Genomic DNA, 144,179 nt, shown 5'->3' with positions numbered 1-144,179 from the left:
CAAGCACTTTATTGTGAATAGCAGAGGAATCACGTAGATGTACACTCCTGGATATTGAAATAAGAACACCGTGAATTCATTGTCCCAGGAAGGGGAAACTTTATTGACACATTCCTGGGGTCAGATACATCACATGATCACACTGACAGAACCACAGGCACATAGACACAGGCAACAGAGCATGCACAATGTCGGCACTAGTACAGTGTATATCCACCGTTCGCAGCAATGCAGGCTGCTATTCTCCCATGGAGACGATCGTAGAGATGCTGGATGTAGTCCTGTGGAACGGCTTGCCATGCCATTTCCACCTGGCGCCTCAGTTGGACCAGCGTTCGTGCTGGACGTGCAGACCGCGTGAGACGACGCTTCATCCAGTCCCAAACATGCTCAATGGGGGACAGATCCGGAGATCTTGCTGGCCAGGGTAGTTGACTTACACCTTCTAGAGCACGTTGGGTGGCACGGGATACATGCGGACGTGCATTGTCCTGTTGGAACAGCAAGTTCCCTTGCCGGTCTAGGAATGGTAGAACGATGGGTTCGATGACGGTTTGGATGTACCGTGCACTATTCAGTGTCCCCTCGACGATCACCAGTGGTGTACGGCCAGTGTAGGAGATCGCTCCCCACACCATGATGCCGGGTGTTGGCCCTGTGTGCCTCGGTCGTATGCAGTCCTGATTGTGGCGCTCACCTGCACGGCACCAATCACGCATACGACCATCATTGGCACCAAGGCAGAAGCGACTCTCATCGCTGAAGACGACACGTCTCCATTCGTCCCTCCATTCACGCCTGTCGCGACACCACTGGAGGCGGGCTGCACGATGTTGGGGCGTGAGCGGAAGACGGCCTAACGGTGTGCGGGACCGTAGCCCAGATTCATGGAGACGGTTGCGAATGGGCCTCGCCGATACCCCAGGAGCAACAGTGTCCCTAATTTGCTGGGAAGTGGCAGTGCGGTCCCCTACGGCACTGCGTAGGATCCTACGGTCTTGGCGTGCATCCGTGCGTCGCTGCGGTCTGGTCCCAGGTCGACGGGCACGTGCACCTTCCGCCTACCACTGGCGACAACATGATGTACTATGGAGACCTCACGCCCCACGTGTTGAGCAATTCGGCGGTACGTCCACCCGGCCTCCCGCATGCCCACTATACGCCCTCGCTCAAAGTCCGTCAACTGCACATACGGTTCACGTCCACGCTGTCGCGGCATGCTACCAGTGTTAAAGACTGCGATGGAGCTCCGTATGCCACGGCAAACTGGCTGACACTGACGGCGGCGGTGCACAAATGCTGCGCAGCTAGCGCCATTCGACGGCCAACACCGCGGTTCCTGGTGTGTCCGCTGTGCCGTGCGTGTGATCAATGCTTGTACAGCCCTCTCGCAGTGTCCGGAGCAAGTATGGTGGGTCTGACACACCGGTGTCAATGTGTTCTTTTTTCCATTTCCAGGAGTGTAGATGTAGAAGGAATGCTTTGTGGTCTATTTTACACTAATGCCCATATAAAATCATGACGATGCAGCAACTGAAACCTCATGATCCGCAACAACCTTCTGAAATTACTCTTCCATTTCTGGCACAGATAGAAGTTGCTATGTTGCTGGGCAGTATTATAAGGAACAGGGAGGGCATTTTACACTACAGGGTGCAGTGAATAAGCTGAACTCCCGAATTTGGGGTACTGTTAAGCCGCGTGCTGTGCACGAAGAGCCATTTTACTCGCCGTATGTGACTGGTGTGGAATCACGAGCGCCTTTACTCCCAGTCAGTTCTTCTTTGAAGAGTCCGTCAGGCGTGCCGTGACGTCTGTACGTTATCGAGACCTCCTTGTACAGCATGCGATTCCTGCTTTTGAATAGCGCAATTGTGTGGGAACCATTGTTTTCATGCAAAATGGGGCAACACGTCAAGTAGTTCGTTTATTGAATGATCTGCTTAATGTAACCTTCCACCTATGTGGCCGAGCGGTTCTAGGCGCTTCAGTCCGGAACCGCGCTGCTGCTGCGGTCGCAGGTTCAAATCCTGCCTCGGGCAAGGATGTGTGCGGTGTCCTTAGGTTCGTTAGGTTTAAGTAGTTCTAAGTCTGTGGCACTGATGACCTCAGATGTTAAGTCCCATAGTGTTTAGAGCCATTTGAACCACTTTTTTTTTTATAACCTTCCACGAACGTGTTATATCCAGAGGTTTTCTAGCGGCATAGCCTGCAAGATCACCTGATATGAATCCAGTGACTTTTGGTTCTGGGGAAATTTAAAAGATAGTGTTTACTTTGGTCGCGTTCGGTCACTACCTGATGTGAGGGCCAGTATACAGGAAAACGTCGCTCGGATTTCACCGGAGCTGCTGCCAGCAACTGTCGATCACGTCGTGTTACCAATGCAGCATCTCGTCGCTGTCTCCAGTGCTCATATTAAAGAGATAATGTAAGCAGCTGTTAACAATAAAGTCAACATGTTTCCTTTCTCTCTTGCTGGATCCTTTCTGCTCACATCCTGTTCCTAATATGGAAACAATTCTATACGTCTTTCTTGCATTTACAGCGCACCTCATCATCATCATCATCATTTAAGACTGATTATGTCTTTCAACGTACAGTCTGGAGCATAGTCCCCCTTATAAAATTCCTCCATGATCCCCTATTCAGTGCTAACATTGGTGCCTCTTCTGATGTTAAGCCTATTACTTCAAAATCATTCTTAACCGAATCCAGGTACCTTCTCCTTAGTCTGCCCCAACTCCTCCTACCCTCTACTGCTGAACCTATGAGTCTCTTGGGTAACCTTGCTTCTCCCATGCGTGTAACATGACCCCACCATCTAAGCCTGTTCGCCCTGACTGCTACATCTATAGAGTTCATTCTGAGTTTTTCTTTGATTTCCTCATTGTGGACACCCTCCTGCCATTGTTCCGATCTACTAGTACCTGCAATCATCCTAGCTACTTTCATATCCGTAACCTCAACCTTATTGATGAGGTAACCTGAATCCACCCAACTTTCGCTCCCATACAAGAAAGTTGGTCGAAAGATTGAACGGTGCACAGATAATTTAGTCTTGGTACTGATTTCCTTCTTGCAGAACAGCATAGGTCGTAGCTGAGTACGCACTGCATTAGCTTTGCTACACCTCGCTTCCAGTTCTTTCACTATGTTGCCATTCTGTGAGAATATGCATCCTAAGTACTTGAAACCGTGCATCTGTTCTAACTTTGTTCCTCCTATTTGGCACTCGATCCGTTTATATCTCTTTCCCACTGACATTACTTTCGTTTTGGAGATGATAATCTTCATACCATAGTCCTTACATTTCTGATCTAGCTCTGAAATATGACTTTGCAAACTTTCAATCGAATCTGCCATCACAACTAAGTCATCCGCGTATGCGAGACTGCTTATTTTGTGTTCACATATCTTAATCTCACCCAGCCAGTCTATTGTTTTCAACATATGATCCATAAATAATATGAACAACAGTGGAGACAGGTTGCAGCCTTGTCTTACCTCTGAAACTACTCTGAACCATGAACTCAATTTACCGTCAACTCTAACTGCTGCCTGACTATCTATGTAAAGACCTTTAATTGCTTGCAAAAATTTGCCTCCTATTCCGTAATCTCATAGAACAGACAATAACTTCCTCCTAGGAACCCGGTCATATGCCTTTTCTACATCTGTACACCATAGATACAATTCGCTGCTCTACTCCTAACACTTCTCCATTATTTGCCAACGCACCTGGTGGCCAAAATTGGAACTAATTTTCTTCCAATGTTGATCGGTTCTGCATTAACGCATTAGAATATTTACCGCGGTTTACTGTCATATGGTAATTACAACCCACACTCGACGTCTGTGAGTAGCTGCACTTCAATTACAACCACCGGACACTAACAGACTTCTGTAGAAAAATGATCTCCTTGGATGTGATATTTACTATGCTTTGAAAAAGGAATGAATCCAGCTGATTACATCAGTCTACATCTCTGCAGACAATGTCCGTGAAAGCGAAGCGGCTACGACTCACGTCTTCTACGTCATAGGTAGCAGTCAACTAGGGTGAAAGGGGACCACTTAAATGATGGACGTGCCACACGAAAGTGTGACGCCACCGGCGCGCTGTTGTTACAGACGGTCGGCGAGCGCGAGTGTTTGATATGAGAATTCCGCAGCGGCTGCCCTGCCCGGCACTGGAGTGTTTGCCGACGAGATGCATATGCATGCGGCCCCGGCAGCGCGAGAGACGGGCCGGGCCGGGCCAGCTGTTAGTACAGCAGCAGCCGGAGCGCCGGAGAGTGCAGACGCTGTTTGGTCGCGCAGCCGCGCCGCCCGCGACCACCCACCACGGCGGGCGGCGTCAGGATGACACAGTGGAGCTGCGGGGACCACCTCCCGCCAGGGCGGGGGTGGCAGCTCAGCGATACGGCTCTGTAGGCGCTTAGGCGCTCCCGTAGGACAAGTCTTCGTTCCTTGTACTGCAGCTACATTTACATCTACACCTACACAGATACTCCGCAAGCCACCGTATGGTGCGTAGCGAAGGGTACCCTATCATTTCCTTCCCTGTTCCACTCGCGAATAGAGAATAGAATGAGCGCCAATTTCTCGTGTCTTATATTTGTGGTCCATACGGGCAATGTACACTACTGGCCATCAAAATTGCTACACCACGAATATTACGTGCTACAGACGCGAAATTTAACCGACAATAATAAGATGCTGTCATATGCAAATGTTTAGATTTTCAGAGCATTCACACAAGGTTGGCGCCGGTGGCGACACCTACAGCGTGCTGACATGAGGATAGTTTCCAACCGATTTCTCATACACAAACAGCAGTTGACAGGCGTAGCCTGGTGAAACGGTGTTGTGATGCCTCGTGTAAGGAGGAGAAATGCGTACCATCACGTTTCCGACTTTGATAAAGGTCGGATTATAGCCTATCGCGATTGCGGTTTATTGTATCGCGACACTGCTGTTCACGTTGGTCGACATCCAATGACTGCTAGCAGAATATGGAATCGGTGGGTTCAGGAGGGTAATACGGAACGCCGTGCTGGATCCCAACGGCCTCGTATCACTAGCAGTCGAGATGACAGGCATCTTATCCGCATGTCTGTAACTGATCGTACAGCCACATCTCGATCCCTGAGTCAACAGATGGGGACGTTTGCAAGAGAACAACCATCTGCACGAACAGTTCGACGACGTTTGCAGCAGCATGGACTTTCAGCTCGCAGACCATGGCTACGGTTACCCTTGACGCTGCATCACAGACAGGAGCGCCTGCGATGGTGTACTCAACGACGAACCTGGGTGCACGAATGGCAAACCGTCATTTTTTTCGGATGAATCCAGGTTCTGTTTACAGCATCATAATGGTCGCACCCGTGTTTGGCGACATCGCGGTGAACGCACATTGGAGGCGTGTATTCGTCATCGCCGTCCTGGCGTATCACCCGCCGTGATGGCATGGGGTGCCATTGGTTACACCTGTCGGTCACCTCTTGTTCGCAGTGATGGCACTGTGAACAGTAGCCGTTACATTTCAGATGTGTTACGACCTGTGGCGCTACACTGCATTCGGTCCCGGCGAAACCCTATATTTCAACAGGATAATGCACGACCGCATGTTGCCGGTTCTGTACGGGCCTTTCTGGATACAGAAAATGTTCGACTGCTGCCCTGGCCAGCACATTCTCCAAATGTCTTACCAATTGAAAACGTCTGGCTAATGGTGACCGAGCAACTGGCTCGTCACAATACGCCAGTCACTACTCTTGATGAACTTTGGTTTCGCACCCAAATTGCGTGAAAAGGTAATCACATGTAGGTTCTAGTATAATATATTTGTCCAATGAATACCCGTATATCATCTGCATTTCTTCTTGGTGTAGCAATTTTAATGGCCAGTAGTGTTGACGGCAGTACAATCGTTCGTTAGTCAGCTTCAAATACCGGTTCTCTAAATGTTTTCAATATTGTTCCTCGAAAAGAACTTCGCCTTCCTTCCAGGGATTCCCTTTTTATTTCCCGAAGCGTCTACTTACGTGTTGTTCGAACCTACTGGAAACAAATCTGAATTGCTTAGATGACTTCCTTCAATCCGACTTGGTACGGATCCCAAACATTTGAGCAGTACTCAGTACACCAGCGTGTTATATGTGGTCTCCTTAACATAGCAACCAGTCTTTCCTAAAATTCTCACAATAAACCGAAGTTGACCATTCGGCTTCACTATCACACTTTTCTATGCTCGCTCCACTTCATATCGCTTTGCAACGTTATGCCCCAATATTTAAACGACTTGACTGTTTCAAGAAGGACATTAGCAATATTCCTACTCATCCGCATTAACTTACGTTTTTACAAATTTAGGGCAAGCCGCCATTGATTATACCAACTGGAAATTCTAAGTGGTTCAAATGGTTCAAATGTCTCTGAGCACTATGGGACTTAACATCGGAGGTCATCAGTCCCCTAGACTTAGAACTACTTAAATCTTACCAACCTAAGGATATCACACACATCCATGCCCGAGGCAGGATTCGAACCTGCGGCCGTAGCGGTCACGCGGTTCCAGACGGAAGTGCCTAGAACCGCTCGGCCACAAAAACGGGCTTCTAAGTCATCTTGCACCTTCCTACAATCACTCGACTTCGACACCTTACCGTACACCACGGCTTCATCAGCAAACAACCGCAAGTTGGTACCCAGCGTGTCCGCCAAATCATTTATGTACTTGCATATAGAGATTAAAAGCGTGTTCAGAGTTCAGACGCTACGTAACAAAACTGGGTGACGTACGCGGTCAAATTCATGGTGAAGTGTTAATTTCTAAGTTGAATAGCCGCCGTCTCATTCACAGCCACCTTACAGATGGATTGAGAGTAACTCAGCAGTTCAGCAGTAAGTCTTGAAAGGTATCTCCGGACTGCCACCTGCATTTAGCGGGTGACGGAGATTGTTGGACGACATTACATTCAGTAAAATAGGGAGCTGTGATAAAAAGAGCCAGTTCTCTTCGGCATCTTACCTTTGTGTTGTGAAGACTGCCTCTCTAAGTTTCTCGCCATTCTGGAACGAACTGCCAACCTCTTCTTTCTTGCTGCTTACTCGCTGTCTCTACAATTTCCGCACTCACCATTCGCCATCCACAAACGGGCCTCCCACGCCAGCCTATCACCAAATGTCCACGCGCCCCACAGCCTCCAGTACAGCGACACACTTTTACTTTTTTTCCTCTTTTGGTAGGTCGTCTCACAAACATCAGTAAAAACGAGCGCCCACTGGTCAGTCGACTGCCTCCTACATCGAGGCAACGGCGGGTCCTCCCAGATGAATTTCTCGAAACACTCGTTGACCAGAAGCCATAAAGGAGTTCCTTATCTTGTGACGAAGCAGGCGCCCTGTTCACTGTACCGACGCTCCAGTGTGTCACATACGTATGAGTTTGATTCCTTATGATATACTGGCCCTCCCACCGTACCACCATGACTTACAAATCTATTGGATGGCACCTGATGATACACCTTTAAAGTCTCGAAAACTAGTCGTGCAATGAAAGATACACTAGCTTCAACTGAAGCTGAATTTTTAATTCAGTTGCGGATGGTCTGCGAATCGCATTTCGTGTACCTCTGTCAGTCACTTAACTGTGGACTGATGAGAAGCCACATAGACGTAGGTGTAGAATGAACACAACACTGGTTTTCGATAGTGTATAACCATCGGTAGACGTCGAAGGTCCCTTGAACTATCGAGAACGTATTTCAAATTGATCCCGTGTTTCTAGATTTCCAGAAGGCTTTTGGCACCGCCCCACCAAACCAGCTTGTAATGAAATTGCGTACTTATGAAATATCGTCTCAGTTACGCGACTTGATTCGAGATTTTGTGCCAGAGAAAGTCACAGTTCCTAGTAACTGATGGAAAATCATCGAGTAAAGCAGAAGTGATTTCTGAAATCCCCAAGACAGTGTTATAGGCCGTCTGCTGTTTTCTATCTACCTAAACGATTTAGGGGACAATCTGAGCAGCCTTCCTAGGTTGTTTGAAGATGATGCTGTCGTTTATCGTCTAGTAAAGTCATCAGAATATCAAAACCAGTTGCAATACGGTTTAGGTAAGGTATCTGCATGGTGCGAAAATTCGCAGTTGACCGTAAATAACAAAAAGTTTGGGGTCATCCATACGAGTGCTAAAAGAAATCCGTTAAACTTCGGTTACACGATAAATGAGTAAAAACTACAGGCACTAAATTCAACTAAATATCTAGGAAATACAGTTTCTAACAACATAAATTGGAAAGAACACACAGAAATTTTGTGGAGGAGGCGAACCAAAGACTGCGTTTTACTGGCGGAACACGTAGAAGATGCAACAGATATGTTAAAGAGACTGCCTACATTATGCTTGTCCGTTCTGTTTTCGAGTACTACTCCGCTGTGAACGTTCAAAGAAGGGAACCCCTTTTTTTAGCATGGATAAACAGGTTAGAGAGTATCACGGACGTATTACAGAATTTATCGTGGACGTTATTAAAAGAAAGGCGTTTCTTGTTGCGATTGGGTCTTCTCACGAAATTTCAATCACCAACTTTCTCCTCCAGATGCGAAAAAAAATTGTTAACTTCGACCAACATAGGTAGAAACGATCATCATAATAAAATAACGGAAATCGGTGCTTGAACGGAAAGATAAATGTGTTCTTTTTTCAATGTGTCGTTCGAGAATGGAATAATAGAGAATTTGTGTGACACTTATTCGATGAACCCTGTGCCAAGTATTTAAGTGTGACTTGCAGAGTAACCATGTAGATGTATATGTAGATGTAGACAAGAAACATTCCAGAAGAGGGCTCGAAACGTTGAATTCGGAAAAAAAATATTAAATAGGAAACTGACGCAGCCTACTCTCTTTATAGTTTGAAATTTGGTGCTTGTAGTGCGACGAAATTAAGCGTCACCCATCCACCAAAGTCAGCCCAGTTTGCAGGTGACTATAAGTTTAATTTAGTTTTGTTTATGTGTTTTCTTATTATTTGTAATAGATGTGAATTATCTAAAAGTTTTGTATTTTTTTATGTGTTTCATGTACGGAGAGGGCGGCGCAACGAACGGGGACAGCATCTTCGTTGCCGCGACCAGAGAGGAAATTGCTGGCTGCTATACGTCGCGGGTCGACAGCCAAGGAGCAACAGAAGATCCTGGAACCGAGTTGTTGCGTCGTGTTTCTAAAAATTAAAAATGAAGTTTTATACTCTTTTTGTACAACAATGACGTCATATAGAGCTTAATCTTATTGGAATGTCAGTCACTGTCTGTCAACGATCAAGTTCACATCTGTATGTGTAGGAAGCTAATAAAATAGTGTATGCTACTAAAGCTGAAACACGTGTTCTGAGGATTTATTTATGAAGAATTATGTCAACGGATTAATAATATATTTGACAAGATTCGTGATTCTTACGGCGTTCGCCGAAACTTTGAATCTAAAAAGTTTATTTAATGTGTGATTCTGATATCGATTAGATCAAGATAACGTGTGTCAATATAATTTCTGAGGAGAAACAAACGAAATTTAAATTCGGAAAAGTTACAAAAACCAATTGGCCCAAGTGATGTAATTCTTTGCACACGACTCAACGGATGTTTACAGTTTCGTTCAAGAATCATTCTATGACAATTTAAAAGAATATGAATCATTTTTGAAGTGGGTTGTAACTGACGTAGGTGACGAAGTCTGCACATGGTCATACATATATCAAACGAAAACTAATACGTCGTTACACTACACCGTGGCGACCTTAGAAACAGGACCGGTGTGCAACTAAGGCACACAGGTACGAAACAAAGCATCCAGAGTCCTTCGGAAGTCAACGCGAGTTTTCGTGGAGCCTTCACCAGCCAGCGGCGACTTCGCGGGTGTGGGCATCTGACGGAGCGCAGCCAAGCAGTACGGTCACGCAGTTGTTCCACGAGAAGGCGCGTCTGTTGGGCAGCAGCTGAACGCTGCAAAACCCGACAACCTTTTTTCTCACTAAACTAATAGGCCCAGTACGTCAGCTGCGGGGTGTTCCTCCGGCTGGTATTAGAGGTGTTGCTGAGGGCTTCGCCTGTCTACGGCGGTGCCGGACGTGGTGCCAGCCGGTGACGTTCCGGTGTTCGACTCAGCGTCCTGGCCGGTTGCGGAAGCGGGGTCGCAGCATCTCAGCGGCTGCATCGACAGCTGTTTCTTCTGCAGCCCCATAGCAGCACACTGATCATCGAGAACTACAAATTACAATATTAGTGTCCGGTGAGTTTGTTTCAAGTTGGAAGTGGAGTGTTGTACATAGGGAGTGTGCTTTTACAGGATTGTTGATTACAAGTCTGCGTGTGTAAATAGTTAATTTCATACAATAATGTCGGGAAGTGAAATGTCAGACGAAGAGCAATCTATGTCCGATAGGAGCATGAGATCCCTTTTTAGGGCGATAGCTAAATTAAAACAATCTAACGGGGATTTCCTAGCTGAATTAAAACAGTCTAACGAGGAATCTACTGCTAGATTAAAAGAGGAACTAAAACAGGAATTAAAACAGTCTAACGAGGAATCTACTGCTAGATTAAAAGAGGAACTAAAACAGGAATTAAAACAGTCTAACGAGGAATCTACTGCTAGATTGAAAGAGGAACTAAAACAGGAGTTAAAACAGTCTAACGAGGAATCTACTGCTAGACTTAAAGGGGAGCTAACAAAATCTACAGACAGGTTACAGGAATATCTTAATGAAACCAGTCGAGAATTAAGTGATAAAATAGAGTCTTCTAAAGTTGAAATGCAGGAAAAATTAGTAGGACTTAGTAATAAGATTGCTGATAATTGTAAAAGGTTAGAAGAACATATCCAGGAATCGCGCGAGGAAAAAGCTCGCATGCGAAACGATATCACTGACTTAACCGAGAGACTAGATAGTGTCAATATCTTAGTTGTAAATGAAATACAGAAAAATAACGATATGTTACGAGATGAATTTTCTATGCAAACAGAAACTGTTCGCAGAGAATTATTGAAATCTATTAAAGAGGTCTCTACCAAACCTGTAGAGATTTCTTCAATAGATAATGTAGAATTAGAGACATTAACTCATCAAGTAGAAAAGGACCATACCGAAATCGAAAACATGAAATTTTTAGTTACTGAAATATGCAGTAACCTTGAGACTGCCAAAGATAATAACATTGATGAAGGTACAGAGCGTTCACATCGTGAGCACAGTGAAGAATCGATATTAGCTAATCGCGTATCCAATACAGAAATGCGGATACAGGAAATTACTAAACGGTTATCGGAATTAGATAATAACGAGAACATTTCAGGTAGCAGAGGTAATAACATAATCAGAGACAACAGTCGCATCGAATTTGCTAGCTCGGACGACAACAATATGAATAAAGCAATCACGGCAAGCCAATCCGATGCAACTCCGTCTCTGCAATCTAAACAAAATCCGACTATTTCTCTCGCAGAATGTCTGGATGACATAACGACAAATTCAAATGTAGCAAGTCGATTTCCTGTATTCAAACCAGGAGGCGAACTTCACCCTATAATCTTTATAAAAGCTTTTGAAACATCATTATCTCCTAAATGGAGTAATGAAAAACGCATTCAATTTGTAATAGGACATTTAGAAGCAGAAGCTGCGGAATGGGCAGTACTGCATAGAACTGAATTTAGGGACTGGGATGATTTTGTTAAGCAGTTTAAACAAAATTATTGGTCAAGAGGAAAACAACAACACTTAACTTTAGAGTTGTTAGACCCTCCTCCATATTCTAAACGGTGGGGAGGTTATAGGAATTATTTTGAATGGCATTTAAACCGTGCTAAATTAATTGAAGAACCAATTATTGAAAGTCATTTAATACGAGTCCTAATTATTGGATTACCGTATTATATAAAGGAAAGAAAGATGCTATTCTACGAATTATAGGTGAGCCTTTACTAGCTGCTCTACCTTGGCCACCGGTAAATGAGATCCAACAATGCATTCCAGACGAAAAAGTTTGCGAACAGATTGTAAAAAATGCCGAACGGAGAATTACAAGCTATAATCAACAGGCTATAGAACCCTCATTTCAGGTAGGAGATCTTGTGTTAGTACGATCTCATCCTAAAAGTTCTAAGACAGGTAAGGAATGTAGAAAATTCTTCTTTATCTTTGAAGGTCCATATGTTGTACATAAGATTGTACATCCCAAAGCATTACTTCTTATGGAACCTTCATCAGGTGTAATTAAAGGATTATATAGTGTTGATCAGATGAAACCCTTCATTCCTAAATAAGTTAATATTTAGTGGATGTTATACACGGAAGAGCGTTCATAGTTTATTCATGTGAAGTTTTTCGTAATAGTTATGTATTATTTTAAAGAATGAAACAGAAAGCTTAAACAAGTGTTCTACAATAATCTACTGGTACTTCAAAAAGAGAAAGATAACCAAAAGGGGGATTTATATGGAAGAAATTTTGCTCTTAGGTCAAAAGGAATTTTGCATATTTTAAATTTACTCGGATAGTAGGAACCAAAGGGGATGGTTAATAGTTTTAGGGACCATGGGCGTCCAGAGCTATATGGCTCACGAGAACATAGCAGAGTGCCTTTAATAGAGGTTTGTAATAGTGTTAATATAGAACACACCAAACGGGGCTCTCTCGCTTGTTTCTCCTAAATAAATTTCCATTACCCAACAAGGTGTCCGAAGGTAAAGAAAGCCGTGCCGAGATTCTAAAGAAAGTTTTGCTTGATTTCTTCTTGACCTCAGGCATAAATAAGGCATTAGGGAAAAGAATGACGTAAAGTAAATAGTACTATTAGTTATTGTGAGAAACTTATTAGTAATATACATGTTTGGAAAGAATAACTCTAGTAAATAAATGAAACTGAAACTAATCTATCACAATTTGAACGCTCTGTCCTAATGTACAACGTTAAAGAACGTACTAAATTAGTATTTATTAGCAACTATTAACTGAAGAGGAGCAATCTCCCTATATTCGGTTACGAATTACCATAATAGCACAATTAAGAGTAAATGACAAATAGTCACAACAATATCGTATTAAAAGGATTAAATCTATCTAATAGCAAGGACGCTAGGTTACGTAAAATGTGAGGAAAATGTATTAACAGTTAAATATTGTATATTGAAAAGTTTTAATTTCGGTTAAAACCTGACAAACTGAGCTTGTGGGTGGGGTAGGTAGTGGGACGAAATTAAGCGTCACCCATCCACCAAAGTCAGCCCAGTTTGCAGGTGACTATAAGTTTAATTTAGTTTTATTTATGTGTTTTCTTATTATTTGTAATAGATGTGAATTATCTAAAAGTTTTGTATTTTTTTATGTGTTTCATGTACGGAGAGGGCGGCGCAACGAACGGGGACAGCATCTTCGTTGCCGCGACCAGAGAGGAAATTGCTGGCTGCTATACGTCGCGGGTCGACAGCCAAGGAGCAACAGAAGATCCTGGAACCGAGTTGTTGCGTCGTGTTTCTAAAAATTATAAATGAAGTTTTATACTCTTTTTGTACAACAATGACGTCATATAGAGCTTAATCTTATTGAAATGTCAGTCACTGTCTGTCAACGATCAAGTTCACATCTGTATGTGTAGGAAGCTAATAAAATAGTGTATGCTACTAAAGCTGAAACACGTGTTCTGAGGATTTATTTATGAAGAATTATGTCAACGGATTAATAATATATTTGACAAGATTCGTGATTCTTACGGCGTTCGCCGAAACTTTGAATCTAAAAAGTTTATTTAATGTGTGATTCTGATATCGATTAGATCAAGATAACGTGTGTCAATATAATTTCTGAGGAGAAACAAACGAAATTTAAATTCGGAAAAGTTACAAAAACCAATTGGCCCAAGTGATGTAATTCTTTGCACACGACTCAACGGATGTTTACAGTTTCGTTCAAGAATCATTCTATGACAATTTAAAAGAATATGAATCATTTTTGAAGTGGGTTGTAACTGACGTAGGTGACGAAGTCTGCACATGGTCATACATATATCAAACGAAAACTAATACGTCGTTACACTACATGCTGTAAAGGTGAGAATAGACATATACACACGACGAACGGTGTTTATACACTTAACCTGATAACAGTCGTGAATCTTCAGGTTTCGTGGCGCAAAGACTGTTCCATTAAGTTTCGGGTGTGCAGCCACAAGAATTCTCCTTCTTCTTCTAATATTTCGGCTGTATAGCGTTCAGCCATCTTCAGAGTGACTCGCAAGACCGCCGCTCCAGTTTTTTTTCTTTATTGTTATTTTAATCACCTTATACAAGGCGGGCTGTCAGCAGCATATTACGCTGCTCTTCAGCCGTGAGTGGTACTATAATATGACATACAGGTGGCACAGATAATACAATAACAACGGCGGGCAAAAAACTGTAGATACGAAAAACAATAAACATGAAGCCGTTCATGCTGGACAAGAAGAAACACTAAAACTTTTTGACACGGCGCACATAACATGGATGACTGCGACGGCACACGTGAACAATGGTGGCGTGACGGCGAAAGAACACTAAACACAAAACGAAGGCACACACACGAGACACTGATAGCGATGATCTCGGGCGCGCGAACATCCACTGAGCGTGTACGGGTCTGGGGACCTGCCAAGAGAGGAGGAGGGGTGGGGGGAGAGGGAGAGGGGAGAGCAGAGATGCCACAGGCAGGGGAGACAGGGGGAAGGGAGAAAGGGGGAGGGGAAGCCCGGGGGAAGAGCGATGGAGGAAGGGGGATGGGGGGAAAAGGAGAGAGAAGGGAGGGAGGGTGCCTAAAGGAAAAGACACAGGAAGTGGGGGGGAGTATCAAAGTTGATAGAAGGGGTAGATGGAGGGGAGGAGGGCATCATCAGGGAGGGGGAGCTGGCGGAAGCCACCTTGGGAGGGGGTAAGGAGGGTGGAGAGATGGAGACTGGGTGGGACGTGGGAATACAGGTGCGGCAGCAGGCAGCGTTGGGAGAGCATAGGCCAGACAAGTGGGTGAGGAGGATCGAGTTTACGGGAAGTGTACAGGATCCGAATCCTTTCAAGGAAAAGGAAGAGGTGGGGTAACGGAATGAGATCGTACAGGATCCGCATGGTGGAGGGGAGACAGATGCGATAGGCGAGGCAGAGAGCATGGCGTTCAAGGATTTGAAGCGATTTATAAAAGGTAGGGGGGGGGGGTGGAGATCCAGGCCGGATGGGCGTAACAAAGGATAGGGCGGATGAGGGATTTATAGGTGTGGAGTATGGTGGAGGGGTCCAGACCACACGTACGGCTGGAAAGGAGCTTGAGAAGACGGAGTCGGGAGCGTGCCTTGGCTTGGATTGTCTGGAGAGGGGGTTCCAGGAGAGGCGACGGTCGAGGGTGACGCCAAGGTACTTAAGGGTGGGGGTGAGGGCGATAGGACGGCCATAGATGGTGAGATAGAAATCAAGGAGACATAAGGAAGGGGTGGTTTTGCCTACAATGATCGCCTGAGTTTTGGAGGGATTGACCTTGAGCAACCACTGGTTGCACCAAGCGGTGAACCGGTCAACATGGGATTGGAAAAGGTGTTGGGAGCACTGCAGGGTGGGGGCAAACTGGAGAAGGTGGACGGGGGGGGGGGGGTGACGGCGGCAGCATGTCCACTGTATACAAAAGGTACAGAAGGGGGGAGAGGACGGAGCCTTGGCTCACACCGGCAGAGGAAAAAAAGGTGTAGGAATCTGTGTTATGGATAGTGACGTAGGATGGACGGTGGGAGAGAAAGGAGCCGATCAGACGGACGTAGTTAATGGGAAGGGCGAAGGTTTGAAGCTTGAACAGGAGACTGGAATGCCATACGCTGTCATAAGCATGTTCGAGGTCCAGGGAGAAGAAGATTGTGGAGTGACGGGAATTAAGCTGTTCGGAAAGGAGATGAGAGTGAGGTGAAGGAGAAGGTCGTTGGAAGAGAAGGACGGCCGAAAGCCACACTGGGTAATGGGAAGGAGGCGGTGCTGGCTGAGATGCTGGTGGATGCGTCGGGTGAGGATAGATTCCAGGACCTTGCTGAAGACTGAAGTAAGGCTGATGGGATGGTAGGAGGAGACGGCGGACGGTGGTTTACCAGGTTTAAGGAACAGCAGGATATGGGAGGTTTTCCACAGGTTGGGGTAGTAACCCGTGGACAGGACTACATTGTAGAGCCTGGCCAGGATGGAGAGGAAAGAGACAGGAGCTTCACAAAGGTGATGGTAGGTGACACGATCGTGACCAAGAGCGGTGTTGCATTTTGTGCAGAGTGTAGCAATGAGATCCTGTGTAGTGATAGGGACATTGAGTTCCGTGTGTTCAATGTTGTCCAAGTACTGGAAACTAGGTGTGAGGGGAAGGACAGAGCTGTCAGTTCGATCGCGGACATCCGGGAAAGAGGGAGTAATCAAACTGGGCATCATTGGGGATGGAACAGACATCGGAGAGGTAGGAGGCAAACTGATTGGCCTTACTAAGAATGTCAGGGATGGGGTGATCATCATGGAGAAGAGGATAGTAGGGGGAGGGTTTAGTTCCGGTAAGGCGACGGAAGGCTGACCAGAACTTGGACGAGTTTATAGGTAGGGTAGCATTTAAACGGGTGCATGTCTGTTGCCAGTCCCAGATTTTCTTAACAGCTAGAAAGTTTCGAATGTGTCACTGTAGTTGCCGGTGGCGTCATAGTGTGTCCGGGTCACGCATGTGGAGGAAGGCACAGTAGAGACAGCAGTATTCACAGAGGAGGAGGGACGGCCTGTGGGGATAAGGTAGGACGGTGTGAATGGATGGCGACAGTAATGATGTGGGCCTCCACGGCCTCAGACAAGGTCTGCTGGAGAAAGGAGGCGGCATGGGTTACATCGTCAGGGTGGTGGTTGGAGAGGGTATCTCGGTAGGCATTCCAGTTGGCACAGGAATAGTCATGGATGTACTTTGGGGGAGGGTCATTACGAGGGTCGGGGCGGGGCCGACGACCGTCTGAAATGGTGAGGAGGACAGGGAGATGGTCGCTACCAATAGGCACCGTTTGCGGCCAAGGAGGTTAGGGGAGGAAAGGATAACATTGGGAGTGGAGTTGGATTCGGTATGGGTGTGCTGGGGGATGGGGATGAGGTTGCCTTGAAGGGAGGAGAGGAACTGGTGCCACCGCCGTAACTGGGCGGTGGAACGAGTATGGATGTTGAGGTCGGCGGCGATCACGTAGGAGGAGAACGTACAGTCAATGTGGGAGAGGAAGTCGAAGGGAATAGGGGCGTTAGGGCGGACATAGATGGTGGGGTGCAGGTGACAGTAAGGCCGGGGAAGAAGAGACTAAGGATCAGGTGTTCGGTGGGGTCGGGAAGGAGAGGTTGGAGCCGAACTGGGATCTGGCGGTGGTGACCAATGGCAACTCCGCCACGCGCAATCGGGAGGGGATTATCAGAGTGGTGAAGGAGATAGGGTGAAGTGAGGACGGTGTGGTGCGGTTGGAGGAAGGTTTCATTGAGGAGGAAGGCATCCACGTGCTGGATGGCAAGGGTGTGCAGGAAGAGGTTCTTGTTGGCGGGAAGGGAGCAGATGTTGTTGGAAAGGATACGGTGCTGTTGCACCATGACAGGGATTTAGACAAGGGTGTCAAGACAGGAGAAGGTGAAATGGGCCTGGTTGTTGGAGTAGGCGGCATACATTTTTTGGTGGAAAACAGGCGGCGAGGGATATTTGTTGGAGGGTGTGGGGGCGTTGAAAAGGGTGAACATTCTGAAGGATGGTGGTGAGGAATCTGATGATGTCCTCAGCAGTAGGGGGTGGGCGAAGGGAATTGCCGGGAGGGGTGGGGGCGTCAAGATGGCAGACCGGAATGGTGAGTTCAAGAGTGGTAGGAGGGGGTTGGGCCTTACATTTCTGGGAGTAAGTAGGAGATTACAGGTATTACAGGAGGGGAGGGACTGGAGATTGGGACACTGCCGTAAGAAGTGGGCTTGCCTACAGTGCGGGCAGGTGGGGGCCTCACGGCACTCTGATGTTGGGTGTGCATCATACTGCAAGCACCTCTGTCAGCGGAGGGACTGAGGGGGGAATGGGAAGGGTCAACTTGGTAGCGTTGGTGAAAAAGAAGGGCACCCTCCTTCAGGAGACAGTCTATGGAGGAGGCATGTTCGGAAAAGACCCGCATAAGGCGGGGGGTCTGGATGAGTTGTGGATGCGGTGAACCGCACGCACCTCCAGATGGGGCTGCGCCTTGAGCTCCGCCAACACCTCCTCCTCCGTGATCATCGGACTAATCTGGGTGATCTCGGTGGTGAGGGTCAGCGGGTGACGTGGGGGTTGGGGTTGGCAGGAGAGATGTGGGGAAGAGGGAGCCTTTAGGGCCAAAGCAGGTGACAGGGATGTGGGAAAGGAGATCTGTGTGAAGGGTAGGGCTGGTGGAGGAGATGACTGAATCATGGCGAGGAGTGAGGAGGGAGATGGGGGCACCAGGAAAATGCTGGCGAAGGAAGCGGGTGAGGTTCCGGGCCTCAAGAAGGGAGGGATCAGGATGGGAGAGGAGGTAGCGGTAGGAGGAGGGGGAGGTGGGGGCAGGGACAGGCAGCGAAACATCCATGGCATCCTGGACAGGGGAAGGAGGATGAGGCGGATCCTTTTTAGATGCAGAGGAGGCAGGGGTGGCACTGGGGCGTTTGATGGAGGTGGAGGAGGTGTGGGAGACAGGAGCCACTGGAGGGTGGGGTGGAGGGGCAGGTCCCAGTGCTGGAGTCGGCGCCAGAGATGGTGAGAGCGATGGCGATGGCGATGATGAAGACGATGAAGAGGGCGATGGGGAAAGTTGAGTGTGGGCCGTGGCCCTCCAGGCCACCACCCTAGCAGGGGCCGCAGAAACGAAAGGAGCAGAGGGGGGGAGTGGAGGGAAGGGATCAGAGGAGGCGAGGCAGGGTGGAGCCCGGGATGGAGCAAAATAAAGTGAGGGAGATGGGAGAGTGAGGAGTGGTGGGATGGACTGAGGGGAGGGGGGGGATTGGGCACACCACGTGATAGTGGTGGCGGCGGCGGAGGGAGATGTGTATACTATGGCAGTGGTGGTGGCTGTAGTGATGGTGGTGGGGGTTGACATGGTGATAAGGGGAAAAACACAGGACAGGACAAATAAGCAAACAAGGGACGGACAAGGCGACGAGAAACACAGAGTAAAAGGGACGGAGAACGATGAAGGAGACTGGGGCCGAAGCCCCACTCTGCTACTGCTGGCGGGGTGGCGGGGGGGGGGGGAGGGGGCACGCTGGCTGGCCGGTGGGGACGCCGCTGTTGCTGCTGCTGCCTCTGCTGGAGGCTGGCTGGGACCGCTGCTGGCTGGAACCGCTGCTGGCTGCTGCCTGGGACTGCTGCTGGTTGCTGGCCGGGGCCACTGCTGGACGCTGGCTGGGACCGCTGCTGGACACTGGCTGTTGGCTGCTGGCTGCTGGTTGGGACCGCTGCTGGCTGCTGGCTGCTGGCTGCTGGCTGGACTGCTGCAGGTTGGCTGGCACCTGCAATAGACCTATCGCTTCGATTAGAACTGGAAAGGCACAATCGAAGGGCGGTATCCTTCCGGATTACCGCCGGAGATGCCGCTCCAGTGTTCACTTCGTCCCTTTATACTTGTGTACCGTGCAACTGCGCTTGCGGCCACAGATGCAAATGCGCCAGAGATGTTGGTTGGCTGCAGAGACGTGCACATGCGAGTTACATCTATGACTCTGCAGTCAGTCTGTGTTGGCATGTCGATATATCATTGTGAGCTGCACTGTGACGGTGTCTTTGTGAATTTATTACACTAAGTGCCGGATTCCATGATTTATCAAGGTTGAAACCACTATCTCTATTAATTAAATTCGTTGTCAAGCGAATCTCTATTGCCTCCTTCACTATCGAGTCCCAAAAAGATGATGTAGTTGCCAAAATTTGGATGTTGTCATACAACATACTGTGACCAGTGTCAATACAGTCTCCTGCCACTGCCGACTTGTTAGGTATTAAAAGTCATGTGTACCTCCGGTGTTCTGTACATATTTCTTGGACAATACGAGTTGTTTGTCCAATGTAAGAAAGGCCACATTCACATGGAATTTTGTAAAATCCAGATTTTCGGAGCAGAAAATCATCTTTGACGGAGCCCACGAGTGCAGCTGTCTTGGGTGGAGGACGAAAAATCACTTTTACTATGTGTCTGCTGCGAATCCATCCTATTTTTTATGAGAGGTAAATAATTATTGCCTGTGTTTATGGAAGATATGTGGAGAAATGCTGCTGGTTACACCAATTTGTGAAGCTGTTCAGGGGAGCTGAAAAGATCGTTGAGAGAATGGAATGGATGGGTAAGGATATGGTTACCACACGATGCTGGAGAGGCTTATTTCTACATCTATACACAATATATTCCACAAATCGTTGTACAGCGTATGGCGAAGGTTATTTTCACCACAATTTCCCACTTTCTGTCCTATTTCATTCACGAAAGGAAAGTAGTAATGAAGATTAGGACTTCAGTCCTGTGGACAATAAAGTCATTAGAGATGGGGAACAAGCTCCATTTAAGCAAAAATGGAGAAAAATATTCGGCTGTGTCCGTTTCAAATAACATGTTTGGCTGTTTGCCTTAAATGATTTAGAGAAACAGTGGAAAAAAGCGAGGATAGTAGTGGGACTACCTGTGCACAGCCCCACATCCATTGTTGCCAAATTTATTCAAGATGGCGGCGATGACGTCATCCAAGATGGCTTCGTGTAGACTTGGCAACAGTGCATGACATCATCCAAGATGGCGCATTTTGGCGGGGAGTTTGAATTTTGGTGGGAAGATAGGTCACTTGGGCTACCTCCACTAACCTAACCCTCCAGAAAACAATGGCGGGAAATTCAGATTCTAACAGGATAATGCACCACACCGCTCTTATCTCTACTAAGCAAAGAAAATCGCAGGAAAATAACTCACTTGGCCTACCTCCACTAACCTAAGTCACCAGACCGCCACCTCTTCCTATGAACTGGTACCAACTTTTAATTTTTGTGGTAAACAATATTCAATTCCCATATGTCTACTAAGCTAATAAAATGGCGTCAATTTTCGTGGTGGGACGCATTATCCATTGAAATTTTAATTTCCCGCCAATTTTTTTCTAGAGGGTTAGGTTAGTGGAGAACTGACCTATCTTCCCACCAAAATTCAAACTCCCGCCAAAATTCGCCATCTTGGATGACGTCATGTTCTGTTGCCAAGTCTATACGACGCCATCTTGTATGACGTCATCGCCGCCATCTTGAGTAAATTTGGCAACAATGGAATGAGGGGCGGTACATAGGTAGTCCCACTACTGAGGATGACTGGAGGGGTATTTGAACAGCCTTCTCCCGAGTGCGAACGCAGTTTCTGGCCATTGTGATGTACCACTCGATTGGCGGTAAGCAGAGTCAAGCCTGGATGGCCATCTCGTACAGGTAACTACTGCAGCACAATTTAGAGTCCTTTTGGTAGTCGGTGTTGCCACGTAGTGTGTGGGTGCTGTGAGCAATGAACTCTCACCTGACACGCAACAGTGTAGCGAAACATGTAGCTGGAGGGATACAGTGCAAAGCTAGATTGAGTGAAGAGAGTGGTTTTGTTAGAGATGGTCAGTTGCGAACCCAGTGTCTACTAAAACAAGGGCGGCATTGACGTGTTGTACAAACACCAGGCAACATGGTGTGAGGGGTCACAGGCGTTGGTAGGAACTGCTGTTTGCAGAGGGCGCCTTGAGCGCTGGAGGTACATCCAGAACGTCCTCCGGCACTTTTTGCTCTCATTCGACTGTAGGCGGATATGTTCTTCCAGCATGTGTACGCACTAGGACAACTTGACTGTGTGTTAATTGCATACAAATACAGAAAACTGACAACATTCCTTTATGTTCATTAACTAAATTGCTAGCACTGTCAGGCTAATCTTCAACGAGACACTTAGAACTTTACATATTCAAGTTTTCAGCTTGAATCTGTTTCCTCTACACATTGCGGGTTTTCGAAATAATGAATGAAATGAAGTGATGTGGTGGCCCTCAACTATGCGCCCACAGACTCAACGTCGAAATATTAAAAGTTTTGACTGGTTTCGTTGTCTAGGGGCTGGGATGCGTAATTGCCGCATTACAGGTCAAATACTGCTGAGTCTAAGTATAGGATAAGAATACACACATGAATCGAATGGTCGAAGGTTTCTATCACTCGGGAATTGTGAAATATCAAAGTAACATATAAATTTATAAATGAAAGATTGCAATTAAAAAAATCTGCAAGTACTATCTTAACGACATTAAATGATGAGTACGATAGTAGAAGTGCTGTTGAGAGTGCAGTATATTTCTGCTAAACACTTATTGGTGTCGATGGTCCAGCAGTTAAATAAAATATAAGTTGAATAACAGGGAAACAATAGATTTCTACTCCACGTAATTAGTTATGAACAACAACATAGCTCGCGAGATATTCACTTCTGAACGCATACTTCGACTTCACTGAAGAAGCCACGGAAATCACAAAGAGCACAGGTCGGCACTCCAAAATATTTCTATCCTCCGCGAACACGCGCAAATCGCTCCACTCTCTGCCGTTCTCCCCTCAACTTCCTAGTGTCCTCACTGGAAATGATCCTCCTCCCCAAACTCCATACATCTCTCTTATTAACAAGCGCTGTGATTGGCTAGAGCGCTCCCTCCATGTCTCCAAGCCAACGTATCCACACAAACATAATGAAACACATTAGAAATACTGGATTTGCATTTAAATAGCTTGAAATTAAATAAATATTCCTACGGCTGGACCATAAACACGCTCTAACAGACATTATTAAATACATAAACAAATTAAGTAAACATATATCAAAGGAATAGCAACAAGAGGTAGGCCAGTAGCCTAATGTCTCTCTGCTTTCTAAACACAGTAAATATTCAACCAATTTCTTCATGAATAATATACATCGGATATACACGAAGACATAGATGAATAAATATAATTATAAGCATGCTGCTACCGGTTTTTCGTGTAACTGTGAGTACTTATGGCCAAACGCGATCGACAGTAATCGGCCACTTTGACCTCCAGTAACTCATGTACTATTCAACTTACATGCCTAAAATTCATACCAACTTAGGTTTACACTAATAGCTTTCTAAAGACTAAAGACATGTCGATCGACGATCTCGGATGAAGCGTTTAAATTTTGGAAATTCATTGCTGGGTGTTACTTGTATAATTTACCATCAGATACTAAGCTTTAAACTAATAAAGATATTTAAAATCTGATTACACCATCAGAATCGTGGCGCAAATAATAGTAATGTACATGTTTCTTTCTGAGGTATCATGATTCATCTGGATACCATTAATTTCTATACAAACTGTGAAATGTCTGCTATGATGGTTTCACAAAGTCCGGCATCTTGGGCACTCTTGGCATACAAGTCTCTTTCATTGACACAGCGTCACGATGGAATTCCCAGCCACGTGGTCGAGCTGGACCCCTCTTGCTTCGGCCAACGCCCGGCACCACGTGGTTGTTGCCGTGCCGTGGCTTCGACGAGCGCCCTATGCGGCCGCCCTAACTCCGAACATATAATATTTCCAGGGCGCCACAACTCGCCCGTTACCTCGCAACATTTTGTAGATAATACCCGAATATACCACTGAATGTGCCCGCAAAATTATACCATTGTACGACATATACCCCAGAAGATATGACGTCATAAACATTGAAACACTGAGATGCAAGAGAACCAGCTTTTCTTAAAACGAAGTGCAAGTTACCCAAATTATACTCTTTCGGTGTTCGATAATGAGAGCAGTTAGCGATTTCAAACATTTCCACAGTTTTCTCTTTTACAACCCCACAAAATAATGACAGGGAAACTATGTACAAGCCTAAAATAAACGATCTGACATTATGAATTATTTGCCAAAAAGGTCTCACGTGAGCCAGTTTTGGTGCTGATTGTTGTATTAGTCTGTGAGTGAGTAATCCGAAAGCAATAAAAAACAACATTATTAGGGTTCCGTTTCTTGAGCCACAAAGGTATTACATGTTTAACGTTAAAAAACATTAACTCATCTATAAAGTAATAAAAGTATTAAAGGGTTTCATGCATGGGGGTTCGATTCCGTCCAGAAAAGGGTTTGTGGGAGACTGAGGGAGGGAGTGGGGGGAGTAGAGGGTTACTTAAATCATTTGGCAGTCGGCTTTGATCCTCTGAAGACTTTAACAGACAGTAGACGAGGACATTATCTGCAGACAATCGAAGAGCGCTGCTCAGATTGTCACCTAAATCCTTTGTATAGGTTAGCAGCAACAGAGGGCCTATAGCAGTCCCTTGAGGAACATCGAGGCTGATTTATTAGTGCAGCAACTGCGAGTGCGGATCCGTCAATAAACGCTTCCGAGTTAAGTGTACTCGGTAAATCGTTACGTAATTTATGTCGCGCTGAGTGCGTGGACTTGCACGCTGCCACGGAAGTTCGGACGACGAAACGGTAGCACAGTTATTCAATATCCTTTTTTTTTTCCTGATACGACTTTAATTTAAATCCGCGTAGCAGCAATTCATCGAGGGAATATGCTGACGAATGCCTAAAATCTGTTTCTTTCAGAATCACCATGATTATCAAGATTAATGGTAATAGAGTCGCCTGTGATATTTACAGCAGGCCAACTAATTCGAACCTAGTGATTCGTAGCTCCTCTAACCACCCGCTGCAGTACACGAACATGTCTTCGGTACACTGCTCCGCAGGTTACGCAGTATCCCTTCGTCACGTGAAGCTCATGACAAGGAATTTACGATAATCCAGTTTATAGCGTATTCTGACGGATACAATGTAGACTTTCTCCGCAGTATTAACATAAACGAGTTGCAGAAAATTAATACATGGCCTAATAATGTGTACACCTCTGTGTCATCTAGTACTTCCGTTATACTCGTCCCAACACGTAATAGGCCTTATAATGCCAGGGAATATCATAGGATACCTTATTGGTAAGTATCTGATACCTACGACCATAGTTCCGGTCTATCTCGTCCCAAAGCATATGGCCTAAATTTTAGGTACAGGGAGGAGACAAAGCGGGAAAGCTTTGTCACCGGGTGCGTATTGCATCACATGTGACGATAGAGATTTCAGGCGTACAGGCCAGACTGGAAGAAGCTGTGAGGTCTGTTTTAGAGACAATACTAATAACTCGGGCTCAAGGTCGGCTCTAAGCTCCCATTTGGGGGAAACAGGCCATTCAGTTCGTAACCTCTATTTAAATTTGCAGGTGCTGCCCTATGAAAATAAGACAATTACACCCAAAATTTTATATGAGGTTGCAATTTAGCGTTCACTATTAATGTTACACGAAATTACTCTTAATTCCCAGACCGAAGTGCACCACAAAAGTCTGCTATCCAATTGTGATTGCCTATGTAGACAATATTTAGCCTAACCATACACCAACCAGCTGCATCCCCACAGGACACAGTTTTTCTTTGTTGAGGTTCTTGTTTTCGCAAGACTTGGTTTTATTTAGTTTTATTCTCAGTCTGTGTAACCGAACATTAAAAAGAATACGTATTTATGTGCTCTATAATACTACGGATATACTATACGTATGCTAGTTCTAAAAACGGAGCAATATAGCATTAAAAATATTTTGTTAGCTAGGCTTCTCAGAGCTATATTATCTTATATTTTAAAGTTTTAATCGTTTTTAACTACGAATGTCTTTAGAAAATAAAAAGATGCTAATGACGATATAACACGTAATAGTACGTAAACTACACGCACTGTGAAACCAACCCCCACCCTCTAGTCATAGGATCAGTCTGGCCTGAGACTCGCGCTAGAGCACCTCACCCACGTTGCTCCTAATACCGATCAATCAGTACTGTTTACGCTGGCGTCGTACATACATCTGGGCTGTCTACGGCGTGCTAAGACATTCAAGTTCTGTTATACCTATCTGTCGAAGTTAAGACTTGATAACGTGGTGTTTCAGGTACTTCGCAGAATTACACACACATCAAGAAAGTTTTGAATCACCTCGGTTCCGAGAGTTGTGGAACCTGTACAGAAAATTGGAATAGAGATTAATATAAACATCATTTGTGCCCTTTTAATTGCTCGTGGAAACCACACATTGCATGTTGTACCACCATACAGCGAGACTTTCAGTGGTGCTGGTCTAGATTGCTGTATGCACCGGTACCTTTAATGCCCAGTAGCACGTCCTCTTGCATTGGCATTGATGTATGCCTGTATTCGTCGTGGCATACTATCCACAAGTTCATCAAGGCACTGTTGGTCCAGATTGTCCCACGCCTCAAAGGCAATTCAGTGTAGATCCCTCAGAGTGGTTGGTGGGTCACGTCATCCATAAACAGCCCTTTTCAATCTATCCCAGGCATGTTCGACAGGGTTCACGTCTGGAGAACATGCTGGGCACTCTAGTCGATTGATGTCGTAATCCTGAAGGAAGTCATTCGCAAGATGTGCAGCAATAGTCGTCCATGAAGACGAATGCCTCGCCAATATTCTGCCGACATGGTTGCACTATCGGTCGGAGGATGGTATTCACGTATCGTACAGCCGTTACGGCGCCTTCCATGACCACCAGCGGTGTACGTCGGCCCCACATAATGCCACCTCAAAACATCAGGGAACCTCTACCTTGCTGCAATAGCTGGACAGTGTGTTTAAGGCATTCAGCCTGACTGGGTTGCCTCCAAACACATCTTCGACGATTGTCTGGTTGAAGGCATATGCGACACTCATCGGTGAACTGAACGTGATGCCAATTCTGTGCGATCCATTCGACATGTTGTTGGGCCCATGTGTATCGCGCAGCATGGTGTCGCGGTTGCAAAGATGGACCTCGCCATGGACGTCGGGAGTGAAGTTGTGCATCATGCAGCCTTTTGTGCACAATTTGAGTCGTAACACGACGTCCTGTTGCTGCACGAAGAGCATTATTCAACATGGTGACGCTGCTGTCAGGGTTCCTCTGAACCATAATCCGTAGGTATCGGTCACCCACTGCAGTAGTAGCCCTTGGGTGGCCTGAGCGAGGCATGTCATCGACAGTTCCTCTCTGTATCTCCTCCATGTCCGAACAACATTGCCTTGGTTCACTCCAAGACTCCTGGACACTTTCCTTGTTGAGAGCCCTTCCTCGCACAAAGTAACAATGCGGACGCGATCAAACCGCGGTATTGACCATCTAGGCATGGTTGAAGTACAGATAACACGAGCGGTGTACCTTCTTTCTGGTGGAATGACTGGAACTGATCGGCTGCCAGACCCCCTCCGTCTAATAGGCGCTGCTCATGCTTGGTTGTTTACATGTTTGGGCGGGTTTAGTGACATCTCTGAACAGTCAAAGAAAATGCGTCTGTGATACAATATCCGCAGTCAACGCCTGTCTTCAGTAGTTCTTGGAACCGGTATGATGAAAAACTTTTTTTGATGTATGTATGGTAGTCATAAGTTTGAACAGATTTATCCGGCTTCCTATCACTTATAGGTGCTAAGTGTTTCCAGTCATTTAAATCGTGGGCTATCGCGTTTAGCTCGCTGTCTGCTTTTTTCTTGAAGATGAACGATGGGACTTGGTTCGAAGCAAACGCTTCGTCGCGCAGTGACTGTTAAAGAACCCGTGAGTCTACTGATATATTGCGCTTTATTGTAGTTCACGTGAATTTTGAAGCCACTGTAATTCTGTATTGTTCTTAATTTAATTTCTTGTACAGATCACCTGAAGGTGCATCTCTATCGATGCCAAACCGGTAGTGACTGTTTAATAAAAGGGTTTTAACAGCTAGTACGGAAGATTTTATTCATCAAAGGAACACTAGAATATGAGAAACATTGAAGAGTATGTCCGGTGTAGCAATTACATAGACGAAAAAGTTAGCACAAGATAGAAAACTGACGACTTTGAAATTTGCTTGAGTTCGCAATGCCTGTGTTAAAGAGAAGGTGAGCAACTAGTAACCGTGGGTTGGAGGACCTGGAGAGGGGACCTGCAGAATTTGCAGCCGTTTGCAGCCACCGCCGACTCATTAAGCGAGGCCTCCAGTGCGGCGCCGCATTCCGGACGCCCTCTGCCGTACCCAACCGTCTAAGAACCGCCAGAGGCCGCTCCCATAACAGGCTAACCAATAAAAATACTTCGGTCGGCGCTGAGGAATCCCGATCTTCCGCGAATAGGCCCGCACTCCTGCAAATTTTTTTGCCCTCTGATTAAATACTCCGAGAATTCTGCGCTGACCGACAAGTTTTCCCTTCACGTGACACTGTCATAACCGTGTCTAGACAGGTTGGCCACACTAAGTGTACCAAAACCGAATGTTGCAATGTATAAGAAATTGAACCAAGTCGAATATACAGGGTGTTACAAAAATGACCGGTATATTTGAAACGGCAATAAAAACTAAACGAGCAGCGATAGAAATACACCGTTTGTTGCAATATGGTTGGGACAACAGTACATTTTCAGGCAGACAAACTTTCGAAATTACAGTAGTTACAATTTTCAACAACAGATGGCGCTGCGGTCTGGGAAACTCTATAGTGCGATATTTTCCACATATCCACCATGCGTAGCAATAATATGGCGTAGTTGGTTGGTTGTTTCGGGGAAGGAGACCAGACAGCGAGGTCATCGGTCTCATCGGATTAGGGAAGGACGAGGAAGGAAGTCGGCCGTGCCCTTTGAAAGGAACCATCCCGGAATTTGCCTGGAGCGATTTAGGGAAATCGCGGAAAACCTAAATCAGGATGGCCGGACGCAATATGGCGTAGTCTCTGAATGAAATTACCCGAAACCTTTGACAACGTGTCTGGCGGAATAGCTTCACATGCAGATGAGATGTACTGCTTCAGCTGTTCAATTGTTTCTGGATTCTGGCGGTACACCTGGTCTTTCAAGTGTCCCCACAGAAAGAAGTCACAGGGGTTCATGTCTGGCGAATAGGGAGGCCAATCCACGCCGCCTCCTGTATGTTTCGTATAGCCCAAAGCAATCGCACGATCATCGAAATATTCATTCAGGAAATTAAAGACGTCGGCCGCGCAATGTGGCCGGGCACCATCTTGCATAAACCACGAGGTGTTCGCAGTGTCGTCTAAGGCAGTTTGTACCGCCACAAATTCACGAAGAATGTCCAGATAGCGTGATGCAGTAATCGTTTCGGATCTGAAAAATGGGCCAATGATTCCTTTGGAAGAAATGGCGGCCCAGACCAGTACTTTTTGAGGATGGAGGGACGATGGGACTGCAACATGGGGCTTTTCGGTTCCCCATATGCGCCAGTTCTGTTTATTGACGAAGCCGTCCAGGTAAAAATAAGCTTCGTCAGTAAACCAAATGCTGCTCACATGCATATTGCCGTCATCAATCCTGTGCACTATATCATTAGCGAATGTCTCTCGTGCAGCAATGGTAGCGGCGCTGAGGGGTTGCCGCGTTTGAATTTTGTATGGATAGAGGTGTAAACTCTGGCGCATGAGACGATACTTGGACGTTGGCGTCATTTGGACCGCAGCTGCAACACGGCGAACGGAAACCCGAGGCCGCTGTTGGATCACCTGCTGCACTAGCTGCACGTTGCCCTCTGTGGTTGCCGCACGCGGTCGCCCTACCTTTCCAGCACGTTCATACGTCACGTTCCCAGTCCATTGAAATTTTTCAAACATATCCTTTATTGTATCGCTTTTCGGTCCTTTGGTTACATTAAACCTCCGTTGAAACCTTCGTCATGTTGCAACAACACTGTGTTCTAGACGGTGGAATTCCAACACCAGAAAAATCCTCTGTTCTAAGGAATAAACCATGTTGTCGACAGCACACTTGCACGTTGTGAACAGCACACGCTTACAGCAGAAAGACGACGTACAGAATGGCGCACCCACAGACTGCGTTGTCTTCTATATCTTTCACATCACTTGCAGCGCCATCTGTTGTTGAAAATTGTAACTACTGTAATTTCGAAAGTTTGTCCGCCTGAAAATGTACTATTGTCCCAAGCATATTGCAACAAACGGTGTATTTCTATCACTGCTCGTTTAGTTTTTATTGCCGTTTCAAATATACCGGTCATTTTTGAAACACCCTGTACGAGGTGCGTTCAGTACGTAATGCAACACAATTTTTTCTCGGCCGATATCGGTTGAACAAATGTGGATTTTGTTGTGGGACGTTGTAGAATATTCCCAGTTCAGCCCCTAAAATTATGTGAAGTTCCGATAGGTGTCGGCACTATACGGAGTCTTCAAAATGGCGTCTGTAACAGAGATTCGTTTCAAGCAGAAAGCTGTCACTGAGTTCCTCTTTTGTCAGAGAACAAGAGCGTCGCAGATATTTAGACGCTTACAGAATGTCTACGGAGACGTGGCAGTGAATAAAAGCACGGTGACTCGTTGGCCGAGGCGTCTGTCATCATTGCAAGAAGGTCGCGCAAACCCGTCCGACCTCCTGTGTGTCAGCCGGCCACACATAGTGGTGACTCCTGAAATGTTGTAACGTGCGGACACTGTCACTCGAAGTGATCAGCGGATCACAACCAACGACATCCCTGCTCAGCTGGACGTCTCTGTTGGCAGTACTGACTCACTGGTCCACCAGTTGGGGTGCTCAGACGGGTGTGGCCGCTGCGTTCCTCATCGCCTAACAGAAGACCATAAAGAGCAATGAAGGACGATTGTGAAGAATTTCTTACGTGTTACGAGGCTGATAGTGACAATTTTCTGTAGAACATTGTTAGAGGTGATGAAACAAAAACGCAATCCACGGAGTGACGCCACACTACCTCTCATCTGAGGAAACAGTTCAAAGTCGCACAATTCGGTGGTAAAGTCATGGCGACGGTCATCTGGGACGCTGAGAGGTTATTCTCTCTCGTGGTGAAACGATCAACTCTGAAGTCTATTGCGTTACCCTCAGCGTGTTCGTCGCCATGACAATACAGTCAAACTTCTCGTTCTCCATTACAACGTAAGGCCTCATAAAAGTCTGCTCACCCTAGAGAAGCTCACAAAACTTCATTCGACTGTTCTTTCTCATCCATCCTAGAGCCCGGATCTCGCATTCCATCTGTTTCTCCAAATTAAGGATGCAATCAGCGGGAAACAGTACTTAGATGATGGACAGGTTATTGTTGTAGCAAGACTTTGACTCCGACATCAACCATCAGAGTGGACATACAGGCCCTCCCAATAAGATGGCATGAGGACGGCGTACTGAGTGGAGATTGTGTTGAAAAATAGGGGTTTGCAGTCAAAACATTGGTGGATAATGTGGTGTATTGGAATCCTCAATAAAAGTAAGCCTCTTTAACAAAAAAAGGATGTGTTGCATTACTTACCGAATGGTGCTCATAGTATGATTACAAATCATTGAAGTACACTACTGGCCATTAAAATTGCTACACTAAGAAGAAATGCAGATGATAAACGGGTATTCATTGGACAAATATATTATACTAGAACTGACATGTGTGGGTGCATAGATTCTGAGAAATCAGTACCCAGAACAACCACCTCTGGCCGTAATACCGCCCTTGATACGCCTGGGCATTGAGTCAAACAGAGCTTCGATGTCGTGTACAGTGTATAACCCATGCAGCTTCAACATGATACCACAGTTCATCAAGAGTAGTGACTGGCGTATTCTTATGAGTCAGTTGCTCGGCCACCATTGACCAGACGTTTCCAATTGGTGAGAGATATGGAAAATGTGCTGGCCAGGACAGCAGTCGAACATTTTCTGTATTCAGAAAGGCTCGTACAGGAACTACAACATGCGGTCGTGCATTATCCTGCTGAAATGTAGGGTTTCGCAGTGATCGAATGAAGGGTAGAGCCACGGGTCGTAACACATGTGAAATGTAACGTCCACTGTTCAAAGTGCCGTCAATGCGAACAAGAGGTGACCGAGACGTGTAATCAATGGCACCCCATACCATCACGTCGGGTGATACGCCAGTATGACGATGACGAATACACGCTTTCAATGTGCGTTCACGGCGATGTCGCCAAACACGGATCGCAGGCGCTCCTGTCTGTGATGCAGCGTCAAGGGTAACCGCAACCATGGTCTCCGAGCTGATAGTCCATACTGCTGCAAACTTCGTCGAACTGTTCGTGCAGATGGTTGTTGTCTTGCAAACGTCCCCATCTGTTGACTCAGGGATCGAGACGTGGCTGCACGATCCGTTACAGCCATGCGGATAAGATGCCTGTCATCTCGACTCATACGAGGCCGTTGGAACCCAGCACGGCGTTCTGTATAACCCTCCTGAACCCACCGATTCCATATTCTCCTAACAGTCATTTCTCCTCCTTACACGAGGCATCACAACAACGTTTCACCAGGCAACGCCGGTTAACTGCTGTACGAGAAATCGATTGGAAACTTTCCTCATCTCAGCACGTTGTAGGTGTCGCCACCGGCGCCAACCTTGTGTGAATGCTCTGAAAAGCTAATCATTTACATATCACAGTATCTTCCTCCTGTCGGTGAAATTTCGCGTCTGTAGGAAGTCATCTTCGTAGTGTAGCAATTTTAATGGCCAGTAGTGTATGTCATAAGGCAGCTTTTTGAAATTCTGAATATGAGAAGTATATAATATAGTGAGCAAATGTTTACCTAGATCTTGTACTGAAATAAAGCTACTATTACAAGAATCGAAGAACAAATGGGAGGAAGTATTTGAGAAGGGAATGAGACAGTATTCTAGTCTATTCCTATGTTATTTAATCTGTACGGAGAACAAACAGTAAAGGAAAAAGAAGGGAAAAAAACAAAAGTTTTGAAGTTGGGCGATGGTATTGTAAATTACCAGATACGGTAAAAGACTTGAAAAACTAGTTTAACGAAATAAATAGTGTCTTGAAAAGATATTGCAAGATGGATGTCGATAAAATTGAAACAAAGGTAATGGATTGTAATAGAATTGCTGAAGAAATTAGACTAGGAAATGAAACACTGAAAATTGTATATGTATTCTGGTATTCAGGCAGTAAAATAACTGACGTTGGCGGAAGTGAAGAGAATATAAAATGCAAGAAAGCTTTGTTGAAAAACGAGCGAAATGTTAGCATGTGATATAAATTTAAGTGTGAGGAGGTCTTTTCGGAAAGTAGCTTAATATGGGAGAGAAACATGGACGTTAAGTAGTACAGACCAAAGGAGTACTGAAGCTTTCGAAATCTGCTGTTAAAGACGAATGCTGAAGATCTGCTGGATAGATTGAATAACTAATGATGAAGTACTCCACTAAAAGAGAAAGAAAAAGAACTTAGACACAATTTAATTAGAACAGAGGATAGGTTGATAAGAGTCATCGTCAGACATCAAGTGACAATTAATTTGGTAATGGACAACAACCACCTCATGACCTTGTGCCCTCGTTCCTCCGAATCGGCAATACTTTTTAACATAAATTATTGTTCCAACACAAACAGATATGTAAGTCCAGTAACTATTATCCAGGCAAATAGAAACTGCACAAAATTCGCACATGACAACTAAAAATGTGTTCTATAGTGTGACTGTAACCCAGATCTGTGCCTTTAGCCGACAATAGCTATCCAGTTAGTGTACATGTTCCGCTATAATTAATTTTTCCAGTTTTTCATACTTCTGACATTACTCAGATCGTGATTACATGTTGAATATGTAGGGACAAGTTCAGATTACAGCGCTTCATTGAAATCGGTAATATTCCTCTCGTGGGAGCACGACTTCGCATTCGCAGCCTGCAGTTATTTACCAGTAAAGTTTCTGCCTTAACTCTCGCTTACAAATGGTGCTATTAGCACACTACTATCACACCTTATTCTACGATTCTACTCCCTTTCTAATGTCACTGAAATTTACTTTGTCCTGACAAAGGGGCTCATGTTATACAAAAAAATTAAATGAATTGATCGTCTGGCGTCCTTGGCGAGGAGACACCGTCTGGGGTCATCCATGTCCTTCTGTTTCACGTAGCTTCAACCGCTTATGCGTATATGTGATGAATATGATGTGAAGTGATTGCGATTGTAGAAATGGCAATAAGTGCAAAGGTTCTGTTTTATTTAATATGTTTGGTTGCTGTTATGTAACCTGCTGACCTTCACTTAGGGTTCATAGTTATTTTGTATGTAAAAAATGTTGTGATTCCCCTCGGGAACGGAAGCATGTAGCGCGAGCAAAATGTAATGGGCTTGGATAGAAAGGTGGAACCAAGAGTCAGTCGGGGACGAGCTACCAAACTGTCAACTGGTCACGTAAAAGTTGTGTATTATGCTGTCGCCGAGAGACCTTTTGGTGCCGTTTCCCAAGGTGCTAATGCCTCAGGTGGGTGGATAAAGAGCTGGAATTATTCTGGAATTGGTATCTATCATCGCCACCAAGAAATGATAGAGTCCAGCATTTCTACTTGCAAATCCACCTACTAAAATGCACTCGCCACCACACTGCGCAATCACTGTAATGGAACAGAAGAACTGTAGTAATGTACAGCGAAGGATCAGCTCATTGGGTGTTTTAGCGTGCTCAAATATAAGGTAACTTATAACTGAATTTATGTACCTACCTGGACTTTTTTTCCCCAGTGACACAACCACTTAGGGTACTTCCCATGTCTAAAATACTTACTGAGTGTCCTTTATTGAAAGCATATTAAATTAATATGGCAATAGAGTGTGTTAAAATTAATATTGTTTGTTGAAAGGATCTTACAAATATCTCAAATTTGTGTTTCACTGCAGTAAAAGTTCAGAACTGCAACTGTTAAGAGTTATACGTTCATGCTTGTTAAGTGCTTGTTTCACTAACGTAATGAAAGTGTGTTTATTTTGCTCTACTTCAGTGGTCAATATTAAGGCCCCGCCACTGAAAGTAGTCCAAATGCTCAATGTTACTTAATTACAGAAAGCTTCAATTACTCTTGCTATTCCTGTCGTTCTGTACAATATTGGGTACCTCTTGTATATTAAAAGTGCATATTAATGGTGTAACAGGATACACAGTTTGTCCAGTCTGCTCATGATAGATAACAATTAACACAAAGACCACTATCTATGAAAGCAGTAACTTCTTTTATCCAGAGGACAGTGAGAAATAGTTTGCTAGAGAAATGTTTTTTTTCCATGTCAGATAAAAAAGTAATTGGTAAAAGAGAGACTGAACCTATGTCCAATTTATGATTCTACAGCGAATATAAATAGTGATGTTATTGAGACCATTCAGTTTGAATAAGCCCTGAAGGTAATAGTGTGTATTGTTACCTGTTATATTTATGCAAATAGTTTGTTCTGCTCTGTCAGCCCCAACCTTAACGTGAACATATGCAGGTGCCAGAGTTCATGGCACTTTCGTGTGGCAAAGTATAGGTTTTGTTCGCCCCTTAAAGTTACTCATACCTATTTTCATGAACAAGAATGTCAATCATTCTCTTGCCTAATTAGGCTGGCAACCGTTTTCGTTATCCTCTGAACAGTGTGGGTAAGTAAAATATTGTTTTTTACTGTTTAAATATTTACTTAATTCCGACTTTCACTTCTGATAAGCCACCTCTGTTAGGTATATCACAGTCAACACAACTAAATTCCTTTCAGAAGGTAACACAGCTCTGCCTCTCTACACTGCAATTGCTTTAATAAAAATAATTTCAGTATACGAACTGCCTCCAGCTTTGAGGTTATGGTTTAGCAGTAGCGGACGGTGGTGTTGTAAGTGACTTTTCCGTGACAGTACTATTTGTTCTGCTGGGGCATAGTACGCAATGAACCAAATTTGGTATTTGATTGCTCAAGCTACGTAAATGCAGTTGTAGTGTTATACATTGTCATACTTTATGTATATTGGAAAGTGGTCCGAGCCCACAGTGTCTGGCAGGAACTCGAGTATGTCAGAAGACATTAGCTGAGGCTTGTCCTGGTCTCAATAGCATAGTGACAGAACATTTCTATGTGCACCGTATCAAGCATACGTGTACACACCAGATCTGTTCAACTGCTGCTCTCTGCTGGACAATGCCCATTAAAATCGCCCATGATAATAGCTGGGTATGTAATCTTACCCAACAAACAATGGAAGGCAGTCTGCTCTTACCAGTGTTTTGGGCTCTGTTTACTACCACAATGGACGTTTCGATGGGTTTTATTCGTGTGTTAATAGCATATAACTCGAAAGAATCATTGCCAGCGTCGATAGTTAGTGGATGAAAGACTACCACATTTCAATGAGAGTATCAGCTATCCCTAATCCGTCGTCGCTGTCCCTGTGAATCACATTATATTCTAACATGTAGGTGTTCTGCCCATAGCCACGTTTCGGCCACGCACATAATATGAAAATTATATTCCTTGAAGAAATAACAAATTTTCCCTGTTGGAGTGTGCTGACCGAATGTTCCAGAACATCATTGTGTACGAATGGTTGTGTGAGATTAACGGAATGGGATTCAAGCAGTTTTGCAATTTGTGATTTCAAGTCTCATGAAAATGCACCGGACTGAGTCATATTAATGATGGACATACATGTGTCGTATTAAACTTCTAAATAGGTGCCACTAACAAATGACGACTCCACTCAGAAGAGGTTCTGTCAGAGTTATAAGTTTAGGGAGATTGTAATACACGCCTCTGGTCATGAGGACCTCAACTAGAGTCTGCTGCCGGCCGCTGTGGCCGAGTGGTTCTAGGCGCTTCAGCCCGGAACCACGCGACTGCCCCGGGTTCCCGGGTTCGATTCCCGGCGGGGTCAGGGATTTTCTCTGCCTCGTGATGACTGGGTGTTGTGTGATGTCCTTAGGTTAGTTAGGTTTAAGTAGTTCTAAGTTCTAGGGGACTGCTGACCATAGCTGTTAAGTCCCATAGTGCTCAGAGCCATTTGAACCACGCGACTGCTGCGGTCACAGGTTGGAATCCTGCCTCGGGCATGAATGTGTGTTATGTCCTTAGGTTAGTTAGGTTTAAGTAGTTTTAAGATCTAGGGGACTGATGACCTCAGATGTTAAGTCCCGTAGTGCTCAGAGCTTTTTGAACTATTTTTTAGAGTCTGCTGACTCAGACTTACTCGTAGGCTCTCCGGTACATCCTGCATCCAGTGTTGGCTAGTGGTGGGCTGGACAAGCTATGGAGGTGGTGGCCACGGTCACCGTGAGGCAGATGCTGGAGCAGGGTGGATGCACAGGCTGGTGGCACTGTGGCCAGATGAAGTGGAGCATGCGAACTGCGGTTGGATAACATGCTGGTGGCCGTAGCGTGGATGATCAGCAAGTACCTGGAGGGATGTTTGTGAGCAGCTCCAAAGCTGCAGTGACAGAAGCTCAAGAAACTTAGGAGGAGCAGCAGCATGTCGTGTGTGCATACCACTGTTCTTCAAATTGAGTGCCCGTTGCATGGTCATATTGTAGTAAACCATATTATACCTGATGCACCTCTGCTTTAGATATTCAGTGTACGGGTTTTCTATTGCCACTTAGTAGCCATGGCAGTATTCACATTTAGGAAGTCACTCGAAATTACGGTCCATTATGCTGTGTAGGCCAGCCATTTTGTGCAGTGTACACAACTGCGAAATGATTTTTCGGTTGGGCTACATGTAAGTCATTTACAGCACTTCATGACATCCTGAACATAAGGAGCGACAGTGCACCTTGTATTTATGATTCAGAGCACCATTGGAAGTCTATGACCAGTGGAACTAATTTTAACGGTCTGACGAGGGACGTATTTAACTTGCCCATCTCTCGAATCTTCTTTTCAGTATACGGTGAACAAGAATTTTCATTTTAGACGCCATTTCCTCCACAACTTTATCATTCGTTATGTTAATCTTTACATCATGGACGAGTTCTTCTTTGACAACAAAGAAATTGGGTATTTAGAACTTCACTGACTTGTGGCTGCCGATATCTGCCACTGCGCCAGTTTAATCTCAATTTGCATGCGGTTACTACCTTTCGTAGAAATACTGTCAGTGACATGCTCTACTCCACGCATCATCTCATGGATTGGTTTGCCTACTGACCTATGATGAAGTCGACCAATGTTACACTTGGAATTACTTACAAGCTGAGATATACCTTCGATGTAGATAAGAAATGGACCAGTCAGCTAATCTATATTGGGTAAGAGCCGTGTCAATAGCCTGTCCCACTTTCCTTGTCCACGCTGTTGATGTGTTGTCATCTCATGAACACCAGTGGCGTGGGGGCACTTTCATTGATACTGATTTCCATAGTTTTTTCGAGCCTAACTGTAAGGTGGCAGTATTTAGCCTCTCTATATGATTAGTTAATTTAATCGAGTACATTAACATATTTATATCATCTGGGATCGAATTTTAGGTAGGGTTATTAGTTTATTAATCGTACTGGTTGATAACGTACAGCTTTACACTAACAAGTATAGAGCTGCATGCTTTACAAAACTAATTTTTTGCGCTTCCTAGGATAACAAGACAGGCTGAGGAAGCCGTGGACTTCGGTCCGGTCGGGGGCGAGCTGAGAGTCTTTTGCTCACCGGCCGAAAGGCAGAATTTTTAAGCCCGCTGCAAAACCATCCTGTGGAGTTGCCAAACGAGTGCTGCGTCCTGTTGTCAGGGGCGCAGGAGGAAGTTGAAAGACGGCAATAGAGAGCTGTCTAACAAGAATTGCCTGGAGTTTTTTTTTCCTCCGTCCTGTCAGAATGAATCTCCCGTCCCCCTACAGGTGCTTGGGAGACAACGGTTAAAAATTCTTCCCACACAGAACGAGTAGCACTTTTCTGCCTCCGATTCCAGAACGCCCTGTGATTGGGTAATCAGTATATGCGCATGTTTCTTTACATTGTTTGAGAAGTTTCTAGAACATTTTTGTATGATCTGCTTGAGTTGGCCAGTGGTTTCACGTCTTGAAAGAGTGGGAGGAAATCAGGCTGTAACGAAGGCCATCATTGGGTGAGTCAAGAGCCCACATTAGTAGACCGATGTGCAGAATGTTCTGAGGTCTCTCTCTGATAATTGTCCAGCTGACTCACATCGTCACAGAGCGTATCATTTGTTTGAGACATTGCTGGCAAAGCACCCAGTGATCACTCTCAAACTTACTTGAGAAAGTACCGATTGTGCCACTTGAACCAGACTCATTTTGTTTCTCTGCAAACAGAGTGACAAATCTGTGCTTCTCCGTGGGCTCTAGGCTTTCTTAAGTGCTTATGACCGCACATTTGAGTCAAGTGACTGCTCCTGCAAGTGTGCAAGCAGATTGTCTTGACTCGTGAACGGATTCTGTAGTTGAGTAACTTCAAACGTAGGAGTTGGCGGATGTAACTACACGTCCTCTGTATTGTTAAATTAACATCTGCCCATCATACTCCATAACGACCGCAGCTTTCCGAAAATGGCAGACGTGTTCTCCACTCGACTATTTGCGGTGATAACTGCTCCACAGCTCGAGAAATAGGGAACAGTAGTAATAAATGTGTTCAGTTCCATTAGATTTTCTTTGAGATCTCTGTTGCTAGCGCCACTGAGGGTTGAGGTTTTTACTAACAAAGACGCTAGACAATATCAGTCATTTAAGTATTCCTGTCCTGAAAATGGGGCAACGCGATTTTTGCATAGAAGATAGGTGTTGTGCCAATCTTAAACTTAGTCTAACGATTAGGGTTATTTGAATGTTGTAATTGTACATATCCTATTCTGCAGTTTACTTGATTTATTGTAATAAACATCCTGATAGCATCCTGCTAGTATTCTTGAACTAGTGTTTACTTGAATGATCCTGAATAGATTATTTAACAACATCAATTAGTTAGGATCAGTTACACAATTTTTATGTATCGTCTGCGGTGGATCAACCATAGCAGGGATAGTGAGATGCCGATATTAAGGTAACAAAAATCACGACACACTCGGTGTTACATAAGTAAATTGCTGGAGTATCCCTCATATGTTTATACACATCATTTTGCATACCGTATTATTGTTGATGATTAACCGTTTCCCTTTCTTGATCGTTTTCAGTGTTGTTTTGACGTCAGTATGTGTACTCAATGTGTTCACATATTTCTTTGGGTCCACTTTCAAGACTGCCTGTTTCTTAAGAATTGTACATAAACGGTTCACTTCCAGTTTTCTGCACCGATATCTTCAAAATGTTCAAATGTGTGTGAAATCTTATGGGACTTAACTGCTAAGGTCACCAGTCCCTAAGCTTACACACTACTTAACCTAAATTATCCTAAGGACAAACACACACACACCCATGCCCGAGTGAGGACTCGAACCTCCGCCGGGACCAGCCGGTTAGTCCATGACTGCACCGCTTTAGACCGCTCGGCTAATCCTGTGCGGCACCGATATCTTCCAATCCTGTATTCTCCTGATTAAATTAGCACACATTCTTAGAGTTCCAGATAATGTCACCCATTGTTGACGACACGATGTCCCATGTAAGTACAAGTAGTAACTGTCCTATTCTGTTAGCTTCCACAAAGAGGGTAGGCGTGAGGGCTAAAACCCCATCCCAGTATCAAAGAGTTCTCCAGTTGCAGAAATGAGGGTTGTTCGATACCTGCACGCCACAAACACAAACACTTGTAAACAGTCAGAGCGGTGTCTCAGCTACGATGTTGCTGCCATGGCGTTTAAGCACAGACTCTATAGTGACGTAGAAGAGCCAATTTTCAGGAGGGCAGCGACGGTTGCGGCTCCAAACACAGGCCAGTCTGTACGTTCACATGGCGAGGATCATACTGAGTAGCATGGCAAGCGGTGACGGTGCAGGTTAAATGCTCCAGTAAGACTCAACTTGTTTGTTTCACCATCACTGGACCCTGCCGGGGGGGCACGAACACCGAGCATATCGCTTCTCACTGCTCGCCGTAAATCTCTTTACATTTACGTTGCAACCTTGCTGCTGGCACACTGCTGCTCACTGATCACACAGAGTTCACTGTTCACGTTTCTCGTCGGAAAAGTTGAGAGATGGCATGAGCCCCCTCTCATATTTCTATCTCTAATTGCATGCGGTAGAAAGTTGCTATTCCTTCACACGCGGACTTCCCACGCAGCGTCTCTCGTCACCCGGGTGGTCCGGTGACAGGCGAGCTCTGCTGACTTTGAAAGGGTGTGAGGGAGTCGAGTGAATGCTTTCCAGACGCCGACATTGTCAAAAGACACGCCCGGAGGGGCCTGAAGTAGTGGCTGGGCTAGAGGTTCCGTTACTTCGCAGAAACTTAGCGAAAACACTTTCTGGCGGGCTACCAGCGAGGCATGGGAATGACTTGTGTACCCAGGCAGTGGTGGCAGGAAAATTCCCGCGCTTTCTGCAAAATAGTAACTGTGATTGGCTTGCTCAGAGCATAGCTCCGTGACGTAGCAAAATCAGCGCAGAAATTGGCGCCAAGAATCTCCATTGGTGGAATGGTAGTGCTCCGGCAATGGAGTGGAATTTTCCGCCGGTTTTCGAATTGCTGATTGGAACGTTTAACCACGGGCACGGTCGTGGGGGCGGGAATGTTCGGTGTTCGGCATGTACGGGTGCTCTAGGGTAGTCGGCTCTCGCCTTTCGGTCGAGGACGTCGAAGCAGACAGCCATCGCCTCCGGTACGCCAGATCGTGTTCTGGCAGTTAAGAAGACAGTTTGGTAATGTATGTCCGCAGCACCGGCAGATAGGGATTTTCGTAGGTGATAATCAGAGCTCAGCAGAGCACGCCTGTTCGTCTTTTTCTAACTTTGTTCTGTCTTGAGTAGCAGCAATTAATGTTGGGTTAGCTGTGTGTCTCTCTTAAGATTTGAGTGGCAAGGAATTGGCTCCACATACCACTTCGTCATAAACCTCACAATCTAGTTTAGGGACAACTTCACCTTCACAGCGTTTGTTTGAGTATCCAATTTGAGCCAACTTGATGTATTATAAATGTTTCATGTGTTTTTGTTTATTATTTTGTGTTTAGTCTTAATAAGTCATATTGTTATTTTGGACAGAACTTTCATTCTGTTAATCGGTAGAGCAACCCATCATTTCTCACTACGTTAATGAAACCTTCCTTTATTTAACTTATTTATCAAATTAAATTATTGCAGGTGCCAAACTCTTTTCTACTCCACTTGCAGGGTTGATTACAGTCAGTTCTAGAAGAATTTAGTGTTAAATACAATGCTTGCCCCGGCACCTCACAAAGTTTACGTTGCCTCTGTTTATCGTACATAGCAAGTGGAGTGGATTGCTTGCAGTATGTGAAGCAAGAAGATATTCTCTGCATTATCTGATGACAGTAACAGCGCTTTGCGCACACCCAAAATTTTGGTATTGAAAAGCAGAAAGAAGAAGATAGAGGGAAGTACCCACTGAATGTAAACCATCCTGACAGCAAATAATTTGACCAGTACTAATAACAGGTCAAAAATTATCCAGAACACTTTTTCAGATAGATACGAATGTCAATACACAGGGTGGCGCACATAAAACCGACCCCTGCTCTGAAAGGAATATGAATGAAGGAAGTCAACGTTCTTCACCGCTTTCTTACAGTTTTATTCTACCGTTTCAGTATTAACTATGTAATTAACAGTTTAAGTAACATTTACTTTTATTAGTTTAATAAGCATATTTTAGAAAGGAATTTAAAGTCTCTGTTCAAAATGTTCTCCGCCAACATCCAAGCAAAGCTGTGCATGTCGATGCATGTTAAGGAAAACACTTTTCAGTACTCTTTGAGGAATGTTCGAAATTTCTTCATATATGTTGTTTTTTAATGTGCCAAGTGTTCTTTGATTGTTGCGGTAGACTCCCCGACGTATGAGAAGTTGCCCTATCTTGCTGGAAATATGCACAACGTTTTTCGTTTGAAGTTAACAGAACCGAAAATTTATTGTAGAGTTGCAAGTAAACATGTGTGTTGACAGTTTAGTTGAAGAACAATGACCCGATAATTCTTTTAGCAGATACAGCACACCATACACAAATTTTTAAGTCCTGTAACGGCCTTTGAAGTATGCCGTGGGGATTCTCTGTAGTCGAGTGTCTTGTGTTTTGTGGATTAATGTTAGCCGACAGATGAAACCAAGCTCCATCCGTCGAAAAAAGAAAGAGCGGATCAAGAAGTTCCCCAGCGACATTTTCCACCAACCAGTTGCAGTAATGTGCACGCTTACTCTTATCCTCTTCTTTTATTTGCTGAACAACACTTACACGGTAAGGTTTCATTGGCAAAGAAATTGACAAGCTAGTAATGCTACTCACGCACGTTCGCATTCCGGTTCGGGCCGGTTTTATGTGCACCACTCTGTACTTTCCACAATATTTTTGGTCCACAAATAGTTAAAGGTATGAAAATTCGACACTATATTATTAGTGTAATTTCTGAGAAATGTGATTTATAGGCCAACTTACTCTGACGGTGTATAATGGGCAATTAAAAAGTTTCTGTGTGAGGCGCAGCTGAAACATTTATAAAATGTAGTGCAACTCCAATGCGGATATACAAGCACCGACACGTAGGCAAGGCATTAGTGTGGCATTTGTGTCTTTCCGACATGCTAGTGGAAAACGCGGAAACGTGATCTATGGCGACGTTAAAACTCGATGCTTCCAAACAGAACCAAAGAAATGATATTCTTTTCTTGGCTGCCAAAGGACAAACACCGGTAGACATCCACTGGAGAATGAAGAATGGATGGAGCATTATGTGTATCGAAAACCTCTGTTGTCGAATGGTGAGCCAAGGGGTGCTTCTTGTTGATGATAATTCAGATCCACATATCGTAAAAGTCGTAATGTAGATGTTGTGCAAATTCAAGTGGGAGACACTTCAGCACCCGCCCTATAGTCCTGAAGTGTTCACGTGCGATTATTACGCCTTAGAGTCCTTAAAAAAGGCTTTGATGGGTCGACGATTCCTGTCGAACGAAGATGTGCAGCAGGCAGTTACAGACTTCTCCAGATGAACAGCTTCAACCTTGTGCATCGGTGGCATTATTGCCTCAATGGTCACGGCGACTTGCCTAATTGCCTTACCGGTTCCTACCTGTGCACCCTTTGAAGGGAAATATTTTGATGGCCCCTTATTTTTCATCAGCTTATATCCACATCTAATTCTTGTACTACGTCTGCTAGTTGTAGACTTTCGTGCTGATATTCTACTGGAGCAATGGAAAAGACAAATTACTAGAAATAGAGGAACAAATTTGCAGAAATGAAGTGGCTGTGATTCTCTGAAGTCTGTTTATCTCTGGTGTCAAGATAGATTTACGTCCGAAAAGGCTGAAACAGGTTGGTTCAAATGGCTCTGAGCACTATGGGACTTAACATCTGAGGTCATTAGTCCCCTATAACTTAGAACCACTTAAACCTAATTAACCTAAGGACATCATGCCCGAGGCAGGATTCGAACCTGCGACCGTAGCGGTCGCGCGGTTCCAGACTAAAGCGCCTAGAGCCGCTCAGCCACCCCAGCCTGCGCTGAAAGAAGGTTCCGCATGAAAATAGTCATTTTTAGTTTTCACTCTTTAAATTATCTCATAAGCTCACAATAAAAGTTATTGTCTGTATAGAACTACTGAAACCTAACTAACCTAAGGACATCACACACATCGACTCCCGAGGCAGGATTCGAACCTGCGACCGTAGCGGTTGCGCGGTTCCAGACTGTAGGGCCTAGAACCGCTCGTCCACCCCGGCCGGTGAAGAAGCTTTAACATATGGTATAATCGTAAGTACTCTACCGTGCACTTCACAGTTATTTGCGGAGTATGGATCCAGATTGAGATGCGAAGGATGTATAGGGTGTGTGAGAACCTGTGTTCATGATGTACAGTTCTCTAAACAACAGTCCGCTAGAGTGCCTTTCAAGTATCCAGTCATAATTCAAGTTTCAGAACTGGAGGCGATGTTCGCAGCTTCTTACACAGACCAGCTGCATGCCCTCGCGAGGATCATAGCGAACAGCGCCACTAGCAACGATGCCGCAGGTTAAATGTGCCGGTAAGGGTGCGTTTATTCTGCCACGTCGCTGCTCGACGCTCCCCAGCATGGCCCGGCGATGGCGAAACAAACCCAATGCGTCTTACTGGTCCATTTAACCTGCACCACCGCTGTTCGTAGTGCTCGCTATGGTCGTGATCAGGCGATGGTATCAAACAAGATTGTGTTTCACGCTCCGACCATCCCTGCACATCCTGAGTCTTCTGCATTTCTGTGACGCTATCTAGTGGCTCAAACATACACGCGAATTTTGCTGTTACCCTACTTTTTAAATGTTTAGTACCCCCTGATATTCCTGTTTCGTATGAACTCCACATGCTTGAGTGGCATTGTAAAATGGTGTTTTGTAAGAAATGTGCTTTGCAGACTGACTGCATTTTCAAGTTTTTCTACATTCAAAGGGTGGATTCATATCTGCATTCTCCTTTTAATAACGACACTTTTGGTGTAACGAGCCGCTATTACTGTCGTCAGACTATACTGATAATATCGTTTCGATTCACAGACTGCAAGTAATCCGCTCAACATGTAATGTGCCTGCATGACCAGTGAGCAGCGATGTGCCAGCAGAGACGCTGCAGCATAAACAGAACAAGGTCCTAGCGAGCAGCAAAATTCCAGCAGCATGGCTGCAACATAAATGCAACGTAAGGCAGTGGATTCGACTCATCAGCTACTGGCCATGCTGTTGAGGAACGAGGTTGCAGTATAAATGCTTCCTAAAAAGTGAATTCTTTGTTCGGTAATATAACGAGCCATGTCCATCGGTTATTGAATGTGGCAGACATCGCTTCAGAGCACTTGGGTTTTTGTTGGGAAAGAGGACTGTAGCCCATTTAGGAATCTAATGATGGTTCTACTCTGTTTTTACTATTTAATAAAAGCACTTACCAAGTATGAGCTACTTTTAAAACCAGATGGCGAATAAAAGGTTAATGGAAACCGTAAAAATACTCATGAACTACATGTGCGGTAGGCAGAGGCAGTACGAGAGGGCCTCAGAAAAACTAAAGAACCGCAAGAAATTCCGTCCACACATAGTCCCTGTGTACCATGTGTTTTATACAAATCTAACATCATAGGATACAGTCAGCGGAGAACATGAGAGATAAGCTGCTGAAAATAAAGATGAGTAGACTATCAGGTCCATTGCTGTGGTTTGATAAATGTTTGGGTATGATTTCCATACGTTTGCTTCGAAAAATCTACTCATATAATGTGTCATGGTCCAGTTTCCATCAAAATCCTACCTGTTCTACAATAAGGCTCGGAACTCCTTCCTGTCAAAACAATCGCTGGGAGGTAGATTTCGTCCTAATAATCTAATGTTAATGATGAAAAGGTAAACCTGCCATCAACCAAAAGTTAATCTGAGCGCTGTAATACTTTAAGAAGCATGGCCCTGTTGGACTTGGTATGCCGTCGCCTCCCTCTGACGTCTGAACTACCTCAGCCAGTTAGTTATGGGGGGACCTACAGTTTGACATAGCTTCTGACCTCACAAACGAACATTTGCAGCGGAGGAAGACGTAAAAAGATTTAGATAAAAACCTAGGACTGACTGGGGACCTAACCCACCTAGTCTTTCATTCCACAGTCCACTAATTTACCATTTCTTGCTTACACATGAAATTTTATATCCCTTAAAATGCAATACTCTACTTGTTTGGAAACTAGAAATTTTTTCAAATAGAACCTCCGAGCCAGGGAAGTGAAGAGTATTATAAGAGATACAATAAAACGATGATATCATGTACCCTAGATGGTATCTGGATAGTGGAAACTAATATGGGGTGTGTCTACCTTTCTCCTGTATGACGGGCTGCCAGCATGGCAAGAACCTGATGACTCGAACCCACTGTCCTACGGTACATTTATGTACCAGCCACGCTGTTGGAATGCTGCTGCTCTCTAGGAACCTTGCTCTGTTTATGATTCAGATTCTCTGCTGGTACATCGCTGTTCACATTATTTGTTCAGCGGATTACTTGCTCTCTGTGAATCGAAACGATATTATCAGTACAGTCTGACACTTTCACCGAGGTGTCTGAGTGTCTGTGGAAGAATGGCGCCCCATGTTTCCTCCAGAGCTGATGCCAGAGATGGTATGTTGGACACTGGGATCGGGAGCGAAGTTGACGTTCTAACTCATCCCAAAGGTGTTCCATTGGTTTCAAGTCGGGTCTCTGAGCAGGCTAATCCATTCCACAAACCATTGCCTCAAAGATGCTGTTTCATGACAGGGTGCACTGTCATTTTGATATTAACATCATCGCACAACACAATGTTATAAAATTTGTTCACATCCTTCCACATATAGCGTTTTCTTGAGCGCAATAAGGGGACCACACTTTAACCACCAAATCCACTCCAGTACTGTAACACCAAATGGTCCGAAGTTCACTCTCGCAATTACACGGGATGGAAGGTAACATCCTCTAGACATTCCCTTTCAGCGGATTGCCGCACGGTATAGCACCATTTATCACAGAAAATCATAGTCCTACGGCATCGTTCTTTTCCCAACCACAAACGTCACTTGGCATTGACTACAGAAATGGGTGGGTTATGAGAAGCTGGTCGCCCATTGTACCCCATTATCTCTAACTCCCCACGTACACTCAGTTTGGTAGCTCGACTGCTGGTAGCTCTTTGGAAGTCATGACTGATTCCCCCCACTGATTTCATGCGGTTTTTCAACCATCCTCAGCAACTCTCGACGGCCCCTATCCGAAAGTAGACGAGATCTGACTGGTTTTAGCTGAACTATTGTTGCTCCTTCGTGTTTCTCCTTCACAGTCACATCACCAACAGTCAAAGGCAACTTTATAAGGGTTGAAATGTCCCTAATGGATCTGCTGGTCAGGTGATGTCCAATGACTAGAGCAATTTTGGAGTCAGTATGCTCTGATGCTGTTGCTGCTTCTCTGCTGACAACACTGTAACGGAGCCGGTCTTTGAGGAGCGATGGTGCTGGCTTAGGAGACGTGCACGCATTTTTAAAAACAATTACTATTTTGCAGAAGGCCATCGAAACAAAAAAAGAATTCCATTACCAAATGGTGAAGCCTAGTCCCGCTCACAATTACACACAATGCATCCACCCTCTTGTTCAGAGAGTAGCAATTGTATAAATAAGACTATTTCAAGGCACAAACACAAGTCAGTCTAAAACCGCTGACCAAGCTCCAGTATTAATTAACATGAATTCTTGCGTAAAACTCAATCATTAAAAAACAAGAACATTAGCAGATTTAATTCAAAGCACAGCGCTGGGCCAGCTCCACCTGCAGTTTATTCCAAACCGCCACTGAAGGTGACCACCCAAAACGTCTTACGTAACACTTTAATTGAAACATTAGGTTTTATTCAGAACAACGATGGTCAAGCTCCAGCTGAAGATGCCTACCCGAAATTACCATATAAAATTTCAGTTTTTTAAGAACAGGACATCAGCAGAAATAATTCAAAGCAGAATACTTGTCCACCCCCAGCTTCAATTAACTTCAAACAGGCGCTCAAAATCGTTTACGTAAAGATTCAGTTACCAAGGCAAGCACCAGTTTTTCGAAACACAACAACTGATCAAACTCGTGGATCGTAGGACATCTGTTAGGGCATGAGGGAATAACTTACGTGGTACTAGAAAGAGTTGTAGAGGGTGCAATTTGAAGAGGAAAACAGAGACTGGAATAGATCTAGCAAATAATTGAGGACGTAGTTGCGAGTGCTACACTGAGATGAGGAGGTTGGCCCCGGAGAGGAATTCGTGACGGGCTGCATCAAACCAGCAAACCAATTAGAAGACTAATGATTAAAAAAAAAAAAAAAGAAAAAAAGTAGTGATTATCGACGTACAAAATGTTGTCTTCAGATCTAGTCGATTACCGATTTCTGGGCTGTGTTCCGTAATTTGCTGCATCGCCGGTCGCTGTGGCCGAGCCGTTCTAGGCGCTTCAGTTCGGAACCGGTCTGCTGCTACGGTCGCAGGTTCGAATCCTGCCTCGGGTATGGATGTGTGTGGTGTCCATAGGTTTAACTAGTTCTAAGTCTAGGGGACTGATGACCTCAGATGTTAAGTCGCATAGTGCTTAGAGCCATCTGAACCATTTCAATTTGCCTCTCATAGTGAGCTGCAAGAACTTTTTGGGTCGAACTGACAACACTGATGCGTATGTAGAAAAATAAATAAAACATAAGAAGAAAAGTTTCGCTTTTAAAAATACTATGCCCCGTTTTGCATTTTTATGTTTTTTGCAGTTCATTGTCTCGTCAGAAAGGTAGAACAGTTTTTTCGAGATCCAACCCAGCGAAATAACAGATCACCTGGTAGTGAAGCAGACAGTGACCAATTAGAAACTCAGAATGTGCACAACAAGCTGCCAAATAAATATTATTTTGAATTGTTCACAGTATAAGTACATTGGGACGCAGACTACAACAATTTGGGATTCGTTGCTGTGAATATTTTTCTAAAATTTATTATATTATTTATGAAGCTACGTGAGTACCCGGCTTTGCCGGAAATATATTTGCTCTAATCACAACCAGTTAATTCAATGCGCCATTTCCGTACCATCACTGGTAGCCTAACTCCAGTTGCTATGAATCAATCCAGATTTTTAATCTCAGAACAAACATTTTTCCAGGTTCAGATCCAGTTACTGTTACTACCAAGGAACGAGGTGGGGCCAACGGCTGCCACACATAAACGTAACATATGTTGAGATACAACTACTCACAGCTCACACTGGCCCACTTGCCTAAGCGACCGCTACTCACCAATTTTACTCGTCACTCGCTGCCTGTCATCCCACAGGCTACGATTCTTCGTCAGCCAGTCAGTCACTGACGATCACATGAGCAATCTTAACGCTTCTTCTTACAATGGTACTGACACAAGAGACAAATTCAGACGGCCCCCAACGCAGCCAATGATAGGCGTCTTGTCGCTGCTCCACCAGGTTGCTCTCGGAAGTGATGTTTTCAAGTCGCTGGCCACACCAAGACAACGCTGCCGCCATCAGTTACGGCGGTCCAGGCCTTGGTTACAGTCACCCGCTCGTTAGACACAGCGAGCAGCCACGGGAATTTATACTTGCCGCGGGCGTGGTGACGGGTTTTACCGTCACAAACACGATACTCCACGCCTATTCTTATACCGTTGGGTTCACCTCGTGTGATATTTCATGGTCACTTATAGATAACATATGGGTGTGTGATAACTTTTGCTACTTGTGCAGGGTGGGGGAAGTAAAACAGGCCCGGAAAATATTTCATGCGCCATAAGACAGACAACCCAACTTACGAGGACTGTTCAAAAGTTCCGGAACATTCGTAATTTCTCGCCAATGGTGTGTTGGAGTGAAATGTGGAAGTTTCACTGCTGTATGTCCGTTAGTCATTGTTCACTACTGGACTGAATATAACGTTGTGTCGCTCAGTTTGCGAATTTCGAGATGACGGAGTTAGAGGAGCAACGCTTCTGCATTAAATTTTGCGTGAAATTCAAAAACACCTTTACAGAGACACACCCAATGATACAGGGAGCCTACAGTGATCAGTGATCAAGCCTTACTCGGTGTTACGAATGGTTCACACGGTTTAAAAATCGCCGCACGGAAGTTAAAGGTGACCCTCGTTCAGGACTACCTTCGGCATCTTCCGACGCTGGTCCTATCAAGAACGTCAATGAAATTGTGCGTGCCAATCGAAGGCTGACTATCTGAGAGATTTCAGAAGAATGTAACACTCCAGTTGAATCATGTCATCAATTCCTGACAGTTTCTTGGAGTGCTTCGTGTTACTGCCAAGTTTGCCCCACGAGAGGTTCCTTAAGAGAATCATAACTGGTGATTATACGTGGGTCTACGGTTATGGTGTTGAGACAAAGGTTCCACCTTCACAGTGAGTCGGGAAAGGTTCTCCAAGACCAAAGAAAGCTCGTCAGGTCGGGTCAAATGTCAAAGCCATGCTGATAGTTTTCTTTGGCTTTGAAGGATTAGTTCATCATGAATTCGTGCCACAGTGATAAAATGTTAATAGATGGTACTATCGGGACGTGTTGCGACACCTGCGAGAAAATGTGAGAAGGAAACAGCCCGAAATGTGGCGAGGCAATTCATGGCTGTTGCATCACGTTATCGCACCCGCATATTCATCCCAGTTGGTGCGTGACTATTGCGGAGAAAACAAAATCAGTGTGCTGCCTCATGCTACGTACTCTTCAGATCTGAAGTCGGCAGACTTTTTTTTATTTCCAAATCTGAAAACCCCGTTGAATGGACGAAGATTTGCAACGATAGACTAGATAAAATAAAATTCGTAGATGGGGCTTCGCACGATCCAGCAAGATACGAACCAAGGCTGCTTCCGGATATGGAAACGGCGTTGGGACGGTTGTATCAATTGTGGAGGAGAGCATTTCGAAGGAGACGATGCACAGTAAGTAAAAGATAAGCATAAAAAATTTTGTGGGCGAAATTCCGGAATTTTTTGAGCAGACCTCGTACATAATGCACTTCGGATGTGGATGATGAACGAGGCGCTTTTTTTAATAAAGTACCGTTTTGAAATTAAAAAAGACCTTCTAAGATATTTCAATTATTTATTTTTGCATGAAAGCCTGTACCTTAATCTACACACTGACGCTATTACAGTTTGATTCTTCCTTGTTTACGTTGTGTACTGAGTGTTTAAAATGCCTCCGATAATCTTGAGTCCCACCGATTGTGAAGTACGGGCTGCTGTAAGATTTCTTAGTGCTAAAGGCCTAAAAGCGATCGATATTCATCGTGAGATCTGTGCAGTTTACGGAGAAAACATTATGAGTGATGGAATGGTAAGAAACTGGGTGCGAACATGTAAAGATGGCCGCACAAATGTGCATGTTGAACAACAGAGTGGGCGTCCTTCGGTCATTAATGAAAGTTTGGTGCAGGAACTGGACAATAACGTGAGAGAAAACTGACGCTTTACGATTTCCTCCTTGCGGGATGACTTGCCTAATTTTTCTCGTAGTGTTTTGTATGGCATTGTGACCAAGCGCTTGAATTACCGAAAATTGTGCGCACGTTGGGTACCGAAAATGTTGACGGATGTGCACAAAACCAAATGTTTAGACAGTGCATTGATTTCCCTTGAGCGGTACCACAACGACGGTGATGATTTCTTAAGACAAATTGTTACGGGTGATGAAACATGGGTGGCCTACGTCACACCAGAATCAAAGCAACAGTCCATGGAAGTTGAGCAAGGGCATCGTTTTGCTGCAAGACAATGCCCGTCCGTATGTGGCGAATCAGACCAAAGATCTCATCACATCTTGTAAGTAGGCTGTTTATGTTTTCTCTATGTAAGTAGGCTGTTTAGGTTTTTTATTGGTAACGCCACCTCTGTATGACAATCACTGGCTGTGCTGTGGGCAGTCTGTGTCTGCTTTGCATTGTTGTAATACTCGCCATTGTAGTGTTAGGCAGCTGGCTGTGAACAGCGCGTAGCGTTGCGCAGTTGGAGGTGAGCCGCCAGCAGTGGTGGATGTGGGGAGAGAGATGGCGGAGTTTTGTAATTTTTCATGAACTGATATATTTATATATATGATGATATCAAGGTAAATACATTGTTTGTTCTCTATTAATATCTTCCATTTGCTAACTATCCCTATCAGTAGTTAGTGCCTTCAGTAGTTTGAATCTTTTATTTAGCTGGCAGTAGTGGCGCTCGCTGTATTGCAGTAGCTTGAGCAGCGAAGATTTTTGTGAGGTAAGTGATTTGCGAAAGGTATAGTTTAATGTTTGTCAGGGCCATTCTTTAGTAGGAAATTTTGAAAGTCGGATTGCGTTGCGCTAAAAATATTGTGTGTCAGGTTAAGCACAGTCTTGTATAATTGTTCAAAGGGGACGTTTCATATGTCGACCCTGAGCCGAGGATACCTCACTGGAATCTTCTGATTTTTTTTGTAGTTTGTGTATTTAGTGTAGCTTTTGTTTATTGCTAGCGCGTAATTGTAGAGAGAATCTCCTTTGTAGTTGTAGTTTTCATTGTTGTAGAGTAAAACAGTTGTGGCATGCATGTAGATTTGCACCAAGTATTTCGCAGCTGCAATTAACTAGACATTATTTCCATTGCTACGTTATTTTATTTTGCTCTTCAAATTGTGTTTTTCTGCGTTGTCGTGTGAAATACTGTGACAATAATGGCGTGTGAAAAACGTAATACTAGGCTCCAAAGTAAACTGAGAAATGACAGTGAAAATGAAAGCAGTGTGTTAGCGCCGCAGAGTAATGAATTAACAGACATTCAAAGTAGTAATTTGGTAATCGTGCATAGGGAAATGGAGCGGGCGGCAAACAATGGCACGGACAGTGAAACAATTAGTGAAGAGGGAAGCATTATCGATCGATCGGTCGGCAACAGCTCGCCTCAGGAATCCGAAATGCCAGGACACAATTTCGCAAATACTGTAGATTCAGGTTTTGGGTCATCACCGTTTTCTCAAATAAGTCAAGACACATTTTCTGCTTGTCAAAATGTGAATGTTGCCGGTGCAAATGCACTGCCGAAAAGCGTAGAGAAACAGATTCCAGACACTAATACATTATTATTGCAATTAATGCAACAAATGGAACAAAATCAGAGACAAACACAGCAAAAGCTTGAAAAGTTAGACACAATGGAACAACACCAGAGACAAACACAGCAACAGTTAGACACAGTGGAACAAAATCTCAAAAAGTTAGACACAGTGCAACAAAATCTCAAAAAGTTAGACTCATTGGAACAAACTCTCGAACAAACACGTGAGGATTTAACTGCTGAGTTACATCACATTGAATCGAAATGTCAAAAAGTCTGTAATGACGTAAAAACACAAATTTGTGAGCATTTCCAACCTATTTTTTCGCGTCATGAAAATGCACTACAGAATCACGAAGCAGCTATAAAAGAACTGCAAACTATTGTTCATGAAAATCATGAGACCTTGCAAGCAAAATTTGACTCAGTTGCATCTACCGATACGGTTATACAACTTGCAAAAACTCAGGAAAACTTAAAGGTCACAGTAGACACGATTGCAACACAAATGGACACTCTGAAACTTGGTTCAGAAAAACATAGAGAGGAAATGATTTCACTATCGGATAAAGTAGCCGAACTTTCAGATCAGTTAACTAACTTATCTACAAAGGTAGATGATGATCTAAATGACACAACACCTGTAGCTTTCATGGACACTGAAGAGTATGAACAAATTAGAAAATTCAAACAAAATCAAAATCAAATCAATACACAGTACAAAAGAGAAATCCGGGAAGTGCAAGATCAGTTGGCACAAGTAGTACAAGAATTACGTATTTCAGAGGACACTCGCGCCCCAATACGGGAAGAGGGACATACAAATACGGAACAGACACAAAATAATAATACAGGGCATTTCGGAAGTTATGAAAGAAATTGGCAATGTGCACCGAATTTTGAGATGGAACGGCCGACACGACCTAACAATGACCGATATGCGACTCGCCGACATGATGATTTTGACTATAAGCTGTTCATTACTACACGTAAATTCAAAACGTTTAAGAATTCTGGCAACGACATTCATCCACAAGCATGGCTCCATCAATTCTCTCATTGTTTCCCTCCCAACTGGTCATTGGAGCACAGATTAGAATTTATGTGTGGCTACTTAGAGAATGAACCAGCTGTAAGAATGCGATCGGTAATTCACGATTGCCACAGTGAAGGAGAATTTTACCATGCCTTCCTCTCAGCATATTGGTCTCAAGCCACACAAGACCGCGTAAAACATGGCATCATAATGATGAAACATTTCGAACAATCTGAATTCTCCAGTCTTGTGAAATATTTTGAAGACATGTTGCACAAGAATCAGTACCTGTCAAACCCATACAGCCCCTCGGAACTCATCCGCATTTGCTTAATCAAATTACCTGAACATTTACGACATATTATTTTAGCAGGACGTTGCAAAGACGACATTGAGGCTTTTCAGGGACTCTTACAAGAATTAGAAATTGACACTGACAATCGCGGAACGCGAAACCAGGAATACAGCAATTACAGGTCACATCCGTCGCAATTCCGCGATGAAAGAAGTAATAACTTTACACGACAAGGCTATTCTCAAAACACAAATCGTGACCAAAACAGACACCACCCGTATGACAACCGTTGGCAGAGTAGTAATAACTACAGGGAAAGATCACCTCTCCGTGGTAATGACTATCACAGAGACAATAAGATAAACAGACAATACGGGAACCAAAATAAATACTATCAAGGGAGACAGAATAACTTTAGACGCAACGGACCAGCGCGCAGTTACGATTCAGGGAGAAATTCTCCACCATGTGACCGACAAGAAAGAAACTATGGAATCTACCGACATGACGACAGACGATATGATCGTAACGACAGACCTGAATTGCATCAGAACTGGCGGGATTCAAACAGAGCAGGGCCCTCTCGTCACGGTGAATTTGTAGAAGTTAGGTCTCCAAATCCCAATAACGACGCGCGCCAACAAAGAGACAATAGGCAATGACTCATACCGCAGGCAGCCACAAAACGCACGTATGAAACTAACGACGCAGCTGCCGTAGCTAGTAATTACGTAAAAATGGAAGACATTAGGGACATCTTACTCCAGGAACACGACGTAAAACTTAACAACATTGCATATCCTGTGATTCACATTACTGTAAATGACGTAAAATTTACGGCAGTACTTGACTCTGGCAGTCCCATCTCAGTAATTAGTGAAACAGCCTTTAGCAAATGCAACAAATCGAACGATTGCCCCACACTTCCGTTACGTAAGATTAAATTACAAGGTGCAATCTTTGGAAAAAGTGTAGATGTACGCCAACAAACCAACTTAGAATTCTTTTGTCAAAGCCACAGCTTCTCTACGAACTTTCTTATTGTTCCATTATTGTCGACGGAAATTATATTGGGAGTAGACTTTTTGAATGAATTCAAAGCAATCTTAAACTTTCACGATGCTGAAATAAGTTTAGAGAAAGAAGGTAAGTCAATAGCTTTGAAATTTGAAGACTGGCTCTCAAACCATGATGAGGAAATTAATCGGCTTTACGTTCTGTTAGACAACAGTTCGGAATTTTCTACGGAACTAGACACTAACAATCACTCTGCAAGAACTGACAGGGATGACATCGATGGCATATTTGAAATTAATGAGTTAATTCAGAATAAAATTCAAACAATTGAGAATTGTAATGACACTGATAGGCAGGACCTTTTTGAGATTTTACAAGCACATTCCACAGTTTTTACTCATAAAACAGGAACAATCAAGGGATTTCAATACCAATTTCGTGTTCGTGAGCATACTAAATTTTGTGTTAGACCATACGTAATTCCGGCGCATTATAGGGACCGTGTTAGAACAGAAATACAATCTATGCTTAATGAGGGCATTATTGAGCCTGCAGTAAGCTCATACAACAATCCATTACATGTTGTTGAGAAGAAAAATGGATCGATCAGGCTTGTCTTAGATTCGAGACAAATCAATACGATCATTATTCCTGAAACCGACAGGCCGCAAACGTTGGAAGAACTTCTTCAAAATTTTAATGGTGTAAAAGTGTTGTCTTCCATTGATCTCCGATCCAGCTTTTATCAGATCGAACTTCATCCAGAATGTAGAAAATACACAGCTTTCCTTTGTTTCGGCGTTTGTTATCAGTTTCGGAAACTTCCCTTTGGTTTGAACATTTCTTCAGCAGCATTCATTCGCGGGCTAAATTCAATATTACCTGAGTTCTTAAAACGTCACATCACCTTATATGTGGACGATATTCTAATAGCAGAAGCTTCATGGGAACTACATAATCGCATCCTCAACAGTTTGTTACGTATTTTTGCAGAATCTGGAATTACAGTTAACTTGGAAAAGTCTGAATTCGGTAGGACAAAGGTGAAGTTTTTGGGACATATTATTTCTTCTGAAGGCATTCAGCCGGATCCTGAAAAGTTAGAAGCAATCAGAGCCATTCCAGTTCCATCCACAAAAAGACAAGTCCGCAGTTTTCTAGGTCTCGTAAATTTTTACCGTCGTTTTCTGAATATGCAAATTCTTGTTACACCAAAACTTTGTTCTCTCACTGGAAAAAATACTATTTGGAACTGGGACGAACAAGCACAGTTGGAATTCAATTCTTTGAAAGAAGCGTTACTTCACGCGCCAATCTTAGCTCATCCAGATCTGTCACAAGATTTCTGCCTTAGCACGGATTCTTCTAAAGTCGGTCTTGGTGCCCATTTATTTCAAGAAGCCATAGAAAATGACACTACCAGTCAGAAAACCATTGCTTTTGCTAGCCGAGTGCTAACAAAATCTGAAAAAAATTATTCCGTTACTGAATTAGAAGCTTTAGCTATCGTTTGGGCATTTAACAAATTCCGTTTCTTTCTTTCTGGTAAGCACGTAAAAGTGTACAGTGATCATCGTGCATTACAATTTCTTATGTCTTCAAAATTAAATCATGACAGGTTAAAACGTTGGGCATTGTTTCTGCAAGAATTCCGCTTCACAATAGTCTACATTCCCGGCAAGGAGAACATTGTTGCGGACGCACTGTCACGCGCACCGGCTGGGCTTGAGAAAAGTACCACAGAAGGCAACCTCGAGAAAAATTTCAGTATTCTTTACATTCAGAAAGTCGCCTTTGAAAACTTCATCACCACATCTTTAAAGGACATTGCTCATGAACAAGATAAAGATCCGATTTGGAAAGACATCAAGAGCAAATGGCATGAAAAGACACACACACAGATTCGGCATTATTATCTGGTTAGAAACAACATACTGTTCAAACGCTGCACTGTTGATGACAAGCTATGGGTACTTTGCATTCCTGACGATTTTGTTAATAAGCTCATTTGGTACATTCATTTCAGCTACGCACATTTTGGCCCACGAAAATGTTATCATATTCTTCGAACGACTTGTTATTTTAACAATATGGAAAAAAGAATTCGAAGAGTCTTGTCTATTTGTAAACTTTGTCAAAAGGCGAAACCATCTACTGTCTCACATCGTGCTCCGTTGTTTCCTATTATTCCTTCTAAATTAAAAGAATTTGCGGCTGTTGATCTCTTGGGACCGCTTGTCAGAACATCTAATGGATTTTCGTACGTTCTAGTCGCTGTTGAACTTACTTCAAAATTTGTTTCTTTCACGCCGTTACGTAAAGCCACTGGACGGTCTGTATCCAACGCCTTTGTTAAAAATTTCTTACGTGAAGTTGGACACGTTAGCAAAGTCATTTCAGATAACGGACCGCAATTCAGATCTGCTGTTTGGTCACGCATGCTTCGCAACCATAAAATCAAACCTGTTTTTATTTCATTGTACTCACCACATTGTAACCCGTCTGAACGGATTATGAAAGAAATCAATAAGCTTTGCAGACTTTATTGTCACAGAAAGCATCAGCATTGGGACAGATATTTACACTTATTTCAAAATGTGCTGAATGAAATGCCTCATGATTCCACTGCTTTACCACCGACTCTTGTACTAAAGAATGAAGAACCACCGAACAGAATCAGAGCGCTTGTACCTTTCCCAAATACACGTAAACTTCGACACAAAGACATAATTGATTTGGCTCTTAAAAATATAAAATCTGCAGCAGACAAAAGGAGAAAACTACACGCTAAAGCAAATGCAAAGAAATTGTATATTGGTCAGAAAGTTCTCATTAAAGCTCATTCATTGTCACATAAGAAGAAACACTTGAGTCACAAATTCTTTCTAGTTTACAATGGACCTTACAGAATCCGACGTATACCACATGATAATTGCGTTGAAGTTGAAACTCTGCGTACTAGGAAGAGTAAAGGTTTACACCACATTTCTCATGTAAAACCATTTATTGACAGATAATCTGCCTTTTAACTTTGTCTTTGCCATAAAACGTTTCACTTCACGTTACTAGTATGCTTTAGAAACTGTTACCATGCAACAATGTTTGAAGTTCAATATCCAGCCAAGAACCAAGAGAAATTATTTAAACAGAAATTACGAATGCATTGTTATTGCGAACAGACGACACAGTGTAATTGTGTGTGTACATTATTGCTTGTTAGTTGTACGATTAGAACATTTACCAGTACTGCTAATGAGATTTTAATGCAACATTTTGGTTTACTTGAAAATACATTCCGGATTTAAAGTACTTTCTGTGAGATACCAGATGAGACAATAGTTAGTTTATGTGACAGCTACACGATTTTTATCACGACGCTACTAATGAGTGACAATTTACAATGTTGCTTTTGCGGTGTATCTGTTTTATATCTGCACAGTTTTCTGAATTCTTCTGGAAAGAAGAACATGTTTTAGTAGTAACTTTTGTGGTATAGCAACAATGAGACAGCCTTTTTCGTGGCACAACGATACGTTACTGTACAGTACTTTCTTCATCACGCCAATAAGCATAATAACTACGATATCTATACGCAAAGCATTTCACTTTTGTTTATCATGAGGTAAGTACATTGGCTTCTGCAGAACTTAGCTTTCGGAGGAAAATAACTACGACACTTCCACAGAGATTATCTTACAACAAGATGCACATTTAGCGCTACAGGACACGCATTTCAGTGATCAATTTTATACTTAAAACATTTATTTTTAAAGATTTTTGAATTACAAAGAAAGTTTTCCGTGATATATTTCATTCCATTGGTGTAATCTGTAACACCTGAGGGTATAATTACATTAATCCTCAGGGGGTACACGCCTACTTTGTGTACCATGTGTGTGGCAACCACAAGGAACCCTAGCTAATATGGTATTTGCTTATACAACTTTACACATCGGTACCATATTTCTCTAACACACAAATTACACAGCTATCCGATCATTTAACTGAGAGAGACAAACATTTATTTTTACTATATCAGTGACAGATGTTTACGCAATTACACAGTTGGGTAACTTCAAACTTATGAAATTGTATTTTGTCTGTACTGTGTGAACTCTTCATATTTTTTTGGAACCATTGTGATACTATGAGAGCTTTGAATGATGTATTTGGTATGGATTCATGATTTTTAAAGTACGTTTGAGGCAGATGACACTTTTGACATGAGCAGAGAATTTTTTAGGGTTTGAAATTATTGCAGAAAGCTACGACGTTTTTGAGATTTGACTGAGGTGTAATGATGTTATTTTTACGACGACGATGTGCACTATGCTGTTGAGGTATGTTTATGGTCACTAAGCTGATGTTATATGAGGAATCTGATTATGCTATGTAGTTATTATGTGTTGATGAATACGAATATGTATATGTGTAATAAGGTAAGGAATAATGAGTAGTGATTAGGGACTCTGATTTGTGGAAAAGGTTGTTGGAAACCAAGAATCGTACTTTAAGAGTTATGAAATGTGTGACTGTATCACAATGCTGACGAATATTTTTTTTGGACACTTATATTTATAGGATTTTGTTTCTACAGATTTGCAACGCTAATTCTTGACCTGTGAATTATGTGAGACTGTTACCGTAGCGGAAGCTGGTGTCGTAAATATTTCCGTAAGAAAGTTAAGTGACCACCTGCACATAATGCGTCGCGGGCACCCACCTGGGCGACAGCCGCCCGAAAAAAAAAAGCCATTAGCCTTTCCGGAAGCACAGGTAGAAAAAAAAAGGGAAGGCCATTATCCTCGGTATTGACATTTCCTTGTTGAAAGTATAATGTGGAGCTCGTAATTTATGATATTTACTGAAATGCCTAATGAAATGACGAGAAATATTCGTACATCTGCACACCTGATTACGACAAGCGTCTTTCTACGAGAGTTGAGAGAATTTCTACTAACTTATGAAATGTCACATGACTATTGAATGATATTTTTATGCTTTGGTTTGCGTAATTGCTTATTTCATTTGATACCTGTTTTTCAGCTGTGTTGCAGCATTGCTTTTATAAAATGAAATGCATTTGCTAATGTGAACACTTTCTGTCAACAGATCTATTAAATAATTATTTTATAATCCACATTCTTTAAAAAAAAGGAGCACTTGGAAAGGAAAGAACAATAAGAAGGAACTAGTAACTGCATTCATAATTTTCTTTTCAAGTAATTGGTAACTTTTTGGTAGAATAACTTCTTGTGGTGCACCACTTTAATTACTTAGACATTAAGATGTGATTATACATTTCCCTTATCTGCATTGTTGTTTTTACTGTAATATCTTTTTGCTTGAGCTATGTCATGTTTTGATATAAGTTATTACATTTGCTGCTGCTAGCTTTGCCAATCTGTATTTCTTGTCATTGCTGCTTATATTAATTGTTTTATGTGCTGCTGCATTGCCTCGTCCCTTAGTTTAGCATCTGAGCTCAGTAGATTTAAGTTAGCTTAAGAGGGGGTAGACTATATAAGAAACTGACTATGGAGAATAGGTAAAGAAATGCATTGAGAAAACAGGTTTAGGTAGGATTTTCTTGGAAATAAATGTTGAGGTAAGAAATGTATGAACATATAAATACAGAAAGCATGCTTAGATAGAATTTTTTGGGTGGAAACAAAGGATGAAATAAGAGGAAAGATATATGAAGTTTTGGGTTGGACTGCAGTACCACATGTTACACTGAAAACGAACCCTATCCTTTCCCTTTTGTGTTATCCCACTATATGTTTGTGTACCCTTGTGTATTTGTTTTCTTCCTGTCTCTGTGCAGTTTCATAGAATTTTTTCTTCTATTAATATTAAGCTACATTCACTATGATGAGGAATACTGTTATCCTCAAATATAATTGGCATTCATAATATGTTATTTACCTTATAAATATGCTTACACATTATTTATTCTGTTTAAATGCTCATGTGTGAAGTTGATGTTTCAGTAATTATTCGGATCTTCTATGTATGTACTCATGTCATAATTCCTGTAACACTGATGTATATGTCTATATCTATTCTTTTGTAAAGCCTGTACTACAAATGTTATCAATATTGTTATGTTCTTTAATGATGTATTTTGTACCTTTGTTATTGTATTCTTCTGTTATAAAATTGTAATTGTCACCAGTTCATGATATTAGTAACTTGTAAGTTCCATTTCACTGCACACATTTCTGTTGGTCATAGTATATGGACAATATGTGAGAAGTAGGGACTGATAGTGTTTGCACGTGTGTTGGTAATTCAGCAAGGGACTGGATAACAGCATTGCTGGTTCTAAGGACAATTCCAAAAACTTTGTGAGTGCACAAGTGGTGGTTTATGGACTTGCTATATTCTCCGCAAGACTCTTCGAGGGTGATTGTGCACCTGCACAGTCGCAACAGATGGCTGCTGGCCGTCTCTACAAGGACTCCAGTGGGTCTGCACCTCTGGTGGCCCACCAATACCATTATCTCTACAAGGACTACAGTGGGTCTGCATCTATAATGACCTACCAACGCCATTATTTCTACAAGGACTGCAGTGGGTCTGCACCTCTGTTGGCCCACCAATACCACAATCTCTACCAGGACTCCAGTGGGTCTGCTCTGTGATGACCTACCTACCAATACTCTTCAAAACTTCGAATGACTCTGCTGTGGGTTTGCTCCATTGTGGCCCATTACCTGTCTGCATGTCGAGTCAGCACTGTCTTTCCATTGGAAGGACAACACTACTTCTTCAAGACTGCATGGAAATCCACTACTTCTATGTGCATTTTCTTTTACTGCATGGACTTTGAGAAAAACTCTGCATTTTTACTGTGATGAACAATGTGGACTGTCTTTATGGACTGTGAGAAATTTTGATCTTTTGACCAACATAATATCAATAAGTGTGTGCATTTTATATCTTTGTTACTGTAATTGTGAAAAATTTTTGTCAAATCTGTATTGGCCAGTGCCCAACACCATTTGTAAAAATTTTTTGTGGGGAGCATGGGGGCTATGTAAGTAGGCTGTTTATGTTTTCTCTATGTAAGTAGGCTGTTTAGGTTTTTTATTGGTAACGCCACAGTAGGCTGTTTATGTTTTCTCTATGTAAGTAGGCTGTTTAGGTTTTTTATTGGTAACGCCACCTCTGTATGACAATCACTGGCTGTGCTGTGGGCAGTCTGTGTCTGCTTTGCATTGTTGTAATACTCGCCATTGTAGTGTTAGGCAGCTGGCTGTGAACAGCGCGTAGCGTTGCGCAGTTGGAGGTGAGCCGCCAGCAGTGGTGGATGTGGGGAGAGAGATGGCGGAGTTTTGTAATTTTTCATGAACTGATATATTTATATATATGATGATATCAAGGTAAATACATTGTTTGTTCTCTATTAATATCTTCCATTTGCTAACTATCCCTATCAGTAGTTAGTGCCTTCAGTAGTTTGAATCTTTTATTTAGCTGGCAGTAGTGGCGCTCGCTGTATTGCAGTAGCTTGAGCAGCGAAGATTTTTGTGAGGTAAGTGATTTGCGAAAGGTATAGTTTAATGTTTGTCAGGGCCATTCTTTAGTAGGAAATTTTGAAAGTCGGATTGCGTTGCGCTAAAAATATTGTGTGTCAGGTTAAGCACAGTCTTGTATAATTGTTCAAAGGGGACGTTTCAATCTTTTCGATGGGAAACTCTAGATCATCCTCCGTAGTACAGCCCCGATCTTGCGCACAGTGACTACCATCTGTTCCTGCACTTGAAGAAACACCTGGGCGGTCAGCGTCTTCAAGACGATGACGAAGCCAAAAACAGTGGTGATGCAGTGGTTAACAAATCAGGCGGCAGACTTCTATGAGGAGGGTATTCAAAAACTGATACAACGCTCTGACAAGTACCTCAATATTTACGGAAATTATGTAGATAAGTAGATTAAGGTACAGGCTTTCATGTAAAAATAATATTATTGAGATATCTTAGCACGTCTTTTTTAAATTTCAAAACGGTACTTACTTAAAAAACACGCCTCGTAAGTTGGGTTGCGTACCTTAAAGTGCATGAATAATTTTTCGGGCGTGTTTTACTCTGCCAACCCCGTGTTATTATTTGCAATAAATAAATAAAAGTACACACGTGTGCATTTCTGAAAGTCAGAATATGGACATGGGCAATTTTTTTTTAATCAAATGAGCAAATGAAGCTGAGATTCCAACAGTTCGCTTGTTACGCTAAAAATGTTACGATTTCGTCTTCTACGAACACAGCGATTACGAATGACTCTTCTCGGCAGTTGAGGTACACCAGGCTTTTTGCGGAACTGGCGTTTCGGAACGACCCGACATGTTAGCAGTAAATCTGGCCGCGCTCGGCCTCTGTCCACTTACAACAGGTAAGTCTCCGCTGCGCCGGGACAAAAGCGGCCGTGTCCCGGCGGCGTGTAGCAGATGAGTAATGCCGCGGATTCATCACGGAGCGGCCTGGCCTCCTGAACGCTGATTTGTTAATACGGCGCTGCGGCCCGTATCACGGGCATTATTCTCGGGCCTTCCCCGATTGTAGGCTTTCCCTCTCTGCCCGCCGGCGCCGTAACTCAGGCGCGGGGCCTCGCCGCGCTGAGATATTTGGCTAGCGGGGCCCTCCGCTGAAATACGGCGGGAGGCACAGCCGGGTCAAAACGAAATAAAGAGCTGCGTGCGCCGAAGGGCCGGAATATTCATATGCGCCGCACAAAAGACACCTGGTTATCTCCGACGCGGCCGCTGTGTTCGCTGAATGTAGCCGCTATCACAGCGAGGCTAACGGCCGGGGGATGCGTTCTGAGGAAGAGGATGAGCTACTGCCGCCTCCTGACCCCAAACACGCCCCGGGAACGGCGGGCTAAGCTGCTGCAGCGCGGAGAGGAAACTATTAAAACCTCAGCGCGCGACGGCGCAACTCGCCCCGAGGCGTTATTGCGCTTCTTCCTCCAGTACGAGCCTCCAGACTAACCGAACTCATGTCGAAAAACAGCTTGTTCTCTGCCGTAAACTTATAATTTGCTTGGAGTAGCAGCTGACTGAGCAACTCCAGTCGTTTGACTCTACTGGTTGAGATCGTAGTTTGACATTCCATTACATACAATAGTTCGGGTCACTTAATCCACACACACTTTTATCAAATTCGTAACTTCATTCACATTTATGGCCAAAACTTCCTAAAAAATCGTCATGGCAAATAGGATAGCTCCATTTCAGTTTCCATCAAGTGTTGCTCATCGTTCATTTTTATTGATGGTCTTATTGTAACTAACTTCATTGCATTCTAAATTAACGTCTTTTGGGTTCATGTTGCACGTCACAAGTGGCTTTTGCATATAAGTTAGCGCATGTTCATTTTGTTCCATCACAGTACCAGGATTCTCGAAGTTTTCCGACAGAAAAAAAGTTTGAGAACCCCTGGTCTAGGGAGAGGTTTTGGAGCCTTTAAATACAAGTAGTTCCCCAGTGTTTACCGACATGCCGCTGAAAATACTGGTTTTGAGAAATACCTTTTAGGTGCGTAGCCCTTTTGGGCTTAAGATGATCATACACTAAATAATTTGCAGTATTATTTGACGCCAAGATAGTTTCACTGTTAGTCACATTGTCAGCTTCTGATGAGGATAAATACCGTTTCATGAATGTACACTAACAAAAAAAAAAAAAAACCACACACACACACACACACACACATAGATTTATGGCTTCTGCCACTTTCACAGAGAAACCAGATTTCTAATTCATATGGAATACAAGAACGCTGTTTTTATACAAAAAGACATGAATTGGAAATGTATAGCAGAAGCTCATAATCAGTTTTGGAAGGATAAGTACCGTGCCGATGTAGCAACAAATACCAAAGGTAAGCCGGCCGTGGTGGCCGTGCGGATCTAGGCGCGTCAGTCTGGAACCGCGCGACCCCTCGGTCACAGGTTCGAATCCTGCCTCGGGCATGGATGTGTGATGTCCTTAGGTTAGTTAGGTTTTATTAGTTCTAAGTTCTAGGGGTCTGATGAGCTCAGATGTTAAGTCCCATAGTGCTCAGACCCATTTAAACCAACCAAAGCTAAAGTAGGTACAAATATCATCCTCTTGTAGAACACTTGTATTGGTGCTTAGCTACAGCGAGAGCAGCATATGTCCCTCAATTTGTCTCTGTCCTTATCTCGCTGTCTCTATTTCTTTTTCTCCATTTAGCTCTCTCCGCCACCTGTCTCTCTTCCCCCTTCCATCTGCCCATCCCACCCTCGAACCCTTGTATATATATATATATATATATATATATATATATATATATATATACTCCTGGAAATTGAAATAAGAACACCGTGAATTCATTGTCCCAGGAAGGGGAAACTTTATTGACACATTCCTGGGGTCAGATACATCACATGATCACACTGACAGAACCACAGGCACATAGACACAGGCAACAGAGCATGCACAATGTCGGCACTAGTACAGTGTATATCCACCTTTCGCAGCAATGCAGGCTGCTATTCTCCCATGGAGACGATCGTAGAGATGCTGGATATAGTCCTGTGGAACGGCTTGCCATGCCATTTCCACCTGGCGCCTCAGTTGGACCAGCGTTCGTGCTGGACGTGCAGACCGCGTGAGACGACGCTTCATCCAGTCCCAAACATGCTCAATGGGGGACAGATCCGGAGATCTTGCTGGCCAGGGTAGTTGACTTACACCTTCTAGAGCACGTTGGGTGGCACGGGATACATGCGGACGTGCATTGTCCTGTTGGAACAGCAAGTTCCCTTGCCGGTCTAGGAATGGTAGAACGATGGGTTCGATGACGGTTTGGATGTACCGTGCACTATTCAGTGTCCCCTCGACGATCACCAGTGGTGTACGGCCAGTGTAGGAGATCGCTCCCCACACCATGATGCCGGGTGTTGGCCCTGTGTGCCTCGGTCGTATGCAGTCCTGATTGTGGCGCTCACCTGCACGGCGCCAAACACGCATACGACCATCATTGGCACCAAGGCAGAAGCGACTCTCATCGCTGAAGACGACACGTCTCCATTCGTCCCTCCATTCACGCCTGTCGCGACACCACTGGAGGCGGGCTGCACGATGTTGGGGCGTGAGCGGAAGACGGCCTAACGGTGTGCGGGACCGTAGCCCAGCTTCATGGAGACGGTTGCGAATGGTCCTCGCCGATACCCCAGGAGCAACAGTGTCCCTAATTTGCTGGGAAGTGGCGGTGCGGTCCCCTACGGCACTGCGTAGGATCCTACGGTCTTGGCGTGCATCCGTGCGTCGCTGCGGTCCGGTCCCAGGTCGACGGGCACGTGCACCTTCCGCCGACCACTGGCGACAACATCGATGTACTGTAGAGACCTCACGCCCCACGTGTTGAGCAATTCGGCGGTACGTCCACCCGGCCTCCCGCCTGCCCACTATACGCCCTCGCTCAAAGTCCGTCAACTGCACATACGGTTCACGTCCACGCTGTCGCGGCATGCTACCAGTGTTAAAGACTGCGATGGAGCTCCGTATGCCACGGCAAACTGGCTGACACTGACGGCGGCGGTGCACAAATGCTGCGCAGCTAGCGCCATTCGACGGCCAACACCGCGGTTCCTGGTGTGTCCGCTGTGCCGTGCGTGTGATCATTGCTTGTACAGCCCTCTCGCAGTGTCCGGAGCAAGTATGGTGGGTCTGACACACCGGTGTCAATGTGTTCTTTTTTCCATTTCCAGGAGTGTATGTGTGTGTGTGTGTGTGTGTGTGTGTGTGTGTGTGTGTGTGTGTGTATGTCCGTACGTGTGTGTTGTTATTCATAATGTTTCACAACTAATCGTAATCGTCTACTTCTGCTTTCTCTTCATGTTATTGTACCTTTTTTTTCCTCCACTTTTCCTCCTCTGTATTTCTTATTTTGGTTTCCTTCCCTTATTTATGGAATTTCAAAAACTATAGTTTTCAAGAAGTGAGAACCAAAGACAATGATTGGTGATACTCTGCGACATTACATAGAGTTAGAAAAGACAATATAGATGACAATATAGACAAGTACGTAAAAACAATTATGTCATAACTGTTAGAAATACTGCTGTGATCTCAGCAGAAGCGTACTAATCATATAAGCGTTGTACTGCAAACAATTCAGTACTTTGCAGAATCAGAATTTCAGAAGTCATTTCGCCTGTCATTGACTATAAAATATTTTACTGTTAAACGGTTATTTTAGGAACGAAATACCGCTCTGTTTTCCAAAATATGTCCATCTGAAAACGTTTAGAGATCGTTGTCGGCTTCTTGCTGTGGTCAAGGTAGCAGGCGGTTGGTTGTTTTTGTTGACGTCAGCTTACGCGGTCGTATCCATCTCTGGCGGCCATTCAGCATCCAGCATCAGAGGGAGAGACCTTGTGTTCCGGCTGCTTCACTTGAAGAGGAGTAGGCCACTTGTGGCAACGAAGTGCTGTTCGTCTGTCACTGTGGGAAGGGGAGCGCCTTACTACCTCCCCTCCAGCAGTACGGAGCTACTGGCCTAACTCATGCAAGCGCACATAGATCGGTACGAACTACGGAAATTATTGGGGACCAGAAGATGGATTCCTTTTCAAATATGTTTGGTTTCGTAATCAGGAAACCTATGGACAACTCCAAAATAGGCATACGCTTAAATGAGCAGTCTAGTCTGAGAGGTGGCATGAGCCCCCTCTCATATTTCTAGCTTACGATTTTCCTCTCTAATTGCATGCAGTGAAAAGTCGCTATTCCTTCACACGCGGACTTCCCACGCAGCGTCTCTCGTCACCCGGGTGGTCCGGTGACAGGCGGGCACTGCTGATCTGGAAAGGGTTAAGCCGACAGGAGTGAGGAAGTCGAGTGAATGCTTTGCAGACGCCGACATTGTCAAAAGACACGCCCGGAGGGGTCTGAAGTAGCGGCTGGGCTAGAGGTTCCGTTACTTCCCAGAAGCTTAGCGAAAACACTTTCTGGCGGGCTATCAGCGAGGCGTGGGAATGACTTGTGTACCCAGGCAGTTGTGGCGGGAAAATTCCCGCGCTTTCTGCAAAATAGTAACTATGATTGGCTTGCTCAGGGCATAGCTCCGTGACGTAGCAAAATCAGCGCAGAAATTGGCGCCAAGAATCTCCATTGGTGGAATGGTAGTGCTCCAGCAATGGAGTGGAATTTTCCGCCGGTTTTCGAGTTGCTGATTGGAACGTTTAACCACGGCCACTGTCGTGGGGGCGGGAATGTTGTGTGTTTGGCCTGTATGGGTGCTCTAGGTAGTCGGCTCTCGTTTTTCGGTCAAGGACGTCGAAGCAACCAGCCATCGCCTCCGGTACGCAAAATCGTGTTCTTGCAGTTAAGAAGACAGATTGGTAAGGTATGTCCGCAGCACCGGCAGACAGGGATTTTCCTAGGTGATAACCAGAGCTCAGCAGACCGCGCCTGTTAGTATTTTTCTAATTTTGTTCTGTCTTAGGTAGCAGCAATTAATGTTGTGTTGGCTATGTGTTTTCTCTAAAGATTTGAGTTGCAAGGAATTGGCTCCTCATGCCACTTCGTCATAATCCTCACAATCTAGTTTAGGGACAAATTCACATTCACAGCGTTTGTTTGAGTATCCAATTTGAGCCAATTTGATGTATTGTAAATGTTTCATGTGTTTTTGTTTATTATTTTGTGTTTAGTCTTAATAAATCATACTGTTATTTTGGACAGAACTTTCATTCTTTTAATCGGTAGAGCAACCCTATCATTCCTCACTATGTTAATGAAACCTTCGTTTATTTAACTTATTTATCAAATTAAATTATTGCAGGTGCCAAACTCTCTTCTACTCCACTGGCAGGGTTGATTAGAGTCAGTTCGCATATTTTTTTAATCCTTGTGCAACAGCAAAAGTCTAAGTTAGAATAGGGGGGGCTTAGAGCATCATTTACATATGTAGATTCTAGAAGAATTTAGTGTTAAATACACTGCTAGCCCCAGCACCTCGCAAGTCTTAATGATCTGGCTTTTGCAGTGACGTTGTTGTTCTAGCAGAAAAACCAAAAAGTTTACAACCAATGACTACCAAATTTTTGGAAGCATTTTAGAAAAGCAGCGATCTTGTAAGCTACGTACACACATCAAAACAGTTTTGCATCACCTCGGTTCCGAGCGTTCCGGAATCTGTACAGGAAATTGGAATAGAGATCAACATAAACATCATTACCGCCCTTTTTATTGCTCTTGAAAACACACATTGCATGTTGTACCACCATACAGCGAGACCTTCAGAGATGGTGGTCCAGATTTCAGTACACACCAGTACCTTTCATACCCAGTAGCATGTCCTCTTGCACTGATGTGTGCCGGTATTCGTCGTGGCATACTATCCACAAGTTCATCAAGGCACTGTTGGTCCAGATTGTACCGCTCCTCAACGACGATTTGGCGTACATTCCTCAGAGTGGTTGGTGGGTCACGTCGTCCATAAACAGCCCTCTTCAATCTATCCCAGGCATGTTCGATACGGTTCATGTCTGGAGAACAGGCTGGTCACTCTAATCGAGTGATGTCGTTATCCTGAAGGAAGCCATTCACAAGACGTGCACGATGGGGGCGCGAATAGTCGTCCATGAAGACGAATGCACCGCCACTATGCTGCCTATATGGTTGCACTATCGATCGGAGGATGGCATTCGCGTATTGTACAGCCGTTACCGTGCCTTCCGTGACCACCAGCGGCGTACGTCGGCACCGCATAATGCCACCCCAAACAGCAGGGAACCTCCACCTTGCTGCACTCGCTGGACAGTATGTCTAAGACGTTCAACCTGACCGGATTGCCTCCAGATACGTCTCACACGACTGTCTGGTTGAAGGCATATGCGGTAATAGCCTTTGGGCGGCCTGAGCGAGGCATGTCAAAGACAGTTCCTGTCTCTCTGTATCTCCTCCATGCCTAAACAACATCGTTGTGGTTCACTCCAAGAAGAATGGACACTTCCCTTGTTGAAAGCCCTTCCTGGCACAAAATAACAATGCGGACGCGATCGAACCGCGGTATTCTACGTCTAGGCATGGTTGATCTATGGACAACACCAGCCGTGTACATCCTTCCTGGTGAAATGGCTGGAATTGATCGGCTGTCGGACCCCCTCCGTCTAATAGGCGCTGCTCATGCATGGTTACTTATATCTTTGGGCGGGTTTAGTGACATCTCTGAACAGTCAAAGGGACTGTGTTTGTGATACAATATCCAGAGTCAATGTCTATCTTCTGGAGTTATGGGAACCAAGATGATGCAAAACTTTTTCTGATGTGTGTAAAATTAGGGAAAAAGTCTAGATCTCAGTGGTTATTGTATTTAAAATTACCGATTTCATCTTAGGCCACCTCCAGAATAGCATCATCAACTGAAGTTAATGTCCAGAATACTCAGCAGACCTGAATGAGTTCTACAGACTGTTCTGGATATCGTCAACTTCAGCTGAGGTGCTATTCTGAAGATGGTCTAATACTAGGTCGAAACCAGTAATTTTAAGTAAAACGACCAGTGCGATTTAGATCCTATAATGACTAACAAACTGGATGGAATGGGCAGTTCTGTGGGGCTACAAATAAGCAGTGATAAAACAAAAACAATTTCACTAAAAAGTTGAAATATATCTACTCAAATTATTGTGTAACAGAGGACACTACTACATGTTGACCGATTTTCATCTCTCGGCAGCCTTATCTGTACTAACGTGAACGTAGTTACACACATCATCAGGAGAACTACGAAATATTTTGCAGTCTTCCAAAGAATCGATCCATATGGCAATTAGATCCTGTAAGTATGTCCAGAAAGTTTCGGCTGTACTCCTCTGTCAGCCTACCTGTGCCGTTTTCTCGTGTGAGACCTGGAAAAATCTGCAAAATCAAAACATAAGTTCAATGCTTTTCATCAACAATGCTTGAGTGGAATTTTTAAGATCAGTTATCACGGTAATGCTTCCAATAATGAACTGCTGAGAGAAAGTGGCCTACACAGCCTGTGCAAAATCTTTGCTGAAAGAAGACAGCTTCTTCTGAGCATGAAGCAGTTTTGGAAATTAACGGATGGATACAGAGGAAGACGAACACCTCGTAACACTTTTTCACTTTTGCAAAGGATCTTCTATGCAAGGACATGAAATGGTGGGAAGCTGAAAACCTGGCAGCTCATCGATTTCACTGGAGAAAACTTGTTTCCCAATACGTTATCTAGCTTTGGAAAAACCAAGCCAAGCACAATTCAGATAAACGTTAGGGGAACAAAATGCAAAGTACAGTGCGACCCGATTAGAGGTAAACGTTTTGAGCCGTCACAAAGCAAAAATATATAAGTGCATTACCAAGAAACAATATGGAGTAGAAATATCGCTTCAAATGAGTTATTAAGAGTATTAAAGTAACTGCGTAAAAGACACACACTGAAGCGCCAAGAAAACTGGTATAGGCATACGTTTTCAAATATAGAGATATGTAAACAGGCAGAATAAGGCGCAGTTGTTAGGTCGGTTACTGCTGCTACAATAGCAGATTATCAAGTTTTTAGTGAGTCTTAACGTGGTGTTACAGTCGGCGGATGAGAGACGGGACACAGGTAGCGATGAAGTGGGGATTTTCCAGTACAACCATTTCACGAGTGTACCGTGAATATTAGGAATCCGGTAAAACATCAAATCTCCGACATCGCTGTGACCGGAAAAATATCTGTAAGAACGGGACCAACGACAACTGAAGAGATTCATTCAACGCGACAGAAGTGCAAATTGCTGAAGATTTCAGTGTTGGGCTATCAACAAGTGTGAGCGTGCGAACAATTCCAACGAAACATCATCGATATGAGCTTTCAGAGCCGAAGACCCACTCGCGTACCCTCGATGATTGCACGACACACATCTTTACGCCTCGCCTGGGTCCGTCAACACGACATTGGACTGTTGATGGCTGGAAACATGTTGCTTGGTCGGACGAGTCTCGTTTCAAACTATATCGAACGGATGGACGTGTACGGGTATGGAGACAACCTCATGGATCCATGGACCCTGCATGTCAGCAGGAGACTGTTCAAGATTGTGGAAGCTTTGTATTGGTGTGGGGCGTGTGTAGTTGGAGTGATATGGGACCCCTGATACGCTTAGATACGATTCTGAAAGGTGACACGAACGTAAGCATCCTGTATAATCACCTGCATCCATTCATGTCCATGTGCATTCCGACGGACTTGGACAATTCCAGCACGACGGGGCGACACCCCACACGTCCAGAATTGGTACAGAGTTGCTCCAGGAACACTCTTCAGAGTTTAAACTCTTCCGCTGTCAACCAAACTCCCCAGACATGAATATTGTTTAACATATCTGGGATGCCTGTTCAGAAGAGATCTCCAGCCCCTCGTACTCTTAGGAATTTATGGACAGCCCTGTAGGATTCATGGTGTGAATTCCCTCCAGCACTACTTCAGATTTTAGTCGAGTCTATGCCACGCCGTGCGGCAGTACTTCTGCGTGCTCGCAAGGGCCCTACACCATATTAGGCAGGTGTAGCAGTTCTTTGGCCACTCAGTGTATAACATACCAAACCGCTCCAGTATAAGAGCTCTTTACTTATTCTCACGAGCAACGAGATGTTAACAGACGGCTGTTGAAAAACCCGTAAAACTCATTGCGATGATTTGTTCTTCTGCATGCAGAAATGACACGTTTTCTTTTTTCCATCCGTTCTGTTACACAGTCATAACAGAAGTTAGTAGTTTCTTGTACCTCCAAGATTTTGCGATCGAAAATATTTCGTAATCTCTGACAGAAATCAGCTACATTGATCAAATTCAATAAAGCTGAATAAGCGAAAGAAACAGATCTGACAGGAAGTAATATGGTAAAGCCATCTGTCCACTCTGTAACCGTAATGGTATTGAAAGCACAACGGTATTGAAACGAAGGATGAAAAAGAAGAGTCAGAGTACTAAACGCTTTTTTTCCATAACCATTTCACGAAGGAAGATCGCACTGTAGTTCTTTCTTCAAATCGGTGCACGGGCGATAAAATGACAGAGTTTGAAATAAGTGACAAAGAGACAGAAAAGCAACTGAAATCGCTCAATAGAAGAAAGACATGGTGGGATACCAATTCAGTTGTACTCAGAGTGTGCGAAAGCGCATACCCCTCTTCCCGCAGCGGTGTACTGTAGGTCTCTAGAGGAGCGGAGCCTTGTTAATGATTCGAAAAAAAATACCGGTCATTCCCATTTTCAAGAAAGGTCATCGAAGAGACGCACAAATCTATAGGGCTATATCTCTGACGACGGTCAGCTGTTGAATTTTGGGACATGTTTTATGCTCGTGCTCGTGTATTATGGCATTTTTGGAGACCCCACTATTTCTCTGTAAAAACCAACACGGTTTCCGAAAACAGCCATTGTGTGACGCCCAGCTCCCACTGTTCGACCACCAGACCCAGATACAGGCGCACTGGTAGATGCTATGTTCCTTGACTTTCGGAAGGAATTCGATAGAGTTCCGCGCTGTCACCTAATGAACAAAATACGAGCGTATGGAATATCACAACCAGGTGTGTGACTGGACAGAAGAGTTTCTAGTAAACGGAACACAGCAAGTCATTCTCAAGGAAGAGAAATCATCAGAAATAAGTGTAACAACAGGCATGCCCCAAGGGAGCGTTAATAGGTCCATTACTTTTCACAGTATATTCAGAGTGATTCTGTCACGGTTTTCAGAGACGATGGAAAAGGGTAAATGTATCAATTTGAGCTAAGGGACCTGATCCGGCAGCGACCAAATCGAAAGTTAGAAGCGAAAATCGTCGTGAAACCTCTGACAGTGGAACACATGTACCGGTACTGTTGTTGCTAATACTGTCGTGTAGGCGATCCCATCGAGGATTTAGGTGTACAGCTTTGTGTAATAACTAATCCGATGCAGATTGTGTATTGTGTTTTGACATGAGGAATCCTGGAGTACGTCTGTACTATATTAGACTGCAGTCTTTATTTACAAGTTGAAGTAACATCGTCGATCAGTCCCAACCAGATGGAGTTGAACCCGATGACGGAACTTGCAGACATGATTTTCTTGTATGGGCAAAGAAATGGAAGCATCAGGGAAGCGGAAAGTTTGTACAGGACCAAGCACCCACGTAGAAGGCACCCGACGCACTGCATGTTTCCAAAACTGTTTCAACGATTACGTGGAACAGGACAATTGGTAGCACAGTACAACCACCGAGGATGAGGATTAACAACAAGGAGTATCGACTTTGAAGATTCAATGCTTGCTCGAGGGGATGGAGCGCCTGCAGTCAGTTGCACTAAGAAAAAAAGCTGTTGCAGAGTACCACAGAGATGAAAGAACTTAACTGGGAAATTCTTGAAGACAGACATAACCTATCCTGAGAAAGTCCACTTATCAAATTTCAAGAACCGGCTTTGAATGATTATTCCAGGAATATACTACACGAAAAAAAGACTAATTACAGCATGCATAGAGGCCTTTATACAACCAGTCTTCCTGCGCTCCATACGGGGATGACACGGGAAATGTCTTAATAACTGGTACCACGGGACGTACCCTCTGCCATGCGCTTCACAGCGATTTGCAGAGTAAAGATATAGAAGTAGAAATGAATGTTTCGTAGTGTACTAGGGGAAATGCAGCTACACCCCTGCTATCTACAGAAACAACGTGCTTTGACGGCTGCTGACTGTGGACCTCTTGTCGAGTTCAGCCAATGCTTCTTGCAGCACCTTACTGTCGGTCATCTCTTTATTGTGTGTGTACTTTTCACGGATGAAGCCTGTTTGATCAGAGATGGAACAGTCCAAATACGTATGCTTCTATCGATGAGTAGAGCCGTCAACACAGATTATCAGTCAATGTCTGGGCAGGGGTAATCAACGATTACGTACTAACCCCGTTTCATCTTCAAATGGTTCAAATGGCTCTGAGCACTATGGGACTTAACATCTGAGGTCATCATTCCCCTAGACATAGAACTACTTACACCTAACTAACCTAAGGACATCACACACATCCATGCCCGAGGCAGGATTCGAACCTTCGACCGTAGCAGCCACGTAGTTCCCGACTGAAGCGCCTAGAACCGCTCGTCCACAGAGACCGGCTGTTTCATCTTCCTCCACACTTGTAAGCAGCAGTGTACATCGTGTTTATCAGAGACATACTACCCAGGTTCGTGGGATATATCCCACTTGTTATTCGACGTTCTCGCTTCCCGTTCACGGGGTCCCGAGTTCGATTCCTGGCGGGATCAGGAATTTTCACCTGCCTTGAGATGCCTGGGTATTTGTGTTGTCCTCATCATTTCATCATCAGTCATGAAAGTGGCGAGTTTGGACTGAGCAACGGTTGGGAATTTGTACGGGCGCTGATAAACGCGCAGTAGAGCGCCCCACAAACCAAATATCATAATCAACATTTGTTATTCGACAACAGATAAGGGTCCAATATGATGTAGCCCCGCCTCGCTTTCGACTGAGTGTTCGTGGTTAGACATTCCCTGAAAAGTGGACAGGCAGAGGAGGTCCAACGTGATCACTTCGTTCTTTCTTGTGGTATCATGTGAAGAGCCTTGTGTAAGAGAAGCCTACTGACACTAGAAAGGACCCCTCGGCAAGATCTCTCTCTGCCTGCTACACTGTTCAAACGACATCAGAGATATTAGAAAGGGTACGACAGAACTTTGTTGGACGATACCATTCCTTCGTTGAGGCTGGAAGACGCCATTCTGTTGTAAATGTAGCAGATATCAGGTCGTAAAAAATGTGGAGGCAAATTTAATTCACTATTATTGCAGCGTGGGCGTAGGACATTCGGTCTCTCTGACGTCAAGTTTCGAACGTCTTTAATTGACCATCAGCAGGGTAAATTATCTCAGGCTATTGGGGACTATTCAGCGGGAATTCTGCACGTCATGATCGTGGCATGGAATCTGGAGCACTTAGTTTAAGCATTCGCGGGAAGGGAGAACTTGAGTACATTTTTGCATATACTTTTCGACTCGGTCGTTTCCGGACCAGGGTCCCTGATGTCAGATTGATATATTTACCCTTTCCATCATCCCTGAGAGTTTGTAGCGTCGTCACGGAATCACCCTGTGGAAATAACTTAGTAGACAACATCGAATATTCCACGGATGATGCTGTTGCATACAGAGAAGTCGCAATACTAGAATATTGTAGAGAAATGCAGGAAGATGTGCAGCGGATCGACGCTTGGTGCAGGGAGTGGCAACTGATCCTCAATATAAACAACTCCAACTTATTGCATGTACAATATTGTTAAGTCTTTCGCGATCACTTGTTGACAAATTGCCTATTGGCTTCGGTGTCGGCATCTTCGACCGACGTTTGTGGTTTTTTCCTGATGCATACACAGAACGACCCAGTGTTGCATGATTGCACGCTTGCAGAGCCATCAGTGGAAGCAGTTACTCCCCTAAAATATTTACCAAGTGATTTGAAGTCGAACGAGCAGATAATTCCAGATAAGGGACTTGCCAGACTGAGATTCATTGGAAGAATCCTCAGGAAAAGTAGTCCTTCAGCAAAGAAAGTAGCTTCCAAAACACTCTTTCAACCAGTACTTGAATATTGCTCTTTATGTGGATGAGTACCAGATAGGGCTGACACAAGAAACAGAGAAGATCCAAAGAAGAGCAGCACGTTTCGTTACGGGTTCATTTACCAAGCGCGATAACTTCAATGAGATGCGCAGACACCTTCAGTGGCAGACAACGTAAGACACGGTATGGATTACAGTTAAAGTTCCAAATGCGTAGGTGACTGGAAGAGCCAACCAATACTTTGCTTCCTCTTATTCGAGCCGACACAAAGGCTTACCAGCAATCGTTCCTTTCGCGAACATTTGGCGACTAGAACAGGAAACGAAGGAGGTGACACTGGTAAACAAATTACCCTGCGATGTATAGACGTAAATGTAAACAGCAAAGAACTACACCGACTTTATTGATTAGAAAGTAACCTGATTCCATTACGAGCCCCCCCCCTCTTCAATCCAAGTCATTTCCACTGCCCACTGCCCCCCTCCCCCCCTTCCCCCCCACCGCCACCACCGCACACTCCGCCCTAGGTTTGTGATATCACTGTCGCTGTTGTGTTCTTGCGGTCTTCAGTCCTGAGACTGGTTTCATGCAGCTCTCCATGCTACTCTATCCTGTGCAAGCTTCTTCATCTCCCAGTACTTACCGCAACCTACATCCTTCTGAATCTGCTTAGTGTATGCATCTCTTGGCCTCCCTCTACGATTTTTACCCTCCACGCTGCCCTCAAATACTAAATTGGTGATCCCTTGATGCCACAGGATATGTCCTACCAAGCGATCCCTCCTTCTAGTCGAGTTGTGACACAAAATTCTCTTCTCCCCAATCCTATTCAACACTTCCTCACTAGTTATGTGATCTACCCATCTAATCTTCAGCATTCTTCTGTAGCACCACATTTCGAAAGCTTCTATTCTCTTCTTGTCCAAACTATTTATCGTCCATGTTTCACTTCCATACATGGCTACACTCCATACAAATACTTTCAGAAACGACTTCCTGACACTTAAATGTATACTCGATGTTAACGAATTTCTCTTCTTCAGAAACGCTTTCCTTCCCATTGCCAGTCTACATTTTATATCCTCTCTACTTCGACCGTCATCAGTTATTTTGTTCCCCAAATAGCAAAACTCCTTTACTACTTTAAGTGTCTCATTTCCTAATCTAATTCCCTCAGCATCACTCGCCTTAATTCGACTACATTCCATTATCCTCGTTTTGCTTTGTTGATGTTCATCTTATATCCTCCTTTCAAGACACTATCCATTCCGTTCAACTGCTCTTCCAAGTCCTTTGCTGTCTCTGACAGAATTACAATGTCATCGGCGAACCTCAAAGTTTTTATTTCTTCTCCATGGATTTTAATACCCAGTCCGAACTTTTCTTATGTTTCCTTCACTGCTTGCTCAATATAGAGATTGAATACCATCGGGGAGTGGTTCAAATGGTTCAAATGGCTCTGAGCACTATGGGACCTAACATCTATGGTCATCAGTCCCCTAGAACTTAGAACTACTTAAACCTAACTAACCTAAGGACAGCACACAACACCCAGTCATCACGAGACACAGAAAATCCCTGACCCCGCCGGGAATCGAACCCGGGAACCCGGGCGCGGGAAGCGAGAACGCTACCGCACGACCACGAGGTGCGGACTCGGGGAGAAGCTACAACCCTGTCTCACTCCCTTGCCAACCACTGCTTCCCTTTCATGTCCCTCGACTCTTATTACTGCCATCTGGTTTCTGTACAAATTGTAAATAGCCTTTCGCTCCCTGTATTTTACTCCTGCCACCTTCAGAATTTGAAAGAGGATATTCCAGTCAACATTGTCAAAAGCTTTCTCTAAGTCTATAAATGCTACAAGCGTAGGTTTGCCCTTCTAAGATAAGTCATAGGGTCAGTATTGCCTCACGTGTTCCAACATTTCTACGGAATCCAAACTGATCTTCCTCGAGGTCGGCTTCTACTAGTTTTTCCATTCGTCTGTAAAGAATTGGCGTTAGAATTTTGCAGCTGTGACTTATTAAACTGATAGTTCGGTAATTTTCACATCTGCCAACACCGCTTTCTTTGGGATTGGAATTATTATATTCTTCTTGAAGTCTGAGGGTATTTCGCCTGTTTCATACATCTTGCTCACCAGATGGTAGAGTTTTGTCAGGACTGGTTATCCCAAGGCCGTCAGTAGTTCTAATGGAATGTTGTCTACTCCCGAGGCCTTGTTTCGACTCAGGTCTTTCAGTGCTCTGTCAAACTCTTCACGCAGTATCATATCTCCCATTTCATCTTCATCAACATCCTCTTCCATTTCCATAATATTGTCCTCAAGTACATCGCCCTTGTATAGACCCTCTGTTTACTCCTTCCATCATTCTGCTTTCCCTTCTTTGCTTGGAACTGGGTTTCCATCTGAGCTCTTGATGTTCATGCAACTGGTTCTCTTATCTCCAAAGGTCTCTTTAAATTTCCTGTAGGCAGTATCTATCTTACCCCTAGTGAGATAACCCTCTACATCCTTACATTTGTCCTCTAGCCATCCCTACTTACCCATTTTGCATTTCCTGTCGATCTCATTTCTGAGACGTTTGTATTCTTTTTTGCCTGCTTCATTTACTGAATTTTTATATTTTCTCCTTTCATCAATTAAATTCAATATTTCTTCTGTTACCCAAGGATTTCCACTAGCCCTCGTCTTTTTACCTATTTGATCCTCTGCTGCCTTCACTACTTCATCCCTCAGAGCTAACCATTCTTCTTCTACTGTATTTCTTTCCCCCATTCCTGTCAATTGTTCCCTTATGCTCTCCCTGAAACTCTGTACAACCTCTGGTTTAGTCAGTTTATCCAGGTCCCATCTCCTTAAATTCCCACCTTTTTGCAATTTCTTCAGTTTTAATGTACAGATCACAACCAATAGAGTGTGGTCAGAGTCCACATCTGCCCCTGGAAATGTCTTACAATTTAAAACCTGGTTCCCAAATCTCTGTCTTACCATTATATAATCTATCTGAAACCTGTCAGTATCTCCAGGCTTCTTCCATGTATACAGCCTTCTTTTATGATTCTTGAACCAAGTGTTAGCTATGATTAAGTAGTGCTCAGTGCAAAATTCTACCAGGCGGCTTCCTCTTTCATTTCTTAGCCCCAATCCATATTCACCTACTACGTTTCCTTCTCTCCCTTTTCCTGCTGCCAAATTCCAGCCACCCATGACTATTAAATTTTCGTCACCGTTCACTATGTGAATAATTTCTTTTATTTCATCATACAGTTCTTCAATTTCTTCGTCATCTGCAGAGCTAGTTGGCATATAAACTTGAACTACTGTAGTAGGCGTGGGCTTCGTATCTATCTTTGCCATAATAATGCGTTCACTATGCTGTTTGCAGTATCTTACCCGCATTCCTATTTTCCTGTTGTTGTTGTTGTTGTTGTCTTCAGTCCTGAGACTGGTTTGATGCAGCTCTCCATGCTACTCTATCCTGTGCAAGCTTCTTCATCTCCCAGTACCTACTGCAACCTGCATCCTTCTGAATCTGCTTTGTGTATTCATCTCTTGGTCTCCCTCTACGATTTTTACCCTCCACGCTGCCCCCAAATACTAAATTGGTGATCCCTTGACGCCTCAGAACATGTCCTACCAACCGATCCCTTCTTCTCGTCAAGTTGTGCCACAAACTTCTCTTCTCCCCAATCCTATCCAATACTTCCTCATTAGTTATGTGATCTACCCATCTAATCTTCAGCATTCTCCTGTAGCACCACATTTCGAAAGCTTCTATTCTCTTGTTGTCCAAATTATTTATCGTCCATGTTTCACTTCCATACATGGCTACACTCCATACAAATACTTTCAGAAACGACTTCCTGACACTTAAATCTATACTCGATGTTAACAAATTTCTCTTCTTCAGAAACGCTTTCCTTCCCATTGCCAGTCTACATTTTATATCCTCTCTACTTCGACCATCATCAGTTGCCGGCCGCGGTGGTCTAGCGGTTCTAGGCGCTCAGTCCGGAACCGCGGGACTGCTACGGTCGCAGGTTCGAATCCTGCCTCGGGCATGGATGTGTGTGATGACCTTAGGTTAGTTACGTTTAAGTAGTTCTAAGTTCTAGGGGACTGATGACCACAGATGTTAAGTCTCATAGTGCTCAGAGCCATTTGAACCATTTTGAACCATCATCAGTTATTTTGCTCCCCAAATAGCAAAACTCATTTACTAATTTAAGTGTCTCATTTCCTGATCTAATACCCTCAGCATCACCCGACTTAATTCACTACATTCCATTATCCTCGTTTTGCTTTTGTTGATGTTCATCTTATATCCTCCTTTCAAGACACTATCCATTCCGTTCAACTGCTCTTCCAAGTCCTTTGCTGTCTCTGACAGAATTACAATGTCATCGGCGAACCTCAAAGTATTTATGTTACTTTAAATCCGTCTTGATTGCAAATTTTTTTTTTTTTTATTATTCATATGACCGGTTTCGGTTCATTCAGAACCATCTTCAGATCTGTAAAAATAATTATACTAATTTACTATTTCACGAAAGCAAATCTTTTTCATCCTATCTTATCAACATCAAATGCACCAGAACGTACCTGATATTTAAGTTACAGAAGTAACCCGTCCAATTCAGCAACTTTCACATGCTACGTCACATAAAATTGGTTGGCAGAGTGCACGTCATTTATATTAATTATGACACTATTACCGACAGGTGGCGTCTGGTACATTTGTTACATTTCATTTGCACATACTGTATTCAGTAGATCTTTTTTATATTAAAAATATTTAATTAAAATATGTAGATGTCAAAGCTAAAATCTGTACTTGTCAGGATTAAAAAATAGTAAAATTATCATTTTTATACGATCTAACAGGCATAGGGCGATTTATATATCTATGGTGCTGGTGTGAACTTGTTTTCTTCTACGGTCTGCTTCCGTGGTTCCCGCCACTTTGGTGTTGTGCCGCGGCCGCTCAGTCGTCTGCTGTCCATCGCCGCGGGCAAGAGGGCCGCACAGGAGGGCCCCGTCAACGACGCCAGGCGTTGCACGCGTCTTCCGGCTTCTCCACCGCGCACCATCTCTCATCCCTCGGCCTGGATCTCCATACGCAACAGTTGTCATCTTAGTAGGTCGTCATAAATGCTAAAATAGGCGTTATGATTGAATTCGCTTTGTTCGTTGAGGATTAAATCCGGGTCTTTATTTTTATGGGTGTATATTTCGATCTCTTCTAAAATGTTAAGGAACCGTCCCTTGTGAGCTCTATGCAGGATGTCTAAGTTGTTTTCAATATTCGTGACTGAGTGTTTTGTCGCAGCCATATGCGCTCCAAAAGCTGTTTTGTTTTGAGAGTAGGTGTGCTCCCTGAATCTGGTTTCAAAGTTCCTACCAGTCTGCCCTATATATTGTTTAAAGCAGTCATTACATTTGATTTTATATACACCTGAATCCTGAAATTTATTCCTACTATTACATATTCTATGCCGGAGCTTCAATTTTAACGTGTTATTTGTTCGGAACCCTATTTTAACGTCGGATTTACGAAAGCATCTTTCAATTTTGTCTGCAATTCTTCCATTGTAAGTGAGAGCTACATATTTCTTCTTGTTGTTCCTCTTAACTGCTACTTGCCTTCCTTCTGTTTGTTCCATTTGCCTCTTCTTTATCTTCCTATAAATATTCATCACCTGCTTACATGTATATCCGTTCGCTACGGCCACTTGTTTTAAAATACTTAACTCCTTTTCTACTTCGTGTTGGCTTAGTGGCAATCTTAGTAGCCTGTATACCATCGAAGTAAAATATGCCCATTTGTATCGCGGTGGGTGACAAGAGCGCTCGTTGATAACTAGATCTGTACACGTAGGTTTTCTGAATATGCTAAATTCATGCTTCCCATTTTTCTTTATTAGTGTTAAATCTAAGTAATCTATACGGTTGTTTTCTTCAAATTCCATGGTGAATCTAATTTTCGGGTGTTGAGAGCTCATTTTTTGTGCTAAGTTTTCGATATCATTTTTATCTCCTTTGTATAATAAAGACAGAAAGACGGGCTGGCAATGGGGAACAGTTTAGCTGGGACGCTGGCTGACATTTTTGTAAATCACTTAGAAAACAAATTCTTTGATGAAAATCCCAATATCGCTGAGAAAATTGTATATTACAGGAGATATGTGGACGACTCCATTTTATTATACAAAGGAGTTTTGTTTCTCCTGATAACGACATCCTCCTGAGTAGTCCTCGCCCGGAGATCCGAATGGGGGACTAAAGCTGCATGCCCTCGGGAAAAATTACGGCTGTAGTTTCCCCTTGCTTTCAGCCGTTCGCAGTACCAGCAGAGCAAGGCCGTTTTGGTTATTGTTACAAGGCCAGATCAGTCAATCATCCAGACTGTTGCCCTTGCAACTACTGAAAAGGCTGCTGCCTCTCTTCAGGAACCACAGGTTTGTCTGGCCTCTCAACAGATACCCCTCCGTTGCGGTTGCACCTACGGTACGGCTATCTGTATCGCTGAGGCACGCAAGCCTCCCCACCAACGGCTAGGTCCATGGTTCATGTGGGGGGGGGGGGGGGGGGCGGGAGATCACTGACGCTAATATAACAAATTCTAGGGTAGTATTTCAGCGTTTGGAGTCCTTATCAACTAGGCACGACGTGGAACGAATACAGGGAGGCACTGACAGGATAGTAACAAGTTGTACAACCCGAATGAAAATATAAAAGAAATGCTCTGGAGAGTTAAATGTGAATTCCTGCAAGAAGACACAGTTCTCACGAAAACCTTTTGGATAAATTTACAGAACTTTTATTCGAAGGAGACGATGCGTGCATCCATTCTGCTGCCATTGTGGCAAATGGTGATCTCATGGGAGTGAGATAAGAGAGATTATTGCACGTACAGAGACAGGCTGATAGTCCTTTTTCCCTCGCTCAGTACGCGAAATGAACTGGACAGAAAAGCAGTAATACTTGCAGGAAGTAGTCCGCGCCATGCAATGTACCGTGGTTTGCAAATTGTGAGGGAGTGTTCAGAAGGAGAGGTACAAAACAACACTGGAAATATAATTGAAATCTCTACCCAAAAGTGCAGATTTAAACCGATTTGATTGTTGAAAAGTTTCGCACCTTTACATTTCAACAATCCTTAAACATTAGGAGGTAGACTGCTCTGCCGTGACTTCACTTAGTAGATGCTGGAGGTCATCCCGTCAGCAAAATGTAGGTCGTCCCTCAGCATTAGAAAACACTTCTGCATGTCACGTTTCATGGGTGATAATCTTGAAAGTATAAAAGCAATTTTGATGTTACCAACAGTTAATTAGGTAGCGATAGTCATCCAGGCTCTAACAAAGAATGTAACAGTACCATGTATTCTGATATATGACCATTTCTGCACTCAAGCTATACAGTTCAATTGTCAGCCTCACTGCTGGCTTGGTAAGTACCGCCATAGCAGTAGTGATCTGGCTACAAATCATCCACGACCCTTCTACGCATGCGTGACTCGCAAAAGCGGAGTCTACGGAGGTTCGCGTGCTTAAGTGGTAAGCCAATCGCTCTTCTTGCTTTCCCCTTTCTTCACGATGTGAAGATGTGGATATGGCAATGCAGTTGTAGAGGCCGGCCGGGTGCCCTTCCTTTCGCTACTTCTTCCCCACGGATGGAATTAGCGTACCCTCTCTTTCTGCGTCAAGTGTTATCCCCACTGTGTGAAAGTGAAGTGTGAATCTTGAAACTGAGGGGAGACGAGGACAGCAGTCCGAACTTCATCTAATCGGATGTGGGAAGCAGTCTAAGAACCACATCCAGGCTGAGCGGCACAACGTCCATCGTCGTTACTCTGCACGTACGGTGCTACTCGTGGGATCTGTCAGTCAGTGGCTGTTTAGGTCAACACTTTACACGCTTGTACGGCTCAACCAAGATTCCCCCCACAATGCAGATCGCACAAATACACCGCAGAAGCTTTCGCCGCAATGTGACGTGTTCCTCGTGCTGTGAGGGAGGCGTCCAAACAAACTGCATGAGGCCAAAGACGGAAATAATTTGTTACGATGTTTCTTCATGTAATTCTCGTGAACAAGCGAGGCTTACCTGATATAGCTTCAACAGCCACCTCCATCCTACAATTACAACGAAAATTCTGAAACACGTAGCTTTCGAATGGAAAAATGAACGATGATTGCGCAACCTAAACCTTACAGAAGAAATGTTCTATTCTGTACAGCTGTTAACGAAAGGTGCATACGGTGCATTCAGTGTGCCAGGAAAGACTGATTTTGAAAGCGCCTTTAATTTATTGTTTGCAAGAAGTGTTTCAATGCATAACCAATTCATTAATAAGGTAATTGGGTGCTACAAGTCACAAAAAGAGCACCACTTACAAACCGTGTTACACGCAAACAAACAGATACACACACACACACACACACACACACACACACACACACACTCACACACATACAAAAACACGCACACAAACAAACAATGCGTGCTCATACGCATAAAGGTACTTTGATTACGTCAGCTTTTAAAAGTCTTGTATAAAAAGTTCGTATTCCTTCAGAGTTAGTGGAATATGGGAGAAAACTCAGTATTGTCTACGACAAACCCCATGAGTCAATATACGAGGGGAGTTCAATAAGCAATGCGACACATTCTTTTTCTTGGCCAATTATGGTTGAAAAAATGCAGAATTTCTTGTGGGATATCGCGGAAAATTCTCGATTCAGCCTCTGTAGTTTCATGAAGTTCCGATAGGTGGTGGCACTGTAAATAGCCTTCAAAACGGCGTCTGCAACGGAAGTGCGTTCCAACCAGAGAGCTGTCTTTGAGTTCATTTTGGCAAAAAACTGGAGCATCGCAGGTATTCATGGGAGTTTGTAGAATGTCTACAGAGAAATGGTAGTGAACGAAAGCACGGTAAGTCACTGGGCGAGGCCTCTGTCATCGTCGTAACAAGAGTGCTGAACTTGTACGATCTTCTGGCTGTCGGCTGGCCGCTTACAACTGTGACTTCTGTGATGCTGGAAGGTGCGGACACATTAGAGGCGATCGACAAATTACAGTCAAAGACCTCGCTGCTCAACTGAACGTCTCTATTGATAGTGAAGACACACTCGTCCAGAAGTTGCTGTACTGAGTGGTGCGTGCACGCTGAGTTCCTCGCCGCCTAATGAGACCATAAAGAGCAACGAAGAATCATCTATGAGAGATTGCTTGCACGTTACAAAACTGATCGTGACAATTTTTTTTGTCGAAAATAGTTACATGCGATGAAACACAGCTTCATCACTTAGAACCGCAGACAAAACGGCGATCCATGGAACGGCGGCACACCACCTCTCCTACGAAGAGAAAATTCAGAGCAGCACCCTCAGCCGGTAAAGTCATGGCAACAGTCTTCTGGGACTCTGAATGGGCTGTTCTGTTTGAGAGTCCTCCCTGATAAAGCAACGATCAGCTCTGAAGTGTATTGTACTCCCCTCAGGAAAGTGAAGAAAAGCCTTTAGTATGTTCGACGTCACAAAAACACAAACGAAATTCTCCCTCCACAGCGCAAGGCCTCACATAAGTCTGGGCACCCGAGAGGACCTCACAAAACTTCATTGGACTGTTCTTCCTCGTCCACCCTGTAGCAGTGATCTCGCACCTTCCAACTTGGTCCAACGAAGGACGCATTCCGTGAGGATCAGTATGTGGACAACGTGCAGGTTATTGATGCAGTAAGATGTTGGCTCCAATGTCGACCATGCGGACATGCAGGCCCTCCCAATGGAGTGGCGTAAGGCCGATTCATTGAACGAAGACTACGTTTAAAAATAGGGTTTTGAAGCCAAAAAAGTGGGGAATAATAACGTGTATTGGAATCCTGAATAAAACCAATCTGCTCTCAGAAAAAGATGTTGCATTACGTACTGAACGCCCCTCATATATACAAAGACGGCAAATTTGGTATTACAAGACACCTGAACTATAACCTACTCGAAGTTAGCTAACCGACAGTACAGATCAGTACGACCATCCTTTCCTCGTCTAATAATGTTCTTAATAAGTTCAAAGAGTTGTCCCAAAATATAATAAAATATGAGATTACAGAGTCAAAGTAAGCAAAGTAAATAATCCTTCCCATTTCTGCATCAGAGACATTGCCATTAGGGTTTTACATAAGAACTTGTGAATGAAAATACACCGGGGCTACTTAATTACACTACTGGCCATTAAAATTGCTACACCAAATGAAATGCAGATGATAAACGGGTGTTCATTGGACAAATATGTTACACTAGAACTGACATGTGATGACATTTTCACACAATTCGGGTGCATAGATCCTGAGAAATCAGTACCCATAACAACCACCTCTGGCCGTAATAACGGCCTTGATACGCCTGGGCATTGAGTCAAACAGAGCTTGGATGGCGTGTACAGGTACAGCTGCCCATGCAGCTTCAACGCGATACCACAGTTCATCAAGAGTAGTGACTGGCGTATTGTGACCAGCCAGTTGCTCGGCCACCATTGACCAGACGTTTTCTATTGATGAGAGGTCTGGAGAATGTGCCGGCCAGGGCAGCAGTCGAACATTTTCTGTATCCAGAAATGCCCGTACGGGACCTGCAATATACGGTCGTGCATTGTCCTGCTGAAATGTAGGGTTTCACAGGGATCGTAACACATCTGAAATGTAACGTCCACTGTTCAAAGTGCCGTCAATGCGAACAAGAGGTGACCGAGACGTGTATCCAATGGCACCCCATACCATCGCGCCGGGTGATACGCCAGTATGGCGATGACGAATACAAGCTTTCAATGTTCGTTCACCGCTATGTCGCCAAACACGGATGCGACCATCATGATGCTGTAAACAGAACCTGGATTCATCCGAAAAAATGACGTTTTGCCATTCGTGCATCCAGGTTCGTCGTTGAGTACATCATCGCAGACGCTGCTGTCTGTGACGCAGCGTCAAGGGTAACCGAAGCCATGGTCTCCGAGCTGATAGTCCCTGCTGCTGCAAACATCGTCCAACTGTTCGTGCACATGATTGTTGTCTTGCAAACGTCCCCATCTGTTAACTCAGGGATCGAGACGTGGCTGCACGATCCGTTACAGCCATGCGGATAAGATGCCTGTCACCTCGACTGCTAGTGATACGAGGCCGTTGGGATCCAGTACGGCGTTCCGTATTACTCTCCTGAACCCACCGATTCCATATTCTGCTAACAGTCATTCATTGGATCTCGACCAACGCGAGCAGCAATGTCGCGATACGATAAACCGCAATCGCGCTAGGCTACAATCCGACCTTTATCAAAGTCGGAAACATGATGGTACGCATTTCTGCTCCTTACACGAGGCATCACACCAACGTTTCATCAGGAAACGCCGGTCAGCTGCTGTTTGTGTATGAGAAATCGGTTGGAAACTTTCCTCATGTCAACACGTTGTAGGAGTCGCCATCGGTGCCAACCTTGTGTGAATGCTCTGAAAAGCTAATCATTTGCATATGACAGCATCTTCTTCTAGTCGGTTAAATTTCGCGTCTGTAGCACGTCATTTTCGTGATGTAGCAATTTTAATGGCCAGTAGTGAACATACCTCTTACCCGGCTTTCATTGACTTACACTCGAGACGAGTATAAATTCTGTAGAACAATAACGACAAACTGTCTCGCATTGATTGCTGCTAACAGAGCTTTATGTAGACTACTGTATATTCCGGATATGTGAGCAAATAGGTGTATCTTCTCGAACGTGTGTGTGCTTGCATGTGTGTGTGTGTGTGTGTGTGTGTGTAAGGGAGAGAGAGAGGGGGGGGGGGACACTAAAATGAACAGCGACGTAGAGGAATTAAATATGCTGCACCTGCATTTAAGCTTTAGTATTCTCTGAATGTCTAGCATACTACCATAAAGTGTGTAATCACATGTAACTTGGTCTAAATGACATCGTAATGGCTATCCTGAATGTCGTCAATGCAACACGATACTAACTGACTAATTAAGCGTATCTCATTTTGTCTGATATAAGGCCAGAGCAGAGTGTGGTGAACTGTGCCAGCTCTCAAATCAGCGTCATCCACAAGTCTTAGCCTGAAATGTCCTCTAGCTTCTCACGCTATATTCGTGTGATGGACACTTATTTTTCTAACTTTTCAGTGAAAAGAAATATGGACGAATGAAGGACAAAAATTCTCGGGAGGCGCATCTGCGTTGCCTTTAGCACTGCGCAAGCCTATTGGACTCGCAACTCGTTAAATGTTAATAAGTGGCTATTGTGCTTTCGAGGTCAATTAGGAAAGTAGCCTAGGTTTGTTCATTAAGAAAAGGTGACACATCTAATAACTTTTTAGAACCTACGATAAAGTTACGTCCTTAAATGACCTCTCTTCGTAATTTCCTGCGTCATTAAGGCAGTTACCGCGCACGTGAAGGAGCTCCTATACAGTTTCGCCGTAGAACTCCGCCGCCAGAGACTTAACCATCATTAGAATGAGTCTTAAAGCTTCTCGTTGGTATGATGATACCCAATTTTCCAAATTGGAAAGAGGCGGCACGGACTGGGAAACAAATCAGTGCTTTATGGTGAAGGTCCCTGAACTTCCAACGCGTAGCACTGTCTGGGCAAGAGCTGTCGTGAGCTTAAAACACTACTAATGTCAATATGGCATGTCGTTTCTTTTGAACTGCTCTTTGTACCTCTTTTAAGGTTTCGCTGTAGAATACTTTATTGTTTGTTGTACTTCATTTTATAACCTGAACTAGTCTTTCCTGTCTAAAATATCAGTGACTACGACCTTTCTCGAAACATACGTTCGGCCCTATTTCACATGTTCTAGTGGTCTCAGCTAACCCCATAGAATGCTGGTTATGTCGGTAAAAGGCCTCATGTCTCATCACCTACAACTACTTGATCGGTAAAATGATCTCCTCCGCCAGTCTAGGATAAGGGGAAAACGGGAGCCGTTTCCATTCATTTAGCGTTGTTTTGTTCAATGAACAGCATAACGCTAAATGAATGTACAGGGAAAGTCAGATGGAAAGGTAAATGGTTCAAATGGCTCTGAGCACTATGGGACTCAACTGCTGAGGTCATTAGTCCCCTAGAACATAGAACTAGTTAAACCTAACTAACCTAAGGACATCACAAACATCCATGCCCGAGGCAGGATTCGAACCTGCGACCGTAGCGGTCTTGCGGTTCCAGACTGCAGCTCCTTTAACCGCACGGCCACTTCGGCCGGCGAAAGGTAAATGTTTTAGGGTTTACAGTATTGGTGATTCTATACAAAAGGAACCTTCAATGGACATACGCCCTATTCCGAAAGTGTCTCCGATATAGAACACATTTAATAGCTCTTTTTATTGAATAACTCGAAAACGGCACACTCCAGCGAAAACGTTTCACAGTAAAAAAATTAAGTACATTAAATTTCCTACAAAAAATGTCCTATACTGAAAATCTCGCGCGATGCGCATGCGCTGTACCTTAGGTAGGTTTTGGGGGCCATTTGAGGTAGGTTCCCGACTAGATAGACCACAGGTGCCCTGTATCAAAATTTTCTTGTCGACTTCTTCTACACTAGTATGGTACGTTGTAAACAAAGACGATGTTCTAATAATACAGAAAATAAGTAACAATTATATTAAATCTCGGAAACCGTTCGGAATAGGGCATATTTCCGTATGTTTTCTTCAAGATCACTAATACTGTCACCTTTCCTCCTGAATCACCTTGTGTTTGGGTTTTCTTGGGAGTTATGACCTGACTCGTCGTTGTTAATGGAGCGAAATCGTCGAACGTTATGGTACTCTCGAGAGTACCCCAATTGGGTCCGATAGGGTCCTTACTGTCCACAGCGCAAATAGCTGGTGGATCACATCAGAAACTCCGTGAGGCTGTTAGTGGATCAAGCTGATGTTTATTAAAAGGTAGTGAAAATCGTAGCAAAATTTGGAAGATGTGCAGAGCATCATACCTTGTACAGTGAATGGCAGTTGACCCATAACTTAAAAAAATGCAACATTGCACACAACTAGGCGTAAAGACCCATTACTGTTCCGTTAGACGTATCGTGAAGAGTCGCTGCAAACAGTATCAACAGTAAAAGGTCTCTCACATTCGTCTGGAGCTACCTAAAGAATAACGACGTCATAAAACTAGTTGTAGCTACGGAGGTGCTAGGCAAAGACGAACTGGAAGATTCTGAGTAGGTTGCGATTTATTCACAAGAGAAGTAGTTTACAAAATACTCGTTCGACTGATTCCTAAATATTGCTCATAAGTTTGGAGCATTATCAGCTAGGATTTGTTCAAATGGTTCAAATGGCTCTAAGCACTATGGGACTTATCGTCTGAGGTCATCAGTCCCCTAGACTTAGAATAGCATAGCGCTCAGGTGTTACGTTCAGTACTTTTGAGATGTGAAGACTACTTATTACATAAATTGACGACTTACCTTGTGCCAAGAATAGCCATATATTTTTGTAAGTTCCGCATTAAATTAACTTACTAGGTTTGTTCATATAAGTTCGGTTTTCTTCCTTTCCTTAAGCAGCTCTCAGAATGTGTCACCCGTAATTCCGAATGAGGGCGTACCTGAAACAAGTCTTCAACCCCATACCTCTGACCGCGCGGGGCGTCTTGTCAGGGTGCACGCGGCTCCCTCCGTCGGAGGTTCGAGTCCTCCCTCGGGCCTTGGTGTGCGTGTTGTTCTTAGCGTAACGTAGTTTAAGTTAGATTAAGTAGTGTGTATGCTTAGGGACCGATAACCTCAGCAGTTTGGTCCCATAAGATCTTACCACTAATTTCCAAAATATCCCATACCTTTGAATAACAGCTGTTCTATTACAAGTGTCAATCAAAACACTTTGTGTGAAACATAAGAATAACAGCTTATTCTTCTCTGTTAATTACACTTGTTCATTGATGACTACAGATTATCGTCCACTGCATGCCCGGTCGACATAAATTCTGTTGAATACCGACAACATTTTCTCACGGTACAGTAGCTCGTAAATTTTCTCTATAAACTACCCGAATTTCATGCTCACAGTAATGATCAATTTCCACACAGCAGTGCACTTCCGGAGCCGGCCGCTGTGGTCGAGCGGTTCTTGGTGCTTTAGTCCGGAACCACGCTGCTGCTACTGTCGCAGGTTCGACTCCTGCCTTGGGCATGGATGTGTGTGATGTCCTTATGTTAGTTAGGTATAAGTAGTTCTACGTCTAAGGGACTGATGACCTTAGATGTTAAGTTCCATAGAGCTTGCAGCCATTTGAGCACTTTCGGAACTGAGACTAACGCTGCTTATCTAGAGCGTTGTAGATGTTGTACCACGCGGGGCAGCCGTGCGGCCTTGGGCGCCTTGCCACGGTTCGCGCGGCTTCTCCGTCGAAGGTTCGAGTCCTCCCTCGGGAATGGGTGTGTGTGTGTGTTGTCCTTAGCGTAAGCTAGTTTAAGTCAGATGACTTCAGCAGTTTGGTCCCATAGGAACTCACCACAAATTTCCCACTGTTGTTCTGTTGCACTATGAGCCAAAAAATGGTTCCAATGGCTTTGAGCACTATGGGACTTAACATCTGAGGTCATCAGTCCCCTAGAACCTAGAGCTACTTAAACCTAATCAACCTAAGGACATCACACACATCCATGCCCGAGGCAGGATTCGAACCTGCGGCCGTTGCAGTCGCGTGATTCAGGACTGAAGCGCCTAGAACCGCTCGGCCACCGCGGCCGGCGCACTATGAGCCAACTGCTGCTGTTAGATGACGCAGTTGACAAAGTGTTGGGGTCTGAACGCACTTTTCGGCCGACGGGGGACGACAGTTAGTGACGGGAGGGATTTTGCCGAGGGTAAGCGAGTACCTTCACGCAGACGCGATTCTAATTAACGGACAGAATGGCTTCAGTCAATTGTATTTAAGCATCTAACACTATGAAGTTATTTGTTGGAATTTACACGTGCATCCTGAATACGTGACCACGCATTCATCGCACCGGCGCACTCACCCACGCCGCACTTCCAAAAAACTGTCCTTGATTTCAGCTCTGCATTCCATCAGACAGCTCGTGATGTGACCATGGTGAGGGGTGTTACTGTGTACTCCTAATAAAGCAGACCCCAGGGATCTCTGAGAGAGCCGGCAGCACTTAATTAGCTATTGCCATGCATGCTCTGAGATTAGCGTTCGTCAATTTGAACAACTACTGTGAGTCCATATCACAATAAATATGCATTTCCGACCATTGTTCCCCTATCTCAATATAATCTGTTACGGACCCACTATCAACTGTTTCAATTTGACCCAAAAAATTTGAGACACCCTGTATACTCTCTTTGTCGCATCACGTGGACGCAACGCCGCAAAACGCAATTCGGTTTCACCGTCGGCAGTTGCCACAACGCATTGTTCATTAGTGTAGATGGTATGCTCGAGTGTGTTCCGGTGGCAAATACAAATTTACGTCAGTATTCGATCTTTTCTATGTCGTCTGCTAATACTTCTTGGTTGTTATCTCACCTTCACGAGCAGTACTTAAGAACTGGTCGAACTAGGGTTTAGTGAGTTACTTGCTTCGTACGTGATTCACATTTTCTTAAGTTTCTTCGGCGAATTTAGCCCATCACTTGATTTTTCAATTTTGATGTGTCTTTCTACGATAAGTCGCTTTGTATGGTCACTCACAGATATATTAGGGTTGTTATTGTTTCCAAAGACTTAGAGCCAATAATATAATTGGTCTTTACCCTACATTTTACGGTGACTTTTACGACGGCGTTTCAACTGCCAGTCCAAACACAGCCATCGATCCCGTGCAGGTCTTCCCGCATTTCACTACTGTTTTTCGGCTCTCATGGGTAAACGGAGCGAAATGAGCTACACAAGACCTGTGTTCTATTTTATTTGCCCAAAAAGGTCATAGTAAGCTAGGCTACATTTTGTTTCGTAATTCTATAGCAGAATCACTCCAGCGATATAGGATACATGTTGCATCTACCTGTTCAGTGATCCTTGTTGGTCAGATTGGTGTGATTTCCACATATCTGGTAGCGTATTATATAGACGGGCCCGTATAGTGTGGTATCAGCAAAATCGAGAATAGACTACATGGAGGAATGCGCAAATGTTATATTCACAAACTAATAGTTTGCAACCTGTTTTTCGTCATATATTCATCTATTGGAAAAGTGCTATCCGACCCTATTGCAAGATCATTAAGGAAGCGAAGCGTCTAATGGTGCGGGGAGGCATTATCACTCTGGACGGCTGACGTATGGAGCTTCACACTTTGATTGGTGTAGTAATTTCTGCAAGAACAGACACTACAGCCAGATGTGTGAATGTCTTCTAAAAGTACAGTCGATTCAGGTTTCCTCTTCATGGAGAGCCTTAGAGATTTGAAATGCTGACGTGTGCGCATTATCAAATTGGGTATCAAACATTTGGTTAAAGTCCTGGCCTACAATCTCGGGTTCAATAGTCGAGAATAGTGCATGTGACAAATTTATTTTCCTCTGTTATGGGTCCCAGATTAACATCTGACGAACTCGTATAAATACACAAAACCTTCTTCTCTTTGCACCTGTAATAGAAAAATTGTTCAATTCTTATTACATACCGTTGTCTATTACAGTGACCCTATAACGTATTTTTGAGGAAAATAATCAGCGTTTGGAGCTGATGGTGAAAATATGTATTTTATGAATTTGAGGAAATTTCGGCTTTTTGGCCGAGTCGTGGATTCCTCTTATCGGAACGTTTCGTCTGTTCTACATCTCCATCTATACGCTGGGAACCACAGTGAAGTGCATGGCACAGGGTACGTCCCATGTTATTTGGGCTTTCTCCGTCTCCATTCACTTATGGAGCATGGGAAGACCGCTTAAACGCATCTGTGCGCGCCGTAAGTAGTGTACTTTTATACATAGTGGATATGAGATTCTGTTTGTTACAGTCAATGTTAGAATGTTGGCTCGACTACCTATTTAAGCGCAAAAAGCACTAAAATTTACATGTTTCGAAGGTCAAGCCATCGTCATCGTATTTTTTGTACAATAATCTCCAGAATCGATTAAGGTATAACATAAACAAAAGCATTAAAACAGTGTTTTCACTTCACTTGCAACAATATCCTCCTATGCTGAGCACCCACATCACTGTTGACTGATAAAACGGTCTAAAATGGAATGGCACGTTCCGCGTAAACGGCCTATACATAACCACGGAAGCCACATCCGGAAGACAAAAACAGAAGTAAGTGAGCACCCGCGATAGCAAGCACGAAATCAAAGAGATAACAAAGAACAGAGCTGATGCTGAATTTTGTTGGGAAGTTCAACAGTTCACATCCCGTCAAGAACAGAACTCTATTGGTAGAATGTAATTAAAATCTCTAGACATAGACGAATATTAAAAACGATCTACAAAATGTTCGAAGAAGTTCTCTGTGGCACCTGCTAGCTGTTCATTTAATGTATTAGATTGGTGTATAAGTTCGTAGAGTTTTCTCATAAGTTTAATAAACACAACAGATAAACATAGCAGAGACTTTAGTCATCAATAATATATTTTCTTTCGCTGTCAACAAGTCTGCCAACACTGAGGTAACTTTTCGTTTCCACGACTGTAAAAATCACGTGATTTTGAGATGAAAAACCCGTCGAGCTATGTTCGCAACGCATTTTCATTCGAAAAGGAAGTTCCTTGAAAGTTGTTCGTTAGAGATCTGAAAAGGTGAAAGACTGAGAGTGCAAGATCAGGTGAACAAGGTGAATGAGGAATGGCTCCCCAATCCAACTCGTGTATAGTGTTTGTCAGTCTAGCAGGATGCGGGCGTGCATTATCGTAGAGTAGCATCCTGGTCGCTGTCCTTCCATTACGCCTGTAAGACGCCTCAGTTATCAACAACAAATGTCAGTAGCGATGGTTACATCTCGGGGAAGCAACTCATAGCGCACCATAGCGTCGCCATTCCACCACAAGCATAACATCTTCTGTGTATGCGCACAGTACTCAACTATTCCTTTCTTTTTCTTACGTTAGCATAATGACACCATTTCTCGTCACCAGTAACGATACAGAATAAGAATGGTCAGTGTTATTCACGAGCCAGTTGATGACGAACAACCAGAGATTCATGCATGGCCACCAGCTTATTTTTGTGATTTTGGCTCAAAGCATGCGATACCCATACACCCGAATTTTGAAACATTCCCATCGCATGCAAACGTCACATGATGGTGAAATGATCACACTTAATTACCTCTCTCTGGTCTCGAGTACACTGGCGTAGATCATTGTGGATTAATGCATCCAAAACGATCTTCATCAAACCCCGAAGGTCTTCCCGAGTATAGAGAGTCACTGAGGTGAAAACGATCGTCCTTAAAACGAGAAAACCATTTTCCAGCCGTACTCTGTCAAATGACATTATCCCCATATACAGCGCTAATGTTTCTGGCTGTTTCCGCTGCTGTCACCCCTCTACTGAGCTCAAACAGAAGAATATTTTCAGCATGTTTCGATTTCTCCACATGACACTCCATTTTCTAACGTCAACAGCTCTACTCACCATCTCCAAATGACAATAAGTGAACTCAAATAGCAACAATGAACTACAAATATAAAACGATAGTCAATAAATAATCCCAATCAATCGGAATACCAACATGTAGAACAAAAACGCTACGAACTTATGAACCAACCTAATATTTTGAATTCTCACGCTATGTCTAGTAATCCTAAATAGTTGTAGCAGATCTAGTTTCTTAAATTTATCTTTTATATTCAAAATTGTGAGCTCTGTATCAGTTCCCAATGTAAGCTGGCAGTTTCGTGAATACACGTGGTTGCAGCCGGAAAGTGTCGCCGTGTTCGTTGTACCTCATCATGATGGGTCTACCAGCCTGGCCGAAATATTTCACAATGAATTTTATAGATAGAATCTCTATCATGTTGATCAACATCTAGTTTTAAATTGCTTTTTAATTTAAATCGTAGTGTATTGTTGGTTTGAAATACGGTTTCGACTTTAAAAAGCTTACAAATATTAGCCACTTGCTGAGATAAACTCCCGAAGAACGGCATCGTGGCTCTCTCAGCATTCATCGTGGCATTCTCGTGCTGTTTCTTACCTATTAATTTATTCAAAGTACTTTCGCACCTAGCCAAAGTTAGTTGCTTTATGATGTTCAGCTCACTCATACTGTCTTGTTCATTCATCGGGACATATCCCTCTACTGAGCTCAGACAGAAGAATATGTTCGGCATGTTTCGATTTCTCCACAAGACACTCCATTTTCTAACGTCAACAGCTCTATTCACCATCTCCAAATGACAATAAGTGGACTCAAATAGCACCAATGAACTACAAATATAAAACGATAGTCAATAAATAATCCCAAGCAATCGGAATACCAACATGCAGAACAAAAACGCTACGAACTTATGAACCAACCTAATGTGATCAAAAATATCCGGACACCTGGCTGAAAATGACTTACAAGTTCGTGGCGCCCTCCATCGGTAATGCTGGAATTCAATATCGTGTTGGCCCACCCTTGGCCTTGGTTCAAAATGGTTCAAATGGCTCTGAGCACTATGCGACTTAACTTCTGAGGTCATCAGTCGCCTAGAACTTAGAACTAATTAAACCTAACTAACCTAAGGACATCACACACATCCATGCCCGAGGCAGGATTCTATCCTGCGACCGTAGCCGTCGCTCGGTTCCAGACTGTAGCGCCTAGAACCGCACGCCTTGGCCTTGATGACAGCTTCCACTCTCACAGCCAATCAGGTGCTGCAAGGTTTCTTGGAGAATGACAGCCCATTCCTCACTAACTGCTGCAGTGAGGAGAGGTATCGATGTCGGTCGGTGAAGCCTGGCTGTGAAGTCGGTGTTCGAAAACATTCCAGAGGTGTTCTATAGGATTCAAGTCAGGACTCTGTGCAGGCCAGTCCATTACAGGGATGTTACTGTCGTGTAACCACTCCGCGACGCCGGCCGCGGTGGTCTCGCGTTTCTAGGCGCTCAGTCCGGAGCCGCGTGACTGCTACGGTCGCAGGTTCGAATCCTGCCTCGGGCATGGATGTGTGTGATGTCCTTAGGTTAGTTAGGTTTAAGTAGTTCTAAGTTCTAGGGGACTGATGACCACAGATGTTAAGTCCCATAGTGCTCAGAGCCATTTGAACCACTGCGCGACAGGTCGTGCATTATGAACAGATGCTCGATCGTGTTGAAAGATGCAATCGCCATCCCCGAATTGCTCTTCAACAGTGGGAAGCAAGAAGGTGCTTAAAACATCAATGTACGCCTGTGCTGTGATATTACCACTCAAAACAACAAGGGGTGCAAGCCCCCTCCATGAAAAACACGACCACACCATAAACCACGGCCTTCGAAGTTTACTGTTGGCACTACACACGCTGGCAGATGACGTTCACCGGGCATTCGACATACCCACACCCTGCCATCGGATCTCCACATTGTGTACCATGATTCGTCACTCCACACAACGTTACTCCATTGTTCAATCTCCCATGTTTACGCTTCTTACACCAAGGGAGGCGTCGTTTGGCATTTACCGGCGTTATCTGTGGATTATGAACAACCGTTCGACCATGAAATCCAAGTTTCCTCCCGCCTAACTTGCAGTGCATCGTGATGCAGTCTGGAATTCCTGTGTGATGGTCTGGTTAGATGTCTGCCCATTACACATTACGACCATCTTCAACTGTCGGCGGTCTCTGTCAGTCAACAGACGAGGCCGGCCCATACGCTTTTGTGCTGTACGTGTCCCTTCACGTTTCCACTTCAGTATCACATCGGAGACAGTGGACCTAGCGGTGTTTAGGGATGTGGAAATCTCGCTTACAGAGGTATGACACAAGTGACACCCAGTCACCTGACCACGAGGTGGCAGCACAATGCACCTAATATGAAAAACGTATGTTTTTGGGGGTGTCCGGATACTTTTGATCACACAGTGCATAAATCCAAAAACGCAGTTCACCATGGAAATAGAAAATAAAAACAAAGTACCTACCTTAGATGTTTTAATTATGAGACAGATCTATGTAAGTTTGAAGCATAAGGTTTTTCGGAAAGTAACGCAGATGGATAGCTACTTACATAATAACTGTAACCACCATCCAAAACCAAAGAGAGGTGTCATTAAAAGTGTTGCCGATAGAGCTAGAAGGATTTTCACTCCGGAATATCTGGATGATGAATTAAAACACCTAAAGGAGGCTTTCGAGAAAATGGGTACTCTGGGAAAGAAGTAGACAGAATTCTACTACGGGATAACGGAGGACCGATGGACAAGTATGAAAAACTACGACGGAAGAATAAGGTTTGTCTCCTTTTTATTAAAAAGGTAACACATGAGATTGGAAAGATTTTACAGAAACGTGACATTAGATTGGTTTTTACACCAACAAAGAAAATAGGTCAAGCACTCCGATCTGTGAAGGATAAATGTCCTCCTCTGTCGGCCTGTTTCCTATATAAAATTCAGTGTACTTGTGGTAAAGTTTTCATTGGAACAACTAAGAGAAGAGTGAATACAAGGCAAAAAGAGTATAAAATGTCTTTACCGACTAGGGAAAGTAGGCAAATAGGCTGTAGTAGAGCTTGCTCTTCAGCTAGGAAGTAACGAAGTTATGTTTTCTGAAACAAAGTTTTATCTACAAAGACGATCTATTATCCACGGCTATTTATATTGAAATATACACTGAAGAGCCAAAAGAACTGGTGCATCTACCTAATATCGCGTACGGCCTCCACGAGCACGCAGAAGCGCAGCACAACGACTTGCCATGGACTCGATTAATGTCTGAAGACGTGATGGAGAGAACTGACACCATAAACCCTGCGAGGATGTCTATAAATCCTTAAGAGTGCGAGGGGGCGGAGATCTCTTCTGAACAGAGCATTCCAAGGCATCTCAGATATGCTCAATAATGTTCATGTCTGGGAAGTTTGGTGGCCAGTGGAAGTATTTAAACTGGGAAGAGAGTTCCTGGGGCCACTCTGTAGCAATTATGGACATGTGGGGTGTCGCATTGTCGTGATGGAATTGTCCAGGTTCGTCGGAATGCACAATGGACATGAATGGATGCAGGTGATCAGACAAGATGCTTATGTACTTTCGATACAGTTTGAAACGGGGCTCGTCCGAGCAGGCAACATGCTCCCAGTCATCAACAGTCCGATGTCGGTGTTGACGAGCCAAGGCGAGGCGTAAAGCTTTGTGTCGTGCAGTCATCAAGGGTACACGAGTGGGACTTCGGCTCGCAAGCCCATATCGATGATGTTTCGTGGAATGGTTCGCACGCTGACACTTGTTGATCGCCCAGCACTGAAATCTGCGATACACTTGTGGAATGGTGGTACGGAAAAATCCCCACTTCATCGCCACCTCTGAGATGCTGTGTCCCATCGCTCGTACATCGGCTATAACACCACGTTCAAAGACATTTAAATCTTGTCAACCTGCCATTGACGCAGCAGTAACCGATCTAACAAATGCACTAGACACTAGTTGTCTTATATAGGCGTTGCTGACCGCAGCACGGTATCCTGCCTGTTTACGTGTCTCTGTAGTTGAATAAACATGGCTGTACCAGTTTCTGTGGCGCTTCAGTGTATAAATATAGGAATAATTTTAATAGAAAAGAAGAGATCATAAAACTTAGCGACATATGGACAATAGCTCATCAGAATTCCTAAAGAGATTTTTGTCTTTGAAATGACGAGCATCGATAGTTAAACTTTAGCTTCGACAAGGATCATCTCTGCTTATCACGTATAACACCGGCCACATACCTTTTCCTACAGTGTATACGTCGCGCTAAGACGTCCAAGCTGTCAGTCGGCAAGACTCAATTAGGAGCAAAGACTGAAGGTATTCAGCACAGCTCTGGACGCTATGTTAGGAACAGAAGAGTTTTTTGGACAACGACCTCTACCGCGAAAGGTTTACTAGCAGTAATTGCAGCTGTTGTTCTATTGCAAAATTGTTGAGGCTTCCGTGGCCACTTCTTGACATATTACGCGTTGCTTAATGTCTCGCGTTCTTCGGCCGACGTTTGTCGCACAAACGTTAATCAAACATACGCCCGCCGGAAAATCTGAGACAAGCCAACACACAATATGTCAGTTGTAGCATTCCTATTATTTCTGTCACTCCGTTATAAAATAGAATTCACTCAAATTTACGCTGTATAACATCTAAAAATTATAATCGTTTCCTAGGCGTTGTAAATCCTGCAGTGAAAGCAAATGTCCTTCGTGAATATAGAGGAGTACACTCCTTGAAAGAACCAAGACAGAAAATACTAGGAATATCAACGAACAGGTTACCCAGACGTAAGAAAACGTGTACTGCAGGCAATAAAAGGGTCTCAGAAAACTGAATGGAAAGAAATAATGGTAACTTTAACGTTCACTCACTTCAAATGGAAGATAATGGATAAAATTTAGGGAGTGGAAGGTTATCTACAACTTTAATAGACGGTACATACATGATTCGAAGGATGTGAAAGGCAGGCATTTGTACAGAGGGGAGTCAGACAGGGTTATAGTTTCTCCCCAAAAATATTGTCTCTATATACAGTAAGAACTAAAGAAAACCAGTGAGTAATGTGAAAGGGATTAAAGTTCAGGAAGAAAAGATAAAAATTTTAGAGTTCGCCGTTGTTATTTTAATTTTATCAAAGAGAACAAATGACTTGGAAGGTCAATTAAATGGAATGAATAATGTTTAAAATGGTTCAAATGATCCTGAGCACTATGGGACTTAACTTCTGAGGTCATCAGTCGCCTAGAACTTAGAACTAATTAAACCTAACTAACCTAAGGACATCACACACATACATGCCCGAGGCAGGATTCGAACCTGCGACCGCAGCGGTCGCGCGGTTCCAGACTGTAGCGCCTAGAACCGCTCGGTCACACCGACCGGCGAATGAATAATGTCTTGACGACAAGTTCAACAAAGGTAAAGCACGGGTAATGGAGTATAACCGGAATAAACCAGGTGATCTGAGGGAGTTGTATTACGAAATGCGACACTAAAAGTGTAGTTTTGCTAATTAGGCAGAAATATTGAAAGTAATGGTCTGCAGTACATCTTTATATGGAAGTAAAAGTAGGCAATAAACAGTACACACACTACTAAAACTATTAAAGGCACATAAATACGAGGGCTATCGCACAACCATTTTAACAACTAATTCATTCAAGTCACTGACAAGAATAATATACTTAAGAACAGAAAGAAAACTAAAGCCATGTCAGACAACGTCAATTTGGCTTCAGGAAAGGTAAAGGCAGAAGAGAGTTATTTATGTGCTTGTACTTGATAATAAAGGGCAGACATAAGATAAATCAACACATCTTCATACAATTTATCGACGTAGATATGGCGTTCGGCAACGTAACATAATGTAAGACGTTTGAAATTGTAAGAAAAAATTAGTGTGGAGAAAAACAGGTAGTTAGAATGTGTACAAGAATCAAGAGGGAACAATAAGACAGGTAGTTCACTTTCGAATTAAAAAGGGCATATAGCAAGGACACAGTTTTTCTACCTCACTGTTCAGCCTTTACGTTGGAGAATAAAAGAACTTTTAAGGAGTAGGCACATAATTCCGGGCACGACTCACGACTCACGACCCGTCCACACAGCTTCAATTCTGCCAGTACTTTCACAGAAGATCTTCAGCGAACGGTAGGAAAAGAAGTATTGGCAACACTGAAGATGTGAAGACCGGTGGTGAATCGTGCTTGGGTAGCTCAGTGGTAGAGAACTTGCCCGCGAAAGGCAAATGTCTCCAGTTCGAGTCTCGGTCCGGCGCACGGTTTTAATCTGTCAGCAAGTTTCACATCAGCGCACACTCCACTGCAGAGTGAAAATCTCATTCTGGAAACATCCCTCAGGCTGTGGCTAAGCTATGTCTCCGCAATATTCTTTCTTCCAGGAATGCTAGTTCTGCAGGTTCGCAGATTTGGCACATCTCTTCTGTGTATACCGTCTATATCCACCTAAAAAGTTGCAGTAACATTAGAGCAGTAGCCATCATCTACTCACACCAGTCCTCCTCTGCAGGAATGGCACTTTCTTTCAACTGGAAATAATACCGCATAAGAATGAAATTTTATTATGCGAGGGCACTTCGGAAAGGACGTTACACAATTTGTCCCAAGCTAAGACCATTGCGCAAGAAGAGTGGCCCATCGCCAGAAGGGAATAAAAGTTCCGGTTTCCTTGCAGACACGATTCTGATGCGATACAATTAACAGGAGCATCACAGAGTGCGAATGACATGGCGCGACATCTGGAGCGAAATGAAAGTTGAATCACCGCAAAACAGAGCGACTCTTGTGGGAAAAACGACTGAATTGCACACAGGTTCACCGTGAAATCCTGGCAATATAAGGACCAAATGCAATGTTGAGTGCGGCCGTACTGAAATGGTGCCAAACAGTTTCAGCAAGGCTGCGCAGACATGGGCGGTGCTGATGGGCAAGGAAGGCCGTCGACAACGACCGTACCCCACAATGTCCAGGCAGTCGGGGAACTGTTTCGCTGCAACAGCTGATCTTTCAACAATGAGGAATTGCAACAGATGGCTCCCTGACCAAGGAGCGGGTATCTATCGCCGAGGAACTGAGCGATTGGTAGAACTTTCCGACGGTTCTTTACAGAGTTTTGCTGCTGCGATGATACGGGCTTAAGCAGACTGAACAGCTGAGGCCAACGGTCTTCTATGCACAACGAGGACCCTGGAATACCGAAAATGCAGGATGCATGGCACCTGCTACCCATATATAACTTTTTTTGAATTGTATGTAAATATTTGTAATTTAAATGCTTTCTTTTAATAAGTAAGGATATTGCTTCACTATATGTGTACATTTAGGTAGAAGTCTGTTGACGTTTCATTGTATTTATCTGTGTTTAACTGTGAAATTTATAAGCTCTGGGAAAAAGCCAAAGGAATTAATATTTGTATCGACTAGCAACGATAATAGCAGTGCTTGTGCGTTGTAGGGGGTTGTTGCGCAGAGCGCGCGGAGAGAGCGGGAGACGCGTTCCAGCGCTTGTAGTGTGCTGCAGTGTGGTGTTAACGCTCTCGCAGTGGAGAGTACCATTTTCTGCGGCATTATTTACGCGCGCGGGCCAGATGTCTAGAGCAGGAGTACAGACAGTGGACGGGCGGAAGAGGCTGTATTAATTACGATTGCCCGTTCCTATAACTAGCTACCGTCTTCAACAAAAGCAGCAGTTCCAGCAACACAGTTTCGTCGCCGGCACCGAGTTTCGTCGTATGCACAGGACTGAAGTAAGACTGTTCATTGGTAGAAAGTATTAACGGCTAATCCAGCAGCACAACTGAATGTGACTTTATTGATAAGATTTATTTAAATAATAATCAGTCAAACTCAGGGCGATTGTGTCCTCATTGCCCCCAGACATTTTTACCAAGCAGGATCCTTGTTCCTTTTTTTCCTTATATGCTAACTGAGTGACATAAGAAACAAATTGAATAGTTACAGCCTGTTTATTAACGAATAAATTCTCTTTTAAGAATTTTAGCCTCAGTCTACTTTCAATTAACTGTTGTACAGCAGAGGCTTCAGTATATGACTAAAGTAAAGCAATTTCATTTTTCAAATTTTACGATCAATCATTGGAAAAAAATCTAAACCTAAAGAAGTGCACAAATTAGGAGTGCGAAAGTTTTATTTACTTTACATATAGCTTGGAGCACATGGCTGTTTGATTTGATACGTATTCTAGTATTTCACTCCGTTCAAGTCAGTAAAAAAGGCTCAGTTGTTCAGACAATAATATGAAATCCAATTTGAAAATAAGTACGGCAAAGTAAAAAGTGCTTGCTGAGGTCACTGAAAATCATTGTTCACGTAACGAAGTTCAGTACTAACATACAGTTTAATTTCATATTTTCAAATCATTACTCGATTACCTTTTTCAAAATTTAGTGCCTAACATAACGTAAGAGTGACTTCTCAGTCTTCTGTATCATTACATACACACTTAAAATTGGTGTCAAAAAACGTGACAACCTTCAGTTGCCACGTCAGTGTTTAATAATGCATGTTTTTCTTTCCCATCATCTTGTACAGGATTTTGGATGTAAATTGCCCTAGTGAGCTGGCGACCGTTAATTATTTCCTTTTCGTTCACTAGTGTAACTTTGGATTCATGATCAGTGGTACCTCTTTTCTGTCCAGTGTTGTCCGTGAGAGAATGCAAAAAAAAACTTTCATTCTCCAAATTATAGGCCTGTTCGGTTTAATTACTTTTAATTTTAGTAGAATTTCCATCGGAAGGGTCGGTTTTACACTTTCCTCCTACTTATCTGTATCACTTCTTTGGGAAAGATAGCCTTATCCAATTAGAAAAATCCATTAGGCATACACGCGATCCACTGTCATATTTTATATCGCAAGCAGTGAAACGTCCCCTCTGGAAAATTATTTATGACTGTGCTGATAAAACCTCTTACGTTATTTGATTTTCAAACAGCTGAGCAAAACTGATCGTGCTCAGACATTTCTCTCTTTACTTATTCTGATCATCAATAAATGACACACAATATTTTTAGCGTAACGCAATCTGACTTTCAATAATCCCTACAAAAGAATGGCCCTGACTAACAATAATCTATACCTTTCATGAATCACTTACCTCAAAAAAATGTTCGTTACTCGAACTACTGTAATACTGCGAGCGCCAATACTGGCAGCTAAATAAAAGATTCTAACTACTGATAGGCATAGTTAGCAAATGAAAGATTTTGATAGAGAACAAACAATGTATTTACCTTAATAATCTTCGAAAGTCATTATATATATATATATATATATATATATATATATATATATATATATATATATATATATATCATGACAGCCATATTTACAAATTTCCTTTTTCTGGCGGACACACGTCCAGATCGTCCGCTTACAGTGATCTCTGAAAACTCTGGCATTTCTGTCTCCACATCCACCACTGCTGGCGGCTCACATCCAACTACACAACGCTACGCGCTGTTCACATCCAACTGCCCAACACTACAACAGCAAATATTTCAACATTGCAAATCAGCCACAGACTGCACACAGCACAGTCAGTGATTTTCATACAGAGCGCTACGTGGCGTTACCAGCATAAAAGGCCGGCCGGTGTGGCCGAGCGGTTCTAGGCGCTTCAGTCTGGAACCGCACGACCGCTATGGTCGCAAGTTCGAATTCTGCCTCTGGCATGGATGTGTGTGATGTCCTTAGGTTAGTTAGGTTTAAGTAGTTCTAAGTTGTAGGGGACTGACGACTTTATATGTTAAGTTCCATAGTGCTCAGAGCCATTTGAACCATTTTTGAACCAGCATAAAAACCTAAACAGCCTACTTACAGCAAGATAGGCCGGTTAGTAGGAGGGAGGTTACAATCCCATCTGTCTGCGTCTAGAGTAAAGAAAGTTGGTGATTGTATTGCAAAATAGTCTCATGTATATGTGTCACTCTGGAGTGCAGCATTAAAGATAACTTGCCTGACCTGCCATAATTGTAACTTAGTTTCCTCATTGGTAGTATTCGCTCGTGGTGTTCGTTATGTAGCAGTTTCCGCCAGTGCAGTTGTAAATTTCAAAAGCATTTTCTGGTTTTAAACAAAAAAGTGTTTTCCTCATTCCGAATTACTGTCGCGGGACTCTTTTATCTCGGACGTACCGTACAACGTATTATCCAGTCTATGCATCCGTGCTCGTGCAACGGCAGACGGCCGCAACCGATCGTCGTGTCACTATCTGAGGAGCCCGCGGAGAGCGGCGCAAGAGCGTGGGAAGGTCGCGGCTGGCCGATAAGGAGGAATGGCAGGTGTCCGCGCGGGCGCTCCGTCGCTGTAATTGGCTGCAGCCTGCCCGCTGCCCACTGCCTGCTGCGACGCGCCGTCGCTGGAATGCCGCGTCTGCCGCTGCGCCTACGAGTTACGCCAACCGCACATCAGTCACATGCCGCACGCCGCTCCAAGTGCACGCCTTGTAATAGGAGAATACACACAGCACGGTCACCGATTATTCTCATCTTCTGCACGGTTGTATTACGTGCTGCTTTAGTACGACGCGTTTCCCAAGCTTTTTCCACCAATAGAGGTTCAAAGTTGTAAGAGCCTGTTGAATACCATACGAGAACGCCAGCTGTAGACCAGCAACCGCCTAAGACAGTAGACTAGAAGTGTCCACCTGATCTTCTAGCTACAACGTATCATGTCATCTCGGAAAGGAGCAATACTGATAATAATAAATAATATTGAACTGCAAAAAAAAAAAAAGAAATCATTCATTGCTTCATGGGGATGAACGACTGTAGCAAAGAAAAATTCTATCTACAGCACGTCCCTTGCAATACTGTCAAGAAAGCCATAATGCGGATTAGATCAGCATCTACTGGACATAATGGCATCGCTATCCAAACGGTAAAACTTATTATTGATCAGCTACTGCCCTCTATAACAGACATTTTCAACGATTCATTAATCACAAGCGTTTTCCCTGAGGCCTGGAAACCACGACAAATTAAGCCACTGCCTAAAAAGGACATCGCCACAGCACCCTCTGACTAACGCCACATCTGCCTTCTTCCTGCACTATCAAAGGCCTTAGAATATATAGTCCATGACCAGCTCACCAACTACCTAACTACTAACAATCTACTAGACGAATACCAATCAGGTTTCCGTAAACATCGAAGCACAACGTTCGCACTGATAAAGGTGACAGATGACCTGAAACTTGCCATGGACAGACAAGAAATGGCTATCATTTGCTTCTTAGATTTCAGCAAAGCATTTTATACTGTCGACTTTGACATCTTACTAGCCAAACCTAGCGGTCTAAATTTCTCACCAAGTGCAGTGCAATGGTTTCGCTCATACATAACGTCTCGTCAGCAACGCGTCATGTCCGCGAATATAAAATCACAATGGCGGCAGGTAGCGTCAGGCGTTCCCGAAGGCTCAGTATTAGGTCCTATACTCTTCTCTCAATGATGTGTCATCGGTTGCGGCCTATTGCAAATATCATATATATGCTGATGACCTTCAGTTGTATCTAAGTGCGAAACCAAGCAATCTTAAAAAAGCTATTGAAAATTTCAATACTGACCTCGATGCACTATCAAAATGCACAGGACATAGGACTAAAACTAAACCCATCTAAAACCCAAGTAGTGCTTGTTGGTCACTCTAAGCTCATTAGCCCAAAACATCGGAAATCCGTACCATCTCTTATCCTAAACGGAACAAATAATAACTTCTCTCCCTCAGCAAAGAGTTTGGGAGTAATAATAGATGAAAATCTAAATTGGACAGCACGTAACTGCCGCTTATACTCCCAATCAGTGACTACAGCGATATTATCCTACAAGGCCTCTCTCAGGCAAATTCGCGACGTCTGGAACTGGTCATGAATGCCTGCGACCGATATATATGTGACGTTCGACTTTTTGATCACATTTCACCAGCATATGCAAAATTGTCCTGGCTGCGTGCAGACAAACGCAGAGATTTCCATACACTCTGTCTCATCTACTGCCTTATAAATGTACACTGTCCCTCATATCTCTCCTCGTCCTTAACGCCTATGTCGGAGCAACATGTCAGAAACACACTTTACCATCATAATAAAATCCTCTCTGTTCCACTCCATCGCTCAGTCACCTTCTCCTAGTCCTTTACAGTAGCGGGAACCCGACTCTGGAATAACCTCCCTCGTTATGTTAGAGAACTTAAAAACATGTCTGGCTTAAAAAAACAGTCAATGACGTATCTACTTAAGCAACAGTAATGCCTTCCTCTGTACATGAATGCACTTCACCTCATTACTTCCCTCTTTCCCCCTCCTTAAATCTCCCTTCCCCAAAACTCGCTATACTAGTAAACATCTACTTTACACATCAAGATATTAATGTACATCTGCACAAATCTTCATTACTATTGCCAATTCTTGTCATGTTTATCATTATTATTTGATTTTTTTACTGTTATTATTATTGCTTTTATCATAATTTGTGTGCATAGCACCTCTTGTAAAAGTACTGCCAGTATTTACTTTATTAGGTCTTAGTCATTACTCTTTATTCCTATTGTCACTAGAGTAATCTAATTTTCTTATTTAAACTATTGTCATGATGTAACTCTGATGTGTGAAATGCTGCACGTGTGGAACACTGGTCCGATGCAAGAGAGGGCCTGATGGCCCTAATCTGATCAGGTTAAATAATAATAAAATAATAATATTCATACTGGCAAAGATGTGGCGAGGTATCGTAGGGGGGCGGGATGGAGGGGAGGGGGGTGGATGGGGGGATCCATCACGACAGTTTGAGAAAGCCCAGCGTTGAACTAGTCTTATTTTACGTATGCCACTGACGGTCATATTGATTTTTAGGAATGGTAGTAAAAGTAATTCACATATCTTTTTGAGCCAAACTATCTCAACATACGGGGTGTTCAAATAGCCTCTCCGCAGTGCCGTATGATTGTTAGCCGCGCGTGCCGTATGATTGTTTGCCTGCCTGGGTTACTTCCCTTCAAGTGGACTCTCCCAACATTCCACTGTTCCGTTTATCTCACCCAGCGTCAGTAGTATCGTTGGTGTGTATCGTTACGTGTTGACGTGAACGTTTAAGTTTAGTTTATTTGTTCGTTTGATTCGCTTTTGTCACTGTTAAAATGCTAACCGTTGAAGAACGTGTGTTTTTAGTCGAACAAGTGTTCAAAGCTGGCGGTAAATACGCAGTTTCAGTTCGGAAACAACACTCCCACGTCACGAAACTGTGTGAGATTTGATTAACAAATTTCGAACTAGGGTCAGTGACAGATGCACCGAGAAGTGGTCGTCCTAGCGTTGTTTTATTGTTATTATTATTTACACGTCAAGTTCCGTAGGACCAAATTGTGGAGCGAATCTCCAAGGTCACGTAATTTGTCAGTACATGAAATTACAACATAAAAGTAATAACAGATAAAAATAACTGTTTATGAACCTGAGAAAAGTCAGTCCGTAAGATTAAGTAAACGCTATCAGCAATGCAATAAGAATCAGCTTAATTTTCAAGGAACTCCTTGACAGAATGGAAGGAGTGACCCATGAGTTACGATTTGAAAGCGCGTGGAATTACTGCTAAGATTTTTTAATTCGAGTGGCAGCTTATTGAAAATGGGTGCAGCAGTATACTGCACACCTTTTTGCACAAGAGATAAGGAAGTCCAAATGCAAGTTTGATTTCTGCCGAGTATTAACCGAGTCAAAGCTGCTTATTCTTGGGAATAAACTAATATTGGTAACAAGAAACGACAATAAGGAATATACATATTGAGAGGCCAATGTCAAAATACCCCGACTCGTGAACAGAGGTCGACGAGAGTTTCGTGAACTCACACCACTTATTGCCCGAACCACCCGTTTCTGAGCCAAAAATATCCTTCTAGAATGGGAAGAGTTACCCCAAAATATAATACCATACGACATAAGCAAATGAAAATAAGCAAAGTAGACTAATTTTCGTGTCGAGGTATCATTCACTTCTGATACCGTTGGAATAGTAAAAATGGCAGTATTAAGTCTTTGAACAAGATCCTGCACGTGGGCTTTCCACGACAGCTTACTATCTATCTGAACACCTAGAAATTTCAAATATCCAGTTTCACTAATCATATGCCCGTTCTGTGAAATTAAAACATCAGGTTTTTTTGAATTGTGTGTTAGAAACTGTAAAAACTGAATCTTACTGTGATGTAACGTTAGTTTATTTTCTACAAGCCATGAACTGAGGTCATGTACTGCACTGTTTGGAACCGAGCCAATGTTGCACACAACATCCTTTACTGCCAAGCTAGCGTTATCAGTAAACAGAAATACGAGGGGCGTTCAGAAAGTAAGCTCCGATCGATCGCGAAATGGAAACGACTATGAAAATCCGATAAAGCTTTGCACAGATGTGTTGGGTAGTGTCTCTAGTATAACCCCAGTTAGCATCACGTCGCTCTTCTCATTTCTGAGCTCGCAGTGAGTGCGTAAAGATGTCTAGAAAATAGTGTCTGCCGCCAAGTACGAGGGCCTGGTGAGAAATTTCGCCTGAAGCTATGCAGCTAACATTACATAACTGTCGTGCTGTTTCTTCTTCAAGACAATTCTCAGCCGCATTCTGCAGGGGCAATGAAGATGCTCCTGCATCGTTTTCAAATGGAAATGTGAGATTACCCACAATACAGTCCGCAATTGTCTCCCCCTGAGTTTCATCTCTGGTCACATGAACCGCTGTCTTTGAAGACAACATTTTGACACAGACAACGAGGTGTAGGCCAGCGTGGAGAATTGGCGGAAAGCACTGGCGGCTGCCTTCTATGATGAGGCTATTGAAAAGTTGGTACAACGCTATGACAAAAGTCTAAGTCAGAACGGCGACTACGTAGAGAAGTAGCTGAAAGGTGTAGCTAATTGTTACAAGTGAAACATTTCTGATGTTCACTGTGGTTTCAATTTGGCAATCAATCGGAGCTTACTTTCTGAACAGGCCTCGTATTTTAGAGTTGCCCGTAATATTAGAGGCGTTTTGTGTGAGGATAGACTACTCGATATTTCCGATAAAATGTCCATAAGTCCGAAGTAGTGAGTAAGAAAACTCGCCCATGAAATCGATGTTAGTGTCGGAACGGCCTACAGAGCTGTAAGGAAAAAATTAGAACTTTTCCCATACAAAGTGACAATCGTGCAAGAACTGAAAAATACTGATCATGGCAAGAGACTGCATTATTTTCAATTGTTCAAAAACTTCCTTCAACAAAATGGAAGGGATATTCTTAACGAAACGTTCTTCAGTGATGAAGGGTGGTTTCATTTATCCGGGTACATGAACTCGCCAAATTCTCGTATGTGGAGCACTGCAAATCCATTGTGTATTCATGGGGAACCACTTCATTCTGTGAAAATAGGAATTTGGATTGCAATTTTTAGACGTCGTATTGTGGCTCCATATTTTTCAAAGAAACAATAAACGCACAACGATACTGCAGTGATATTCTGTATCCATTCATAGGGGAACTTGTGTTAAGTGAAATACTGAACGGTTATTTTCAACAACATGGTGCAACAGCGCATACAGCTCGCGTTTCAATGTCACTGCTTGCTGATGTTTTTGGTGATCGCTTAATTTCACAAGGACTTTGACCTCCATAATCGCCTGACCTAACACCACCTGACTTTTTCTTCTGGGGTGCAGCGAAAGCAACTGTCCATAAAAACCGTCCAAAATCCATCGATGACTTGAAAACTGCAATATCCACTTTCACTGCTTCTGTTACAGAAGAAATGTTACAGTTTGTGTTTGGAAACATGATTAGACGAATTGAATCGTGTATTCAACAACAGGGGGTACACTTTCAACATTTAATGTGAAAAATTTTAAGTAAAAATGAATATTCAATAAATTAATAACTTATATTTCACTGAGTTTCAATTCGGTATATTCACTGCGGCATACGGTACGCGCGGCTAACAATCATACGGCACTGCGGAAAGACTTTTTGAACACCCCGAACGCATACCAGGTCTGACAACTTATGCTGTACCAGAGTGTGAAGCGTAATGCAGTCTTGCAAGATGACATTTTTCTCCGGCTCATCAACAATGTAAAATGAATCTCCAATCACTTTAGGAAAACTTTAATTGGCTGTAAAAATAAACATTTCACGATTATACCTTGCCATGAATATAACACTATTATTATTATTATTATTATTGTTGTTGTTGTAGTAGTAATTCCTTTCCAAACAAATATGTTTTGTTGTAGTGACACAACTGCTTGGTGGATGATTAGAAAAAATGACGAGACTGGAACGCTGTATGGGCACACTTCTAGTCGCTACTACTGGAACATTGGTTACATGTATGCGCGAACTTAAATCGTGCGGAACACGAGCGAAATCTGTGCGCCATTGATTGTATTCTTTCCTTGTAAGCTAGCAGCTTATCTTTCCTTTCACAATCCTTCGAATACTAAAGGGAAAAAATTGCTGTGTGTAGAAAACAAGACCAGAAAAAGTATGCTAGGGAGGGCGATTTAAATGTGGAAACAAATGTACCCGTGTAATAAAATGAGCTATATTCTCGCCACATTGTCTTGTTTTCATACAGTTCGGCAAGAATTCCACCAAAAGTGAATTAGTAGGGGTAAAAGGCAGCACGTATCGCTGAGAGCCTCTATATGGCATGGTTCTAAAGCAAACAAAGCTAAAACGCTTTCTGTCTTCAGTTCGGTGATGTAGGTCTAGCTACCCCAACAACAGAGACATCACTTTCTTACGTGTGGATCTACGTGGTGAACCAAAATTTTACCGAAGAAGTTACAAGGGATTAAAGCTGAATGACGCTATCAACCGCGGTTTAGCGATCTTGACACCTCGAGTTGCCATTCCGTTTACAACTGACACCATGTTACAGACAACATTACAGACACTCGTGGTGCTGAGCCAGAATCAACTGGAATATTTAGTGCCATTGTTCTGGTGACACTACGAAATGGCGACAAAGAGTTGGACGACAAAACTTCATCACAGCCTTGCCCATTCTGTAAAGTAGAGTAGGTAGCGATCTGCGGCATCTCTGACGACCGATACATGCTGGTGCTGGAACAAAGCTTCCAGAGCACATCGTTCGACGCACTTTGTTAAACATCTAGCTCAGCAGCAGACGACTTGGTAACGCATCGCCGCACCGTCAGTTATGACCGCACCTGGCACGAGATCGTTGAGACTGGACGGTGGATCAGTACAAACATTTAATCTTTTCCGATGAATATCGTATCTTGTTACACCACGTCGATAGTCGTGTCCGAGTACGCTCTCACACAAGCGAACGGCCGGTCGAAACACGCAGCACGCCAAAGACCCTGGGGCCGTATTACGCTATCGGGGACATTCATCTGCCCTTACATAGGACCTGTTGTAACAACTGAAGGCACCATGACATTATTACGAACCACCTACATCCTTTCATGCTTTATATCTTCTCAGCCGTCAATGGCAAATACCAGTACCTGTCCGCATCACAATCCAGGATAGTGATATAGTTTTACGCGTGCGTAGTTGAGTGGTCATCTTGTGTGGCTGTTAGGCGAACAACCCTCGTTCGATTCCTTACCGGGAGGACTGGGTTTTTCCGTCGTGGGAGGACTGGATTGGGGCACAACCTCATGATACCAACTGACGAGCTACTTGAGAGGAAAGCAGCGGCTCCAAGGTCCGAGACAGCAACGCGCTGACGCATGCCCCTCCATTCCACACGCGAATGACGACATTAACAGAGGATGACACGAAGGACGTTTGGTACCTAATGGCCAGACATTGCCTGCAAACGGAGCTTTGGCATTTAGTGGTTTGAGGACTGTAATAGTGAACTCACATTGATGTCTTGGTCACCTAATTCACCTGTTAACCAACACATCAAGGATGCTATAGCGCGCCAGTTCCGTGCTCCAAAACAGCCGTCCCGAAATTTACGTGAACCGCGTGACCTGTGCACAGACATTTAGTGCCACATAGCTCCCGAAAACTGTTGAGAACTTTTCGAAATCTTCCTACGCAGAATCAGTACTGCATTGCTTTAGAAAGTTGAACCAGCCATCGCTGTAGATCCAAAAAGGGGTCGGCAAGGAAACACGGCACAGCTAGATGGGTGCCGATGTAAGATAGAACAAACAACCTCTCCAGAGGCGGGCATTTTTCTTCACACATATGTCACAACGAAATATTCTGCAACAGTGTAATACTTTTAAAGGGCAGCTGGAGATGTCAGGTCGAATGGGACACTTGTACTGTTTTCGTTGTTGTGCCTTTCATACACAGTGACTGAACATAGTTTTACATGTATCAGTAAACCACTGATACGCCAAATACGAGTTCTTCATTTACGTTAGTTATCAGGATGTATTTATTTTGGGTGCATCACATATTCGATAAATTTAAGAATTTACGTTAACGTCTCCAGTGTGGTTCCCAATAGTACTGAAACAAATAACAAAAACATTCCTCGTAATAACACAGCCACTCCGTAGCTTCGTTAGAATCCATCATCATTACTTTTGTTCCGGATACACTACAAGACAGTGAGACTACCAGATACGTCGCTGATCAACTTTTTTTTTCGGTCATCAGTATTCTCACTGGTTTGATACTGACCTCCACGAATTTCTCTAATGCGCTTACCTCTTCGTCTCAGAGTAGCACTTGCAGCCTATGTCCTCAATTATTTGCTGGATGTATTTCAATCTCTGTCTTTCTCTGCAGTTTTTGCCCTCTACAGTTCCCTCTAGTACCATGAAGTCATTTCCTCATGTCTTAACAAATGTCCTATCATCCTGTCCCTTCTCCTTGTCAGTGTTTTCCACATATTCCTTTCCTCACCGGTTTTGCGCAGAACCTCCTCATTCCTTACCTTATCAGTACACCTAATTTTCAACATTCGTCTATAGCACCACATCTCAAATGCTCTGTTCTGTTCCGGTTTTCCCACAGTCCACGTTTCACTACCATACAATGCTGTACTCCCGGCGTACATTCTTAGACATTTCTTTCTCAAATTAAGGTTGATATTTGATATGAGTAGACTTCTCTTGGCCAAGAATGCCCTTTCTGCCATTGCCAGTCTGCTTTTGATGTCCTTCTTGCTCCGTCCGTCATTGGTTATTTTACTGCCTAGGTAACAGAATTCCTTAACTTCTTCTACTTCGTGACCACCAATCCTGATGTTAAGTTTCTCGCTGTTCTCATTACTACTGCTTCTCATTACCTTCGTCTTTCTTCGATTTACTCTCAATCCATACTCTGTACTCATTAGACTGTTCATTCCGTTCAACAGATCATGTAATTCCTCTTCACTTTCATTCAGGATATCAATCTCATCAGCGAATCGTATCATTGATATCCTTTCACCTTGAATTTTAATTCCACTCCTGAACCTTTCGTTTATTTCCATCATTGCTTCCTCAATGTACAGATTGAACAGTAGAGGCGAAAGGCTATATCCTTGTCTTACACCCTTTTTAACACGAGCACTTCGTTCTTGGTCGTCTACTCTTATTATTCCCTCTGGCTATTGTACATATCGTATATGACCCATCTCTCCCTATAGCTTACCCCTACTTTTCCCAGAACTTCGAACATCTTGCACCATTTTACATTGTCGAACGCATTTTCCAGGTCGACAAATCATATGAACGTGTCTTCATTTTTCTTTAGTTTTGCTTTCATTATCAACCGCAACGTCAGAATTGCCACTCTCGTGCCTTTACCTTTCCTAAAGCCAAACTGATCGTCACCTAGCGCATCCTCAATTTCCTTTTCCATTCTTCTGTATATTATTCTTGTCAGCAACTAGGATGTATGAGCTGTTAAGTTGATTGTGTGGTAATTCTCGCACTTGTAAGTTTTTTCCGTTTTCGGAATCGTCTGGATGATGCTTTTCCGAAAGTCAGATGATATGTCACCAGAGTCATACATTCCACATTCCAACGTAAATTGTCGTTTTGTTGCAACTTCCCCCAATGATTTTAGAAATTCTGATGGAATGTTGTCCATCCCTACTGCTTTATTTGACCTTAAGTAGTCCAAAGCTCTGTCAAATGCTGATTCTAGTACTGAATCCCCTATCTCTTCTAAATCGACTCCTGTTTCTTCTTCTATCACATCAGGCTAATCTTCCCCCGCATAGAGGCTTTCAATGTATTCTTTCCACCTATCCGCTCTCTCCTCTGCACTAAACAGTAGAATTCCCGTCTTAATGTTATCACCCTTGCCTTTAATGTCATCGAACGCTGATTTGACTTTCCTGTATGCTGAGTCTGTCCTTCCAACAATCATTTCTTTTTCGGTGTCTTCACATTTTTCCAGCAGCCATTTCGTCTTAGCTTCCTTCCTGCACTTCCTATTTCTTTATTTCCTCAGCGACTTGTATATCTCTATTCCTGAGTTTCCCGGAACATTTTTGTATATCCTCCTTTCATCGATCAATTGAAGTATTTCTTCTGTTACCCATGATTTCTTTGCAGCTACCCTCTTTGTACCTATGTTTTCATTCCCAACTTCTGTGATGGCCCCTTTTAGGGATGTCCAATCCTCTGCCTACTGAACTATTCCTTAGTGCTATATCTATCTCGTCATTCCTTAGTACTTTCGTATCCCACTTCTTTGCATATTGATTCTTCGTGACTAATGTCTTAAACTGCAGCCTACTCTTCATCGCTACTATATTGTGATCTGTCTATGTCTGCTCATGGGTACACCTTACAATCCAGTATCTGATTTCGGAATCTCTGTCTGACCATGATGTAATCTAACTGAAATCTTCCCATATCATCCGGTCTTTTCCGAGTATAGCTCCTTCTCTTGTGATTCTTGAACACAGTATTCGCTATTACTAGCTGAAACTTGTTACAGAACTCAATTAGTATTTCTCTTCTCTCATTCCTTTTCCCAAGCTCATATGCTCCTGTAAACTTTTCTTCTACTCCTTCCCCTACAACTGCATTCCAGTCTCCCATGACTATTAGATTTTCATATCTCTTTACATGCTGTATTACACTTACAGTACCTTCATATACTTTATCTCTTCATCTTCAGCTTGCGACTTCGGCATGTATACCTGGACTATCGTTGTAGGTGTTGGTTTGCTGTCGATTCTGATAAGAAAAACCCTATCGCTGAACTGTTCACAGTAACACACTCTCTGACCTACCTTCCTATTCATAACGAATCCTATTTCCGTTATACCATTTTCTGCTGCTGTTGATATTACTCTATACTCATCTGACCAGAAATCCTTGTCTTCTTTCCAGTTCACTTCACTGATCCCTACTTTATCTAGATTGAGCCTTTGCATTTCCCTTTTCACATTTTCTAGTTTCCCTACTACGTTCAAGCTTCTAACATTCCACACCCAGACTCGCAGAATTTCATCATTTCGTTGATTATTCAATCTCTTTCTCATGGTAACCTCCTCCTTGGCAGTCCCCTCCCAGAGATCCGAATATGGGACTATTCCAGAATCTTTTGCCAATGGAGAGATCATCATGACACTTCTTCAATCAAAGGCCACATGTCCTGTGGATACACGTTACGTGTCTTTAATACAGTGGTTTCCATTGCCTTCTGTGTCATCATGCCGTCGATCATTGTTGATTCCTCCGCCTTTAGGGGCAGTTTTCCACCCAAAGGACAAGAGAGTGCCCTTAACATCTGTCCGCTCCTCCATCCTCTTTGACAAGGCCGTTGGCATACTGAGGGGTGACTTCTGATACTGGAAATCTTACTGATTACTAATCAGAATTTAAACAGTGGCGGGTTTCAACCCGGGACCGAAGACGTTTTGATTATGACTCAAAGACGCTACCCCTAGACCACAGGGGAGAGGAGTGACAACGTGGGATTCTGAGAGCGATGTATAACGTGTGTGACAAAAAGGCATGGCCACGGTTTCAGGACACCACCATCATACAAAGAAGAAAATATGATGTAGGAACATGGGGCCATACAAGGTTTATTTTCATGTTGGTACTCACGTTCCACAACTTCTCATACACTGCTGGCAATTAAAACTGCATCACCGTCACCGCAGCATGGAACGAACGTCAAACTGAGATGAACTGCACTACAAGCAGATTAAGAGCGTTTCAGTGCAACCGCGCAAAGTACATAGGAGTAACGTCATCTGCATTATATACAGGGAAATATCATGCAGCGTATTCATTCAGAAATCGCCTTTGAATGTCCTTTGCTTGTGCAAAAATACGTCTGCCGTTAGGGTCAATGTGATAAACGGTCCCTATGGCGTGAGTCACAGTTCGTGACACTACAGGTCTTAGGAGTGTGAAGCGACCGTCTCTGGTGTCGATAACGTATTACAACTTAAGTTTTTCAGTGGGTATCTTTTCATTGATATACTGGCTTTTCGCCTGGCCCCAGACATAGCGGTGGCTTCGCGATGTTTATTGGATAAGACAAATAGCGTGGCGTCACAAGTTCGTTGCAGGGCTCGTATTTCACGCAGGCTCCGTCTACCTGCATGTGACGGAATCCAACAGTGGCAGGATCATGCAGGAGCATCTGGAATCTTGAGTCAGGAAATGGGCTTGTTTGCCACAACCCATGTATCTACCCAGACTGTTCCACTGTTATTTGTTGTTTAGGTCTTAAGTCCGAAAATAGATTAGATGCTGCTCTCCACGTTACTCTGTCCTCTGCAAGGCTCTTCATCCCTGAAAATCTACATTAAACTACATTCATTTGAACCTGCTTACTGTGTTGGCCTCTTGGTCACCCTCTATAATTTTTACTCAGCACCTCGCTTTCTTCCAATACTAAACTGGTAACTCCTTGACTTCGCAGAATGTGTCCCATCAACTAATCACTTTTTTTACTCGAGTTACGCCACAAATTTCTTTTCTCTCCAAGTCTGCTCAGTACTTCCACATTAGTTATCTGATATACCCAACTAATCTTCAGCATTCTTCTATTGCACCACATTTCAAAATCTATTCTCTCGCCGTCTGAACCGTTTATCGTCCACATTTTGCTTTCATACAAGCTACTCTCCTGACAAATATCCTCAGAAAAGACTTCCTGACACATATTCGATGTTAAATTTCTCTTCTTCAGAAACGCTTTTCTTGCCAGTCTAGATTTTACATCGTCTCTAATTAGGTCATAATCAGTAATTTCACTGCCCAAATAATAAAATTCATCTGCTACTTTTAGTGGTTAATTTCGTAGTCTGATTCCCCAGCATCGCCTGTCCTAATTCGACTTCGTTATATAACCATTGTTTTTCTTTTATTCATGTGCATCTTGCTTTCAAGACATATAGGTCCATTCCGTTCAACTGCTCTTCGATGTTACACTTTTTATCTTATCTCTGAACTTTAATTCCAAGTCAAGATTTTTCGTTGGTTTCTTATACCGCTTGTTCGATGTACAGACTAAATAGCACCGAGTATAGGCTACAGACCTGATTCATTTACTTCTCAACCACTGCTTCCCTTTAGTAACCTTCGACTTTATAACTGCCGTCTGGTTTTTGTAAAAGTCGGATACAACTTTTCGCTTTCTGTATTTTATCCCTCTGCCTTGAGGATTCCAAAGAGTGTGACCCAGACAGCATTGGAAGAAGCTTTATCTAAGTCTACAAATGCTATAAACGTTTGTTGCCTTTCTGTAACCTAATCTTCTAAGATAAGTCGACTAGCTCTGACGAATAAATGGAAAAAGAGGATACAGACAAATAGTCGTCACAGATCGTCCGGAACAGATTACCGGAAGCTGTGTTGAGTTCTCGCGCTGCCGTCTGTCTTTTGAAAATGAAGCTATATTGCAGACAACAAATGTTTCGATGGTGCCAGTGTTCAACTGTCATGCCGAGTGTCGGTAATTCTCGCTTCTGTTTGTGGCGGCCAGGTGAACGCCAACATGCCCATATATGAACGTGTGAAAGGTAACAGGGACCAGCAATTCTTTAAGCCTATACGTTTCCAACTACTACAGTCAAGTTATGGGAAGCTATTGGAAATCCCAACAGGGCTTACTTGATATTTGTTGAAGTGAGGCTGGATCCTTGCCAGTATCTGGGAAAAATGGTTTACCCTAATTTCATGCTCTTTATGATCACGCTATCAGGTGGCGTATTCCGACAAGATATTGCAAGGCCTCACACTCCATTTCACACCACATACGCCATGATGGCTACACGGATCCTAGATTGGCCTGCCTAGGAAACTGATGCGTCTCTGGATCTGACGGTAAGATATATACTTTCACACCACTCTACCACTCTCTTTCATACGACCCTACAGCCAGCAATGTTCATGTACTAACGCAGCATGTGTTTCAGATATTGCGTAAAATTCCTCAATACGACATTCGGAAGATGTCTGCTTTCATGCCGCAGCTAATAAAAGAGTGTACTCTTACCTGCATCGTCATGCCTCATACCGTTGTCGATGACTAACATTTGTTCCGAACAAAACCACCTGTAATGTGATCTACATATGCATGCAGACTGTTAAATACCGCACTGTGGGTTGATAGATAAGATTGACCACTTCCGTTAGTGTACCTGTCTTTTCGATGACAAATGTAGTACTAAGAGTTATAGATAATGAGTGCTAATCCATAAGCATTATAAAAGTGGATGTATGTGTGTTCTCCTCATAAGCTACTCGATCGATTTCAAGCAAACGTGGTAGACATATCACTTATTATCTGGAAGAACCACTGTATGGGTAAGAAACACATATCTATCAAACGTGTGGGGGTAAAGATGAAAAAGGAGCACAGTTCACGACGCGCAAACAGCCAGATTTTATTCATCCAGTGTTTGAGAATGAGAGCACTTTGAGACTTGCAGCCAACTTTACACTTAATTTTAGACCTTTGGGAAAAGTTTTCTTGATAACACCGCTTCCCTCCTCCCCCCTCCCCACAAAATGATAGAAGGAGAAAAGTTTATCACTTACCACATTTTTGCTGTTCATGCAGTTAAACTGACGTATCAGGCATTATCTTCTAATTTATTACCTCTTTACTACTAATTGTATTTGAACACATTTTGCAGGCGGTATTCACACATACCACTGAATCGACTTCCAAAAGTGTATCGTTGTTCGACACGTAGTTCATAAGATATGACGTCATAAACACTGCACTCCATGAAAACGACACTGCTCGGCGAAATTGCTAGAGATGCAGGTGAAATGTGTTAAATATATATGAAATAAGTGTGATATATGTTTACACCGGGAAAGCCATGGAAAAAAGGCCCCTCCAAAATCACTAGATAGATTTGAACCAAACTTGGTACATGCCTGACTTATCGTTTGCAAAGAAAGACAGTGTGGTTAAGAACCAGAAACTTCCTGTTGAGCTTGGGGTGATAGCGTGGAGGAAGAACTGACGAGAAGATGGACACACAGAGGCGAGTAAGGAGGAGATGGACACACATAGGGTTCTGGCGTAACCACAGGCGCCGGAAAGAAGATAAAGAACGCAAGAGAAGATAAGGCGATGAAACGACGTTGGCCAATGGAGCGCTGTTTAGGACTGCACAACAACAGCAGCGGCCTCTACAAGAGGAGAATGTAAGCGCCGCTTCTTCCAGCCTCGGAAGCTCAGTGTCGGCTCAGTATCAGGACAGTATACGGACAAGCCTACCAGAGTACGCCACGATAGCAGTTATTAGTGATCCACAAACTGTGTGTCAAACTCGCATGAACATTGTATATAGCAAAAGACTCTGATTTATTATCACTTAACACTTCCGGGCTGAGATGCCGTGGTCCATACATAAAACTCTCCCACTGACGTTTCGCCTTCGACTGCGGAAAGCATCCTCCGAGGACAAGTGGCGAACTGCAACGAGAGCGCGAGTGAGCGCCGTATGTATAAGCCATCCAGAGGGCGCCACTCTCAATCACGTGACATCGGTTGTGCTATAATCTCTGATTTTGTCATCTTTCTCAATTGAAATTAATCGATTGTCACTGTTGCTGCAATGTTGACATCCATATCTTATCCAGCTTAATGCCTTCATCTGTTCTATTAAAATTATTGCAGTGTTTGGCAATCTCAATAGCCTCTCTGTACATTCACGCATAATAATGCGACGTCTTTGCTATGACGGTCGCCTCACTAAACTTATTTCATGATCACCTTCCTGAAACACATGATCCGCTACAGCCGATTTATCAATATGTCCGAGGTGGCAGTTCCTTTTATGTTCACCCAGACGGGTGTTGCCGCTTCTTTTTGTTGCACTTATATAGACCTTTCCACAACTGCACGGAATTTTATAGACACCTGGTGTAGCTAGAGGATGTCGTTTATCTTTTGCGGATCTTAAACATTCTTTTATTTTCGTGGTGGGTCTGAAAACAGTTTCCACATCGTACTTGCTTAAACTTTTTCCAATGCTATCAGTAACCTTACTAATAAATGGTAAGAACACTTTCCCCTTGGGTTGGTGTCGATTCTCGTCCGTCCTAATTGTCAGTCTAGGGCGTAGTGCACGATATATCTCTCTGTTGGAATACCCATTCTTCTTGAAGGTCGCTCGAAGGTGTTCAATCTCATCATCTAAGTGAGCTGGTTCACATATTTTGTTCATCCTGTCTATTAATGTTTTAGTTGCCCCTCTTTTATGTCTTGGGTGCTGGTTAGAATCTTTCTGCAGATAACGACCAGTGTGTGAGTCTTTTCTGAAAACCTTATGACCCAATGATCCGTCCTCTCGTTTGATTACAGTCACATCTAAGAAGTTCAGGTGACCATCGATTTCCTTTTCCATAGTGAATTGAATTCTTGGATTAATACTATTCAGATGTAACAGGAAGGCATCCAGTTCCTCTTTCCATGGGTCCATATAACAAATGTATCGTCTACATAACGATATCATCTGGCTGGTCTTTTTCTGGCTGTTTGCAGCGCCCGTGGTTCAAAGTTCTCCATGAACAAGTTAGCCACAACTGGAGTAAAAGAGAGGAAATGGACAAAGGGAGGGGAGGGGGAGATGGACAAAGAGTGGGGGTTGGCGAGGTGGACAGAGAGGGAGAGAGGGGGGAGGGGAGAACTTGGACAATGAGGGTGGGAGTGGGGGGGGGGGGGGGTGCTGGGAAGAGATAGCCCGCAAGTGTTAAGTGATGACAACACCTGCCGTGAAAGCCTTCATTCTATGAACTCTGATTTATGTTGCACGTCGCCCATCTATCGCGAGACCGTTGTAAACTGAATGTTATGTATTGTCAATCTTCTTATTTGTAGTAAAAACTATTAATGTTATTTGCTTGAATAGTTGTATAGCATCCTATAGGCTCCCTGTACGAGACGAGTGGGCAGGACCCCACAAAGATAGGGTCGCAGAGGAGCAGGACAGGAGGAGGAGGAGGGGGTGGAGGAGGAGGGGGGACCAGAAAGGGAAGAGGACGAAATGGACAGACTAGGGCGATGAGGGGATGGACAGAGAGAAGTGGGGGAGGAAATGGACAAAGGGAGGGGAGGGGGAGATGGACAAAGAGTGGGGGTTGGCGAGGTGGACAGAGAGGGAGAGAGGGGGGAGGGGAGAACTTGGACAATGAGGGCGGTAGTGGGGGGGGGGGGTGCTGGGAAGAGATAGCAGGAAGGAGGAAATGAACGAATAGAAGATGGAATAAATACATACCCGGACAACTCGGTATGGAAATAAAACTTTTCTGTATTCATGTCCACATAATGTGCTGTTTGGGGCGAATGTGTCCTCAAACTTTTATCGTACCTCTTTGCTGCTCTCTGTACAGTGGAAAACGAAAGGGTAGAAATTCGACTACACCAAGAGAGGACTGCGTTTTGCTCACTTGCTACATTCGTAGTCACCGAAAGGTCGATTCCCGGCCAGTGCGCCCGGTACAGACGTGACTCGACTGAAAACGCAGCCCGCATTAATTAATCAGAAAGACACGGGTAGATGGTATCGAGAATGTCCAGATACGTAACTCCTCCACAGCTGCGCGCCGAACAAGATTCATCGCGTGTGCCGGGCCCTCCGTGGCGCCGATAAGCGGGCGGCGCTGCCGAATAACAAGACAATAAGGCTGCCGGCCTGGCAAGGATGCATGCCAGGGATCGCGCCGCGCGGCGGCCCCCTCAGAACAGCCCTTGTCCTCTGGAGGAATGCCCCGCCAGTGTCAGTCAGCGCCGCGACTTGTGAACGGTCTGCTCACTGCCGGATTCCAGGGGTTCCTCCACAGGCCGATCTCAAGATCCTACCAAGATGCTTTCGGATGCCCTCTGTTCGCAGTCTGGATGAGGACACGTGTTGTTTCTATAATCTTCAGACCATACACTGATTTGATGCGGCTGTCCACGTTCATCATCTTAGTCAATTTCCATCTGAAATTGTATAGAGTATTCGAGCCTTGCTCTCCCTCTCCCTCTCTGTCTCTCTTTCTCCCTCTCTCTCTCTCTCTCTCTCTCTCTACAGTTTTTACCCCCACACTTCCCTCCATCGCCAAACTGACGGTTCCTCGATGCCTCGGGATGTGCCCCATCAACTGACTCCTCCTTTCAATAAATTTTCTTTTTCCCTAAATCGTGTCAGTATCTCTTCAATAATTATCTGATCTAGACATCCAGTCGTCAAGATTCTACTGTTGCACCACACTGCAAAAATTCCTATTCTTTCCTGCTCTGCGCTGTCTGTACAGCCCTACACGCCCAGCAAATACCTTCGGAAACTATTTCCAAGCCCTTAAGTTTATTAATTTATTTATTACCATCGTAGAATCACCAATCGCTGTGGTAACTATGGTGTGTCGTTTGTTACTAAAAACTAGTAACAAATCTGCTGAGATAACCTCTTCATATTTTTCTGCAGCTTGTCTCGTTGTCATGCTGTTATGTACCCTCTCTTTTAAACAATGGCGTTGTTAATTAGAAAAAAAACATATGATACCTTAAATAAATTTTGGTAAAGGAAACCCAATTGTATTATGTTATTAAGAAGAAACTAATAGAGGATTGCAAAGATTTAGATACAAAAAGTGGTCCCCTACGTGGCTGTTTCAAGTAGAAGGGCTTTGGTAAGCACTTCGAGGCTGTCTCATCTGAATTAGCATATTCTAAAATATACATAACTGTCTTTCTCTATTTGCTCGTGCCATAAGCAGGAGAGAATCCTCGGAAGGGTGACCTCGAGGGCTGTCTCCCCGAGGAATACTTCTTCGTTTTGTTGTGCATTAGTGTTTGTACAGGTGTCTTATTACATTACATATTATTTTTATGTACAATATTATAAATTTCACGTGTTCTACTTTTTGCATCTTTTACAATTTACATATGACACAATTGCAGATTTGAATACAATGATCAAAAGAATTAATGCTTTACTTTGTATAACCAAGAAAATTGTTTTAATTCTTATTACTATGTACTTAATAGGACCCATTCATGTACTTAATGGGGCCCATTAAGCAAGCCTTTCATTTCTAAAAACCTTAATGTGCATACCTGCTAACTAATGTCATTTCACTACGAAGTTACAATGTCACGCAAAATGGATAACCAGATGCTATGTACTAGCATGTACATGACTGGGAGTGGGATAAATGCATATCTTCTTAATTCTGTACACTTCATTTAGGAGATCATTGGGAACTTTTCGGCTGTGAGCAGACCAGCCATTCACAATAGCAGCGAATAGTCAGAATGGTGGTGGTGGTGGGGGACATCCGGTCTCTAGGCATTGTGGACAGAGTCCCGAACAATGGCGGGAAGCTTTCTCCTATGATGTCGGGTCTCAGGGGCCAGAGCGACGGACGCTCGCTATTTTTACAATGACTAGGAGCACGCATCTCAGCCTCAACCGTTCTCGTACGTTCGAGAAGAAGGAGAAGACCTGATGGCCCTTTTCAAATGTATGCCATCACCTTGGTTTTACGGGCCGTGAGAGGCAGTCGACGTGTCCACGCACTTGCTCCGAAGCACATAATAGACTCAAAGAGGGCCGTATGATACATCAAAGTGTCCGTAATAGCAGTGTGTAGTGAGCTGAGTTTAGAGCAGCAACTTAGTGCATTAGTCTTGTCATTTTTCAGTTCTAAGTCGTTGAATGTCAACCGTTCGTCGTGGTGTACCCTAGATATCTTGTTACATTTCTCTGTACGTTCGTATTGTTCCGTCTAATGATGGAGTTTTTCTGCAAATACATTGTCTGCAAGATACTAGTTGCCACCACCCAGCACAAACAATGGGCGTTCTCAAAACCTCAGTCCACCGTGCCCATACCATCTCTGACGCCAACAGTCTTCAAGTGGAACTGGAACACCTGCAAAAAGTATTTCTGAAGAATGGCTTTTCAACTAGGCAAGTGAACAGAGTGATGCAGACCTATAAACGATGGAAGAAGGAAGAGGAAGAGGCCTTCAGGTCGGCTGCTTATCAACCATTTATTAGGAATATTTCTTCACAGATAGGCAGAATATTGAGAAAGTATCAAGTGTGAGTCATCTTTCGCCCTCCTTCCAAAATTTCATCACTGGTGGGATCCGTTAAAGACGACCTGGGCCTGCGTAAATCAAGTGTTTACAAGATTCTGTGTGAATGTGGCAAATCATATATAGAGCAAACAACACGAACTGTGCTGGAACGCACTGTCGAACACCAACGGTATACTCGCCTTCCCCAACCCACCAAGTCCGCAATCGCCGAACGTTTTATTTCCACGGACCACTCCATGAATTACAACGACATAAAAATTTTGGCTCATACATCAAACTTTTGGAGCTCGATTATTAATGAATCTGTGGAAATTCACTACTGGCCACTAAAATTGCTACAGCACGAAGATGACGTGCTACAGACGCGAAATTTAACCGACAGGAAGAAGATGCTGTGATATGCGAATGATGGGCTTTTCAGAGCATTCACACAAGGTTGGTGCCGGTGGCGACACCTACAACGTGCTGACATGAGGAAACTTTCCAAGCGATTTCTTACACACAAACAGCAGTTGACCGGTGTTGCCTGGTGAAACGTTGTTGCGATGCCTCGTGTAAGGAGGAGAAATGCGTACCATCACGTTTCCGACTTTGATAAAGGTCAGATTGTAGCCTATCGCGATTGCCGTTTATCGTATCGCGACATTGCTGTTCGCGTTGGTCGAGATCCAATTACTGTTAGCAGAATATGGAATCGGTGGGTTCAGGAAGGTAATGCGGAACGCCGTGCTGGTTCCCAACGGCCTCGTATCACTAGCAGTCGAGGTGACAGGCATCTTATCCGCATGGCTGTAATGGATCGTACAGCCACATCTCGATCCCTGAGTCAACAGATGGGGATGTTTGCAAGACAACAACCATCTGCACGAACAGTTCGACGACGTTTGCAGCAGCATCGACTATCAGCTCGGAGACCATGGCTGCGGTTACCCTTGACGCTGCATCACAGACAGGAGCGCTTTCGATGGTGTACTCAACGACGAACCTGGGTGCACGAATGGCAAAACGCCATTTTTTCGGATTAATCCAGGTTCTGTTTACAGCATCATGATGGTCGCATCGGTGTTTGGCGGCATCGCGGTGAACTCACATTGGAAGCGTGTATTCGTCATCGTCATACTGGCGTATCACCCGACGTGATGGTATGGGGTGTCATTGGTTACACGTCTCGGTCACCTCTCGTTCGCATTGACGGCACTTTGAACAGTGGACGTTACATTTCAGATGTGTTACGACGCGTGGCTCTACCCTTCATTCGATCCCTGCGAAACCCTACATTTCACCAGGATAATGCACGACCGCATGTTGCAGGTCCTGTACGGGCCTTTCTGGATACAGAAAATGTGCGACTGCTGCCCTGGCCAGCACATTCTCCAGATCTCTCACCAATTGAAAGCGTCTGGTCAATGATGGCCGAGCAACTGGCTCGACACAATACACCAGTCCCTACTCTTGATGCACTGTGGTATCGTGTTGAAAATGCATTGGCAGCTGTACCTGTACACGCCGTCCAAGCTCTGTTTGACTCAATGCCCACGCGTATCAAGGTCGTTATTACGGCCAGAGGTGGTTGTTCTGGGTACTGATTTCTCTATGCACCGAAACTGCGTGAAAATGTATCACATGTCAGTTCTAGTATAATATATTTGTCCAATGAATACCCGTTTATCATCTGCATTTCTTTTTGGTGTAGCAATTTTAATGGCCAGTAGTGTAAGATTGTCTGAAAACGAGACTCTCATCAATCGAGACAGCTGTTATCAGCTAAACTCTGCTTCGAATCCTGTTATAGAGAAACTTCGTAGTCGACGTAGCTACCTTCATAAAGATGAAAATCGACCTGGAAGGCGCGAGGCGCAGCGCACGGAGTTCTTATGAACGCGCACGCTGAACAGCGCATGCGCAATGTAACCTCAGTATGGCTTTAAATAGCAGAGCTCGGCGCGTACTCGCCAGTACTGCTACTGTGGTACTCACCTGAAGATGGCCAGAAGAATCTACGCCCAAGTATCGTGGCAGGACGTTACTGACATCCGGCAGTTCTCCCGTGTTTTTATAGAACAATCAGTACGCCGGGAAAGCTTTACACAACACATTGTCTTGTTGCCGCATCGTGACCTTGTTATGGCTGCAACAGTCACTTGTTTTTAGAAAGAGTTGTGTGGCCTTTCTTTGAGTTGCGCTCTCGAGTTTTCTGTTATGACTACTAGCAAATCGTCTGCGTAAGCTGCTATACCATTATCCTATCATCTTCGTCTAGATTGCTTAGGGGCGGTTCTATGGCAGTGTCCCAGAAAATTGGTCCGCAGATTGAACCTTGTGCAGTTATTTTCTTGATAATCTTTTCAGTGGCCGAGTAAGCTATTGTATAGTACTGTTGGTATCCACTGCCCTTAAATATATATGTTAACATACTGCTTGTTTCAGAAACGGTTTCCTTGATATTTCCACTCTGGATTTCATGTCATTTCTACTTCGTTTATCGTCAGCTGCTTTGCTGTAAAGACACCAAAACTCATTTACTACTCTCAGCGTCTCATTTCTTAATCTAATTCCCTTAGCATCACCTGACTGAATTTGGTGACACACATTTACCACTGTTTTAGTTTTGTTTATGTTAATCACATAAGTATTCAGTTTAACTGATGTTTCAAGTCCTTTGACGTCTCTGACATGATTATAAAGTCATAGTTTTTATTTCATCTCTGAACTTTATTTCCCTTTTCAAATTTCTCCTTAGTTTCCTTTACTGCTTGCTCAATATCGACACTAAAACAGTAACCTCAGAATAATTTTTATACTGACAATACCGAGCCAACTCTGTCTTCTTCAGTTCTTTCTGAGGATCCCTCTCGTACTCTGCGCCAGGTAGCGTTCAGGAGTTGCAGTTCTGTTTCTATCATAACCGCAGTTGGTAATTAACGTGAGAAATCTCATCCGTGTCATCCACTAGACAAGGGCCAGCGCAGCGCTTTTATTGTTAACCAGGAAACAGTCAAAAACGTATTACCTGTGATCTGCTGTTCACTTGCTTACATCTCAGGTATTGTGAAAAAAAGATTGTTGCAATAATTAGAGGAGGAATCAGGCTAAAATAGATCTCAAGTAAAATACAAATTTAGCCTACTCGTTATCAGATCAACTCCACCATAGCCGGTCCCAGGAGGAGGGGGAGGAGTAACACCTCGTTAAAAAAACCTTGGTTCACCTGGCCCGGCTGATAGTACCTCGTGAGAGCCCCTTGCCAGGCATACGGTGAAGACCTCAACGGCAGCGAAGGCGGAGAAGATGGACTTCGGTACGGCGGAGCTGGCGGAATAGGTACCTTTTCTCTTTGGGTACAAAAAGAGTACAAGTAGCGATTGAACCCCAGAGGAGCGGCTACAGACAGCGTCTGACTCATGGTGAGTGGCTGAATTTAGGCCGGGCATCCTACTGCCTATCTGGAAAGTAACGGGAAACTACCACATTACACTCCCAAGCAGTACATGGTATGTCCCTCCATGTATAAGATTCGGGTGTTAAAACTTCCCCTCATTCGGATCTCCGGGAGGGGAACACATTGAGAGTAGATGTATTTGAAAGGAAGAAAGGGACAGGGAAGGGAGGAAAGATAAGGATTGGAACATGGAATGTGAGGACACTACTGCAAGCAGGAAAGCTAGAAAATGCAAAACAGGAGATGAAAAGGAACAGATTACAAGCCCTCGGTTTGTGTAAAATTAGATGGGGAGAGAATGGGGAGATAGAAAGTGGAGATTATAACCTCTTTTACTCAGGAGAAATGAAGAGCAGTGAAAACGGAGTAGAAATATTGATAAGGCAAAAGTTGAAAAATAAGGTAATGACGGACGGTACAGTATATTGATGGAAGACTAATGATGATACGACTGAAGGGTAGTTCAAAAGATCTGGTGTTAATACAGGTATATATGCCAGCCAGCATAGAGATGAGGAAGTGGAAGAATATTATGAGAAAGTACAAGAACTCATCGAGAAAGAAAATAGAAATGCCTGCATTATCATCATGGGGGACTGGATTGCAGTGGTGGTTGAAGGAAGAGATGAAGATGCAGTGAGAAAATTTGGATTAGGAATAAGAAATGAGAGAGGTGAACGACTAATTAGTTTCTGTAAAGAAAATTCATTAGCAGTGGCTAACACATTATTTGAACACCACAAAAGGAGACGTTACACATGGATATCAAATTTGAATAGGGAAAGATATCAGTTGGACTATATCCTGATACAAAAAAGGTTTAGGAACTGTTTGAAGCATGCTAAAGCTTATCCAGGAGCGGATGTAAATTCAGACCACAACCTAGTAATGGGAGAAATACAAGTGAAGTTGAAAAAGGTCTGGAGAGGTAAAGCAAAGGAAAGACTTAACATAGAAAGAGTCAAAGAGGTAGGAGCGGCATCAGATTTGGAGAACAGATTTATGGAAAAATGGTCTTGAGGTAGTGTTGATGAAAGTGTTAATGACAAATGGATAAAAATGAGGGAAGGACTCATGGACTCTGCCAAAGAAGTACCAGGAATTAGAGTATCCCAAAGCACCAGGAAAGAATGGATAACAGAAAACATGTTGAAAAAGATGGTTGTAGTTGTTGTAGAGGGGTTTTGTGGGCGCACGACAGCAAGGTCTTCAGCGCCCGTTCAGTATCATAGTGAGACGGGTGTCAAGGAAAAAAAAAAGCTCAGAATATTTACATAAAACGGAACATAAAACACGGGAAACAATCATCGGAAAAGATGTGCTCACCCACACCGAAGCGTGGGATGAAGCAGGGCGTCAGCAGTAAAACATGGACAACACAGGAAGAAAACGAGAGAGGGGGCTAAAACAATGTAGCAGATGGAAGTGGCTGGCTGACCGCAAGGAAAAAAAGGGAGGAGTCAGCCACTCTGCAATACACTAAAACCTCCAGCCTAAAAGTTTAGGCCAGAGTCCAGACACATCACAAAACTTAAAAACCCTAGACACACACGTCTCATCATTAGCTAAAACACAGGGCAGATCACCATCAACTTGTGCTTCTGCCCTTGCATCACGGTATAAAATGCAGTCTGTTAAAATGTGGCGGACAGAGATGTGCACGCCACAAGCATCACAAAACGGAGGATCCTCCCGCCGTAATAAATAGCTATGCGTCAGAGGACAGTGCCCGATCCGAAGACGTGTGAGGGCCACCTCTTCCCGCCTGAGCAACCGACAGGAGGAACGCCACGGCCGAGTGGTTGACTTTACCGACCGCAGTGTATTGGCCGTCACCGCCAGCCATTCGTCCTCCCACAACTCCATGAACTTCCTGTGGAGTGCAGCGATGACTGACTGCAAGGGGATAGGACACTGGACCACATCCTGCTCTCTGCAGGCCTCCTTGGCAGCCCGATCAGTCTGTTCATTGCCCCAGATGCCGACATGACCAGGCATCCAGCAGAAGGATACCTCTTTACCCCGCTGTTGGAGCAAGTACAGTTGGCTATGTATCAGCTGGACCATCTCTTCAGTCGGGTACAGGTTCTGCAGCGATTGTAAGGCACTAAGAGAATCGGAGCAGAGAAGAAATCGATCGCCCCGAACACGATGCATCTGCTCCAGTGCCGTCAGGATCGCGTGGAGCTCCGCTGCGAAAACGGTATATTCAGCAGGGAGGCGAATCCGGGTAACATGGTCAGGGAACACCACAGAACAGCCAAGGAAATTCTCCTGTTTGGAGCCATCAGTGTAAACGACAGTGAAACCGTGATACACATCTAAAATGTTAAAAAAAAGTGACTGGAATGTAAAATCTGGCGTGCCATCCTTCTTAAAACGAGTCAAATCTAAAATAAGTTTGGGTCTCCGGAGGAGCCAAGGTGGAGATCTCGGAGAAAGTGGAAAAGTGTAGAACCTGAAGAAGGCAAAAAGAGGTACAGGAAACTGAATAATGAATTACGAAGAGAAACTGAAGAAGCAAGGGAAAATGCATGAAACAGAAATTGCGACGAAATAGGGAAAATGGAGAAAGAGGGAAACTATGAAATGATTTATAGACTGTCTAGTGAGATAGTTTTTGAACGTAAAAGAAAGAGGAATAACATGGAAATAGAAAGAGCGGATGGTACTCTAGCAGAAGAATATATTGAATGTCTGCATACGGGGGATGAAATGCAAAGCGAAATTAAGGTTGAAGAGGAGCAATATGTGCCGGAAGATGGAAAAGGATTCACCATCTGGGAAGCAGAAGTAGAAAAGGCGCTGGAAGAGATGAAGAATAGGAAGGCATGTGGAACTGATGATTTGCCACCAGAGCTGTTGAAGAGTCTGGGAAACAAGGCAAGACAAGAAATAGTCTACCTCTGTAACGAGATATATGATAAAGGGGAATGGCCTGAGGACTTCCTTGCAACAGTTATGATCCTAATCGAGAGAAAGAGAAACACTAAAAAATGTGAAGAGCATTTCTCATGCAGCTAAAGTCTTGCTGAGAGTGTTGAATAGAAGGCTATACGGCAAAGCTGGATAGAGGAATTCAGAGGAGCAGTTCGGATTTAGAAGAGGAAAAGGAACAAATATTTGCTGTTCTTATAGATTTAGAAAAGGCTTTTGATAGAGTTCAGTGGAACACGCTGATGGATATTTTGAAGAGGAAAGGAGTTGATTGGAAAGAGAGACGATTGATACAGAATCTATATTTACACCAGAAAGTAAGGATAAGGATTGGAAATGTTTAACTTATACCTTGAAGAGATTATTGCGAAAGGCGTAGATGGAAAAAGAGGAATATGTATTGGTGGAAAGAGAATAGAATGTATACGATTTGCTGATGACATGGCATTAGTGGCAGAAAGTGAGCGGACAATGAATAACATGCTGAAAGATCTGAATGAAGTTTGTGTGGAATATGGGATGCAAATAAATACAGCAAAAACAAAGAGTATGATCATCAGTACGAGACGCAGACTGTCCAATATTAAAATAGGACAATCTACCATTAGTCAAGTAAGTGCATTTAAAATCTTGGAAGCACAATAACAGAAGACTTGAGATGTCACCAGGAGGTGAAAACTCGAATTGCCATAGCGGAGGAGGCATTCAATAGAAAGAGGAGACTCTTATGTGGCAAATTAGATAAAGGACTAAGGAAAAGGCTTCGCATATGTTTTGTCTGGAGTGTCGTACTATATGGGGGAGAAACATGGACGATAAGACGAGAAGATGAAAAAAGGTTAGAAGCATTTGAGATGTGGATGTGGAGGAGAATGGAGAGAATTAGCTGGATGGAAAGAGTGAGTAATGAAAGAGTATTGGAAAGGGTTGGTGAAAGAAGATGTCTGCTGAAGATTGTAAGAGAAAGGAAGAAGAACTGGTTGGCACATTCATTGAGAAAGGAATGGTTGCTAGCAGATGCTTTGGAAGGATTGGCTTGTGGGAGAGGACTGAGAGAAGAAGATACAAGATGATAGACGACATAAAGGGAAGAGGAAATTATACAGACCTGAAGAGGATGGCAGAAGACCGGACAGCCTGGCACTGAGCTCTGAGCACTATGGGACTTAACATCTGAGGTCATCAGTCTCCTAGAACATAGAACTACTTAAACCTAACTAACCTAAGGACATGACACACATCCATGCCCGAGGCAGGATTCGAACCTGCGACCGTAGCGGTCGCGCGGTTCAGGGCTGAAGTGCCTAGAACCGCTTGGCCACCGTGGCCGGCCCGGACAGCCTGGAGAACTACCATGTGAAAACCTGCCTTTTGGCAGAACACTGATGATGATTCTCAGATCTATAAAAATTAATCTTTTGTGGAGCCATAGTACACCGCTCTGAATCAATAGTGAGATTTTAACGGACCAGTTACCTAAATGGGTGATCTGTTTAATTTAATGGTCCCGGCGGAGGTTCGAGTCCTCCCTCGGGCATGGGTGGGTGTGTTTGTAAGTAGGATAATTTAGGTTAAGTAGTGTGTAAGCCTAGGGACTGATGAGCTTAGCAGTTAAGTCCCATAATATTTCACACACATATGAACATTTGATTTGTTTAATTTAACAACAACACAAATTCCCGTTATCAAGTATTATTCGATTAGGCACGCTGTAGACGATACAGGCACTAAAGACGCATTGTTAGACAGATAAGACTCTCCATTATCTATCGTAGTACAGTTACTGGTGGCCCTTAACCTTCTCACAGAACGCTGTTCGTTGACTAATAGAATTTGCACTTCAGTTGTTCATTCCTTATGTTAATCAGATGCCACCCAGCTTCATCAGGTCCTCAGGTTCAGCAATAAATTCAAATACTGTATGTTGGCAGATATTTTACAACTGAGGAACCACATCATCGTTAGGTTTTTCATTAAGCACAAAATTCATTTTGGCTCTCAGAATACATTAGGCCAAGTCACTCGTTATGAAGTCCTACATACAACTCATTTCTATTTTTTTTTTAAATCTTAATAGTTTCTGTAAGTCCATCTTTTTAGAGATGGTCACGGGACTCGGCTGTTCGAAACAGGATGTCAAATGAAACACCTTTCAGCCGCCTAGTTTCCAAACTTAATGTATTTCGTTACCAGTTTCAGCGTCTTACTACACCATCCTCAGGCCCCTGACCGACGTGTAAGAAGATTCTGCCTCGGTTGTGATCCAAACAGGGGCCAGCATTAGTGGCATTAGTAGATTTTTGCTATAGCTATTCTTCAACCATCATCTGCCGACTATCAGGTAAGCCATTTAGAAATTCGAAAATTACCTTGCCCACATTGTAAAGCTTGATAGGTGGCAATCTGCGATGGTCTGACGACAGAGTACAATGCAGGTGCTGGCGCAGGTATTTCGGAGCACACGGTTAGTGGACACTGTTGAACTTGAGGCTCCACGGCAGACGATCCCTACGTGACACGACGAGAACATCATTTACGACTGCAGTGGGAACGGGAGAATCGAGACTGGACCGTACATAAATGGAAACGTGTCGCCTGATCGGATGAATCATGTTTCTTCCTACATCAGTACGAGAGTCGTGTCCAGACAGGCCATTATTCGGAAGAACGGCTGCTTGAAACATATTCCGTTCTCAAAATATCCGCGGGTGTACTGCCGGTCTACAGTGTCCAACGGGCACAATATTTCGGCGATCATACATGTCGCCATCATCAGGTGAACTGACAGACTGAGCTCCTGTGAACGTGCCGGTACGGAGATCCGTACGCTATGGCTGCTCAGGGGGAAGTGGGTTTGGTCGCGGCTGCGGCCGATTTAAGTACCCTTCGCCCACGGCACACTCCCTACGCCGTCCGCGCCCCGCGCCACGGTCGCGCGGTGGAACAGATTGCGACGGCGTCTGAGATGACGTCGGTGTGATGGCTCTGTCCGCCGTGGTCGTCACAACTATACGTTTGCTCGGTTTACTCTTGATTAACCCAATCGCTTGATCCCAAGCATTGCTAAGATTATAGCCACAGTCACGCTTTATGAGGTCGTCACTGGTGCGAATTTCGATGGCCTCTCTAACAACTCTGTCCCAGTATCTCGACGTCTGTACCAGAATCCTCGTGCGTTCATACTCCATAGCGTGAGTTTCCGACAAACAATGTTCAGCGACCGCCGACTTGCTCGGATACATCAGTCGAGTGTGCCTCTGGTGTTCACGGCATCGATCCTCGACGGTACGCATCGTCTGACCAATATACGACTTGCCACATTGACACGGAATCTGGTACACGCCGGCCTTCCACAAACCGAGGTCACCTTTGGCGCTCCCCACCAGTGCACGAGTTTTATTCGGAGGACAAAACACAGTTCCGACCCGGTGTTGCTTCAAAATGCGCCCGAGAGTGCGCCCGTATATGGAATAAACGCAGTGCCTACCTCCTCCCTCGTGATTTCATCCATCTCCACAGGTTGTGCTATAGTGGTTGGGCGGAGGGCACGTTGAATCTGCCACTCTGAGTACCCATTTTTTCGAAATACAATTCTCAGATGTTCCACTTCCTGGGGTAGACTCGCTGCGTCAGAGATAGTACGCGCCCTATGTACTAGAGTTTGAAGTACACCATTCCTCTGTGAAGGGTGGTGGCAACTGTCTGCGTGCAAATACAGATCAGTGTGTGTTGCCTTCCGATACACTCCATGACCTAGGGTGCCGTCAGCCCTTCTCTTGAGCAAGACGTCAAGGAAAGGTAATTTACCCTCCGTTTCAGTCTCCATAGTGAATTTGATGTTGGGGTGTATGGAGTTTAGACGTGTAAGGAAGTCAAGGAGTTTATCCATACCATGTGGCCAGATGACGAACGTGTCGTCCACGTAACGGAAAAAGCAAGTAGGTTTCCATTCGGATGACCACAGGGCTTCCTCCTCGAAGTTCTCCATGTACAAATTCGGTACCACCGGTGAGAGTGGGATACCCATTGCGACTACCTCCGTTTGTACACCCGTGGATATTTTGATTATCAAATACGCCGGGAGAAACTCAAGAATCACATATTCCGTTCTGTTGACGTAGGCTGGTGGGATAGTGTTTTGCTATGGGGGACTTGCACCTGGCTTCCGAGGGATCTGTGGTAGCGGTACACAGACCACCCCTAACGGTGATGGCATCTTCCAGCAGGATAACGGACCATGTTACATCGTGAAAATTGTGTCACAGTGGTTTGAGAAATCTCTTACGTTGACGTCTCCGCTATTGAACTCCTGTAATCTAAGCCCACAGCAACATTTCTGGAAAGCTACTGGGCGCCAGCTCCGCGCCCACAAACCACCAGCACGTAATTACAGGAACTGCGTGACCTGTGCGAGGACTTATGTGCCATATGTCTACGGAAATCTTCAGGTGATTTGTCGAATCGATGCCATGCGGTCCAGCTATGGATCAATATGCTACTAAGCTCATCACTTTACATTAGAAGACAATCCAAGAGAGTGGAGTCACTCTCCAGTTGCAGAGCATGGGCGACGTACCAACTGTGTCAGCTTGCGAATTACTGCTGTTCAGAATTTTCACTTTTAAGGTGCCGTCACGGAGTTTGTCTTTTTACATGTAGTGACAACAGTTACATTACTGACCATTAAAATTGCTACACCACGAAGATGAGGTTCTACCGACGCGAAATTTAACCGACAGAAAGAAGATGCTGTGATATGCAAATAATTAGCTTTTCGGAGCATTCACACCAGGCTGGCGCCGGTGCCGACACCTAAAACGTGCTGACATGAGAAAACATTCCAACCGATTTCTCACACACAAACAGCAGTTGACCGGCGTTGCCTGGTGAAACGTTGTTGTGATGCCTCGTCTAGGGAGCAGAAATGTATACCATCACGTTTCCGACTTTGATAAAGGTCGGATTGTAGCCTATCGCGATTGCGGTTTATCGTAACGCGACATTGCTGTTCGCGTTGGTCGAGATCCAATGACTGTTAGCAGAATATGGAATGGGTGGGGTCAGGAGGGTAATACGGAACGCCGTGCTGGAGCCCAACGGCCTCGTATCACTAGCAGTCGAGATGACAGGCATCTTATCCGTATGGCTGTAACGGATCGTGCATATGGTGACGTTTGCAAGACAACAACCATCTGCACGAACAGTTCGACGACGTTTGCAGCAGCATGGACTATCAGCTCGGAGACCATGGCTGCGGTTACCCTTGATGCTGCATCGCAGACAGGAGCGCCTGCGATGGTGTACTCAACGACTAACCTAGGTGCACGAATGGCAAAACGCCATTTTTTCGGAAGAATCCAGGTTCTGTTTACAGCATCATGATGGTCGCATCCGTGTTTGGCAACATCGCGGTGAACGCACATTGGAAGCGTGTATTCGTCATCTCCATACTATTTCAAATAACTTCCGGGAATTCAGCCAGGTAACACTTTCAGCGACCATACTAGCATATCATCGGGCGTGATGGTATGGGGTGCCATCGGTTACACGTCTCCGTCACCTCTTGTTCGCATTGACGGCAGTTTGAACAGTGGGCGTTACATTTCAAATGTGTTACGACCTGTGGCTCTACCGTATATTCGAACCCCGCGAAACCCTACATTTCATCAGGATAATGCACGACCGCATGTTGCAGGTCCTGTACGGGCCGTTCTGGATACAGAATGTGTTCGACTGCTGCCCTGGCCAGCACATTCTCCAGATCTCTCACCAATTGAAAACGTCTGGTCAATGGTGTCCTTGCAACTGGCTCGTCACAACACGCCAGTCGCTACTCTTGATGAACTGTGGTACGTGTTGAAGCTGCGTGGGCAGCTTGTACCACGCCATCCAAGCTCTGTTTGACTGAATGCGCAGGCGTATCAAGGCTGCTATTACGGCCAGAGGTGATTGTTCTGGGTACTGATTTCTCAGGATCTATGCACCCAAATTGCGTGAAAATATAATCACATGTCAGTTCTAGTAAATACATTTGTCCAATGAATACCCATTTATCATCTGCATTTCTTCTTGATGTAGCAATGTTAATGGCCAATAGTGTAGATGACCACATACGTCGTCTACAGAACATTATCTTCTACGATTTCTACAGAAAATTCAACTCGTAAATTGCAATTTTCTTTGCAAATGGTGATTCAGACAAAAGACACTTATTTACATTTTCTGTTTCAAGCTATTTCCGTGTAACCAACTTGCATAATACCTCAAACAGCTGATGGATATTTTGTGGTTGTATGTGCAGAGTATCTGACAATTCCTAGCTAAATTTATCATGAGAACAGTGCCGTAGCGTGTGATAAAGAATCGTACTTGAACGTTTGGGATACTCTCATATCACTTATTCCGACATGGGCTAGTTGTGTGATCTGTGACATATGTTAAAGACTATCAACTGTAAGTTTTGTCTGATTTTGTGTAACTTGTAATTTCGACAAGAAGTTACACTGCATGGCAAGATAGCTTACTTGTCTTCTAGTTTGAGGAGGAAAGACGGTCACTTTCGTGAGTTCGTCTGGAAGTTGCCAACGAGCCCAGATTAGAGAGAATATTTTCGGCAAAATTTTACTTTACTATTGAATAATACTAATAATGTCATAGAGGAAGACTGAAAATCTCTAGGATGGTCCTTCCCAAGTGGATATTTCTACATGAATGTTGAAAATTCTGATACACTGTAAGCTTCAAAAACAGAGTAAATGTTCCCGGGCAAGACTGCATCCCAACGCACAGAAATTTTCAGTTCTGTACCCATTGTTTTTAGTAGCTCTAAAATTTACCAAACAAGTAAAACATTTAGAAAAATACTTTATGAAATTAAGTTAGAATTGTATTTCCCTGATAGTATCAGAAGAACAGCGATCTCTATATCAATGTAGACTAAAGCGCCATGTAAATTGGTATAGGTATGCATATTCAAATATGCAGAATACGGCGCTGGGGTCGGCAACGCCTATGTAGCTCAAGTGTCTGGCGTAGTTGTTCGATCGGTCACTGCTACTGCAATGGTAGGTTATCAAGATTTAACCGAGTTTGAAAGTTATTTTTTGAGTGTTATAGTAACATGAAATGGGAGTGTAATAAGGGGATACAGACATGTAAAAGTTAATAAAAGAAAGTAAGAAACGCTATACGTTCAAAGCACATGACATCGTGGGTAATTCATAAGGGCATGGCAGTCATGTTCATGAGTAGCGATTGTATATAGTGTACTAAAATCTTTATATTTGCAGGTACCACAAGTAAAATAAAATGTAACTTTAACATAAAAGGAAGAGTTAACAGCAGATATAGGTACTAGCAGCAGCTCCGGAAAAAGGACAGCGACAGAGAAGGTATTACTGAGTAAAAGCATGAAGGAAGGTACGTGACAGTATGATTAAGGAAAGTATCAGTAATTTGTACTAAACTTGCTATGTGGTTTATGACTACCACAGGAAGCAAGCCAAAGCATGAAATGAAGAAGAAGCCTGCCTAATCAGTCATTTGTATATGTTTGTGCAGACATGCACTTTATTGTTCACAGATGGTCACAACGACATCCACGATGAAACCAAGAGCCATCAGATTGGACGATGTTGTGATTTCCAAAGTCAGTATACTACTTCCAATAGGGTTGTAGTTTGACTGGTATAAACATCCTCCTGGCCAGTAGTTTAACAAGTAGTATTTGCAATTATTAACATTGGGATCTGGTGATGATTATAATGCTACTGTCATATCGATAACTAATGAATATGTATTTTTCATAGCCATGCAGGTGCTGACAGATATTTAATAATTAAATTACATAGGTTGAGGAATATGTTCTTTTATAATTAACATTAACTTTGTACATGAAATTTTGATCAGAATAATAAGAGTAAACAAGTGAGCGTCTTGACTTCTTGCACAACTAGAACAATAAATGTAAATATAAATTATCTGACTGATGCATGCATCTTAAAAAAATTAAAAAAAGAAGAAAGATATGTATTTCATAACAGAAACATGCCATGATTTTGTGTCATGTATTGTATAGTATTTGGTATTTGTGTAAATTGGGAACTAATTATCTGTATTAGTGGGTACAGGATTCACAAAAAAGAACTTTTGCGAGACACACTGGAGGCAACAACGTGATGTGCGGAAGGAACGTGAGGCTAATGGCGCATCTGCAGAGAAAAGCGGAAGCAAGGGACCTGTCATTAAGCCATAGCCATGTAGCGGACATGGGCAAACTGCAGGCCTATTCAAATGCGGCCGCCTGAAGACCTCGGGTGGCAGGCTACGACTGACCAGGTAGTAAGCGGAATCCGCAACAGCCTTGCTGGGTCGGGTGAAGATGGGTGTTTAAACGGCCACTAATGACTTGTCTCCACTATTGTATTACACGGTGGAGACAAGATAAGCAAATTGCACACACGATACAGTCAGTTAATCCTACAGCGCAACTGCTAATAGCTGTATGGAACTGTGAACGCTATTTGCTTTTCCTTCTGCTGTTCTCTGCCAAACAGAGACTGATAAACATCATAATCTGTAGCAGTCAGTCACCTGGCACTGACTTCTGAGGAATCTGAGTCACACACAATGACTGAAGTTCCATGTATAATGTCACCAAACAGATAACCCACCTGTCCACAATTACTGATATCCTTATCCAAAACACAGTATTTATTTCAAGAGAAAGAAGCAGCATGAAGAACAGAAGAGTAGGAACACAAACATAGTAAGAAGAAGAAACACAAAGAAGTGAAGACTATATTCCATTACACTTCTCCTAGTCGATGCAGACGAATTTTAGGTGACCTATAAAGATCCTGCCTGACTGTACCTGCCTCATAATGTGTACAAATTCGACGAAAACATGGCTGTTTCAAAACATACACCCCCTTACCTTGCTGTATGTTCTGAGGATCCTTCCACATCATCAACTCTGCAAGAGACTTGTAACCTCGTGGGATCAAGAATGGACTGAAGGTCCAAAGACTGACTTCCAAAGCCACCATAACTGATCTCAAACAAGTTGCTGAACAAATCTTCGCTTCCTAAACTTCACAAAAACTGTAGCTTCCATCCCTGTACACCAATGAAAGTGTATTGTGAAATCCGCATCAGTGTGTGACTCTTGATAAAAAAAAAAAAGAGCGTATACTCTGATGAATATGGGACAGTTACACCCACAGACTAACAGTGTGCGATATATTTATCAATTTGTAAACATCTTCCACATATTTTTCAGGGTAGTCTTAAAAAAATATTTGTGTATATATTCATGTAAAATTAGGGTTTGTCATTCTCTTTGATAATAATGCATGTGCTTCACTTCTTTTAAATATTTGCATATTTATTTATGTATAATTATTCTTTGTAATTTTTTTGATATGATGTTATGGGTTTTAAAGTTTTAGTGTATTACATTTTTTTACACTGTGAACAAGAACTTTAGTTAAAATTGGAGGTCGATCCGAACTCTTATCACAAATATTAGTTGTCACAGTAAATGTAAATGCAGTCTGTCAAAGAATGCTTTAGAACGTAAAATCTGTGAAATGTTGAAAAATTATACACATTAGGGAAACACTAGAATTGGACAATCAGTTTATAAAATGATTTTTTTTAATCCAAGCCAAGAGCATAAATATGGCCACGTAAAATTTCCTCAGGACGTTTCACAGAATTTTGTATAATTGTATAATGACCAACAGATAATCTCTAGAATAATTGACATAAATACTTGTTTTGCAAATTAATGGCTAAATGAAGCAAATGTAATTTATTGGACGACCACCTTGAAAAGATTAGGATACTTTAACATTTCTTGCCTCAACCTATGTCTTAGGGTTGGATGAATGACAGAGAGCATCAGCCTTATCTAAAGAAAGATGGGAACTGCCATTTCTGAAAGAGCATAAAAATATTTGTTAATATTAGTTAAATTTCTTTTGATAACATGGTTTTTTGTCATGTTATTGTATATTCCAGTTGTCATGTCTCAAAAAATAGTTCCAAACATAAGGAACAGATAGATTAAATAATAAACATATAGTAA

This window comes from Schistocerca serialis, chromosome 5, assembly GCF_023864345.2.
Source record: "Schistocerca serialis cubense isolate TAMUIC-IGC-003099 chromosome 5, iqSchSeri2.2, whole genome shotgun sequence".
NCBI classification, from domain to species: Eukaryota; Metazoa; Arthropoda; class Insecta; order Orthoptera; family Acrididae; genus Schistocerca; species Schistocerca serialis.
The sequence above is the reverse complement of the archived record's forward strand: the minus strand, read 5'-3'. Positions refer to the sequence as shown.